This window comes from Dendrobates tinctorius, unplaced genomic scaffold (assembly GCF_039654945.1).
Source record: "Dendrobates tinctorius isolate UK_male_01 unplaced genomic scaffold, ASM3965494v1 ptg000028l, whole genome shotgun sequence".
NCBI lineage: Eukaryota > Metazoa > Chordata > Amphibia > Anura > Dendrobatidae > Dendrobates > Dendrobates tinctorius.
In genome coordinates this window covers 78,040,701-78,175,809 of record NW_027361696.1, presented here as the reverse complement: position 1 = coordinate 78,175,809, position 135,109 = coordinate 78,040,701, and the positions used below count along the sequence as shown (strand labels likewise).

Here is a 135,109-nt window from a genome sequence, read left to right as displayed (position 1 = left end):
GAAATCAGGGGTAACGGATACTGATATTTAACAGTAATTTTGTTGAGGGCACGATAATCAATACAAAGTCTTAATGATCCATCCTTTTTGGCTACAAAAAAAAAACCGGCACCTAAGGGTGACGAGGATGGTCTAATATGACCCTTCTCCAACGCCTCCTTAATATAGGATCGCATAGCCTCGTGCTCGGGTACAGATAAATTGAAGAGCCGACCCTTGGGAAATTTACACCCCGGGCTCAGTTCAATTGCACAGTCATAACTCCTATGAGGAGGCAGAGACGCAGACTCATTCTCACTAAATACATCATAAAAGTCCGCCAAATAATCAGGAACATCATGCGACTGAGGAGAGGTGGAAAACACCGGAGCCTCACTAAAGGCACACCGACAACCCCAACTCACCACAGACACAGATTTCCAATCCAGAACTGGATTATGAATTTGTAACCAGGGAAACCCCAGAACAATAGTATCATGCAGATTATGCAACACCAAAAATCTGCAATTTTCTTGATGGTCTGGGGCGACCCGCATTACCACCTGGGTCCAAAACTGAGGTTTATTTTTAGCCAAAGGAGTAGCATCAATCCCCCTCAAAGGGATAGGCGTCTGCAGAGGTGTCATTGGAAATCCACAACGTTTAGCAAAATCCAAGTCCATTAGGTTTAGGGCTGCTCCCGAATCCACAAAAGCCTTGGCGGAAAATGTGGACAGGGAGCAGATCAGAGTAATAGCCAGAAGAAACTTAGGTTGAACACCACCAACAGAAAACGTGTGTGCAAAGCGTTTCTCTCATTTAGGACAGACAGAAATAATATGCGAGGCATCTCCACAGAAAAAACACAACTTATTACGCCTTCTGAACTCCTGACGCTGCTCTCTGGAAAAAACTCTATCACATTGCATAGGTTCAGACATTTGTTCAACAGGTGGCAACACCTCTCGTGCAGCTTTTCGTTCGCGCAAACGCCGATCAACCTGAATGGCTAATGACATAGAATCGTCAAGACCAGAGGGAACAGGAAATCCCACCATAGTATCTTTTACGGCTTCTGACAACCCCTTCCGAAAGAGAGTAGCCAAGGCATTATCATTCCAGGTAGTAAGTACTGCCCACTTTCGGAATTTTTGACAGTACAGTTCTGCAGAATCACGACCCTGGTTCAATGCCAGCAGGGTCTTTTCAGCCTGATCAATGGCATTAGGTTCGTCATACAACAACCCCAAGGCCTGAAAAAATGCATTCACATTAGTCAGAATAGGATCATCTGGTTTCAAAGAAAACGCCCAATCCTGGGGATCGCCATGCAGCAAAGAGATGACAATTTTAACCTGCTGCGCGGAGCTCCCTGACGAGTTAGGCTTCAAGGCAAAAAATAATTTACAATTATTTTTGAAATTCAAAAATTTAGACCGATCCCCAAAAAATACATCAGGTGTAGGAATCTTTGGTTCAGCAGCATGTGAATGAGCAAGGTAGGCGGAAATTCCCCGCACTTCCGCAGCGAGCTGCTCCACACGATCAGACAATTGCTTTATCTCCATTGAGAGAAAAAAAATTCCCCCTACGGCCTCAGAGATATAGAGGAAAAAATATACACACTTTTTTTTTTTTTTTTACACAGTTCTTTCCTGCTATTGAGTACCCTAGGATCTGCGGTATGGTGGGTGATTCTGTTATGATTGAGTCACCGTAGGAGGCAGACACAAAAATAGAAGCTACGTCCAGAAAACCAGAGAAGTTGGCAACTATCAGATTGCAGACCCCTGAACCTATCAACACAACTAGCAGTAGCCGTGGGGGGTTCCTACGATGCCCTAGACCCCTCGATCACAGCCGGAGCGCTAAATAGCCTAAAGACAGAAAAGCAAATCTAAACTGCCCCAGAGCAGACCCCAAAGTAAAAGGCAGCCCCCAGCATATAATGACGGTGAAGCAAGATGAAAAAACACTCACACAGATAGAAAGATAGGCTGAGCAAACGATGGGGCCCAAGCTAGCGAAACAGAACAGGAAAGGAAGGTTGCTGTCTGCAATCTGCCAAAACCCTATCAAAGACATAAGCCAACAAGCTGATAAGAAAAAGACCCTGAAGCAGCTAGGCTTCAAAAACTAAATCAGCACTCAGGTATTTTCAGAAGACAGAGCTAAAGGAATTCAGCACACCCCAGCAGGGAATGGCAGAAATCCAGAAAAACAAAGCAAAACAAAGCACAAATGCAAAAAGCCGAGCAGAAAACTTAGCTTTAGAGGAGCAGGAATTCAGACTGGTCTCCAAGGATCCCACAGAGAAATCACCCGCAGGGCAGAAGGGCGTCGGCAGCCTTATATCCAGTCAGTGACTCCACTCAGCCAGTCATCATCATCAGACTCAGGTGTTTGATAATCAGGCTCACTACCTTTCTTTACCAGAAGAGGGAGTTCCTCGGGCCTCAGTAGTGAAGGGGAAAATGAACTCACAACACCATGAGCTTCAAGTTATGCCACTGTCTATTACCATGTAACCTTTAAAATATACCTGCTAGAGTGTCTTAATCTCATCTGTTTGGCGTATGTACAGAGCTTAGACAGCGTTTTCGTGAATCGACTTCTAGCAGAAGAGGAAGACCCTCCTGCAACCTATTCGGGTGGAGGCACTGTACCATAGTAAAGTGAGAACTAATGAGCTGGCGAGATAACACACTGTCAACTTGCATTGAATCAATGGAAGCCAAGAGAGATCAACAAAAGTTCAGGTACTGCCAAGGTAAACTGGCTTCTTGAAGATTAAAAATGTTTATTAAAATGCACTAAAAACAATTGGTTTTGGTGTGGAACCTGATGAAGCTAAAAAGAACCTGCAGCGAAACCTGTTTTTAGTGTACATTAACAAAAGTTTTTAATCTTCAAGAAGCTTTCAAACCAGTTTACTTTAGCAGAGTCCAACCTTTGGCCTATCTTTCTAGTATTCCATTATTCCCAAGACTCCACTGAATTTCGACAGTAGCAGATGATGGAGACATGGAGGGCACTAGCCTGCACAAACTGGGAGGTGTCATTTTCCCATCTAATGCACAATCCTGCACAACTGTCTCAAGTTAGCACCATGATTTTTTTCACACTACAACTCCCCGGATGATAATGCACAAGAAAGCCCTTCATTTTTCAATTTTTCTTATAAAGTTGAGAACAACGAGAGCATGCTCAGTAGAAGAGTAGAAGAGAGACTAGCCCAGCCACTTGGACGGATGCCAATGATGACGTTTTGTTTCCAGATGACTTAACGTTCCAGGACAGAAAAAGAAGCAGAGGTGAGAGACACCATCCTTTTCCCCTGATGACATTTTGTTTGAGAAACCCCAGGATATGCTGTGAGGCTCAAACAGAACGTCATCGGAAGTTGGGAAAAAATAGATAAAAAAAGTTAAAACACCAGAGGGAAGGATGGGAAAATTTTAATTAATGCACATTATAAAAGTAGTTGGCTTTTAAAATTACACAGTGAGATATTGAGCACTAGGTTCATTGCTTCACCCTTTAATAGAGTTTTAAAAAAATCCAGAAAATGCTGAAAAAAAAAATTGCTACTGAAAGACGCTTCAGGATTACACCGGAACTAAGGAGAGTTTCCTTATGTGTTTTCTGCTTGAAAAACAAATGTTTTGACCTCTGAAAAAACACGAAGTGTGAACATACGAGGCTGATTAAGAAAAGTTGAAAAGTGAGTTTATTAGAAAGGTGATTATTATTATTATACATTTATATAGTGCCATTTATTCCATGGCGCTTACATGTGAAAAGGGGAAATATAGACAAGTACAATAAACATGTGTAATGCAAGACACACACAAGTACAGAAGGAGAGAGGACTATTAACTAGAATTGAGCGAAACGGGTCGAAAAATTTCAAAAGTCGCCGACTTTTGGCAAAGTCGGGTTTCATGAAACGAAACCCGACCCTAGGATGAGGTCGGCCACGAGGTCGGCGACTTACGCGCCAAAGTCGCGTTTCAAAAGTTTGTTTTGCGCTCTTTTTCAGCCAATCAGGATCCACGGACACTGTGGGCAACGTGATGACATAGGCAGGGGTCACCACCATCTTTCAGAAAGGCATGCAAGTGATTGGCTTGCTTTGGTGGGCGTCACAGGGGGTATAAAAGGGCGTGCACGCCGACCGCCATCTTACTTCTGCCGATCTCAGTATAGGGAGAGGTTGCTGCTGATTCTGTAGGGAGAGCGTTAGGCAGGGAAGAAGACAAAAAAACTGCTGCTGCTAGCGATTTGGCCTGCACAACACACCAGTCACTGTGTGTGCAGTGCAAGGGGAGGCTATATAGTGGTGTATCAGTGGTGTTGGTTGTTGGGCTGCCTTCTAAGGCTTCCTGACATTCCTGCATTGCTGTTTACCCACTGCTCCGCAAACTGCTTTTTTAAAAGCAATCCCAATATTTTTTTTTTGTCCTGAGAAGAAAAAAAAACTGCTTCTGCTGCTAGTAATTTGGCCTGCACAACACACCAGTCACTGTGTGTGCAGTGCAAGGGGAGGCTATATTGTGGTGTATCAGTGGTGTTGGTTGTTGGGCTGCCTTTTAAGGCTTCCTGACAGGCTGGCATTGCTGTTTACCCACTGCTCTGCAAACTGCTTTTTTAAAAGCAATCCAATCTCCCTTATCCTCTAGTCCCTTTTGTCACAGCTGTGCCATCGAGCCTGTCACATAGCGCTCAGATATTCATTGGGCCTCACACAATCCAAAAGTGTCCAGTGTCCAAAAGTGTGTGCAGAGATTCAAAATCTCCCTTATCCTCTAGTCACTTTGGTCACAGCTGTGCCATCGAGCCTGTCACATAGCGCTCAGATATCAGTGGGCCTCACACAATCCAAAAGTGTCCAGTGTCCAAAAGTGTGTGCAGAGATTCAAAATCTCCCTTATCCTCTAGTCACTTTGGTCACAGCTGTGCCATCGAGCCTGTCACATAGCGCTCAGATATTCATTGGGCCTCACACAATCCAAAAGTGTCCAGTGTCCAAAAGTGTGTGCAGAGATTCAAAATCTCCCTTATCCTCTAGTCACTTTGGTCACAGCTGTGCCATCGAGCCTGTCACATAGCGCTCAGATATCAGTGGGCCTCACACAATCCAAAAGTGTCCAGTGTCCAAAAGTGTGTGCAGAGATTCAAAATCTCCCTTATCCTCTAGTCACTTTGGTCACAGCTGTGCCATCGAGCCTGTCACATAGCGCTCAGATATTCATTGGGCCTCACACAATCCAAAAGTGTCCAGTGTCCAAAAGTGTGTGCAGAGATTCAAAATCTCCCTTATCCTCTAGTCACTTTGGTCACAGCTGTGCCATCGAGCCTGTCACATAGCGCTCAGATATTCATTGGGCCTCACACAATCCAAAAGTGTCCAGTGTCCAAAAGTGTGTGCAGAGATTCAAAATCTCCCTTATCCTCTAGTCACTTTGGTCACAGCTGTGCCATCGAGCCTGTCACATAGCGCTCAGATATCAGTGGGCCTCACACAATCCAAAAGTGTCCAGTGTCCAAAAGTGTGTGCAGAGATTCAAAATCTCCCTTATCCTCTAGTCACTTTGGTCACAGCTGTCCCATCGAGCCTGTCACATAGCGCTCAGATATTCATTGGGCCTCACACAATCCAAAAGTGTCCAGTGTCCAAAAGTGTGTGCAGAGATTCAAAATCTCCCTTATCCTCTAGTCACTTTGGTCACAACTGTGCCATCGAGCCTGTCACATAGCGCTCAGATATCAGTGGGCCTCACACAATCCAAAAGTGTCCAGTGTCCAAAAGTGTGTGCAGAGATTCAAAATCTCCCTTATCCTCTAGTCACTTTGGTCACAGCTGTGCCATCGAGCCTGTCACATAGCGCTCAGATATCAGTGGGCCTCACACAATCCAAAAGTGTCCAGTGTCCAAAAGTGTGTGCAGAGATTCAAAATCTCCCTTATCCTCTAGTCACTTTGGTCACAGCTGTGCCATCGAGCCTGTCACATAGCGCTCAGATATTCATTGGGCCTCACACAATCCAAAAGTGTCCAGTGTCCAAAAGTGTGTGCAGAGATTCAAAATCTCCCTTATCCTCTAGTCACTTTGGTCACAGCTGTGCCATCGAGCCTGTCACATAGCGCTCAGATATCAGTGGGCCTCACACAATCCAAAAGTGTCCAGTGTCCAAAAGTGTGTGCAGAGATTCAAAATCCCCCTTATCCTCTAGTCACTTTGGTCACAGCTGTGCCATCGAGCCTGTCACATAGCGCTCAGATATCAGTGGGCCTCACACAATCCAAAAGTGTCCAGTGTCCAAAAGTGTGTGCAGAGATTCAAAATCTCCCTTATCCTCTAGTCACTTTGGTCACAGCTGTGCCATCGAGCCTGTCACATAGCGCTCAGATATCAGTGGGCCTCACACAATCCAAAAGTGTCCAGTGTCCACAAGTGTCTGCAGAAATTCAAAATCTCCCCTGTCCTATAGACACCTCGTACCTTGTTTTACATTACTATATAGTTTGTTGGATTTTGTCTACATTTCTACCAAAAATGAGGAAGGCTGGTGGAAGAGGCCGTGGAATTGGGCGGGGGTTGGCAGCTGGTAATGATGGTGTTGGTGGTGGATCTGATGGTAGTGGCAAGAGCAAAATAGGACCGAATGCAGGAGGTGCTGACCCTGCGTCATCGTCTGGCTACATAATGCCTCGAACGCTTAGTTTTCTAGGAGTTGGCAAACCGCTTTTAAAGCCAGAGCATCAGGAAAAAGTTTTGTCTTACATTGCTGACTCAGCCTCCAGCTCTATCGCCTCCTCTTCTTCAGTTGTAAAAAGTGAAAGCACTGAGTCGTCATTGGAGGCTCATGTTCAAGAACCACACCTTTCCTTGTGTCCTTCAATCTTGGTTGGGGTGAAGGATGACGCAGGCCATACTACTGATTACTCCATGGAGCTGTTTTCACATACCATGCCTGGATTATCAAGTGAAATGATGGATTACCCAGGCCAAGATGAATCTGACATGGAGTGCACTGATGCACAGCCGCTGATGATTCTGCTGGTACATTCACTCAGAGCGCTACATTGTCCTCGCAGTGTACAGAGCCAGATTCTGACCCTGATGACTCAGGTGCCCCTTCCCGCACACTATACCACCATACACGGTGACACAGAGGAAGGTGCACATGACATAGAAGAGGAGGTGATGGATGACCCAGTTGTTGACCCAGATTGGCATCCATTGGGGGAAGAGGGTGCTGCTTCCAATAGCTCAGATGAGGAGCATCCACAGCAGACATCGACATCGCAACAGCTGTTATCTGGCAGGCCCGGAGCACTCCAAAGACAGGTTCCAAACATCAAAAGAGTTGCTGGACAGCTTGTCCAGAGGGTCAAAAGATCACAGCGTGCTAGGCCGCAAAATGTCTGCCAAAGTAGGAAGAGTGCAGTGTGGCACTTTTTTGAACAAAATCCTCATGATCAGGCCAAGGTTATCTGTAAGAAGTGCGCAAAGACCTTTAGCCGAGGGAAAAATCTGAAAAATTTGAATACCAGTTGCATGCTTAGACATTTAACCAGCATGCACTTGCAAGCGTGGACACAACACCAAACCTCAAGTGCCACATGTGCAACTGATCACAACGAAGGTAGTCAGCAACGCTACCTTGTTTCCCCCACTGTAAGCCCACCGGTTAGCACAGCAGCAAATGTTGAGGTGTCGTTGCAAGGCCACAGCAGTCAGGGAATCCCACTGTTATATCAACGAAAGACTGATTCTAGGCCATCAGAAAGAACACCAACTCCATCACCATCATCAACCCTCTCTCAGTCCGCCCTGTCCACCGCTACTTCCACCATATGCAGCTCTCAAGTCCAGCTCACCCTCCCAGACACTATGAGTAGGTCAAGAAAGTACTCAGTCTCTCATCCGCGTACACTGGGTTTGAACGCCCACATTGCCAAACTAATCTCGTTTGAGATGATGCCCTTTCGGTTGGTGGAAAGCACAGCTTTCCGCGAACTCATGGCCTATGCAGTACCACGCTATGACCTACCCAGTCGCCACTTCTTCTCTCGCAAAGCCATCCCAGCCCTCCACCATCATGTGAAAGACCGCATTGTCCATGCACTCAAGCAGTCAGTGAGCGGAAAGGTGCACCTCACAACTGATGCATGGTCCAGTCGGCATGGCCAGGGCCGTTACGTGTCCATCACTGCGCACTGGGTTAATGTGGTGGATGCAGGGTCCACAGGGGACAGCGGTGGTGGGACAGTGCTGCCTAGCCCACGGTATAGTAAACAGTTGGCTGTAGGCGTTCGACCCTCCTCCTCCTCCAGAAGCGAAAGCTCGTCCACAGAGCGCAGTCGTACGAGCACTCCATCTGCAGCTGCCACTGTTGCACACGATGTGTCCCCCTATCGAGCAGCTAGTGGAAAGCGTCAGCAGGCTGTGTTGCAGATGATGTGTTTGGGCGACAGACACACCGCCGAGGTGCTGGCCGAGTACTTGAAGCGACAAACTGAGTCATGGCTGGGCAGTGTACATCTTGAGGCAGGCAAGGTAGTTAGTGATAACGGCCCTAATTTTGTGGCAGCCATAGCCCTTTCAAACCTCAGCCACATACCTTGCTTGGCTCACACCTTGAACCTGGTGGTGCAGTGCTTCCTCAAAAATTATCCAGAGTTAACAGCCCTGCTCCAGAAGGTGCGAAGACTGTGCGCGCACATCCGCCGGTCGCCTGTACACTCCGTTCGTATGCAGAAGCTGCAGCGATTGCTCCACCTTCCCAACCACCGCCTCATTATCGACATTGCAACAAGGTGGAACTCCACCCTGCACATGGTGGATCGGCTGTGTGAGCAGAGGCAGGCCATAATGCATTTGTGGGAGGATACACGGCCAGGCACTTTGAGAGCAGACATGGAGTTGACAGGTGTGCAGTGGTCGAAGCTGAAAGACCTCTGTAAAGTCCTTCAGTGTTTTGAGGAATGCACACGGCTGGTAAGCGCAGACGACGCCATCCTAAGCATGAGCATCCCACTTATGCGTCTGCTCATGCAAACTTTGACGCACCTTAAGGAGCAGGCGTCTGCAGCCAATGTTGATGAGGAGGAAGAGGAGGAGGGAATCCTTGATGACATTCAGCCATTGTCTGCTCAGGGACCTCTCCTGGACGAGGTGGAGGAAGAAGAGGAGGAGGAGGATGATGATGGGGATGATTACTTAGGGGAGGAGGATGCATCTCGTGGGGCAAGTGAAAATGTTGGCGTGGCAAGGTCTGGTACAGGGTTTGTGCGTGACTGGAGGGATGTGGATTTGCCAGAAAGTGCTCCTCCACCCAGCACTCGCAGTGCATCATTGACACCGGGAACATTGGCCCACATGTCAGATTATGCCTTGCGGATCCAAAAAAAGGGACCCCTGCATTGCCAAAATGATGAACGATGACGACTACTGGTTGGCCAGCATCCTGGATCCACGCTATAAAGGCAAATTACAAAACATCATGCCACAGGAGAACCTTGACCTAATATTGGCTAATAAACAAGCAACTCTGGTAAATCGGTTGCTTGAGGCATTCCCAGCACACAGCAGCGGTGATGGTTCTCACACGAGCCGTACGGGCCGGGGGCAGCTTGGCAGAGGTGTTCGTGGTGCACACAGCAGAAGTGGCGTTGGAGACAGGGGTTTCATGACAATGTTGTGGACTGATTTTTCAAATACCGCTCACACAACTGGTAATACTGCATCGATGGAAAGTGACAGGAGACAGCAGTTGTCAACTATGGTTACAAACTACTTTTCCTCCCATATCGATGTTCTCCCACACAGGTCATTCCCCTTTGACTATTGGGCCGCTAAACTGGACACCTGGCCTGAATTGGCACAATATGCCTTACAGGAGCTCGCTTGCCCAGCTGCAAGTGTGCTATCGGAAAGAGTCTTCAGTGCAGCTGTATCAATCCTGACACAAAAAAGGACCCGTCTGTCAACCCAAAATGTGGATGATCTAACCTTCATTAAAATGAACCACGCATGGGTTTCCAAGGATTTTGTCCCACCTTCCCCTGATGACACATAGGGTGACAGAAAAATGGCTTGCTTTGGTCCACCTCTTCCTGGGACTTCACCTATTTCGCCTTTTGCATCAGCTGAATGTCCAACATCAACATATGCCACTTTCTAAAACTCCCTAACTGTGCTGCCTCCCCCCCCCATGGCCGGGGTCACCACCTAGCGCACGACACCGTGCGAGTGCCGTTGCCCTGGACAGGTGGGTAGGCCGACTCTTGGGCGCGGGCACTGGCACAGGGTCCCTCATAGTGCAATCAAGTGTCTCTGACGGTGGTGGTGCACACCCGCCGTCAGACACACCGCTGTACTATGAGGGGCCCAGTGCCAGTGCCGACGCCCACGAGTGGGCCCCCCTTGCTTGGGCAGGGCCCCAGCATTTGCAATCTTTACCTCTCCCTGCTCCTCCTCTGTGTAATCTGGGCCGTCAAATCCATACTGTGCCTGACACCGTCTGAGCCTGCCTCCTGATGTATAGACATATATTTTGAATGTGTATGCTATCCATACATGTTATCTGGGGATACGGTACCCTTTCTAACCTTTGTGCAATCACGTGCAATCCATACTGGGCCTAACACCGTCTGAGCCTGCCTCCTGAGACATATATTTTGAATGTGTACGCTATCCATACATGTTATCTGGGGATACGGTACCCTTTCTAACCTTTGTGCAATCACGTGCAATCCATACTGGGCCTAACACCGTCTGAGCCTGCCTCCTGAGACATATATTTTGAATGTGTACGCTATCCATACATGTTATCTGGGGATACGGTACCCTTTCTAACCTTTGTGCAATCACGTGCAATCCATACTGGGCCTAACACCGTCTGAGCCTGCCTCCTGAGACATATATTTTGAATGTGTACGCTATCCATACATGTTATCTGGGGATACGGTACCCTTTCTAACCTTTGTGCAATCACGTGCAATCCATACTGGGCCTAACACCGTCTGAGCCTGCCTCCTGAGACATATATTTTGAATGTGTACGCTATCCATACATGTTATCTGGGGATACGGTACCCTTTCTCACCTTTGTGCAATCACGTGTAATCCATACTGGGCGTGAGAACGGCTGGCGAGCTGTTAAGCAAGCTACATCACCTGTGGTTTGCACACGTAAGTTTTTCATTTTTTCAGGAATGACGGTTAGGCCTAATTCCGGAACTGCGGTTGACCTTCACTTACTGGGAAATCATTGTTCGCGGGTAATAATTGTAATCAGTGATCCCCATCACTAACGTTGTTCAGCGGGTTATCTGCACCTGTAAGCGACAAACGCTGGCCTTTTCAGTGTAGCGCACATGCAGCCACGGACATGTAAGGGCATGACACATCAGTTATTGGCCAATCTCATGTGCCAGAGCCTCACGTGTCCCTCTAGTAAGCCGGACTCGGGCCGCGGGGCATGACGGAGTCTCGTTCGTTAACGGAATTAAGCTTGCAATGTGTGCATCTGTTCTGTAGCTGGCATGGTTGAGGTTTCCCAGGTGGAGTCGAATTTAACCGTAGGCTCCACTCCTGGTGGTGCCCTTCTGGACATTCCTTTAAGGTTCAGCTTTGCAACCATACTGCCCACGTAAAACAAACACTTTGCCTTCATGAACGCTGTTTGGAGGGTCATGACTCGTGGGAATAACGCCGCCCAATCTGTTAACCTGCTAGAGAGATCCTTCGTTGCTCCCAAGCATGACATCACACTCCCTAGGAAGAAGGTAATGCCACTGTGGCGACCGTACTCCTGGGGGCGACACAAGTGCACTGATGCCCAGCCACTGCTCGATGAATCTGCTGGTACATTGACCCAGACCACTACATTCCCCTCGCACGCTACACGACCTGAATCTGACCCTGATGAAACTCAGGTTACCCTTCCCATATACAGTTCCATCTTACACAGTGACAAAGAGGAAGCTGCAGATGAAAGTGCAGGTTCGGCCCACCCGCCATCAGACACACCACCGCACTGGCTCAGGGGCCCTGTGCCAGTGCCATCGCCAACGAGTGGGCCCCCCCTGCTTGCTCAGGATCACAGCACTTGCAAAGTTGAAATACTGTGCAGTGAGATGGAAGATGGGGACGACAAGGAGTCCAGACAAGTACAGGGATTCCCTAGCGAGGAGACTTATTTGATTGTTTTCAATGTTGGGACAGCAATTTTTGGGGAGCACTATACTCTGGAGAATGATAGATGGGGCCCACCATACACTGGAACATTCCAAAGGTGGACATCAGACACTGGAGCAGCATTTACAGGGCCCATTATACACTAGAGCATTAGAAATGGGGCCCATTATGTTTGGAGCATTATTTGGGCCCATAAGACAGTGGAGCTTCATCCATGGGGACCAACATATACTGTAGCATTATGTGGAGCTCATCATATACTGTTTCAAACATTATATGGGACCAATGATTCTGTATGGAGAAATAGATGGGCCTCTTCATGAGATGTAAAAAGTGAGGTATTTTTCATTGTACTATACCGCTATTTCTCTGCCGTATCGGAGCATGATGAGTTGTGGTATGTGTTAAAGGGGCGCTCTTTCGCCCAGGGCACATGAAAACCTGCAGCCAGCCCCCCCCCCCCAACTTTAGCCAAATAACCCCCATTTTTCAGTGCGTAACTTGTATTATGAAGTTAATTAAGGTTGACAAGCTTAAGTAAGAAGAATTGATGCTTTTGGCATTCAAATGGGCACTGTAGGTGTGTTTCCTGTCCTCCTCTCACTGCCGACTTTTATTCCCCATTGACTTACATTGGGTTTCGTGTTTCGGGACGACCCCGACTTTTCCCTATAATCGGACGATCTTGCTCGACCCGACTTTTGGAAAAGTCGGGTTTCACGAAACGAAACGCAACCCTAAAAAACCAAAAGTCGCTCAACTCTACTATTAACTATTAAGGAGAGGATTATTAACTTTTAACAAATAATGAATCGGTTTGATTTATATAAGACTGTATATATTGATATATGATTTTTACTTAATGTTGTCCAGTGAAAAAAAAAAAAATCACCTATCCTACAACTCCATTAATATTATGTGTATTATGTGAACAAGTATAATAATCTTCATTTTTATATTACAGTCTTAGTTTTTGGGGATTATATAAAGTCCTTTTTGGATGTAGGGGATTATTTGCATCTTGTGATCATACTTGACCTTGGTTCTACCAACATGATTACAAATTTACCCATTGCCTATCTTCCTGGTAGTGATATAATATCCATTGAGACGCTACATGCCAACACATAATCCTTGCATCTAGTCATGGTACATCCCTTACATCCATTAACACCCTTGTGAAAACTTCTCAAACTACCTTGTAACCAAAGTTTTAGACACAGAAAGGAAGTTTAGCCAATCTGTAGAATGTATCGCTGGGTCTGTAGGCACTAAATATGTAGAGAGTGTAAAATGCAGTGCAATATCCAACATATGTAATATGCTGATTAAATATTTACCAAAATACATCTAACTAAGGGAAATACAATTATATCTGACCAGTGTTTATTTTTAATCCACACACATTTTTCTTAGTTTATACAGTCTTGCAAAACTGCTATATTCTGTAATTATCCTTATAATTAGTTTTTATACTCTGCAAATCATAACATGTTATTATAAAGCTGTAGTGACTTGTGCCTCCAAAATCACCTCTTCCTCCGAGGCGATTGTTTGTTGCTCTTCTTCAAAGCTCACTGTTGCTATCACAGCAGAAACTACGGTGGTTGGTGGAGTTGGGGTCGAGCTTTTCTCCAGTGGATCGCTCTTCATCTCCGAAACCTGCACATGTAAGAAAAAATATATGTGGCTATGACAGTGTATATAGAAGCAGGATTGTGTCCTGCTAAGAGCCACTAGGAGGAATTAACTTCATATTTTGCATATTTACTAACATTGCAACACGTGAGTCGCACACATTACAATAACATATAGTATATGTGGCTCGTGACTGTACCATTACCTTCTTTGAATGACTTGATAAACCTCTACCTCTGATTGACATGAAAGAGGGACGTTTAGTGGCATTTATTTTTTACAGTTAACCCACTCTCTAATCCAGCCAGGAAATTTTTTTCAGACGTTTTCCACACAGAAATAATGGCTCTAGATTAGCCTATTAGTGTTTCCACACCGTTAAGTACCCCCTTTTTGGTCCTAATGCAGTAGGATGTTCCCCCATACAGTATGACGCTTCCACAGACCCCCAACATAGTATCATACTGCCAGTGTGCTCCTCGCACATTGTAATATACCTCAGTACACAGTATGATGCCCCAATGGTGTCTTCCACATGCCATAGTCCCCCCATAAAGTATGATACCTGCACAGTCCCAATACATAAAGCATGATGGCTCTGTAGAAGAGAGGACCGAGCTACAAGCACTGCTAAAGCACCAGGTTCAGAACTGCTGGGGCCGAGCCTCCTGTTGCTAGAGGGAAGGAGATTGCAGACGGAGCTTTTTCGTAACCTGGGTGAAGGGGGCGTAACCAATGGGGAAGGCAAAAAGGGATTGCGCGGGAACTGAAGAGGGCTTCTCGCCAGAGAGCAGGGTGGGTGGGGGACGGCTGCCGACAGGGCCAGCGTTAGGGCAATGCAGACTAGGCAGCTGCCTAGGGCCCCCACTCCCTTGGGGGCCCCCAGTATCTACAGCAGAAGCTCCACTGATAATCAGTGAAGCTTCCGATGTAGAGACTGGTTGAGGACCTGTAGTGACATTACGATCATGTGACCTGCCAGGTGATGTCACCACAGACCATGTAGTCATTGGCAAGTGCGCCTGTCCTCCTGCATGGAGCCTCTGAGGGGAAGTGAGAGCTAGAGACCCGGCACATACCAACCTGAACTATGAGATAACTAGTGCAGCATACACTGTGTGGGCTACTCCTGGGGAAAATGGTTGCTGACCTGCTGTAAGCAACTCCTGGTCTTGTTGGTAGTCACAGCAGAGGAGAGGGCAGAGAGGTTTCTGCTGGGAGCAAGAGAAGCTGCAGCTCATAGTGTGGAACATCTCCTTCCCTCCAGCATAAAGCGGTGTGTGTATCTGAGATGTGTGCAGTGTGTGTAGTTGAGGTGTGTACAGTGTGTGTAGTGTGTGCTTTCTGTGAGCTATGTGTTTGTGTTTATATGAATCACATGTATCAAATCAGCATTTGTTGTGCAGCATGTGTGTACCGTGTCCATGTGTGCCGGGAGCACGTGTGTGCCGGGTGCCATGTACATGTGTGCTGTGTGCCGTGTACGTGTGTGCCATATGCCATGTACGTGTGTGTGCCATGTACATGTATGTGTATAAGTGTGTGCCATGTACATGTGTGTCATGTACATGTGTGCCTTGTGCCATGTACGTGTATGTGTATAAGTGTGTGCCATGTACGTGTGTGTCATGTACGTATGTGTGCCATGTACATGTGTGTGTGTGTGCCATGTACATGTATAAGTGTGTGCTGTGTGTGCCATGTACATGCATGTGCCAAATACGTGTGTGTGCCAAGTACATGGATGTATGTGTGTATAAGTGTGTGTCATGTACACGTGTGAGTGCATAAGATTTTTTGCGTTATTCTAACTTGAATATACAGTATGTTATTAGTATGTAGATGGCTGGATATAGACACAATTGCTGTCTGTATGTGTGTCATGCACATTTCTAAATACAGGCTGATCAGAGAAGAATTCATTTACTATATAGTTGCCTTAAATTGTCCGTCATCCACTTCCGTCTGGATGTCTAAAAATCCCACAATCCACCGCGTCGCATCGGAAGTATGCCGACCGCCATATTGGAATACCCAAGTGGTGGGTATTCCAATATGGCACCCGCTGGTGGTACCAGGCCCTTCTGCAGTACCACAAGCGGGACACCGCCGGGACACCCACGCCAGAACCCCCCCCGCCGCCCCTGGATCCGCCGCCGGACCCCCGCCAGGACCCGCCTCCAGGACCCGCCGCCGGACCCGGTGTCGGGACCCGCCTGACTACACGTGCTGGATCCCGCCACTGCCTGCCCACCCACCTCCGTGCAGTCACAGCCGGCAGGAAAAACCGTGGCTTGCGGTCTGTGCTGGAGATAGGGTGCGGCGCCACCAGGGTGTGCCCGCACCCCATCTCCAGCACAGGCCGCAAACCACCGTCTTTCCTGCCGGCTGTGACTGCACGGAGGTGGGTGAGCAGGCAGCGATGGGACACCCCCCCCCGCACACACACACACATTGCCCTCCCGATGCAACAGCATCAGGCCCACCTCAAGTATATATATAAGCATGTTGGCAATCATCCAGCATACAAGCAAAATGCTGCTCATTCGTCGGGTGATTGGACTGTTTATGCAAGTACATCGCCAGTGTAAGCTTCAGATATGCTGCTAATCAGAGCTGTGGAGTCGGTAAGCCAAACCTCCAACTCCGACTCCTCAACTTCACTGACTCCTGGCTCCACACCACTGGTCACTACTGAGCATGCACATAAAGTGCAGCACAGATTACTTTCAACTAAAAGCCAAGATCTTTAGATCAGGAAAAGAACTGACATTTCATATTTTTAGCACATGCTAAAAAGGAAGAAAGAAATGTTTATAAAATGGAAAGAGGGAGACATATCTAAAGAAGAATATAATGTTGTCTGCAGAACTTGCAGGGCACAAATCAGATTACTAAAGCTGACAATAAATTGAGGCTTGCAAGAGAGAAGTCAAAAGCAATAATAAAGGATTTTGGGGATATGTCAAAAGTAAAAGAAAAGCCAAAGATGCTATAGGATTTTTGCAGGATGAAAATGATGAAATGGTAAGACAGGATGTTGAGAAGGCCGAACTTTTAAATTCCTATTTTGCATCTGTTTTATCTCAGAAAGGAAATGTAACATCAACTCTTCTTCACTGTCCTATTAAGGGAATAGAAGAATCCAGGATATCTATAAACAGAAAGATAGTGAGGAAACACTTGGCTAACCTAAATTAATTCAAGCCTCCAGGTCCAGATGAATTACACCCCAGAGTACTGAAGGAGATAGCAGAAGAAATTTTTGAACCCCTCTCCATAATCTTTGAAAATTCTTGGAGAACAGGAGAAGTCCCAGAAGACTGGAGAAGAGCAAATGTTGTTCCTATCTTCAAAAAGGGAAGAAGGTGGACCCAGGCAACTATAGGCCGGTGAGTCTGACTTCTATACCAGGAAAGATCTTTGAACAAATTATTAAACAACATGTATGTAAGTACCTGGATAAGAATGAAGTGATTAAACAGAGTCAGCATGGGTTTGTAACTAATAAGTCATGTCAGATTAACTTAATTTCCTTCTATGACAGAATCACTGATTGGGTGGATCAGGGTAATGCTGTAGGTGTAGTATATCTTGACTTCAGCATATCATTTGACAAAGTAACTCACACAATCCTTATTGAAAAAATGGCTAAGTATGGAATGGACAAGGCAACTGTTAGGTGGATTTATAACTGGCTTAGTGATCGGACCCAAAGAGTGGTCATAAATGGCTGCACATCCAGTTGGAAGAATGTCTCAAGTGGGGTACCACAGGGCTCTGTCCTGGGCCCTGTATTGTTCAACATCTTTATCAACGACTTATATGAAGGAATTGAGGGTAAGCTGATTAAATTTGCTGATGACACAAAGCTTGGAGGGATAGCTAATACTAGAGAAGAGAGAGAGAGGATTCAAAAAGATATAAATAAACTGGAGCAGTGGGCAGCAACTAACAGAATGGTTTTTAACAGGGAAAAATGCAAAGTACTACATCTGGGCAATAAAAATGAAAAAAGCATATACAGAATGGGAGGAATAGGGCTAAGCAACAGCACATGTGAAAAAGACTTGGGTATACTAATAGATCACAGACTGAATATGAGTCAACAGTGTGGTGCAGCAGCAAAAAAGGCAAATGCAATTCTAGGATGTATTAACAGAAGCATACAGTTTAGATCACGTGAAGTCATTATTGCTCTCTACTCCTCTTTGGTCAGACCTCATTTGGAATACTGTGTCCAGTTTTGGGTGCCAAATTTTAAAAAAAACAATTTCAACAAACTGGAGCAAGTTCAGAAAAGAGCGACCAGAATGGTGACCGGTCTGCAAACCCTGTCTTATGAGGAAAGGTTGCAGGATTTGGGAATGTTTAGCTTGCAGAAGAGAATAATGAGAGGAGACTTAATAGCTGTCTACAAATATCTCTAGGGCTGTCACATTGTAGAAGGATCATCTTTATTCTCATTTGCACAACGAAAGACTAGAAGCAATGGGATGAAACTGAATGGGAGGAGACACAGATTAGATATTAGAAAAACTTTTTGACAGAGTGATCAATGAGTGGAACAGGCTGCCACGAGAGGTGGTGAGTTCTCCTTCAATAGAAGTCTTCAAACAGAGGCTGGACAGACATCTGTCTGGGATGATTTAGTGAATCCTGCTTTGAGGAGGGGGTTGGACCAGATGGCCCAGGAGGTCCCTTCCAACTCTGCGATTCTATGATTCTATGATTTACCAAATTACTATGCAATCGGGTTGTCAAAAATGGGGGCACCCCAAGCCGTTTTTTTAAATTTAAATAATTTTTTTTAAAAAGTGTGGGGACCCCTCTACTCTTGATAACCAGCCTTGTTGATGCTGACAGCTGAGGGTTGCAGCCCTCAGCTATGAATTTTGCCTCGCTGGTTATCAAAAATACGGGGGGAACCCAAGCACGTTTTTTTTTTTAAAATTATTTATTTACAGCGCAGGAGCCGCTATTCTCACTGTTATTAGCGGTAGTGGGTGACGGATGATGGGAGCTGTATTCCCATCAGCTGATATCAGTGACCGGAGGTAAACTTTATACCTCCAATCACAGCTGAACGCACACGCTGTCTTTTGACAGCGTGGGAACCACGGCTCTCTGACTGACAGGGATGATTTAATCGCTGATCAGAAGCAGTGTTTGCCGTGCTGTCATTCACGACAGCTCGGCAAACAATGGATGTTCAGGCCCCCCATTCAAGTGAAGGGATTCGGATCTGGGTACTGTTCTGGTACCCGAACACAAACTTTTTGTAACTGTTCGGATGAACCCACCAGACCTGATCATCCAGGTGTCCACACATCTCTAATTATATACTGTATTTAAGGAGTCAGAGTCTGTCCAATTGATACCAACTCCACAAAAATGGACACTGACTCCGACTCAACAGCCCTGCTGCTTATAACATGATACTGAATGGGGATAGACTGAGCTACTAGTATTCTGTCCCTATCAATCTTCATTAGCCAGTGTAAAGAGGTCGAGAAACAAGTGACTTCAATATTGTTGCTCACACTCATTGAACGGCCTGAACTCAGCGCATGTAAATACAACCAAAATGTTTGCGTGTCATGTTGCAATCTGTGAGCATTGGGGGCCCTTTTTTAATTTTTTTCATAGGGCCCTACTTTGTCTAAAACCAGTCCTGGCATGCCGGAGAGAGAGGGGTCGCAGAACAGAGACTCAGGATGGGCACAGTGGGGGCATTCACGTACCAGCAGGTGCACAGAAAAATGGGCGCCACGTGAAACATTGCGGTGTGGGCATCCAGGTACCAGTGGATGCACAGAGAGAAGAGCACCGCATGAAGTATTGTGATACAGGAATCCAGATATCGGCGGGTGCGCAGGGAAGCACACGCCACATAGAAACTTGCGGAGAGCTTCACTCTTCTGCTACGCAGTTCAATGGACTAGGAGCTCAGTGGGCAAAATAGGAGACCGCCTGCTATTACCAGAGGCAGGACCGTGTGTTGGGCGGGGAAGCCCAAAGACGCAGCACCGGCCTCCACCGGAATTCCATCACCCATCGGACTGCAAGCAGGTAAAGGACAGCGTAGTCACAGTAAGTTGAACCTGATAAAAAAGAGACTGTTGAGTTAAAATAATCATTACACTGTTTAACCTGTTTTCCCCTCCCTGTTATCTCGAGGAGTTCATTACTGTTGATTAAGCAAACAATAGTTAACCCCTGCTCCGCACCCTCTGTGTCAGTGCATCCAAGTTCCTTTGTTACAGCCCCACAGTTCCAAAACACGTTATCTCCGTACGCTTGTCGTTACCTCCTCTCTGCATGCCTATCACAGGTGGAGCAGCGACCCTGGGAGCTTGGACATAACATCTACCATTATCCTGGCGAGTCAGTGGAAGGGAAGCCTGAGACCCTGTAATGTGCACCATCTTGGGGTAATTGATGGGGTTGTTCTGTTCGCTATTGTGTGTTGTGGTTCAATAGTATTGCCACATTGTTTTACCCTAACCCTGTGTTGTCTGTGTAGTGTATTGCCCACCGGGAGATAGAGCGGATGTTCAGTGGTATGAGCCCTGGTCCATGCAGTCTTGCTAAAGGCAGCTGGGCCAGTGGACGAGAGCACCCACTGACCCCGTTTCTCCACATATGCTGATTCCACAGTCACCCATAAGGTGTGATACCTGAACAGTCCCATTACAAGCAGCATGATGACCTCACAGTTCCAAAACATTTTATCGTATTCTCAATGTGGTTCACACACACAGTATGATGTCCCATAGTGTCTTCCACACGAGTATGCTGATTTCAGTTTCCCCCTCACCAGTATAATAACTCAAAAGTCTCCCCACATATAATATGATGCCCTCACAGTTCCAAAACACTTTATCATACCCCCAATGTGCTTATCGCACACAGCATGATGCCCCTACACACAGAATGATGCCCCTGTGTCTCCCACATGAGTATGCTGATTTCAGTCTCCGCCCTATCAGTATAATTACTCAAGGTCTCCCTACATACAATATTTTGCCTCCACAGTTCCCTAACACAATGTCATACCCCCAGTGTGCTTTTTACATATCGCATGGTGCGCCCAACGCATAGTGTGATGCCTCCAAAGTGTCTGTAAGGGGGTGGCTTTGCTATGGACAGCAGAGACATGCTGCCACTTTAATAGACAGCACCCCCTTGGCTAGTGCAAAGGTACATTCTGTCTCCTCTGCAAAAGACTGTGTTGTTCTGCTAGCACTGGAGAGGGGAGGGGCCATTTCCTGTGTGTGTGTGTGTGTGTGTGTGTGTGTGTGTGTGTTGAGCTGAAGATGCTGCAGGGGGCTGTTGTGCCTGGATCTGTGAGGAGAAACTGCACAGCCTGTGACTGACGGAACTTATGAGATTGTGTAGACTCTTCTGGGGATAACCAAAGGTGGCTGTCCTGTGTTATTGTGAGGAGCCATGAAGAAGTACCAGAAAGGAATCTGCCATTTTCCAGGAGCATATCCAGGACCCTCAAGCAAGTAGAAGACCACGTTTCACAGAGCTTCCAGAAAGACGTGCGCAGGACTGAGACTCCAAAGCTACTCTGAGTTTTAACCCCTTGTGTGCACATGTTAGGGCCTAAGGCTGCAATGGACAGAGCATGGCAGCCGTGCGGCCTGCGTAGCAGAGGCCAGTTAGGCTATAGTTAGAGTAGCATCATATTGCGTTTGTGTTTTTCTTGTTGAAAATATATTGATTTGTGATAGTTGGAGCACCATGCTATTTGACGGCCCAGTTAAAGAATATCACTCTTGTAAATTGTCTTTTGTCATTGCATACGCCTGTTTACACTTTCCTATCACTGCATGCCTTGCCTGTCAATAAATTAACCATTTGTTGTTTGCACCTCATCTTGTGTACCGTAGTCTCCCTGCACGGCGGTGGCTTCCCCGGCCATCTCTTCATGTCCCCCACACAAAGTATACTGAGCCCACAGCCTCATTGCAAAGTATGATGCCTCCACATTCTCCCCTGCATACAGCATGATGGCTGAAAGATCCTCTCTACACAGTGTGATGGCCCCGATGTCTCCTTGACACAGGATGATGTTTCACAGTGTCCCTCTCCATGTGGTCCACCTCTCCGCCTCACGGTCCTCCTTCCACACTATATTGTGCCCAAGCTGAACTTTACCCATATAATATGATGCCCCACCCTCAATGTTACCCTCCATGCACTAGGATGTTCCCACAGTCTCCTCTTTCAGTGTCCAGCATAGTGCCCCTCTCACACAGCATCAATCCCCCTCAGTGGTTTAACACACACACTATATCCTCCCACACGAACGGTACTATATCTCGAAGTATCCCGTCAAAGAATGAATGCCCCGGACATTGTATAATGCAATCACAGTCCTCATTATATAGTGCAATGTCTCAGTGTCCCCTTTATTCCTGTATGGTGTCCTTCCACAAGCAAATGAAAAAAAGAAAAGAAAATTATTCCACTAGTTCTGTTATCCTGATGAGTGGAGCCGCTGTCTGCACTGTGCGGTGACTTTGTCCCGATGCAGCAGGCGTGATGTAGGATATCATCATGCCTCCAGAGCCAAGCCTCAGACAGCAGATGAATGGTGGAGCTCACTGCTCCATCACGATATTCAACAGTCTTGGCATTTTAATGAAGTAGTTACAGGTAAAAGTGAGGCATGTCGCTCACATTCTGGTAAACAAATAAGGGACGGTCCTGCTGGATCAGCTCTCAAAGAATAAGGCCTCCTTCACACTTCCGTTTTTGACAATCAGTCAAAATCCGCCAGGTTTTGCAAAAAACGGATCCGCAATTTTTTTTTTGCGGATCCGTTTTTTTCCCCATTGAGTTGCATTACTGGCGGGTCTTGACTGATGGTCAATTCTCTCTCTCTCTCTCCTTCCCGGCCAGCAGTTCCTTTAACCCCTTCACCCCCAAGGGTGGTTTGCACGTTCATGACCGGGCCAATTTTTACAATTCTGACCACTGTACCTTTATGAGGTCATAACTCTGGAACGCTTCCATGGATCCCGGTGATTCTGACATTGTTTTCTCGTGACATATTGTACTTCATGTTAGTGGTAAAATTTCATTCAAATAACTTGCGTTTATTTGTGAAAAAAACGGAAATTTGGCAAAAATTTTGAAAATTTCGCAATTTTCCAACTTTGAATTTTTATGCCCTTAAATCACTAACATTTCCCACATGTTTACTTTACATCAGCACAATTTTGGAACCAACATTTTTTTTTGTTAGGAAGTTATAAGGGTTAAAAGTTGACCAGCGATTTCTCATTTTTACAACACCATTTTATTTTTAGGACCACATCACATTTGAAGTCACTTTGAGGGGTCTATATGATAGAAAATACCCAAAAGTGACACCATTCTAAAAACTGCACCCCTTAAGGTGCTCACATTCAAGAAGTTTATTAACCCTTTAGGTGCGTCACAGGAATTTTTTTGAATATTAAAAAAAAAATGAACATCTAACTTTTTTTCACAAAAAAAATACTTCAGGTTCAATTTTTTTTATTTTACCAAGGGTAACAGGAGAAATTGGACTGCAAAAGTTATTGTGCAATTTGTCCTGAGTACGCTGATACCTGATTTGTGGGGGGAGCGACTGTTTCGGCACATGGCAGAGCTCAGAATGGAAGGAGCGCCGTTTGACTTTTTCAATGCAAAATTGGCTGGAATTCAGATCGGACGCCATGTCACGTTTGGAGAGTCCCTGATGTACCTAAACAGTGGAAACCCCCTACAAGTGACCCCATTTTGGAAACTAGACCCCCCCAAGGAACTTATCTAGATATGTGGTGAGAACTTTGAACCCACAAGGGCTTTACAGAAGTTTATAACGTACAGCGGTACAATTAAAAAATCATATTTTTTCCACAAAAATGATCTTTTTACCCCAATTTTTATTTTCCCAAGGGTAACAGGACCCTAAAAGTTATTGTGCAATTTGTCCTGAGTAAGCTGATACCCCACATGTGGGGGTAAATCACTATTTGGGCGCATGGCAGAGCTCGGAAGGGAAGCAGCGCCATTTGACGTTTTTGGCTGGAATTGAGATCGGACATCATGTCGCGATTGGAAAACGCCTGATGTACCAAAACAGTGGAAACCCCCCACAAATGACACCATTTTGGAAACTAGACCCCCTAAGGAACTTATCTAGATGCGTGGTGAGAACTTTGAACCCCCAAGGGCTTCACAGAAGTTTATAACGCCCGGGCGTGAAAATAAAAAATTCGTATTTTTTCCACAAACATGATTTTTTAGTCACCATTTTTTTTATTTTCCCAAGGGTAACAGGAGAAATTGGACCCCAAAAGTTGTTGTCCAATTTGTCCTGAGTATGCTGATACCCCATATGTGGGAGAAAACTACTGTATGGGCACACGTTGGGGATCGGAAGGGAAGTAGTGACGTTTTGGAATGCAGACATTGATGGAATGGTCTGCGGGTGTCATGTTGCCTTTGGAGAGCCCCTAATGTACCTAAACAGTGGAAACCCCCCACAAATTACCCCATTTTGAAAACTAGACCCCCTAAGGAACTTATCTAGATGTGAGGTGAGCACTTTGAACCCCCAAGGGCTTCACAGAAGTTTATAATGCCCGGGCATGAAAATAAAAAAATCGTATTTTTTCCACAAGCATGATCAATTAGTCCCCAATTTTTTCATTTTCCCAAGGGTAACAGGAGAAATTGGACCCCAAAAGTTGTTGTCCAATTTGGCCTGAGTACGCTGACACCCCATATGTGGGAGAAAACTACTGTACTGTACTGGACACACGTCGGGGCTCGGAAGGGAAGCAGTGCCATTTTGGAATGCAGACTTTGATGGAATGGTCTGCGGGTGTCATGTGCGTTTGGAGAGCCCCTGATGTACCTAAACTATTGAAACTCCCCACAAGTGACCCCATTTTGGACACTAGACCCCCCCACGGAACTTATCTAGATGTGTGGTGAGCACTTTGAACCCCCAAGTGCTTCACAGAAGTTTATAACGCTCGGACGTGAAAATAAAAAAATCATTTATTTTCCACAAAAATGATATTTTTGCCCCCAAATTTTTATTTTCCTAAGGGTAACAGGAGAAATTGGACCCCCAAAATTGTTTTGCAATTTGTCCCGAGTAGGCTGATACCCTACATGTGGGGGTAAAACACTGTTTGGGCGCATGGCAGAGCTTGGAAGGGAAGGAGCACCATATGACTTTTTCAACTCAGAACTGGCTGGAATTGAGATCAGACGCAATGTTGCATTTGGAGAGCCCCTGATGTGCCCAAACAGTGGAAACCCCCAATTCTAACTCCAACCCGAACCCCAACACACCCCTAACCCTAATCTCAGCCCTAACCCTAGCCCTAACCCTAGCCCTAACCCTAGCCCTAACCCTAGCCCTAACCCTAGCCCTAACCCTAGCCCTAACCCTAGCCCTAACCCTAGCCCTAGCCCTAACCCTAGCCCTAATGGAAAAATGGAAATAAATACATTTTTTTAATTTTATTATTTTTCCCTAACTAAGGGGGTGATAACGGGGGGTTTGATTTACTATTTATGGCGGTTTTTATTTTTGGCAGCTGTCGCACGCTAAAAGACGCTTTTTATTGTAAAAATAGTTTTTGCATCACCACATATCGAGAGCTATAATTTTTCCGTATTTTGACCCACCGAGTCATGTGAGGTCTTATTTTTTGCGGGACGAGTTGACGTTTTTATTGGTACCATTTTCGGGCATGTGACATTTTTTGATCGCTTTTTATTCCGATTTTTGGGACGCAGAATGAACAAAAACCAGCGTTTCATGAATTTCTTTTGGGGGAGTGCGTTTACACCGTTCCGCTTGCGGTAAAATTGATAAAGCGGTTTTATTCTTCGGGTCAGTACGGTTACAGCGATACCTCATTTAGGTCGTTTTTTATGTTTTGTCGGTTTTATGCAATGAAAACTATTTTATATAAAAAATAATAATTTTTGCATCGCTTTATTCTGCGAGCTATAACTTTTTTATTTTTTTGCTGATGATGCTGTGTGGCAGCTCGTTTTTTGCGGGACAAGATGACGTTTTCAGCGGTACCATGGATATTTATATGCGTCTTTTTGATCGCGCGTTATTACACTTTTTGTTTGGCGGTATGATAATAAATCATTATTTTTTGCTTCGTTTTTTATTTTTATTTTTTAAGGGGTTCGCTAAAGGGGTTAACTAATGGGACAGTTTTATAGGGCGGGTCGTTACGGACGCGGCGATACCTAATATGTGTACTTTTATTGTTTTGGGTTTTTTTTATTTTCAAAAAATGAATTTATTGGGGAATATTTTTTTTTTTTTTACTAATTTATTTGGCGATTTTTTTTTTAAAATTATTTTTACACTTTTTTTTTATTTTTTTTACTTTATTACATAGTCCCAGGTGGGACATCACTGTCCTGTGACAGATCGCTGATCTGTCACATCACAAATCACTGTGACAGATCAGCAATCTGTCACAGGCAGTGCCGAAGGCTTCCTCATGCCTGCGCTTTGCATGCACTGAGGAAGCCATCTTGGATCCGGGGGCCTGCAGGAAGCTGTAGGGAAAGAGCCCCCCGCAGCAGCACCTTTCGCTGCCGTGGGGGGCTCAGGGAAGCACGGAGGGAGCCCCCTCCCTGCCGATGCTTCCCTTTAACTCCCGGTACACCGCGATCGTGTTTGATCACGGTGTGCAAGGGGTTAACGTGTCGGGGGCGGTCCGTGACCGCCCCTGACACATTGTGCCGGGTGTCAGCTGTGATAATCAGCTGACACCCGGCCGCGATCAGCGGCGCTCACCTCGTGGGCGCCGCTGATCGCGGTAGACGTACTATCCCGTCCATGGGCATAGGGGCCCGGGTCCCATGGACGGGATAGTACGTCGGATGTCAGGAAGGGGTTAAATTTCCTCATTCTGCGGATCCGTCAAAAAACGGTTCCTGTGGCATCCGTTCACATCAGTTAGGAACGGATCCGCTTGTCCGCGTTTTTGGCGGATTTTAACTGACACAAAAAACTGAAGTGTGAAAGAGGCCTAAGGTGTTCCTGCCCAGTTTTGGTAAGCAAAAGATGGCTGCAAAGCCCCAAAATGTATCATCAAAATCTCTTGCATACAAATCCAAAAAAAAACAGTCCATGCGACGTTTCAGCTCAAAATGGCCCATCCTTTCTCAAGCCATCTATCGATCATCTGTTATCTATAATCTATTATCTATCTATTATCTATTATGTATGTATTATCTATCTGATATCTATCTGTGACCATCCTGCAATTCTGTCAGATAATACTCAGTTTCTTCCTGAAAATGATTGCAAACACAAATTCTTTGGTATTATTATCTTCATTTAATTTGTCTTAAATGAAAAAACACAAAGAGAATTGTCCTAAAGCCAAATTGGATATAATTCCATACCAAACATAAAAAAGAAGATGGACAAAAGTATTGGCACTGTTCGAAAAATCATGTGATGCTTCTCTAATTTGTGTAATTAACAGCACCTGTAACTTACCTGTGGCACCTAACAGGTGTTGGCAATAACTAAATCACACTTGCAGCCAGTTGACATGGATTAAAGTTGATTCAACCTCTGTCCTGTGTCCTTGTGTGTACCACATTGAGCATGGAGAAAAGAAAGAAGACCAAAGAACTGTCTGAGGACTTGAGAAACCAAATTGTGAGGAAGCATGAGCAATCTCAAGGCTACAAGTCCATCTCCAAAGACCTGAATGTTCCTGTGTCTACCGTGCGCAGTGTCATCAATAAGTTTAAAGCCCATGGCACTGTGGCTAACCTCCCTAGATATGGACGGAAAAAAAAAATTGACAAGAGATTTCAATGCAAGATTGTGTGGATGTTGGATAAAGAACCTCGACTAACATCCAAACAAGTTCAAGCTGCCCTGCAGTCCGAGGGTACAACAGTGTCAACCCGTACTATCCGTCGGCTTCTGAATGAAAAGGGACTGTATGGTAGGAGACCGAGGAAGACCCCACTTCTTACCCCGAGACATAAAAAAGCCAGGCTGGAGTTTGTCAAAACGTACCTGAAAAAGCCTAAAACGTTTTGGAAGAATATCTTCTGGTCAGATGAAACAAAAGTAGAGCTTTTTGGGCAGAGGCATCAACACAGAGTTTACAGGAGAAAAAAAGAGGCATTCAAAGAAAAGAACACGGTCCCTACAGTCAAACATGGCGGAGGTTCCCTGATGTTTTGGGGTTGCTTTGCTGCCTCTGGCACTGGACTGCTTGACCGTGTGCATGGCATTATGAAGTCTGAAGACTACCAACAAATTTTGCAGCATAATGTAGGGCACAGTGTGAGAAAGCTGGGTCTCCCTCAGAGGTCATGGGTCTTCCAGCAGGACAATGACCCAAAACACACTTCAAAAAGCACTAGAAAATGGTTTGAGCGAAAGCACTGGAGACTTCTAAGGTGGCCAGCAATGAGTCCAGACCTGAATCCCATAGAACACCTGTGGAGAGATCTAAAAATGGCAGTTTGGAGAAGGCACCCTACAAATATCAGGGACTTGGAGCAGTTTGCCAAAGAATGATGGTCTAGAATTCCAGCAGAGCATTGTAAGAAACTCATTGATGGTTACCGGAAGCGGTTGGTCGCAGTTATTTTGGTTAAAGGTTGTGCAACCAAGTATTAGGCTGAGGGTGCCAATACTTTTGTCTGGTCCATTTTTGGAGTTTTGTGTGAAATGATCAATGTTTTGCTTTTTGCTTCATTCTCTTTTGTGTTTTTTCATTTAAGACAAATTAAATGAAGATAATACCAAAGAATTTGTGTTTGCAATCATTTTCAGGAAGAAACTGAGTATTATCTGACAGAATTGCAGGGGTGTCAATACTTTTGGCCACAACTGTATATATGTATTATCTATCTACAGTTGTGCTCAAAAGTTTGCATACAATGGAAGAAAACACAGTAGTTTAACAATAAATGGCTTCACCATGAGTGAAGAAAAAGTTTTGGTGTTATCTATTCATATTCTCTGAAAAAAGGCCAAGAAAGCAAAAATTCTGCCGGGGTATGTAAACTTTTGGCACAACTGTATCTATCTATCTATCTATATCTATCTATCTATCATCACAGATTAATATATTGATATATTTATCATGTATTTGAACCATTAGTTGAAGACAAAATATTTACATGCACATGAAAAATAAAGGAAAGCAAGTTGTTGTCTACCTGAGTATATTCAGACTCAACAGCCAGTTTCTTCCTGGAGGCCGGTAGTACAGGGGGACGTGGTTTAAATCGCTGAGAGTACTTGAAATGTTTCACAAGGATCACTGTTAGGAGAATCAGGATCACCGTTGTTGCAAGGAATCGAATGATGTTTCCCATTGTATGGTCTCGAGTTATTGAAGTTTCTTGAAAAGGAAAATGAATAATTGGTGATTTTTGTGTAACAAATATACAACTGTCCACTGAAACTGACCATAGCGCCACGTCACCCTAAAAATGAGCTACATTACAAAAGCTACAGATAAAAAAATAAAAACGTGACCTCCTGTCTCCCTACTTTTTTCAGTGAAATCAGAGATGTGGTGCAGTATTGTGACCTTTGTTACCTTAAACTGGGAGATAAAATATTTAAATGAGTCATGGAGGCTATTGGTGTGGGGTGATCTTGGAGTTGGTAGCAAATTAGTGGAGCTTCCAAATTTTAATGAATGCTCAGTTGTCCTGCAGACTGTTGGGTGGGGTCCCTGGGAGTTAGTTGGAAACCTAGCCACTGGTGGTGGTTTATGGTACCCCTAAACTGGGGGTAAAACGGGAATAATTTAGACTAGTTTTGGTCACCAAATCTTTGAAGCTCCAAGACCAACTTCTTTTATTTCTTATTTTATCTTTTAGAGTTACATTATTTTTTGTTTGTTTTTTTAAATAAAAAATTGATGTTTTACCTTATATTTTTAATAAAATGACTGATGTGGACAATATATTCCAAGCTGTAAGCTCTGGTAGTTAGTTCAGAAGGGGTGTACAATGGTGGGTTGGCGGGTTGCTGGTTCGGAAGCCAAACTGTTGTACAGTGACTAGTGACTATTGTCAGCTGTATAGGAATTACATGGTTAAAAAAAATTGAAAAAGACAAGTTTATTTGGCTTCTCCACCAGTTCTACATTCCTTATCCCTCGATCATTTATAAGTGACAATGTCATTTGTTGTGAGACATCATCCAGCCCTTTTATAAATGCTGTCATAGTGTCTGCCATTACTACCTCTTGTGGTCAGACATTCCACAGTCTGATTGCTCTAACTGTAAAGGTACCGTCACATTTAGCGATTCACCAGCGATCCCGACAACAATACGACCCGGTCAGGATCGCTGGTGCATCGCTAAATGGTCGCTAGTGAGCTGCCAAACAGGCGGATTTCACCAGCTACATCGCAGCGGTCGGCACTTACTTGTCAGACGCGGCGATGAAGACGTTCTCCCGCACGCGTCGCTTGTCGGTGCCAGCAGGAAGCCCAGCAGGAAGCGGCCGACGAGAAACGGCCCAGGACGTTCTCGCGCGATCAGCGATAACCAGCGGGGGAGCCGGTCGGAGGTATCACACATAGCGATATCGCTAGCAATATCGCTGCTGCGTCACAAAATCGGTGACGCTTTAGCGATATCGCTAGCGATCTCGCTTAGTGTGACGGGCCCTTAAAGGACCCTTTCCTATTTAGCTGCTGGAATCACCTTTCTCCCGCCTGTAAAGAATGTTCCTGGTGCTTTGTAAGGTCTATAAGAAAGTCATGTGCCAGTCCGTGCATTGACTCACATGTATTAATAAATATAAATGAGATCTCCTCTGCTGCCTCTTTCTTGTAAGCTAAATAAGCCCAACTTTTCCAGCCTTTCATCATATGAGAGGCCTTCCATCCCTTGTGGTAATGTAATTGCCACCTTTGATCTGGCTATAACTTCTGAATAGCCTTTTTAAAATGTGGAGCCCAAAACTGGATCCCAAATTCCAGATGTGACCTCACAAGTAATTTATAGAAGAGCAACAATTCATTGGGATCACAGGATTTTATCTCTCTTTTTATCTTTTTTTAATATTCATCACACCCTATAAGTTATATCTGCAATTAGTAACTCCAGCTCCTTGATGCTAGATGGTGTAGCACTGGCACCCATGTTGCCAGGCTCTTAGCAGTTGAGTCCTAGTACTGCTGTTACTTGTATCCATTCAGTTTTTCCTCTTTTTTTCTGGCCTCTTACTCGTTAATAATATTATTTTTCACTGGAGCCAATGATGGGACTCTTCCCTATTTTAATCTCCAGTCACTGGCTGCCGGTTATAGCTATTGCTTACCTGGTTCAATTGTGTTCTGCCTCTGCGTTTACAGTGCATCTCTGCTTTCTGACCTTGGCCTCTTTCCTGACTATCCATCTGCCTGATGACTCTGCTTTTGCTTTACGTTGCTTTCTGACTACTCTTTGCTCACAGTCCCTCTGGCTAGCAATCTCATACTGCTCCTCATGGCACTACCCATTAGATTAGTACTGCAATCTGCTCATAAAGAAATGCAGGAAAAATGCTGACAGAGTTTCCCCATCATCCTAGCTTCATCAGGGGATGCTATGGTATTTACCATCGTGATCCAGATTTTGCCATTTGCTGTATGATAGGTTTACATTACCATAGCAAAGGATTTATTGATTCCATATAATGGTATTAGCACCATTTGGGAAATGTTTTATGTTTTACAACAGGTATTTTGTGTGTAAACTTACCTTGGCCTATCACAGCGGCATCACTGATAAGAGAGTCTGCAAAGTCTCTACCCATCCGAATGCGATATATACAGTAATATCTCCGATGAGACTTTTCAATGTATGGTACTATGAAATCTACTTGATTTTGTTTGACCACGTTTTTTTCATCTATAACATCTTTGCTTTCGTTAAAGAGCTGAAACCATATATTTTTGTTTTCCTCTGGGGCCGTGCAAATAATTTTCAATTTTCCTTCTTCATTTTCCTCCCAAGTGATTGAAGGGCTGCGGATAGCTGAGCAATATAAAGATGAAAAACTTGTCAGAAAACGTCCTAAATGATATTGTGCAAAAAATGAAAATGCACTGGAATAAAAGGTGTTATCCACAGCTGTATTCATCATCTAATATCTCCAAACATTCTCTACTATCTGACTGTCAGCCAGCACAATTATAAATGCAGCTCTGGAGTATAACGTAAGCTGTAAGTCAAAGTTTACATATTCTACATCTACATCTTTTCTCTTAGAGACATGCCCTCTTATTGAATAATCTTCAAAAAAAGAGTCTAAAACAAAGGAAAAATAATTCCAAAATATTAAGGGTATCTGTCACCAGGATTTTGCTACCTTCAGTGGTGGAGGTGTGGTCAGACCACCTGGCAGCAAGTTTACTAGTCCTTTAGTGATAATCTCCTTCTGATAAAACAGTGATTTTATAAAAATTATACCAAGCAGCCCAGTAAGTGACACATCACTGGAATCAGGGTCTCTGTCTCTACATTTTGCTGCTGCAGATTGGCTTTTATTATTTTTCACCAAAATGAATTAAATCAAGGTCTGGACACAAAATAAATTAATAAATCCATCTCATTGAGCACAATGTGATTACAGGTCTGCAATAAAGACCCATAGGGACCCGTGGGTCATCCAAAATGGTGATACAAACAAATACCCAAAAAATAAAAAACATAGAAAGATGCTTATACAGCTTTGCATAGTTCCAGAAATTTAGCATTTATTTCTGATGAGTCTTCATCGAGTCACTGTTATTAGCATTCTTGATGTTGGAAAAGTGTCTGTTTAGCAACTTATCTAGGGTGACCTCCACCTGGCTCACCATGATAAATTTTCTGTACAAGGAAAGATCTTTCAGTCATAATAAGATGAATGGGAAATGTCCAGGAGACACTTTTGTTGAACCAATATACAGGAAAAGTGTTTGCCCCTTCCTAATTTGCTATTCTTTTGCATGTTTGTCACACATAAATGTTTCAGATCACCAAACAAATTTAAATATTAGACAAAGATCACACAAGTAACACAAAATGAAGGTTTTAATTGAAGGTTTTTATTATTAAAGGAAAAAGAAATCCAAGCCTACAGGGCACTGTGTGAAAAAGTGGATTGCCCACTCCCCATTAAAACATAAATTAACTGTGGTTTATCATGTTTGGCAAGTTGAGTTCAAATTCCTTAGCCACAACTAGGCCTGATTATTGCCACACCTGTTTTCAATCAATAAATCAAATAAATAGGACCTTCCTGACAAAGTGAAGTAGACAAAAAGATCCTCAAAAAGTAGACATCAAGCCACAATTCAAAGAAATTCTGGAACAAATTAAAAAAAAAAAATAATTGAGATCTATCAATCTGGAAATGATTATAAAGCGATTTCTAAAGTTTTAGGACTCCAGCGAACCACAGTGAGCTATTATCCTCAAATGGCAAAAACCTAGAACAGTGGTGAATCTTCCCAGGTGCGCAGTGATGACTCATCTAAGAGGTCACAAAAGACCCCAAAATAACATCCAAAGAACTGCAGGCCTCACTTGCCTCAGTTAAGGTCTGTTTTCAGGACTCCTCCATAAGAAAGAAACTTGGTAAAAATGGCCTGCATGACAGAGTGGAAGACAAAAAAAACTGCTGAGAAATAAAAAATAAAGGCTCATCTCAGTTTTGCCACAAAAAAAAACATTTTTATGATTCCCAAGACTTTTGGGAAAATACTCTGTGGAAAGATGAGACAAAAAAAGTTGAATTTTTTGGAAGATGTATTGCCCATAACATTTGGCGTATCAGCATTTCAGAAAAGGAACGTCATACCAACAGTAAAATATGGTGGTGGTAGTGATGGTTAACTGCTTCAGGACCTGACAGACTTGCTGTGGTAAATTGAACCATGAATTATGCTGTCTACCAAAAAATTCTGAAAGAGAATGACCGACCATCTGTTCGTGACCTCAAGCTTAAGCGCACTTGGGTTATGCAGCAGGACAATTATCCAAAACATACCAGCAAGTCCACCTATCAATGGCTTAAGAAAAACAAAATTAAGACTTTGCAGTGGCTTAGTCAAAGTCTTGACCTTAACCCCTTCCTGACATGAGTCGTACTATCCCGTCCATGGGACCCGGGCCCCTATGCCCATGGACGGGATAGTACGTCTAGCGCGATCAGCGGCGCCCACGTGGTGAGCGCCGCTGATCGCGGCCGGGTGTCAGCTGATTATCACAGCTGACACCCGGCACAATGTGTCAGGGGCGGTCACGGACCGCCCCCGACACGTTAACCCCTTGCACACCGCGATCAAACATGATCGCGGTGTACCGGGGGTTAAAGGGAAGCATCGGCAGGGAGGGGGCTCCCTCCGTGCTTCCCTGAGCCCCCCACGGCAGCACAATGTGCAGCGCTGCTGCGGGGAACTCCTTTCCTCCAGGCCCCCGGATCCAAGATGGCGACGGGGACCTTCGGGGGCCTGAGGAAGCTGGCTTCCTCAGTGCCTGCAAAGCGCAGGCATGAAGAAGCCTTCTGCAGTGCCTGTGTCAGATCGCTGATCTGTCACAGTGATCTGTGATGTGACAGATCAGCGATCTGTCACAGGACAGTGATGTCCCACCTGGGACTATTTAATAAGGTAAAAAAAAAATAAAAGTGTTAAAATAATTTTAAAAAAAATCGCCAAATAAATTAGAAAAAAAAAAAAAAATATTCCCCCAATAAATCCATTTTTTGGAAATAATGAAAAAAAAAAACAATAAAAGTACACATATTAGGTATCGCCGCGTCCGCAATGACCCGCCCTATAAAACTGTCCCATTAGTTAAGCCCTTTAGCGAACCCCTTAAAAAATAAAAATAAAAAACGAAGCAAAAAATAATGATTTATTATCATACCGCCAAACAAAAAGTGTAATAACGCGCGATCAAAAAGACGCATATAAATATCCATGGTACCGCTGAAAACGTCATCTTGTCCCGCAAAAAACGAGGCGCAACACAGCATCATCAGCGAAAAAATAAAAAAGTTATAGCTCACAGAATAAAGCGATGCAAAAATAATTATTTTTTATATAAAATAGTTTTCATTGCATAAAACCGACAAAAACATAAAAAAAATGACATAAATGAGGTATCGCTGTAACCGTACTGACCCGAAGAATAAAACCGCTTTATCAATTTTACCGCACGCGGAACGGTGTAAACGCACCCCCCCAAAAGAAATTCATGAAACGCTGGTTTTTGTTCATTCTGTGTCCCAAAAATAGGAATAAAAAGCGATCAAAAAATGTCACGTGCCCGAAAATGGTACCAATAAAAACGTCAACTCGTCCCGCAAAAAATAAGACCTCACATGACTCGGTGGGTCAAAATACGTAAAAATTATAGCTCTCGATATGTGGTGATGCAAAAACTATTTTTACAATAAAAAGCGTCTTTTAGCGTGCGACAGCTGCCAAATATAAAAACCGCCATAAATAGTAAATCAAACCCCCCGTCATCACCCCCTTAGTTAGGGAAAAATAATAAAATTAAAAAAAAAAGTATTTATCTCCATTTTCCCGTTAGGGTTAGGGCTAGGGTTAGGGTTAGGGTTAGGGCTAGTGTTAGGGCTAGTGTTAGGGCTAGGGTTAGGGTTAGGGCTAGGGTTAGGGCTCAGATTAGGGTTAGGGGTGTGTTGGGGTTAGGGTTGGAGTTATAATTGGGGGGTTTCCACTGTTTGGGCACATCAGGGGCTCTCCAAATGCAACATGGCGTCTGATCTCAATTCCAGCCAATTCTGAGGTTGAAAAAGTCAAATGTTGCTCCTTCCCTTCCAAGCTCTGCCATGCGCCCAAACAGTGTTTTACCCCACATGTAGGGTATCAACCTACTCTGGACAAATTGCAAAACAATTTTTGGGGTCCAATTTCTCCTGTTACCCTTAGGAAAATAAAAAATTGGGGGCAAAAATATCATTTTTGTGGAAAAAAATGATTTTCTTATTTTCACGTCCGAGTGTTATAAACTTCTGTGAAGCACTTGGGGGTTCAAAGTGCTCACCACACATCTAGATAAGTTCCGTGGGGGGTATAGTGTCCAAAATGGGGTCACTTGTGGGGAGTTTCAATAGTTTAGGTACATCAGGGGCTCTCCAAACGCACATGACACCCGCAGACCATTCCATCAAAGTCTGCATTCCAAAACGTCACTGCTTCCCTTCCGTGCCCCGACGTGTGTCCATACAGTAGTTTTCTCCCACATATGGGGTGTCAGCGTACTCAGGCCAAATTGGACAACAACTTTTGGGGGTCCAATTTCTCCTGTTACCCTTAGGAAAATGAAAAAATTGGGGACTAATTGATCATGTTTCTGGAAAAAATACGATTTTTTTATTTTCACGCCCGGGCGTTATAAACTTCTGTGAAGCACTGGGGGGTTCAAAGTGCTCACCACACATCTAGATAAGTTCCTTGGGGGGTCTAGTTTACAAAATGGTGTCATTTGTGGGGGGTTTCCACTGTTTAGGTACATTAGGGGCTCTCCAAAGGCAACATGACACCCGCAGACCATTCCATCAAAGTCTGCATTCCAAAACGTCACTACTTCCCTTCCGAGCCCCGACGTGTGCCCATACAGTAGTTTTCTCCCACATATGGGGTATCAGCATACTCAGGACAAATTGGACAACAACTTTTGGGGTCCAATTTCTCCTGGTACCCTTGGGAAAATAAAAAAATGGTGACTAAAAGATCATGTTTGTGGAAAAAATACGAATTTTTTATTTTCACGCCCGGGCATTATAAACTTTTGTGAAGCACTGGGGGGTCAAAGTGCTCACCACACATCTAGATAAGTTCCGTAGGGGGTCTAGTTTCCAAAATGGTGTCATTTGTGGGGGGTTTCCACTGTTTTGGTACATCAGGGGCCCAAATAGTGGTTTACCCCCACATGTGGGGTATCAGCGTACTCAGGACAAATTGCACAATAACTTTTACGGTCCTGTTACCCTTGGAAAAATAAGAATTGAGGGTGAAAAGATCATTTTTGTGGAAAAAATATGATTTTTTAATTGTATGGCTTTATGTTATAAACTTCTGTGAAGCCCATGGGGGTTCAAAGTTCTCACCACACATCTAGATAAGTTCCTTAGGGGGTCTAGTTTCCAAAATGGTGTCATTTGTGGGGGGTTTCCACTGTTTTGGTACATCAGGGGTTTTCCAAACGCGACATGGTGTCCGATCTCAATTCCAGCCAAAAACGTCAAATGGCGCTGCTTCCCTTCCGAGCTCTGCCATTCGCCCAAATAGTGGTTTACTCCCACATGTGGGGTATCATCGTACTCAGGACAAATTGCACAATAACTTTTAGGGTCCTGTTACCCTTGGAAAAATAAGAATTGAGGGTGAAAAGATCATTTTTGTGGAAAAAATATGATTTTTTAATTGTATGGCTTTATGTTATAAACTTCTGTGAAGCCCATGGGGGTTCAAAGTTCTCACCACACATCTAGATAAGTTCCTTAGGGGGTCTAGTTTCCAAAATGGTGTCATTTGTGGGGGGTTTCCACTGTTTTGGTACATCAGGGGTTTTCCAAACGCGACATGGTGTCCGATCTCAATTCCAGCCAAAAACGTCAAATGGCGCTGCTTCCCTTCCGAGCTCTGCCATGCGCCCAAATAGTGGTTTACCCCCACATGTGGGGCATCAGCGTACTCAGGACAAATTGCACAATAACTTTTAGGGTCCTGTTACCCTTGGAAAAATAAAAATTGGGGGTGAAAAGATAATTTTTGTTAAAAAAATATGATTTTTTAATTGTACCGCTGTACGTTATAAACTTCTGTAAAGCCCTTGTGGGTTCAAAGTTCTCACCACATATCTAGATAAGTTCCTTGGGGGGTCTAGTTTCCAAAATGGGGTCACTTGTAGGGGGTTTCCACTGTTTAGGTACATCAGGGACTCTCCAAACGTGACATGGCGTCCAATCTGAATTCCAGCCAATTTTGCATTGAAAAAGTCAAACGGCGCTGCTTCCATTCTGAGCTCTGCCATGCACCGAAACAGTGGTTCCCCCCCACATATCAGGTATCTGTGTACTCAGGACAAATTGCACAATGACTTTTGCAGTCCAATTTCTCCTGTTACCCTTGGTAAAATAAAAAAAATTGAACCTGAAGTATTTTTTTTATGAAAAAAAGTTAGATGTTCATTTTTTTTTAAATATTCAAAAAATTTCCTGTGACGCACCTAAAGGGTTAATAAACTTCTTGAATGTGGTTTTGAGCACTTTAAGGGGTGCAGTTTTTAGAATGGTGTCATTTTTGGGTATTTTCTATCATATAGACCCCTCAAAGTGGCTTCAAATGTGATGTGGTCCTAAAAATAAAATGGTGTTGTAAAAATGAGAAATCGCTGGTCAACTTTTAACCCTTATAACTTCCTAACAAAAAAAAATTTTGGTTCCAAAATTGTGCTGATGTAAAGTAAACATGTGGGAAATGTTAGTTATCAAGTTTTTTGTGTGCCAAATTTCCGTTTTTCTCACAAATAAACGCAAGTTATTTGAATGAAATTTTACCACTAACATGAAGTACAATATGTCACGAGAAAACAATGTCAGAATCACCGGGATCCATGGAAGCGTTCCAGAGTTATGACCTCATAAAGGTACAGTGGTCAGAATTGTAAAAATTGGCCCGGTCATGAACGTGCAAACCACCCTTGGGGGTGAAGGGGTTAATCCAATTGAGATGCTGTGGCATGACCTTAAAAATGGGGTTCATGCTCGGAAACCCTCCAGTGTGGCTGAATTACAACAATTCTGCATAGATGAGAGGACCAAAATACGACCAGAGCGTTGTAAAAGACTCATTGCCATTATTGCAAACATTTGAATGCAGTTGTTGCTGCTAAGGGTGACACAGCCAGTTATTAGGTTTAGGAGGGCAATTACTTTTTGACAGAGGGCCATGTAGGCTTGGATTTCTTTTTCCCCTGAAAACAAAGACCTTCATTTAAAAACTGCATTTTGTGGTTACTTGTGTTATTTTTTGTCTAATATTTATATTTGTTTGGTGATATGAAACATTTAAGTGTGACAAACATGCAAAAGAATAGGAAATCAGGAAGGAGGCAAACACTTTTTCATACAACTGTACAACACTCCACAACCTAATGTTAAACCTATGTATGCATAAACTTTTTCATGGGATCATTGAACCTGCCAATATGTCTGTGCTGTTAGGGCAGCCAGATCTTACTGTTAAGTTCCCTTTAAGAAAAGATAAAATTCCGACATTCTTACCTTTAACGTCAATCATCAAAGGTTCGCTGAAATCTGACTCCATCTGTAAATTTTCATATATACATGAATACTGCCCAGCATGCGTTTTATTTGCATGGTGTATTACATAGATAAATGGATTGTTGCTATTTTTGGCTATTTGAGCATTACCCTTGAAAAGGGTAAAAACAATTTTTGGATATGAAGAAGCGCACGTTATGGTGATGTCCTGTCCCGGCTGGACAATGCTCCTTGGTTCCACGGTGATTGCTGGTGGTGGGTATCTGTCTGTACAAAATCCACACAAACATTGTTTTAAATGAAGGGCATATTTTATAGGATATGTTGTTTGATGCAAAAAGTTTAACTGGATGGACATGTCTTATATCAGTCTAAGTATCTAGGAAATTCTATTGACAGGGGTGTAGCTTTGAGGGCTTGTCACCTGGCCAAAAGTGGCCAGGTTTTCCTCTTATTTTATTTCCACAGCTCCCCTGAGTATTAGGGTTTTTTGAAAAATCCATCATATGGTTCCAGAGATCTGAGCCTTTTGTTTGGTGCTAATTGTTTATGGTCTTTCCCAGGGGGCATAGGACACAGGGTAGTAATGCAGAGAAGCCTAAGGATCCGCCCCAGAGGATCCTATGAACTTCACCCCCATGCTAATGTTTATAGAAGTTATAAATAACTAAATAAAAAGGCCAATATTTCTGGAACCATTTGGTAGATTTAAAAAAAAAAAAAAAATAAGCAAGGTAGCATTGGGAATAAAATAAGAGCAAAAACTGGCCACTTCTGACCTGGCTTCCTTAAGGTGGTGCAGATGAAGTAGTTGGACCTAGTCCCTAAAACTCAATGGGAACCAAAGGCTCCTCTAACTTGTAAGTAGACACCAGTTTTATTAATGACAAATGACTGGGGACCCTTACAGATTTCACGTTGAGGTCTAGAGGCTCCATATTACTGTTACACCTTCATTTAATTTACTCTTACAAACATTTTATTGGTAAAAAAGTGATGTTTTAATCCCGCTTCCCCAATAAGTACAGGGACATGCCCATTTTTGCCTGAAATATTCTCTGAAATTCTCAAGAAATTTGAGCCTGTTAGCAACTATGTGGATGATCTTATGAATAAGTAAAGGGCATCTGATTATATCATGGTCAGGTTTGCGACATTGCATGAGTCCCCTCTGATGTATCCAGGTAAAACAAATATCCTGGAATCAGTGAGAAAGTCCTGGATTCCTTGCATTTTCTGGAATCCAACATTTCTATGTCTCATGAGGGTTCATCATTGCTGTGAAGTCTGCTTAGATCCCTTTTTTGTAGGCTATTAATGTGTGGGCACTACTACTTGACCTTCAATGATGGAATGGTAAAGAATAGGTGCAAGATGACACCAATGAGTAAGAGTTTTTAGCTCGGGGTTAGGACTGTAGCGCATCAGGACTATTTAGAACCATGTAAGGGAATGTTTTGCATTGCCAGCTCTTGGCTCCAAGATTGGTAACATTCGATTGTCATGCATAATCCCTTCATCCCCTCATGGTATTTGCCTTACCGCTCACGTATAGGTACACAGGATCACAGAGCTCTGATAACTCCGAACTCCTCCTATATTGGCAAGTGTAGAGTCCGCTGTCATTTTTTGTTAAATTTGCGAATGTAAACGTTGGAGCGACTTGTTCTGCTATTGGATCCTTATTTCCGTCTTTTCTCCAAAAGAATCTATGAGCATTTAACGAATCTGTGCAATTAAAAAATGCCGTGCTTCCAATCATATGGATGTCATTTGGATCTTCTGTAACTATTTCTAATGTGGGCTTAGAAAGCTTTCCTGGATCAAAGAGAAAATAACACATAAAGGCTCAAGTACAAAAAATGTGATAGGGAAAAAAGTGTGCTAGACACGTACGTACAGAGGTCTTTACTTGAAACTATATTTGGTGCCATAGGAAAAAGATTCATAATTATTACACTTGAAAATGTCTACTTGGACTAAGAATGAACATGGCACCCTTGAAACATCATCATGATAAACTTGTGTGAGTCTCTACATTTGGCCTACGGAACATCTCTCTACATAATCCCATTTTATTATGTTACTCACCGAATACACCACTTTGTGTTATCATCAGAATGCCATCTGAAATATAAGAAACAGTCCTTTATATTGGCATATATTAAATATACAGTACGATAACATAGAAGATCCTGGATGGATTACATATCAGGTGAATGAATTTGCATCAAATCTTCAATATGCAATTAAAGGGAATCTGTCCGAAGGATTTCACCCCCAGATTATTTATATGTGAATGTAGATCTGTCAAAGACAAGTCCAGCAATGCCTTTACATGGCCAGTCCGTTCCTCTGTTACTGAGAAATCAGAGTTTGAATTAATAAGCATATGAGGCTGAAGAGCTATGGTAGATCTGAAGCCACTGCCACTCCAGCTCTATTCCCCGCTAACTGCTGCATCCTCCTGAATGCTAACAGCTCTTTTTCCTGAAGTCACACAGGATACAGGCTGTAAGTCATACAACAGGTGACGGAGCTAGCAGGGAATAGAGCTGGAGTGGTAGAGGCTTTAGATCTACAAGTAGCTCTTCTGACTCATTTACATATCAATTCAAACGCTTCTTTCTTAAAAATGGAAAAACAGACTGGACATGTAAAGATATTGCTGGACTTGTCTTTGAATGAGCTATATGTACATATACAGTAAATAGTTTGGGGATAAAATTCTTTTTAAAAACATAGTAAAACTCGACCAGAAGATAAGGCTAAATGGGAAACTGTCATTTCGATATGGCATAATTTTGGGTACATTCAAAATGAAATTGTAAAAAAAGAAGTGACACGACGTTGCATAATGTCTGACCATTGTAAAGTAGGCAACTTTTCTGTTTGTTCAGTTTTTCAATATTTTTAGTTTGTGGGTTTTATCTCACCCTGGGAAACAAAATCATTATTCTTCCTAAAATCTATTTTTTTTCTAATTTATATATGTGTATAAATTGTTTATTTTGGTTGTATGCCCTAAACAACTGACAACAGTTTTTTCTACTTCACCTCATTCTTCTTAATCCATAAATGATTTATAAGTTTATAATTGTACTTTTACAAAGTTGCTTACAGGGCAGTTTACTGTGTTTTACTATAGGACAAAACTAGGACATTAATATAATGGTGTTTTATGGAGGACGTTGCATTTTTAAGTAGACCTGCCATCTATTCTGTCTGGTTGTATTGCCCATAAAGTAACAGAGCTTGTACATCTTTCCTTGGAACTTTATATTGTGCCGTCCCTTTGTTAATCCTGCTGGAAATGTATAAATTAATTAACTATGTGCTTCTACCATTTGTTTGGTCAATACAATGTGTGTTGACACAGTTTTACACTATCAGTACTCTTTGAAAAAAGTGAAGAATGGTTGGGTTTAGTGAAAAATGTAAAAGTTTTGAAAATTACTAAAAGAGGAACAATGAATTTTAAGAAAAACCCAGAATTATTATTTCTTGGGGAATACAAATAAGGGATCATCCAGACTCCATTGATTTTTTGTGTACGCAAAAAGTAGACTGATTTTCACGAGTGTCCTTTAGCAGAAGTTCTTGGTCACTGTATCAGGTTTTACCATCAAAGTTTCATCATGTTTTTGAGTACGAGAAGCTTCTCCTATCAAAAAGCATGAAAATCGAACATCCCAAGGATGGTACCCAAGTGCTGTCTATTTTTTTTCATGGACCCATACACTTGCAATGGCAAGTTTGATACAAGACTTGGATCAAAATCAGACATGTCTCCAAGTTTTGCTGCTGACCATTCATCCACCAAAAAAACAGACATGTGCACAGACTCATAGACTATAACTGATACAAGGTTTATCCGTGATAACAAGAATAGAACATGAAAATGATAAACTGACGTCCGAATAAACCCGTAAGAAAAGTTAGGAAAGTTGGCTCAGATGGGTCCAGCGAGAAGCAATAGGACTGATACAGATGTGTCCTAAGAGCAGCCATATGACTGATTTTGCTTTAGCTGATGAGATTACTCCAGTGATAGCCAAACAATAGATTGTAGTCCTCCATGAGATCTCAGTGCTTATTATATAAACTGTTTTGCTGTAGAAGTGATAAAAGTGAACAGCTGATATAGCCATATACTGTGAAAGATCAGCATGGCTGTCTAACATGTGTAAGAAGTCACCAACTATGGCAGCATATACATAGGGGGTACTATAACATCTGGAAAAGGGGCATGTCAAAAATGTAGTGTGTCTCTGCCATATGTTCTTGGCCCTGGTCTTGTAGCAGACTGCCTGACACATACTTCGAAAAAAGTAGAATCCATACAGAATCGGAATGGCCAATGCTGTCACTGTGGCAGCTAAGAACCAAAACGTAGTTGGGTCGCCCTCCCAGGGTTGTGGGGTACTCGGTACCGGGCCGGGATCAGCGGGATGTGTCACAGCAGCGGGGATCCGGTCCGTGGCCCTGGGCGCCCAAGTAATAGGGGAAATGTAATGGTTTGAATGAATAGTTCGTGACGCCACCTGTGGTGTTCGGCAAGTGAGATGTTAGGCCGACTCTGCATGCAGATCCTCTGGGGCTGGTGGTGTGTTGCAGCCAAGATGGTGAAGCTCCCCACAGGTGGAGCTCTAGCCCCAGGGCAGTGTAGATGTGGGGGAAGAGGAGAGGCCCAAGCGGTGTAGAAGCTGGTACCCAGGTGTAGCAGGGCTGGATGTGTTGGCGCAAGAATGAATGGAGGACACCAGGGCTTGCAGTTCCAAAGCTTTACTCACAGTCTGTAGTACACACAGGTGCCTGCCTCTGTGCCGTGTCCTCTGGGTCAGGAACTCAGTCAACCTCCAGGCAAGATGGAATGCTCCCTTCCAACGCTCCGCCAACATGTGCCTTTCTGAATGTCTCCTCTATAGCGCCTTTAAGTGTGAAGAACTCCCAGTACTGAGTTACACTGGAGTGCCTCCTGACAGATGTTCCCAAGAACTCTACTTGTACGGCAGACAGCTGTAGCCTGCTTCGGGGACTCCTTACCCCTGAGTTCCGGCTCACTATCCAAGTTGCTGTTGTGCCCCCAAGTCTTAGATGGGAGTAGTGCATTTACAGCCCACTACTCCACCGGTGTCTGCTGCAGAACCATTAGTGTCCATACAACCTCGGGGACCGGGCCCCGGCCTTGCGCTTAGAACTTCTAGGCAGGGTTCTTCCTCTAACCCACGTCCTCTCTGTTCCCTTTTACTCCTTCGTTCCGTACTAATCTCTCTCTCCTATGGAAGATCAGGTTTCAATTCAATGTCTTTCTCCTTCTTTCCTTTCCCGTGCCAGCAGACCCGGGTCAATCAGGTCTGCTGCAGCACCTCCTTCCTCCATCCCTCTTTCTGGGATCTCCTTTCCTTACTCCTCTCTGAGTGGCTTCCTCTCCCAGACTGCCCTGTAATTCTAAACCTTCCCGCTCTTTTATGTATTCTCAACTCCACCCGCCTCCCAGCACGTTTCGTGTTCCAAGCAGGGAGCCACCAAAGGTGCTCTGCTACTCTCTAAGCAAGGAGCCGCAATGTGGCTTTGCTGAACTACTCTGTTGTGTGGGGTGCGAGTGTTGGAGCGTGGTCAGGAGCCTCCAACTTACCTGGATGGTGGGGCACCACACCTCAGGAGGAGGTGCAGTACCTCTGTGGCGACTGAGCCTCAGGGGCGCCACATACCCAAAATGAGAGATTATCTGTCATGAGTCTATGCTATGGTACATGCTTTTTGCAAAGCGCAGATGATCATGATGTGCAAGCTGCACTCACATTTAATTTTTTACCTTCAGAAAGGGACTGCTCTGGCACCAAAATGCGCTTGTGTGAATAAAACAACTTGCTTATTCTTTCTGGATCTCATCCTTTCCATGAGTACAGCTGGTGTAACAGGCCAAATTAACTCCTGTCCAGGTTACACCCTGTTATAGTTTGGCCCAGGCCAGAGTATACCCCAGGGAATAAACTCTTCTAGGCCAAACTAGATATCAAGCCGGGTATAATCGGACAGGAGGAGATATGCAATGGCCTAGGCCCTAATATACCCAGGGTATAATCAAGCCTAGTCCACTTTTACCCTGAGTATAGTCTGTGTTAGGTGTTGGATTTCTGCGTTTAATCTGCAGGGATCCAGACCCTCACATTCTGCAGTCTCCTGCTGTTTATCTACTGCAGAGAAGATTGCAGAGGAGATTGCCTTGCAGCAAATCTCTCCTGAGGCTAAGTCCTTCTGTCCTTCTACTGAGCATGCTCATGGGACGATCTCCCATTGGAGATCGGGAGTCATGTGCTCAGGTCCTGCTCCAGATCTCATTGGTCCATCTCGGAGATCTGGAAGCTTGCAGAAGGTCCCGGCTGCTATAAAAGGCGCGCATGGCTTGTCCGCCATGCGCTAGTATAGTCTTACTTGCTGCTGTGTGTATGAGGACGGATGTATGATTCTGGTGAATGACTTATTTAGAAACCCCTTTCCTCTGATATTACGTATGTGGTTAGGGACTGAGTTAGAATCAGCGCCAGCGCTCCTCTGCTGCAACATCCACAGCTGCTATCGTCCGACATTGCGCTTGCGTCATAACTTTGTCATTTGGCAGCAGTGTCCACGCCGCGCTGCAGTAGCAGCCCTCCTTAGCATCCGCAGCTGCGACGCCGCACACACGGTAGGTCTAGACGGACGTTGCCGCTGTCTTGGGCTACTCCTGTGACCTGATACCATGTGTGTATTTATACTGAGTACTGTGACCTCAACAGGCTCAGTCTTTGTATTTGTGTTTATTTGGCATCTCTGTGACTTAACAGAGATTGCTCTGCGCACCTGGGTGACGTTTAACCCTGTGCGCATTACCGCCATATTGCTCCTGCCACCACTTAGCAGCGGTTATATCACCTACTGCACGGTGGACCCCGAGCGGCGAACGCACTTTATTATTATTTTTATTTAGTGCGTTCCGCCGTTCCTAACAGTCTGCCTTGGGGTATAATATGGCTCGTTACCACGGGCGTGGGCCCGAAGTCATTGCTAGCACCAGGCCCTCCTTGATTCATGAGCCCCATAGCAGCTGCTTGCTCTGCCGCTATTAGTGGCATGCCAGTGGCTGGGGACCCCTGGGGCAGTGGGGGCCCTAGGCAAATGCCTTGTTTTCCTGCCCCTAGCGTCTACCCTCTGTCTGAGATTACAGTGATGTCCAGTAAGATAAGTGCTTTTTACCTTAGAATGCAATTGTACCATATTCTTCACTGGTTTTCTCACCCTGTCTAAGATTGATTGAAAAGTGTGCAGATCTCTTTCTAACATCCTCAGACACACAGCTGCTTTTAATGTATAACTACTGAGAAGTGCGGTAGATTATTTACCTCATTATATCTTTGTGGTAGTCTAATATTTTTACTGATTGAAGTTTCTTGGTTTTAGTAATAAAAGTCTATGTGTTTAGAACGTTAAAATTTAAGTCAGTTATCTGCTCTCATAACATACCTGACAAACCTAAACCCCCAATAAGATGTTAAAAAATTAAGTAATTCTTGCGTATATCACTCAATGCTGCTGATATCAGGGGGGTATAATCTGACATGAGGGAGTATGAAATGGTCTATGTCTAGGACAATTTATACCCTGGAGTATAAATTGGTGTAGTCCATAATATTCCCAGGATATAATGAAGCCTAGGCCACTTTAACCCCGGGTATAGTCTGGACTTGGCGTATACTATGGACTGTTACACCAGCACAACATAATAATCTCTGCTTTGCCAAACTACTATCTGGACAATGCTCGCCTCCAGTCATGGGGCTGCAGCTACAGCATATCAGGCTCCTACAGGTGTTGTGTCCTAACAATTCCTACCGGTGAGGGTTACCATCACCGAAACCTCCATTTAGTTTCTTATAGTACTGCCCTATATGTGCACTTTTGTACAAGTAGAAAATTACGTGAAAGAGTTATACATAATATAGAAGTGATTTTAATCATTAATGAAAGCCACAGGATATTCAATAAATGCCAATAGATGCAAACCCCACCAATGTGACTCACATCCATCTTGAAAAAAAGGGCTCTTTCACGTAATTCAGAATGGACACTTGGCCACGTATGTGCAGCTCTCTACATTCACTGTATGGGAGTTTGGATAAAAATGCAGAGCTAGGCAATATCCATAATCTCCATACTAATATATTTCTGGAGATGCACTATAGAGCTCCATTTTTCATATAGATGAGGGTCGCAGTGGTCAGACCTGCACCTGTCGGGCTTTAAATGTCATAAATTGGAAGACCCATATAAAAATACCCTACTTACCTCCTGGCATCCCCAGCTTCTCTTTTGGTTAGCCGGCCTGGGGCTACTGTATATCCTGTGTGCATGACTCTGCTAATCAAAAGAGGAGCCGGGAATGCCGGCTAGTAGGAGGCTGTTTGCATTTCTCCAGTCCGGCAGCCATGGGCTATTCATGGGCCACTAGAGCAGAGTGCTGAAAACTAATTTGCTCATCTTCACTAACTAATAATGCCTTAAATCAGCAACGATCCAACCACAACTTGTGTCTCCAACAATTCAAACATTTTATGGCGTATATTGCCATGGCAGAAACCTATTGCCCACGACTGCTGAGTAATATTGCACCGTCCGCCCAAAAGACTTTGGACTTTTTTGCACAATTCTCTGCAAATGATGTAAAATTTGGCTAGGCTACATACTGTAAAAGGCAAGTAACTTTTCTAATCAGAAAAATAAAAAGGAACAGAAGACAAAGAATAGGAAGTTTATTAGTTGTGAAATTCTACATGTCAGCATAAACACGGCGTATGTACATAATGCAGTGAAGTAATATTTATTATCACACACTGCTTAAAATGAAGCAAGGGCATTTCCCAGAAATGTTGGTGTAGAATAATTTGCATAATTGTAAATAACTGGATATGCCTAGAAACATTGGTTCTCATGAATTATGTAGCAATGACATAACCACCTTGGATGAGTTCCTGTTATTATGATTAAGCTGTCTGCCTATATAGATCTGAAACAATAATTTTAAAATGTTACTTTAAAGAAAAACAAAGTGTGAGCCCCCTTGTGTATTGTGAGCGCCCTTACCTTGCAGTGTGAGACCCCTTCTGTATTGTGAGACCCCCCGTGTATTGTGACCCCCCCCCCCCCCGTGCAGTGTGATCCCATCTTGTGCACCGGCCATGAAAGGGCTGTGACAGGCTGAGAGCAGTGGAGTCATGTGGGAACATGGTGGCGTGCGCTCGGTGAGAGGGGGAGGATGCGGAGAAGTGGTCTGCACTCCCCTCCCCTCCTCTCCACGGCAGCTGCCTCCTCCTTCAGAGCTCCTCACGCCCCCTCCATGGCTCCCCGTGTGGTGATTACCTGTGTCCAGCTCTAGCACTGTCCTACTCTGCCGCCCGAGCACCAAATCCTCCATTGGCTATGGAGTGGGTGGGGCTATATGGAGTGGGCGGGGGCTTGATATTGATACATACATACACACACATACATACACTCAGTTATATATATATATATATATATATATGTATATATATATATAGACAAAAAGAAACGACCAGCACCTCTTAGTGTGAACACGTGCAAGCTGCAAAAACTGCACAATATAGACAAGAAGAATACAGCAGCACATGTGCATGAATCTAGGCCATGTGAAAACACAGAAAAACATTAAAACCATTCAATTTAGATACCGTATATACTCGTGTATATGCCGACCCGTGTATGAGCCGACCCCCCTAATTTTGCCACAAAAAACTGGGAAAACTTATTGACTCGTGTATAAGCCTAGGGTGGAAAATGCAGAAGCTACTGGTAAATTTCAAAAATATAAATAGATACCAATAAAAGTAAAATTAATTGAGACATCAGTAGGTTAAATGTTTTTGAATATCCATATTGAATCAGGAGCCCCATATAATGCTCCATACAAAATACACCCCATATAATGCTGCACAAAGGTTAATAATGGCCCCAGAAGATGCTCCATGGAATAACATGCCCCATAAAGGTTATGGCCCCATAAGATGCTCCATAGATTATGCCCCCATAAAATGCTCCATAGATTATGCCTCCATAAAATGCCCCATAGAATATGCCCCCCTATATGCTGCTCCGTAGATTATGCCCCCATATGCTGCCCCATAGACTATGCCCCCATATGCTGCCCCATAGAATATGCCTCCATATGCTGCTCCATAGATTATGCCCCCATATGCTGCTACCACAGAATATGCCCCCATATGCTGCTCCATAGATTATGCCCCCATATGCTGCCCCATAGAATATGCCCCCATATGCTGCTCCATAGATTATGCCCCCATATGCTGCTCCATGGAATATGCCCCCATATGCTGCTCCATGGAATATGCCCCCATATGCTGCTCCATAAAATATGCCCCATATGCTGCCCCATATATTATGCCCCCATATGCTGTTGCAAAAAAAAAAAGCCATACTCGCCTCTCCTGCTCAGGACCCGGCACCTGTGATATTCACATGTCCGTGGTCCATCGCTGCTCACCACTGTTTGCGCGTCCTCTGTCAGTGACTGTTCAGCCAGCAGAGGGTGCGGCGTGCACTAACCACGTCACCGCGCCCCCTGCTGGCTAAACATCATGGACACAGGAAGCAGCAGACAGCGGTGAGCAGCGTGGGAACGAGGACAGGTGAATATCGCTATACTCCCCCGTCTTGGAACGTCTCTGCAGCCTCGCTTCTCCACTGTCTCCCTTCCTGCCTTCAGTGGTCACGTGATACTGTTCATTACACTCATGAATATGCGCATATTCATGAGTTTAATGAGCGGTACCACGTGACCACTGAAGGCAGGAAGGGAGACAGTGAAGAAGGGAGGGGGCTGCAGAGAGTGCCAGGATGGGTGAGTATGATTTGTGACACCCCCGCCCCCCCTCCCCCGCTGACCTATAGGTATATGACTCGTGTATAAGCCGAGAGGGGGGCTTTCAGCCCAAAAAAATGGGCTGAAAATCTCAGCTTATACACGAGCATATACGGTAATAATCCTCAAAAATATTTTTTTCCAAAAATTTTTTTTAAAATTACAGTAAGATGAAAATGAAGGTTCTTAGTGCACAAATTGGCCAATTCATGTAAGCCCATCAACCACGGCAAGGTGACCTCCTTTGATGGGTCCCTGCTCTACCGTACATAAGCCATTTCTGGGTAACCAGCCTACAATTTTAGACAAACATGTCACTACCGGGCTAAGCCTACAATTTATGAGCAGGTAGAGCGGATTGTGGCCACCTGCAAGGCCAATGGGAGGGGTGCAAGATCAGACTGGAGGCAGCTAGCATCCAGCAACTAAATAGACAAAAATTGTCCAAAATTGTAGGCTGGTGGCCCAGAAGTGGCTTATGTACGGTAGAGCAGGGACCCATCAGGGGGAGGTCACCTTACTGTGGTTGATGGGCCTACATGAATTGGCCAATTTGTGCATTAAGAGCCTTCATTTTCATCTAACTGTAAGTTTAAAAAAAATTTTTTTTAAATTTTTCTGGAGAATTATCTAAATTGAATGGTTTTAATGTTTTTCTGTGTTTTCACATGGCCTAGATTCATGCACATGTGCTACTGTATTCTTTTTGTCTCTATATATCTAATATATAAAGCTCAAAGTGTGTATGTATGTGTGTATGTATGTGTGTGTGTGTATGTGTGTATGTCCGGGATAGGCATCCGCACCGTCGCAGCTACAGCCACAAAACTTGGCACAGTCACACGTCTGGACCCCGAGAGCGTCCTAAGCTATGTTGTGAGGCGAAATTTTAACCCCGCTCATTCCAATTCACCAAACAATTTTGCCCCTATCTACATACTGGGGAAAAAGTGTGTGCGCGTCAAGGCCCGCCCCTCATTATGATGTCATAATGCCCCTATTTGCATACTAGGGAAGCAGTGTGTGCGTATCAAGCCCCGCCCCTCATTATGATGTCACAATGGTTGCCATGGTGACGCTGATGTCATAGGTTGCAAGCCCTGCCGCCGCTCATTTTGTCATAATGGTTGACTATGGGATGGAGGATGTGTGATGGGTATATGGACACTGGACTATGGGATGGAGGATATGTATGACGGGTATATGTGCACGGGACTATGGGATGGCGGCTATGTATATGGGCACGGGACTGTGGTATGGAGGATGTGTGAATGGGTATATGGGCACTGAACTATGGGATGGAGGATATGTTTGATGGGTATATGGGCACAGGAATATGGGATGGCGGATATGTATATGGGCACGGGACTATGGGATGGAGGATGTGTGATGGGTATATGGGCACGGGACTATGGGATGGAGGATATGTATGATGGGTATATGGGCACGGGACTATGGGATGGAGGATATGTATGATGGGTATATGGGCACGGGACTATGGGACGGAGGATATGTATGATGGGTATATGGGCATTGGACTATGAGATGAAGGATGTGTGATGGGTATATGGGCACTCGACTATGGGATGGAGGATATGTATGATGGGTATATGGGCACGGGCCTATGGGTTCGTGGATATGTATGATGGGTATTTGGGCACGGGCCTATGGGATCGTGGATATGTATGATGGGTATATGGGCATGGGACTATGGGATGGAGGATAATTATAAATTGTTATAACTAACCACAGTTAGTTACTATGCCCGGGCAGCGCCGGGCTCTTCAGCTAGTATATATATAAAGCTCAAAGTGTGTATGTATGTGTGTGTGTATGTGTGTATTTCCGGAATAGGCATCCGCACCATCGCAGCTACAGCCACAAAATTTGGCACGTCTGGACCCCGAGAGCGTCCTAAGCTATGTTGTGAGGCAAAATTTTAACCCCACGTGTTCCAATTCACCAAACAATTTTGCCCCTATCTACATACGGGGGGAAAAGTGTGTGCGTGTCAAGCCCCGCCCCTCATTTTGATGTCATAATGCCCCTATTTGCATACTGGGGAAGCAGTGTGTGCGCATAAAGCCCCGCCCCTCATTATGATGTCACAACGGTTGCCATGGCGACGCTGATGTTGTCATAGGTCGCAAGCCCCGCCGCCGCTCATTATGATGTCATAATGGTAGACTATGGGATGGAGGATGTGTGATGGGTATAAGGGCACTGGACTATGGGATGGAGGATATGTATGATGGGTATATGGGCACAGGACTATGGGATGGCAGATATGTATATGGGCACGGGACTATGGGATGGAGGATGTGTGGGTATATGGGCACTTGACTAAGGGATGGAGGATGTGTGATGGGTATATGGGCATTGGACTATGGGATGGAGGATGTGTATGACGGGTATATGGGCACGGGACTGTGAGATGGCAGATATGTATGATGGGTATATGGGCACGGGACTATGGGATGGAGGATATGTATGATGGGTATATGGGCATGGGACTATGAGATGAAGGATGTGTGATGGGTATATGGGCACTCGACTATGGGATGGCGAATATGTATGATGGGTATATGGGCATGGGACTATGGGATGGAGAATATGTATGATGGGTATATGGGCATGGGACTATGGGATGGAGAATATGTATGATGGGTATATGGGCATGGGACTATGGGATGGAGAATATGTATGATGGGTATATGGGCATGGGACTATGGGATGGAGAATATGTATGATGGGTATATGGGCATGGGACTATGGGATGAATATGTATGATGGGTATATGGGCATGGGACTATGGGATGGAGGATGTGTGATGGGTATATGGGCACGGGACTATGGGATGGAGGATAATTATAATTTGCTACAGCTAACCACAGTTAGTTACTATGCCTGGGCAGCGCCGGGCTCTTCAGCTAGTAATATATAAAGCTCAAGTGTGTGTATGTATGTATGTATGTCTGGGATTGGCATCTGCACCGTCGCAGCTACAGCCACAAAATTTGGCACAGTCACACGTCTGGACCCCGAGAGCGTCCTAAGCTATGTTGTGAGGTGAAATTTTAACCCCGCGCGTTCCAATTCACCAAACAATTTTGCCCCTAACTACATAATGGGGAAAAAGTGTGTGCGTGTCAAGCTCCGCCCCTCATTATGATGTCATAATGCCCCTATCTACATAATGGGGAAACAGTGTGTGCGTATCAAGCCCCACCCCTCATTATGATGTCATAATGGTTGCCATGGCGACGTTGATGTCATCATTGGTTGCAAGCCCGCCGCTCATTATGATGTCATAATGGTTGACCATGGGATGGAGGATGTGGGATGGGTATATGGGCACTGGACTATGGGATGGAGGATGTGTATGATGGGTATATGGGCACGAGACTATGGGATGGAGGATGTGTGATGGGTATATGGGCATTGGACTATGGGATGGAGGATATGTATGACGGGTATATGGGCACGGGACTGTGAGATGGCGGATATGTATGATGGGTATATGGGCACGGGACTATGGGATGGAGGACATGTATGATGGGTATATGGGCATGGGACTATGAGATGAAGGATGTGTGATGGGTATATGGGCACTCGACTATGGGATGGCGAATATGTATGCAGGGTGTATGGGCATGGGACTATGGGATGGAGAATATGTATGATGGGTATATGGGCATGGGACTATGGGATGGAGAATATGTATGATGGGTATATGGGCATGGGACTATGGGATGGAGAATATGTATGATGGGTATATGGGCATGGGACTATGGGATGAATATGTATGATGGGTATATGGGCATGGGACTATGGGATGGAGGATGTGTGATGGGTATATGGGCACTGGACAATGGGATGGAGGATATGTATGATGGGTATATGGGCATGGGCCTATGGGATGGCGGATATGTATGATGGGTATATGAGCACTCGACTATGGGATGGCGAATATGTATGCAGGGTGTATGGGCATGGGACTATGGGATGGAGGATGTGTGATGGGTATATGGGCACGGGACTATGGGATGGAGGATAATTATAATTTGCTACAGCTAACCACAGTTAGTTACTATGCCTGAGCAGCGCCGGGCTCTTCAGCTAGTAATATATAAAGCTCAAGTGTGTGTGTGTATGTATGTAGGTATGTATGTGTGTGTATGTATGTATGTCTGGGATTGGCATCTGCACCGTCGCAGCTACAGCCAGAAAATTTGGCACAGTCACACGTCTGGACCCCGAGAGCATCCTAAGCTATGTTGTGAGGTGAAATTTTAACCCCGTGCGTTCCAGTTCACCAAACAATTTTGCCCCTAACTACATAATGGGGAAAAAGTGTGTGCGTGTCAAGCTCCGCCCCTCATTATGATGTCATAATGCCCCTATCTACATAATGGGGAAACAGTGTGTGCGTATCAAGCCCCACCCCTCATTATGATGTCATAATGGTTGACCATGGGATGGAGGATGTGTGATGGGTATATGGGCACTGGACTATGGCATGGAGGATGTGTATGATGGGTATATGGGCACGAGACTATGGGATGGAGGATGTGTGATGGGTATATGGGCACTGGACTATGGGATGGAGGATATGTATGACGGGTATATGGGCACGGGACTATGGGATGGCGGATATGCATGATGGTATATGGGCATGGGACTATGGGATGGAGGATATGTATGATGGGTATATGGGCACGGGACTATGAGATGAAGGATGTGTGATGGTTATATGGGCATGGGACTATGGGATGGTGAATATGTATGATGGGTATATGGGCATGGGACTATGGGATGGAGAATATGTGTGATGGGTATATGGGCATGGGACTATGGGATGGAGGATGTGTGATGGGTATATGGGCACTCGGGGGGGAATCATTTCTGTCATGTGCTCTGTGCTCCTTTTTGGGGGGCAGACAATGACTGGGAGCTTATGTTCCCGGGCATGCTAGATTTTTCCCACCATGTCAGTGTCTGCTGAGGTGTTGTCAAGTGGGAAAACTTGCTCATAGCAACCAATCACAGCTCAGCTACTTTTAACCAGCTCTAGTGAAATGAGAGATGCTTAGCGATTGGTTGCAAGGAAAACTGTTGCTCATAGCAACCAGTCATAGCTCAGCTTCTTTTGAACAGCTCTGGTGAAATGAAAGATGCTTCATGATTGGCTGCTGATACACACACACACACACACACACACACACACACACACACACACACACACAGAGATTTTTGTGTAAAATGTAAATGGCTCTTTTATTCTATAAACTACCAACAACATGTATTTGAATTTCCATGCACTAAATTTTGTATTTATTTTCAGAAAATGAGAAATGGTTGAAATAACAAAAAAAATGCAGTGCTTGCAGACTTCAAATAATGCTAAGAAAACAAGTTCTTAATCATTTAGAAGCAACAATACTAATGTTTTAACTCAGCAAGACTTCAGAAATCAATATTTTGTGGAAAAACCATGATTTTTAATCACAGCTTTCATGCATCTTGGCATGCTTTCCACCAGTCTTTCACACTGCTTTTAGGTGACCATATGCCGCTCCTGGTACAAAAATTTAAGCAGTTCTATTTTGTTTGATGGCTTGTGACTATCCATCCTCCTCTTGATTACATTCCAGAGGTTTTCAATGGTGTTCAGGTCTGGAGATTGGGCTGGTCATGACAGGGATTTGATGTGGTGTTGCTTCATCCACACATTGATTGTCCTAGCTGTGTGGCATGGCGCACTGTCCTGCTGGAAAACCCAGTCCTCAGAGTTGGGGAGCATTGCCTGAGCAGAAGGAATCAACTGTTTTTCCAGGATAACCTTGTATGCGGCTTGATCCATACGTCCTTCGCAAACATTAACCTGCCAAATTCCAGCCTTGCTGAAGCATCCCCAGATCATCATCAATGCTCCACCAAATTTCACAGTGGGTGTAAGACAATGTGGCTTGTACACCTTTCCAGGTCTCTGTCTAACCATTAGATGACCAGGTGTTGGGCAAAGCAGAGTCATCAGAGAAGATTACCTTACTCCAGTCCTCTGTGGTCCAATCCTTATGGTCTTTGGCAAACTTCAGCTTGGCTCTCCTTTGCTTTTCATTGATGAAAGGTTTTTTCTAGCTTTACATGACTTGAGCCCTTCCTCTAGGAGCCTGTCACCTACTGTTCTTGCCGTGCACTTCACCCCAGCTGCCATTTGCCATTCCTTTTGTAGGTTACTTGATGCCATCCTGCGGTTGCGAGTGACATTCGAATAAGATGACGGTCATCCCGGTCAGTGGAGAGCCATTTTCGCCCCTGCCGGTCTGAAGCTTTGTTGTCCCCAAAATCTGAAGTCTGCTGCTTGATCTTGTTGTAATGGACTGCTGTCTTAGAAATTTTAAGGATGGAGGCAACATGATGCTCACTGTATCCCTCTGCTAGTAAAACCAGAATTGAGCCCTTCAAGACTTTTCTTTTGAACTCCTTTGGCATGGTTAAAAGTTATTTTTTCATTCCTATTAGTTTTGGGATATTACTAGCACTTGCTTTGCCAACCAGCTTGTCCTATTGCAAGAGGATTATGAACACCACAGCAGGTTTTTTATTACTTTCCTTCGTTAAATAAGATTTGGTTCAGGTGTTCACCTAATCAGCTCTTTGTCATGCTGTTACGACATACTCACCCGGCCTCCGCTCCCACGCCCTCTGTGCATACTCACTCGGCCATCGCTCCCACGCCACAGCCCCTCGCCACCCGACAGCCACGGCGGTCACCTCTGACAGGTGTGCGGCCGACGCCGTCTCTGCATGCAATGCGCAGTCGCCATAGGCCGCGGCCGCACCTCCCTTCTGCTTCTTGTGCTCCGGCTATGCCCTGACCCGGAAGCACCCACTGACCATTGGCAGGCCAGAGAGGGGCATATCAAGCCGCTTCCCTTTGAGGGAGGCGCCTGACCATTGTGTTTCCTAGCACACTGGGCCTCGCTTCTTTGTGTGCTCTCTGGAGTCTCACAGCCCCGTTCTCGTTTGCTCCCTGCAGCAGCCTCGCAGTCCGGCTATCCGTGTCCCCTGCTGTACTCCAGTCCTGCCTCCAGTGTTCCTGTTCCATCCTGCTCCAGTCCTGCCGTCCTACTCCAAGCCTGCCTCCAGTGTTCCTGTTCAATCCTGCTCCAGTCCTGCCATGCTACTCCAATCCTGCCTCTGGTGTTCCTGTTCCATTCTGCTCCAGTCCTGCCATCCTACTCCAGTCCGGCCTCCGGTGTTCCTGTTCCATCCTGCTCCAGTTCTGCTGTCCTACTCCAGTCCTGCCTCTAGTGTTCCTGTTCCATCCTGCTCCAGTCCTTCCATCCTACTCCAGTCCTGCCTCCGGTGTTCCTGTTCCATCCTGCTCCAGTCCTGCCGGCCTACTCCAGTCCTACCTCCGGTGTTCCTGTTCCATCCTGCTCCAGTCCTTCCGTCCTACTTCAGTCCTGCCTCTGGTCTTCCTGTTCCATCCTGCTCCAGTCCTTCGGTCCTACTCCAGTCCTGCCTCCGGTGTTCCAGTTCCATCCTGCTCCAGTCCTTCCGTCCTCTAATCCTGTCTCCTGTGTTCCTGCTCCAGCCATCCCTCCATGTTCCAGTCTACTGTCTTACTCCATTCCTGTCTCCTGTGTTCCAGCTCTGTCCTGTCATCTACACTTCAGTCCCTCCACATTCCAGTCTACAGTCTTACTCCACTCCTGTCTCCTGTGTTCCAGCTCTGTCCTGTCATCTACACTTCAGTCCCTCCACGTTCCAGTCTACAGTCTTACTCCACTCCTGTCTCCTGTGTTCCAGATCTGTTCTGTCATCTACACTTCAGTCCCACACTCCTACTCCAGTCCATCCTGAGCCGCCCCTCTCGGTACCGGCTACCGTGGTACTCAAACCCCTGGGCCTGCTCCTAACGGTCCCTGTATAGGGGTTGGCTCCACCTGGCAGCTCGCCTGGGGTCCCTCGGTGCCACGGCCCAGAGGGTCCACTCCTGGAGATTCCGGCTCCAGACCAGCCACGCTAACAGTACGATCAGGCCATGGACTCCACCGGTACTACTGCTGCTACCCAGAAAGAGTTACTTTTCCTGCGGGAGAATCAGGGACGCATTATGTCTGTCATGAAGTCTATGGACACCCATTTGTCGGCCCTGCAGGTGGCCGATCCTGGAACTGCCAATCTACTGGCCAGTCTTCAACAGGAGCTGGGCCAGCAACAAGATACTCAAGCCCATATTTTGTCTTACATGGCCTCCTTTGATAGCTGCTTGTTGGTCCTCCAGTCTGCCGCCGCAACTCCGACTCCTCCCTCCGCTCCTACAGCTCTCCCATCGCCCTGCCTCGTCAAACCGCCTCGCTTCACTGGGGATCCCAAGCTCTGCAGGGGGTTCGTAAATCAGTGTAGCCTCCACTTTGAATGGTTGCCACAGCAATATCCCTCTGACCGGGCCAAAGTAGCCTTTATTATGTCCCATCTGGAGGGAGAGGCCCTGTCCTGGTTGAATCCTCTCTGGGAACGTGCCGATCCCGTTGTCTCAAGTCTTCCGGTTTTCTTGGATACTTTTTGCGGGGTCTTCGATGAGCCGGGTCGGTTAGCCGCTCTCATTGAGTCACTCTTTAACCTACATCAGAGTTCTCTCATGGTCGGACAGTATGCTATCCACTTTCGCACTATCTCCTCCGATCTCGGCTGGAATAACTCGGCTTTGGTAGGGGCATTCTGGCGCGGTCTTTCAGGCAGAATAAAAGATGAACTCGCAGGTCGAGATACCCCGCCCACCTTAGAGGACCTTATCTCGCTGGCAACCCGCATTGTCCTACGCTTCCAGGAGCGTGCTTGGGAGTCAGCGAAAGACAGGAGGTCCACCAGGTCAGCTCCCCTTCTCACCCGTTCTGCCAGTCCTCGTTCGGCCGGGTCCCCTTCTTCCTCCTCGGTCGAGTCCATGCAGATAGACCGCCTCAGGCGGGCACAAGGTCTGTGCCTTTATTGCGGAGGTTCATCACACTATATTCGCACTTGTCCTAAGAGACAGGGAAACTCCTCCGCCTAGGTCAGGTAAGAGAGGCCTCCCTAGGTGATGATGATCCCTCTTAACCTCTTACTATATCTTTTCTTTTGCTTTCAGGGGAGAGACGTGGGTCTGAGGTGGCCTACGTGGATTCGGGCTCGGCAGGTAACTTCATTCGGCCTGAAGAATTGGACAAATACCAAATTCCCGTGGTTGCTCTATTTAACCCTCTCCCGATTGCCGTGGTGGATAGCTAACCACTACAGGTGACCGTCACCTTGGTCACTGAAGAAGTGGAGTTGCAAGTCGGTGCCTTACATCGAGAGAAGATAGCCTTTTACGTTTTGCCTAAACTCTCCCATGCCATTCTACTCGGTCTCCCATGGTTAAGGACTCATCAGCCGATTCTCGACTGGTCTTCTGGGGAGATACTACGCTGGGGGCACTAGTGCCAAGCTCGCTGTCTGACTCCTGTCCACCTCGGCCACCCCCAGACCTTCCGGGTCTCCCTCCAACCTACAGTTCCTACGCTGATGTCTTTGATAAGAAGGAAGCGGAGGTCCTTCCTCCACACCGGCCTTTTGACTGCCCAATTGAACTTGTTCCCGGTTCAACCCCCCCAACCCCCCCGAGGGGCAGAATCTACCCCCTGTCTCCCGCTGAGACCACAGCCATGTCCGAGTACGACCGGGAGAACCTCGCTAAAGGCTTTATATGGAAATCCTCGTCGCCTGTGGGCGCCAGGTTTTTCTTCGTCAAAAAGGACGGAACTCTACGGCCGTGCATTGACTATAGGGGCTTGAATGAGATTACCATCAAGAACAGGTACCCTCTTCCACTCATTCCGGAGTTGTTTGACCGTCTCAGAGGGGCTCAGGTCTTCTCTAAGCTGGACCTCAGAGGAGCCTATAATCTGGTCCATATCCGTGCTGGAGACGAGTGGAAGACGGCTTTCAACACTCGAGATGGCAATTACGAGTACCTGATCATGCCCTTTGGTCTCTGCAATGCTCCTACGGTATTTCAAGAGTTCATCAACAAGATCTTCCGGGACCTCTTGTACTCCTGTGTGGTCGTGTACTTGGACAACATCCTCGTCTTCTCGCCGGATCTCTCGTCCCATAGAAAGAGTGTCCGCTTGGTGTTATAGCATCTTCAGGAGAACCGCCTGTATGCGAAGATAGAGAAATGTCTCTTCGAACAGACCTCTCTGCCATTTCTGGGATAAATTATCTCCGACGCTGGACTGAGGATGGACCCCGAGAAGTTGTCTGCCATTCTCAAATGGCCTTGCCCCGTCGGAGTAAGGGGATACAACGATTTCTCGGATTCGCCAATTATTACCGGCAATTCATCTCTCACTTTTCCGCAATCACAAGACCTATTTCTGCTCTCACCCATAAAGGGACTACTCCCAAGGATTGGCCTCCGAAGGCTGAAGAGGCCTTTCTGACCCTAAACGGGCTTTCTCCACGGCTCCGGTCCTGCATCGCCCGGAGAGCAACCGACCTTTTGTACTCGAGGTGGACGCTTCCTCGACAGGTGCCGGGGCAGTATTGTCCCAGAGATCTGCCTCCGGTCGTCTGCACCCTTGTGGCTTCTTCTTGAAGGCCTTTTCTCCATCTGAGTGTAACTACTTGATCGGCGACTGGGAACTTCTGGCCATCAAGTTGGCCTTGGAGGAGTGGCGTCACCTCCTGGAAGGAGCTGTCCATCCCTTTGTCATCTTCTCGGATCACAAGAGTCTGGCCTATCTCCAGTCTGCCCAGAGACAACCCTCAACAGGCCAGATGGTCCTTGTTTTTCCCCCGATTTGACTTCGAGCTCCATTTCCGTCCCGGCAACAAAAATACCAAAGCCGATGCTCTGTCCAGGGTCTTCCAGCCACACGAAAGCACAGATGAACCCTCGCATATCATTGACCCCACTAGGATCATCACAGTGGCTCCTGTGAACTGGCTTGCTTCTCCTCCTGGCAAAATGCTTGTGCCTGAGAACCTCAAGTGAAAAGTCCTCCTATGGGGGCACTCCTCCTCCAAACTGGCCGGCCATGCCGGGACTAAGAAGACCCTGGATCTTATCGCGTGTCACTACTGGTGGCCCACGCTTCGCCAAGATGTACTCAATTTTGTGGCTTCTTGTCCATCTTGTGCAAAAAACAAAGTGCCACGAAGACCTCCGTCCAGCTTGTTGCTGCCGTTGCCCGTCCCTGCGGCTCCTTGGGAAAACATCGTCATGAATTTCATCACCGACCTACCCTTTTCTTCTAGCTGCACAGTCATCTTGGTGGTGGTGGATTGTTTTTCCAAGATGGCCCACTTCGTCCCTCTGCCCGGTCTCCCCTCGGCTCCAGAGCTGGCCAAAGTCTTCATCCACCAAATCTTCAGACTCCATGGACTACCTCAACGCATTGTGTCGGACCGAGGGGTTCAGTTCACCTCCAAGTTCTGGCAATCACTTTGTAAGCTCATGAACGTTTCCCTTGACTTCTCCTCTGCCTACCATCATCCACAGTCCAACGGGCAGGTGGAGCGTACCAACCAGACGATGACTGGGTACCTACATCATTTCTCCAATGCCCATCAAAACGATTGGGTTGACGTACTTCCCTGGGTAGGGTTCGCTTACAACAACCATGCTGGCGAGTCCTCAGCCAAGTCTCCGTTTTTCATTGTGTTTGGCAGACATCCTGGTGTTCCTCTTCCGATAACCCCTGCCTCCGAGGTACCCGCGGCCAACGCTTTGTCCTCCGAATTTTCCAAGATTTGGGCCGAGACCAACACGTCTCTCAAGAAGTCCGCTGATCGGATGAAGAATAATGCCGACAAGAAGAGATTGGATCCTCCACCCTATCGTGTCGGGGACAAAGTCTGGCTCTCGTCCAAATTCATCCGGTTGAAACTGCCTTCCTACAAGATGGGGCCACGCTACATCGGTCCGTTTGAAATTCTTGGACGTATCAACGAAGTCGCCTACAAATTGAGGTTGCCTGCTTCGTTTCGGGTCCCGAACACCTTCCACGTCTCTCTCCTGAAACCTGTGGTGCTGAATCGCTTCCATTCCTTGCCTGATTCCGGTCCTCAGTCGGTGGGTGCCGATAATGTCTTTGAAGTGGAGGACATTATCGCCATGAAAAAGGTTAGAGGTAAGACATTTTTTCTTGTTGACTGGAAGGGCTTTGGTCCTGAGGAGAGATCATGGGAACCTCAGGAGAATATTAATGCTCCCCGTATCCTCAAGAGATTTCTTGCTAATCTCCAGGGAGGGCGGCTTAGGGGAGGGGGTACTGTCACGCCGTTCCGACATACTCACCCGGCCTCCGCTCCCACGCCGTCTCTGCATACTCACCCGGCCATCGCTCCCACGCCAAAGCCCCTCGTAGCCCGACAGCCACGGCGGTCACCTCTGCTTCTTGTGCTCCAGCTATGCCCTGACCCGGGAGCACCCCCTGACCAATGGCACGGAGACAGGGGCATATCAGGCCACTTCCCCCTGAGGGAGGCGCCTGATCGTTGTGTTTCCTAGCACACTGGGCCTCGCTTCTTTGTGTGCTCTCTGCAGTCTCACAGTTCCGTTCTCGTGTGCTCCCTGCAACAGCCTCGCAGTCCGGCTGTCTATGTCCCCGGCTGTACTCCAGTCCTGCCTCCAGTGTTCCTGTTCCATCCTGCTCCAGTCCTGCCGTCCTACTCCAGTCCTGCCTCCGGTGTTCCTGTTCCATCCTGCTCCTGTCCTGCCTCCGGTCTTCCTGTTCCATCCTGCTCCAGTCCTTCCGTCCTACTCCTGTCCTGCCCCCGGTGTTCCTGTTCCATCCTGCTCCAGTCCTGCCGTCTTACCTCTAGTCCTGCCTCCGGTGTTCCTGTTCCATCCTGCTCCAGTCCTTCCGTCCTACTCAAGTCCTGCCTCCGGTGTTCCAGTTCCATTCTGCTCCAGTCCTTCCGTCCTCCTCTAATCCTGTCTCCTGTGTTCCTGCTCCAGCCATCCCTCCATGTTCCAGTCTACTGTCTTACTCCATTCCTGTCTCCTGTGTTCCAGCTCTGTCCTGTCATCTACACTTCAGTCCCTCCACGTTCCAGTCTACAGTTTTACTCCACTCCTGTCTCCTGTGTTCCAGCTCTGTTCTGTCATCTACACTTCAGTCCCACACTCCTACTCCAGTCCATCCTGAGCCACCCCTCTCGGTACCGGCTATCGTGGTACTCGAACCCCTGGGCCTGCTCCTAATGGTCCCTGTATAGGGGTCGGTTCCACCTGGCAGCTCGCCCGGGGCCCCTCGGTGCCATGGCACAGAGGGTCCACTCCTGGAGATTCCGGCTCCAGACCAGCCATGCTAACATTCTTTAAGTAGAATGAGGTGTACTCTGGTTGGAATTCAACTGACACTGGAATGGAATGACTGTCAGACATGTAGAGAAGCTGATTTTTATAAAACTGTGCAGTGGTCTCTTAATTTTTGCCAGAGCTGTATATATATATATATATATATATATATATATATATATATACAGGGCGGCACGATGGCTCAGTGGTTAGAATCCCACCAAGGACAACATCTGAAAGGAGTTTGTATGTTCTCCCCGTGTTTGCGTGGGTTTCCTCCGGGTACTCCGGTTTCCTCTCACATTCTAAAGACATACTAATAGGGAATTTAGATTGTGAGCCCCATCGGGGACAGTGATGGTAATGTGTGCAAACTGCAAAGCACTGCGGAATATGTTAGCGCTATATAAAAATAAAGATTATTATTAACAACCCTGCCGGCATCACTGCATGGCATCCCATCTCCCATCTTACTCACCTCTCTGGGCCATACTGTGAGTTCTGTCCTCTGCCGGCTCCATGTTCTGGGCCTCATGTGCTTGCTGCATACTTCCTGGCTGCATGTATAGGGCAGTGGTCCCTGCACTTCCCGGTTCTTATAGAGACTATATGCACCTTCTTAAGGTGTCACCAGCCAATTGCTGAGAGGCATCAGGTACTTAAGGCATCCCCGCCCATAGAAGGATGCCTGAGCAACAATTTCTCTCAGTCAGTGTCTTTCTGCTGAGTTGCCAGGTCCTGTCCTGTTTTCCGCCTTCTCTGGGGGCTGCATACCTAGACCTGTCTCTGGGCTTTGAGTGTCTTGTTTCCTGCCTTCCTGAGGGCTTCATACTCAGTCTTGTATCCTAAATCCTGTCCCTGTTCCTGTACCTGACCTTGTCTGAACTCAGTCCTAACCTGTACCTGTTTGTATCCTTGTCTGTGGCTTCCTTTCTCTGCTGTGTGTATCCTTGTGTTTACTCCGTCTGCCTTGCTCTCGCTCCGCACTTTTGTGGTTCTGCTTTGCTCTCGCTCCGCACCTTACAGTTCTGCTCTTGCTCCGCAATCTTGTGGTTCTGCTCTTGCTCCACAATCCTGCGGTTCTGCTCTTGCTCCTCAATCCTGTGGTTCTGCTCTTGCTCTGCAATCCTGTGGTTCTGCTCTTGCTCCATAATCCTGCGGTTCTGCTTTTGCTCCACAATCCTGTGGTTCTGCTCTTGCTCTGTAATCCTGCGGTTCTGCTCTTGCAACATAATCCTGCAGTTCTGCTCTTGCTCCGCAGTCCTTCAGTTCTGCTCTTGGTCAGCAATCCAGCGGTCCTGCTCTGCTTCCATTCAGCATCCTGTGGGTTTTTATCCATCCTGTCCGAACTGTTTCCTAACAGTTCCTGTCCCTCCTGTCTGAATTGGCTCATACCTTTTCCTACACACTATTCATACCTATCTGTGTACCTGCAGCCTGAATCTAGTCCTGAGAGGGAAATATGTTATTGCTGCGGTTGTAAGGAACATCTTCATGGTCTCTGCCCTGTGAAGCCTATACTCCAAAACCCTGGACCAGTAGGAGAGGCTGCCCTTGACGAAAGTACCTCCTCTCCATTAAAGTCAATGACAAAAGTCTGCCTTTCAGGAGCTTTGGTGTGTTTAAGCCGCCAGCCATACGAAGTCGGTGTGTGATCTCTGTCCTACAGCTCCAGAATCCGGTGTCTTCTTCATCTGGTCTGCCAGTTGTCAAGTCAAGCGGTGAGGATGTCTCCAATCAAGGGGAAGCGGTGGCGTTCTCTCCACACAGCCCCAACAACTATACCAGTGATCTGTTCCCAGGAACATCCCTGCCTCTTGGATGTTTTCCTCTAGATAGCGGGCAAAAGATGGATCCTCTATGGGTATCTTCAGCTTCCATGTGGCCAGTTGGTGAAGAGATGCCAAAATGGAAGTTTACTCATCTCAGCTTTCCTCTGACCAAGAGGAGGAGGTCCAGTTTTCTCAGGATAATGGGCAGAAGATGGATCCTGTATGGGTACCTTCGGCTTTCAGGTGGCTGGTTGATGCAGATGTCAAGACGGAAGCTTCTAAGTCCCTGCTTTCCATCTACATGGAAGAACAGGCCCAGGTCATTGTAGAAGCTAACCCCATTGGTCACAAAGAGACTTGGCAGTCTGAGATTCCAGAGGACATGCCTGCTTCATTCTACACGAAGGATGTCATGATGGCTTGGACTGTGTGTGGTCCTATACTCCTGCAGGTCATTCTGGCAGGCTTGAAGAAGAGGGGGCATAAGGGGCGGGCTTTAACAACCCTGCCGGCATCACTGCATTGCGTCCCATCTCCCATCTTACTCACCACTCCGAGCCATGCTGTGAGCTCTGTCCTCTGCCAGCTCTGTTGTGAGTTCATTTTCCCCTTCGTCACTGAGGTCTGGTGAACTCCCTATTCGGGTAAAGGAAGGTAATGAGCCTGATTATCAGGCACCTGAGCCTAATGATGATGACTGGCTGAGTGGAGTCACGGACTGGATATAAGGCTGCCGACGCCCTTCTGCCCTGCGGGTGATCTCTGTGGACTTCTAGGAGACCAGTCTGATTCCTGCTCCTCTAAAGCTAAGTTTTCTGCTTTGCCTGTTAGCATTTGCGTTTTGTTTTTGTTTGCCTTGCTTTTCTGGATTCTGCCATTCCCTGCTGGGGTGAGCTGAATCTCCTTTTGCCGGTTGCTCTGTCTTCAGAATATTCCTGAGTACTGACATACACTCACTGGCCACTTTATTAGGTACACCATGCTAGTAAGGGGTTGGACCCCCTTTTGCCTTCAGAACTGCCTCAATTCTTCGTGGCAGAGATTCAACAAGGTGCTGGAAGCATTCCTCAGAGATTTTGGAACATATTGACATGATGGCATCACACAGTTGGCGCAGATTTGTCGGCTGCACATCCCTGATGCGAATCTCCCGTTCCACCACATCCCAAAGATGCTCTATTGGATTGAGATCTGGTGACTGAGGAGGCCATTTGAGTACAGTAAACTCATTGTCATGTTCAAGAAACCAATCTGAGATGATTCGAGCTTTATGACATGGCGCATTATCCTGCTGAAAGTAGCCATCAGATGTTGGGTACATTGTGGTCATAAAGGGATGGACATGGTCAGCAACAATACTCAGGTAGGCTGTGGCGTTGCAACGATGCTCAATTGGTTCCAAGGGGCCCAAAGAGTGCCCAGAAAAAATTCCCCACACCATGACACCACCACCACCAGCCTGAACCGTTGATACAAGGCAGGATGGATCCATGCTTTCATGTTGTTTACGCCAAATTCTGACCCTACCATCCGAATGTCGCAGCAGAAATCGAGACTCATCAGACCAGGCAACGTTTTTCCAATCTTCTACTGTCCAATTTCGATGAGCTTGTGCAAATTGTAGCCTCAGTTTCCTGTTCTTAGCTGAGAGGAGTGGTACCCAGTGTGGTCTTCTGCTGCTGTAGCCCATCTGCCTCAAAGTTCGACGCACTGTGCGTTCAGAGATGCTCTTCTGCCTACCTTGGTTGTAACGGGTGGCAATTTGAGTCACTGTTGCCTTTCTATCAGCTCGAACCAGTCTGCCCATTCTCCTCTGACCTCTGGCATCAACATGGCATTTCCGGCCACAGAACTGCCGCTCACTGGATTTTTTTTCTTTTTCGGACCATTCTCTGTAAACCCTAGAGATGGTTGTGCGTGAAAATCCCAGTAGATCAGCAGTTTCTGAAATTCTCAGACCAGCCCTTCTGGCACCAACAATCATGCCACGTTCAAAGGCACTCAAATCACCTTTCTTCCCCATACTGATGCTCGGTTTGAACTGCAGGAGATTGTCTTGACCATGTCTACATGCCTAAATGCACTGAGTTGCCGCCATGTGATTGGCTGATTAGAAATTAAGTTTTAACACACAGTTGGACAGGTGTACCTAATAAAGTGGCCAGTGAGTGTAGTTTTTTTGAAGCCTAGCGTCTTCAGGGCCTTTTTCACTGTCAGTCTGTTGGCTCTTATTTTCATAGGGTTTTTCACGGATTGCAGACAGCAGCCTTCCTGTCCTTTCCTATCTAGTTAGCTTGGGCCCCGTCTTTGCTCAGTCTATCTTTCTGTCTGTGTTTGTGTTCTTTCTTCTTGCTTCACCGTCATTATATGTTGGGGGCTGCCTTTTGCTTTGGGGTCTGCTCTGGGGCAGTTTAGATTTCCCTCTCTGTCTTTAGGCTATATAGTCCTCCGGCTGTGATCGAGGGGTCTAGGGCATCGTAGGAATCCCCCCACGGCTACTGCTAGTTGTGTTGATAGGTTCAGGGGTCTGCAATCCGATAGCTGCCAACTTCTCTGGTTTTCTGGACTTAGCTAGCATTTCTGTTTTTGCCTCCTATGGTGACTCATTCATAACACAGCTCCATTTTCTGGGCCTCATGTCCTTGCTTGCTGCATACTTCCTGGCTGTATCCTTAGGGTGGCGGTCCCGGAACTTCCTTGTTCTTATAGAGACAATGTGCACCTTCCTAAGGTGTCCCCAGCCAATTGCCAAGAGGCCTCAGGTACTTAAGGCATCCCCGCCTATAGGAGGATGGCTGAGCAGCGATTTCTCTCAGTCAGTGTCTTGCTGGGGAGTTGCCAGGTCCTGTCCTGTTTTCCGCCTTCTCTGAGGGCTGTGTAAGGGGTGGAATAATGCTACTTCCTTGCTCTGTCTCCTTTAGTAGTTCTTAATGTTCTTATAATAATCCGGTGGTACTGTTACATGTCGTCATGTATTACCACCCAGAATCAATGGTATTGCCACACTTTTATATGTGTTACCATTTCCTGTAAATGTGTTGTGTTCCCTTGTATAATATTATATTTTAGATAGGGAAAGTGTAGTGTACCCTTTGGACACTAGAGGGGGGCACTTTAGTATATAGAGTTTTTAGCAAGATAGGGTTAAGTGTAGGAGGGGCTGCTGGGAGGTAAGGCTAGGTTAGAAGGAAGTTAGATCAGACGGTGCCAGGGTGCCTAAAGTGTCCACATGGGCTACAGGCCCAGGACGGCTCGTTAGCAGTGCAACGTTAATCAGTGAAAGTCCTAGTTATCCACAGCTATTGAACATCAGCACAGTGAGCCAGATCAGCAGCTAATATGTGGTGAATCATTGCTTGGGCGGACGCTCTTAGGGCCAAAGTCGGACAGGCTGAGGAACAGAAAGATGTTGTAGCTTCACAGGGAACAGTAATGATGGGTCGGATGCTTTTCCACAGGCAACTAAACCAGGTGACTGATGATTTCGAGTCTGGGGCGGAACAAGATGGTGGGTAAACGCTTGCTTACATGTGGGTCAACTTCACCCAGTGTGAATAGAGGCGAACTCTGTTACTCCACAGAGCCGCTGAAACAAACGCTAGAGCCTGTTGAACTCACAGAGATCAGCTGAGTGAGCGCTAATTAGGGTCACAGACTCCTGTCCTAGAGACCCCGGTTAGAGCTCCTCTAGACCATCAGCACTCGGTGCCGTGGCTGCGGTGCCAGCAGAAGGTAATAATATATTTAATCACACCAAGTGCACACAGTGCCGCTTCGGCAGGCGCCACTAACCACCCAGGACGGGGAGGAAAGCGCTAGAGGTGCGCACAGCATCGCACGGCGGTCACAGCTACCTGGTGCTGTACGACAGTGCCCGTAGCAGAGAGGCACATTCGGACGCTAGTGTGCGTAGACTACTGGGAGCACAGTGGCTTGAGCATAGCCACCCATTGGCATTGACTCTCACTCTGAATCCCTAACCAACATGCGTATCAAAGGGAGGGGAGTCTTAACCCCTTTCTGCCAGCAGACGTACTATCCCGTACATATGCCCTGGGACTTAATTCCCAGGGACGGGATAGTACGTCATAGCGATCAGCGGCGCACACTTGGTGAGCGCCGCTGATCGCGGCCGGGTGTCAGCTGATTATCACAGCTGACACCCGGCACATTGTGTCAGGGGCGGTCACGGACCGCCCCCGACACGTTACCCCCTTGTACACCGCAATCAAATACGATCGCGGTGTACTGGGGGCTAAAGGGAAGCATCGGCAGGGAGGGGGGCTCCCTCCGTGCTTCCCTGAGCCCCCCGCGGCAGCGCAATGTGCAGCGCTGCTGCGGGGGTATCTTTCCCTACAGGCCCCCGGATCTAAGATGGCGACGGGGACCTTCGGGGGCCTGTAGGGAGCTGACTTCCTCACTGCCTGCAAAGCGCAGGCATGAGGAAGTCTGCAGCAGTGCCTGTGACAGATCGTTGATGTGTCACAGTGATCTGTGATGTGACAGATCAGCGATCTGTCACAGGACAGTGATGTCACAATGTAATAAAGTTAAAAAAAAAAAGTGTAAAAATAATTTGAAAAAAATCGCTAAATAAATTAGTAAAAAAAAGAAAAATATTCCCCAATAAATTCTTTTTTTGAAAATAATAAAAAAAAAACAATAAAAGTACACATATTTGGTATCGTCACATCCGTAATGACCCGCCCTATAAAACTGTCCCATTAGTTAACCCCTTTAACGAACCCCTTAAAAAATAAAAATAAAAAGCGAAGCAAAAAATAATGATTTATTATCATACCACCGAACAAAAAGTGCAATAACGCGCGATCAAAAAGACGCTATCCATGGTACCGCTGAAAACGTCAGCTTGTCCCGCAAAAAACGAGCCGCCATACAGCGTCATCCGCAAAAGAATAAAAAAGTTATAGCTCGCAGAATAAAGCGATGCAAAAATAATTATTTTTTATATAAAATAGTTTTCATTGCATAAAACTGACAAAACATAAAAAAAAACCTAAATGAGGTATCGCTGTAACCATACTGTCCCGAAGAATAAAAGCGCTTTATCAATTTTACCGCACGCGGAACGGTGTAAACGCACCCCCCAAAAGAAATTCATGAAACGCTGGTTTTAGTTCATTCTGCGTCCCAAAAATCGGAATAAAAAGCGATCAAAAAATGTCACGTGCCCGAAAATGGTACCAATAAAAATGTCAACTGATCCCGCCAAAAATAAGACCTCACATGACTCAGTGGGTCAAAATACGGAAAAATTATAACTCTCAATATGTGGTGATGCAAAAACTATTTTTACAATAAAAAGCGTCTTTTAGCGTGCGACAGCTGCCAAACATAAAAAAAACGCCATAAATAGTAAAACAAACCCCCCGTTATCACCCCCTTAGTTAGGGAAAAATAATAAAAATTAAAAAATGTATTTATTTCCAATTTCCCGTTAGGGCTAGGGATAGGGCTATGGTTAGGGCTGAGATTAGGGTTAGGGGTGTGTTGGGATTAGGGTTGGAGTTATAATTGGGGTTTTCCACTGTTTGGGCACATAAGGTGCTCTCCAAATGCAACATGGCGTCTGATCTCAATTCCAGCCAATTCTGCGTTGAAAAAGTCAAATGGTGCTCCTTCCCTTCCAAGCTCTGCCATGCACCCAAACAGTGTTTTACCCTCACATATAGGGTATCAGCATACTCAGGACAAATTGCAAAACAACTTTTGGGGTCCAATTTCTCCTGTTACCCTTAGGAAAATAAAAAATTGGGGGCAAAAATATCATTTTTGTGGAAAAAAATGATTTTTTTATTTTCACGCCCAGGCGTTATAAACTTCTGTGAAGCACTTGGGGGTTCAAAGTGCTCACCACACATCTAGATAAGTCCCGTGGGGGGTCTAGTTTCCAAAATGGGGTCACTTGTGGGGAGTTTCAATAGTTGAGGTACATCAGGGGCTCTCCAAACGCACATGACACCCGCAGACCAATCCATCAAAGTCTGCATTCCAAAACGTCACTACTTTCCTTCCGAGCCCCGATGTGTGCCCATACAGTAGTTTTCTCCCACATATGAGGTATCAGAGCTCTGCAAAGGAATCCGTGGATTTCGTCCGCGCTGCCCAAATGATGAAATTCCAGAGGTTAATAAAGTTTGACAATGGTTTATTCTACGCACTTCAAGGTTTTTTGCAACCTCTTCTTCAGGAAATACCACATGAAGCATACATGGGTGGTGCATTAAGTACACATAGATTTAAAAAAAATGAGCTCCAAACAGTCAGATGACACATGTCAAAGTTCATAGTTAGCAGACAGTATAAAAATTCATAGTAATAGAAGCTGTTCTTATATTGACATGTCTATTTTAATTTCACAGGTTGTTGAACAAAAGGAAAAAAAAAAATATATATACAGTATATAAGGAAAATTAAAAAACCTTGAAACGCGTAGAATAAACCACTGTCTAACTTTATTAACCTCTGGAATTTCATCATTTGGGCAGCGCGGACGAAATCCACGTATTCCTTTGCAGAGCTCAGTTTCAGATAGTCGGTGACCGACTTGTGGATCTGCAGCAGCCCTTATCTATACATGCTTTGAATACCTACTACCAGGTGAGCAATTTTTTGTCAAACCGCTTACTCTATTTGTGGGATAAGACCCTATATTGCGCTTGTGTCTCCCTCTTTCCTCACAATACATATGAGCTATCAGCGTACTCAGGACAAATTGGACAACAACTTTTGCGGTCCAATTTCTCCTGTTACCCTTGGGAAAATAAAAAGATTGGAGACTAATTGATCATGTTTGTGGAAAAAATACGATTTTTGGGGGTTCAAAGTGCTCACCACACATCTAGATAAGTTCCTTAGGGGGTCTAGTTTCCAAAATGGGGTCATTTGTGGGGGGGTTTCCACTGTTTAGGTACATTAGGGGCTCTCCAAAGGCAACATGACACCTGCAGACCATTCCATCAAAGTCTGCATTCCAAAACGTCACTACTTCCCTTCCGAGGCCCGACGTGTGCCCATACAGTAGTTTTCTCCCACATATGGGGTGTCAGTGTACTCAGGACAAATTGGACAAAAACTTTTGGGGTCCAATTTCTCCTGTTAGCCTTGGGAAAATAAAAAAATGGGGACTAAAAGATGATGTTTGTTGAAAAAATACGATATTTTTATTTTCACGCCCGGTCGTTATAAACTTCTGTGAAGCACTGGGGGGTTCAAAGTGCTCACCACACATCTAGGTAAGTTCCTTGGGGGGGTCTAGTTTCCAAAATGGTGTCATTTGTGGGGGGTTTCCACTGATTTGGTACATCAGGGGTTTTCCAATCGCGACATGGTGTCCGATCTCAATTCCAGCCAAAATCGTCAAATGGCGCTGCTTCCCTTCCGAGCTCTGCCATGCGCACAAATAGTGGTTTACCCCCACATGTGGGGTATCAGCATACTCAGGACAAATTGCACAATAACTTTTAGGATCCTGTTACCCTTGGGAAAATAAAAATTGGGGGTGAAAAGATCATTTTTGTGGAAAAAATATGATTTTTTAATTGTACCGCTGTACGTTATAAACTTCTGTGAAGCCCTTGTGGGTTCAAAGTTCTCACCACATATCTAGATAAGTTCCTTAGGGGGTCTAGTTTCCAAAATGGTGTCATTTGTGGGGGGTTTCCACTGTTTTGGTACATCAGGGGTTTTCCAATCACGACATGGTGTCTGATCTCAATTCCAGCCAAAAACTTCAAATGGCGCTGCTTCCCTTCCGAGCTTTGCCATGCGCCCAAATAGTGGTTTACCCCCACATGTGGGGTATCAGCGTACTCAGGACAAATTGCACAATAACGTTTAGGGTCCTGTTAACCTTGGGAAAATAAAAATTGGGGGTGAAATGATCATTTTTGTGGAAAAAATATGATTTTTTAATTGTACCGCTGTACGTTATAAACTTCTGTGAAGCCCTTGTGGGTTCAAAGTTCTCACCACATATCTAGATAAGTTCCTTAGGGGGTCTAGTTTCCAAAATGGTGTCATTTGTGGGGGTTTCCACTGTTTTGGTACATCAGGGGTTTTCCAATCGCGACATGGTGTCCGATCTCAATTCCAGCCAAAAACGTCAAATGGCGCTGCTTCCCTTCCGAGCTCTGCCATGCGCCCAAATAGTGGTTTACCCCCACATGTGGGGTATCAGCGTACTCAGGACAAATTGCACAATAACTTTTAGGGTCCTGTTAACCTTGGAAAATAAAAATTGGGGGTGAAAAGATCATTTTTGTGGAAAAAATATGATTTTTTAATTGTACCACTGTACGTTATAAACTTCTGTGAAGCCCTTGTGGGTTCAAAGTTCTCACCACATATCTAGATAAGTTCCTTGGGGGGTCTAGTTTCCAAAATGGGGTCACTTGTCGGGGGTTCCCACTGTTTAGGTACATCAGGGGCTCTCCAAACGCGACATGGCGTCCGATCTAAATTCCAGCCTATTTTGCATTGAAAAAGTCAAACGGCGCTCCTTCCCTTCTGAGGTCTGCCATGCGCCGAAACAGTGGTTCCCCCCTACATATCAGGTATCAGCGTACTCAGGACAAATTGCACAATAACTTTTGCAGTCCAATTTCTCCTGTTACCCTTGGTAAAATAAAAAAAATTGAACCTGAAGTTTTTTTTTGTGAAAAAAAGTTAAATGTTCATTTTTTTTAAATATTCAAAAAATTCCTGTGACGCACCTGAAGGGTTAATAAACTTCTTGAATGTGGTTTTGAGCACCTTAAGGGGTGCAGTTTTTAGAATGGTGTCACTTTTGGGTATTTTCTATCATATAGACCCCTCAAAGTGGCTTCAAATGTGATGTGGTCCGTAAAAATAAAATGGTGTTGCAAAAATGAGAAATCGCTGGTCAATTTTTAACCCTTATAATTTCCTAACAAAAAAAAAAGGTTTTTTGTGTGCCGTATCTCTGTGATTTAAGGGCATAAAAACTCAAATTTGGAAAATTGCGAAATTTTCGCCAATTTTCCTTTTTTTTCACAAATAAATGCAAGTTATATGAATGATATTTTACCACTAACATGAAGTACAATATGTCACGAGAAAACTGTGTCAGAATCACTGGGATCCATGAAAGCGTTTCAGAGTTATAACTTCATAAAGGGACAGTGGTCAGAATTGTAAAAATTGGCCCGGTCATGAACGTGCAAACCACCCTTGGGGCTTAAGGGGTTAATGAGTCAGTCACCAGATACATGCATCCATCATCATACACACAAATAAGCATAAGAGTCTATACAAGCGCATGGCCGAGCGGCCAGGCAACACTTTTATAGTGGTGTCCTTCCGGGAACTTCCCTGTGGTGGACCAATCTGAGCAGGAGCGGGACCTGCGCATGTGTCCTCCGACCTCCAATGAGAGGTCTTCCTACGGGCATGCTCAGTACTGAAAAGATAGGATCAGAAGTGTCACTTGCTGCTGACTCAGGCATGGAGTTATATCAGAGCCAGAAGGAGCAACCAGACGCCTAGCATCAGCCTGGGCAAGACGCCTGGAGCGGCGACCCTGCAGGGCTGCAGAGGAATGGAAAACCGCAGAGAGCATAGCTCGGGATTCCCCCTGTGCAGTGGGGAAAACTCGACACCTAACACATAGGGCGTGTGACCTAAGGTGGTAAGCATTCCTGCATTAGAGTTTACTAATAGAATCTTAAAAAATTTACTATAAATGATTTGCATATTATCTAGCATTTCATGTTAAGCACAGGTCCTACAAAAATAATCAAAATCAAAACACAAAAATAGAAAATAGACTAGTACCCGAAAATATGATGAGTCAATTTCCTGCTAAAAATCTCACTATGAAGACAGAAGAACTCCCTAACAACACCAAACAATTTGTGTCAAGTTTTTAACATGTTGAAGAGAGAATATATATACAGTATATATATAAATTACATATGTATTCACATAATACATACATATTCATACATAATACTTATTCACATAAAATTAAAAAAATTACACTCACCGCACAACAAATCCCCGACTCCCTCATCTCCTAGAAATAACATAAAACATAAAATAATATAATAACATATACTCCCTGTCCGCCGTAGTCCAAGGTAATCCAGATTGTCCCACGGTGATCTCACAAGTAGAATAGTCACATCGGGAGATGTGACCACGCTACCCGGTCGCCAGCGATACACTGACAGGAGATAATCATCTCCGCAGTGTTTCAGATGATTGGCTTCGGTGCTCTCCCTTACAGCACCGCTATGTGAGGTACTGCCGTAAGTGAGAGCTCATGAACTCTGGTGAACTCACATGGCAGTGCAGTGATACACTGCGGGATATATTACCTCCTGCAAGTGTATCACTGAAGGCCGGGTAGAGCAGTTACATCTCCCGATGTGACTGTTCTACATGTGAGATCATCGTGGGACACTCAGTAAATGGACTACGGGAGACAGGGAGTATTATATGTTGGTTTATTATTTTATTTTTGTTGCAGGAAACAGGGGATTAGGTGATGTGTAAGAAGATGAGCCAAAGCAGAGTCAGCGGTTCTCTATGTATGTTAGGGCCAGATGTACCGGGACTGTCACCACTGTTTATTTATCCGAGTGGAGATGACATTTGCACTTGACATTAGGGGTGCAGGGGAGATAAAAAGGACTGAGCACGGGAACAGGGGAGATTTGGAGGGAAGGCAAAACGAGAACAAGGTGAAGGTTGACTCCCTCCCCACTTCTCTGATGGCGAACGCCACATACTCGAATTCCCTTCTGTTTGATTTACCCTTGAAGAGCATCCTGACTGAGCTACCCTTGCATGTTCTCGTACCCGCTTGGTCTTTATCGCTCGCAGTGAAAGATACTTTTACTCGGCCTGGACATAGCAAGTCCGTTAGAGGTCCACACGCTGCCGTGTTCTGTGACATCCCAGAGGAATCAACGAAAGAGGCTGTTCCCACATAACAGCCTACTCAAGTCAAGCAAGCATCAGCACGGTTGGGAGACAGTGCATTTCGTTCCTATGCAACAGAGCCAGAGACATTGTCCACGGACTACGATGCCAGCGGAGATATTCTAGCCTCTCCCCAACAAGAACTTCAAGCGATAAGCTACCTCTTTCGTACACCCCCTTTCCCCCAAATATTGTGTTTTTGTGCATATTCTTTTGTTGCCCTAAGTGTTCCTGCACCATTTTGTTGTTGATTCCATCTCCCTGTGTGGAGTATCCCTTGTACTCAAAAATCCTGTTTAAAGTAAACTCTGTTAACCCCTTCTATGCCTCCTGCTCTTCACTGCATCCAACGAACCTCACTTCCAGTATCTCTTATAGATACAGTAAGCATGGCTTAATTAAGATTCAATAAAGGGGTCTGTGTGATTATTTCAAATAAAGGACTTTATTCTGGCTGTGTCTTTATTTACCATATAACTATAGGATTAGTAATGGATCAATGTCTTATAGACACTTCTCCATTACTAATCCGTGGGCTTGATTTCACCAGACAATTCAAAGGTGACATCAACCCCACAAATATTACCCCACTTGCCACCACTACAGGGAAAGTGGGAAGAGTGAGGCTAAGTGCCACAATTGGCACATCTATAAGATGCACCATTTCTGGGGTGGCTGAGAGCTGATATTTTTAACCTGGGGGGTGCCAATATCTATGGCCCCTTCCCAGGTTATTAATATCAGACCGCAGCTGTCTGCCTAGCCTTTGCTGGTTTGATTTTATAGGGGGACCCCATGTCAATTTTTTTCTGGGGTTCCCCTACAAAATAGCCAGTAAAGGCTAAGCAAACATCTGTGAGCTGATATTAGTAACCTCTGAACCTTTATGGCTATTGGCTCCTTCCCAGAATATTAACATCAGCCCTCAGCAGTCGACTTTCCCTCTGCTGGTTATGAAAATTATGCGGGAGCCCACGCAATTTTTTTACATTTTTTTTTGAAAACTAAACAGATATTGCGTTTCACACAGATTTCGTGTGTGTGTGTCTTTATTTAACTCTTTATGTACAGTACCATTTTATTAATGAGGGTATTCATTACTAAACCTCAGGCTTGGTATTACACATATATACTGTGTATATATATATATATATAATATACCGTATATATATATATATTAGGCTGGTTTCACACTAGCGATTTTTTGCGCTGCGTTTTTGCTCATACATGCGCATGCGCCCTTTTCCCCTATCTTTAACATGGGTGCGCATGGTCTAGCGTTTGCACGTGTTCGTACGCGTTTTACGTGCGCATGCGTTTTTTTGTAGTGTGCGCCTAGGCACGCCGGACGCAAACTGTTGCATTTTTGGTCCGTACGACCTGTCTCAAAAAAACGCATGCGCACGGAAAGCACGCGCACATTACAGTCTATGGGAACGCAGATGTGTGCATGGATATGCGCACGTCTGCGTTTTAAGAGTAAAAATGGCTAAAAAATGGTTAAAAAACATGCGCAAAAAAGCAGCAAACGCATACAAAACGCATGATGCGTTTTTTTTAAGCGCTTGCACTGCGCAAAAACGCAGTGAAAACAGCCTAAATTGGGAATTGCCCAGGAAAGGTCTCCCACTGCAGAGGAAGGACCCAGAAGGAACTGGACCAGGAGACACAGGAATGCTGATGAATGCATGTGAATTTTCTGTGAGGGGAGGCCAGGACACCAGAGCCCCAGTGCCCTTGGCTACTACTGCGGTCCTGGCTGAACCTTACACACACACACACAGACACCCACACACAGCCGCACACACACGCATACACCTGCACACAGTCGCACACACAGACACAGCATGTGATGAGCATGGCGGTGCCAGGTCTGATATAGACCTGATGACGCTGTGCAGCCAGCCAATCACTGTAATGTCACAGTGTGGCAGACAATCCCTGCATGTTCATTGGCTCTCTAAAGAGCACTAAACATGCAGGGAGGGGACCCGAGCTCCCGCTGAGCAACTCCTTTAATACTTGGCGAGCTCTGAGCATCCCAAGCAGTGAGATGCTCGGGCGAGTACCAAATAGTGGTGAGCATGCTAGCGCATCACTAATAATTACCCCTGCATACCTCTTAAAAACCCTTCTTCCTTCCCCCCATTGCCTTTACCCTATAAATCACAACCTCTATTACATGATAATTGGTTGGATTTTGGTAAATTTTGACATTTATCTGGCTGTATTGTACAGACATTGTTTGTGACTAGTTAGGGGATAACAGGGTTTAATTAAGTACAGCCGCCGATGAGCGGGGGTGCCACTTTGCGATCAAGTTTAGGGTGCCAACCTCCGGTGTCAGGAAGTGGTTCAATAGGGAATGATAGGGCAAAATAGTTCTCCATATACCTATTCTAACTGTACTTGACCCATTTTTGTGGCCTGGCCAGGTGTACTTGAGGTGGTTTGATTTTTTGTTTGATCTTTTGGGTATTTATCTGTATAAAAAACAGCTGTGGCACTGAGACTGATGAGGTCGGGGTTGTGAATTGCTACACCCCGTGATAATCGGCCAGGATTTCAGCCTGTTTTGGGACTTGTGGGGGAAGGCTGCGATGATAAGTGACTCAGACAGAAGCCAGCCCAATCCTGCTGTGTGTGATGTGAATATATGTGTGCATATTTATATGTGTATTGTGTATGTTAGTGTGCGTAATATGAGTATATGTGTGTATATTTATATGTGTATTGGAAATGTTACTATGTGTGATATGAATATAGAGTATGTGTGTATATTTATATGAGTATAGTGTGTTAGTGTGTATGATATGAGTATATGTGTGTATATTTATATGTGTATTGGGAATGTTACTATGTGTGATATGAATATATGTATGTATATTTGTGTATTGGGAATGTTACTATGTGTGATATGAATATATGTATGTATATTTATATGTGTATTGTGTATGTTAGTGATTGATATGAATATATGTGTAAATGTATATTGGGAATGTTACTATGTGTGATATGAATATATGTATATATATATTTTTATGTGTACTAGCTGAAGAGCCCAGTGCTGCTCGGGCATAGTAACTAACTGTGGTTAGTTATAACAAATTATAATTATCCTCCATCCCATAGTCCCGTGCCCATATACCCATCATACATATCCACCATCCCATAGGCCTGTGCCCATATACCAATCATACATATCCTCCATCCCATAGTTCCATGCCCATATACCAATCATACATATTCGCCATCCCATAGTCGAGTGCCCATATACCCATCACACATCCTTCATCTCATAGTCCCATGCCCATATACCCATCATACATTGTCCAACCCATAGTCCCGTGTATTGTGTATGTTAGTGTGTGTGATCTGAATATATATGTATAATTACAAGTGTATTGGGAATGATACTGTGTGATATGAATATATGTGTGCATATTTCTATGTGTAATGTGTATGTTCGTGTGTGATATGAATATATGTGTGTATATCTATTCTATTATTCCTAAACACTCTTTTTCAGTGATTACTTTGTATCTCCGTTCATACTCTTCCCAAACAAACAAATGATACATCATTTGAAAGGTAAACTTGCCCCCTTTAGCAAGAAAATAGCTAAACAAACCACAAATCCACGTTAATTTTCATAGACATGCAGTAAGGAAAAATTACCTGCAGGTGGAAGCACACTACCCAAAAGCACACTACTACAAAGCTGCTTACAGACATCACAGACAAATCTAAACATTTACCTTGGGGTCTTTCCAGCTTGCTCAAGTGCTTGCCCAACCTATTTGAGGTACATTGGAGGATTGCACACTTCACTGCAGGTGAGTCACATATGCAAACACATTTGTATATATGCACTGCTTTTTCGGCGACTACTTCGCCCCACACACACAAATGGTGAGGTGAGTCACATATGCAAACACATTTGTAAACATGCACTGCTTTTTCACTGATTATTTTGCCACATGCACACAAATGATACACCATTTGAAAGGTAAACTTGTTCCTTTCAGCAAGAAAAGAGCCAAACAAACCACACATTCACGATTTTATCACTAAATACAGTTTAAACATTCATTTTCATAAACCTGCAGAAAGACACAATGACCTGCAGGTGGCACCTCAACCGGAAGACATTTTTTGGCCTCTACTTATCAAATCAATTTATTGTATTACAAATTCACATACGGTATACACTCGTGTATAAGCCAACCCGTATATAAGCCAGCCCCCCTAATTTTGCCACAAAAAACTGGGAAAACTTATTGACTCGTGTATAAGCCTAGTGTGGAGAATGCAGCAGCTACTGATAAATTTAAAAAAAAAATATACCAATAAAAGTAAAATTAATTGAGACATCAGTTAAATGTTTTTGAATATCCATATGAATCAGGAGCCCCATATAATGATTAATACAGTTCATGATGGGCCCCATAAGATGCTCCATACAAAATACACCCCAAATAATGCTGATCAAAGGTTAATAATGGCCCCATAACATGCTCCATAGAATAATATGCCCCATATGCTGCTCCATAAAGGTTATTGCCCCATAAGATGCTCCATAGATTATGCCCCCATATGCTTCTCCATAGACTATGCCCCCATGTGCTGCCCCGTAAGATGACCCATAGTTTATGCCCCCATATGCTGCCCCATAGTTTATGCCCCCATCTGCTGCTCCATAGTTTATGCCCCCCATATGCAGCCCCATAAGACGTTCCATAGTTTACCCCCATATGCTGCCCCATAAGGTGCTCCATAGTATACCCCCCATATGCTGCCCCATAAGGTGCTTCATAAAATCTCCCCCATATGCTGCCCCATAAGGTGTTCCATACAATACCCCCATATACTGCCCCTTAAGGTGCTCCATAGAATACCCCCATATGCTGCCCCATAAGGTGCTCCATAGAATCCCCCATATGCTGCCCCATAAGGTGCTCCATAGAATCCCCCCATATGCTGCCCCATAAGGTGCGCCATAGTATACCCCCATATGCTGCCCCATAAGATGCTCCATAGTATACCCCCATATGCTGCCCCCATAAGATGCTCCATACTATACCCCTATCTGCTGCCCCATAAGGTGTTCCCTAGTATACCCTCATATGCTGCCCCATAAGGTGCTCCATACTATACCCCTATCTGCTGCCCCATAAGGTGCTCCATAGTATACCCCCATATGCTGCCCCCATAAAATGATGCATAGTATACCCACCATATGCTGCCCCATAAGGTGCTCCACATTATACCCCCCATATGCTGCCCCCATAAGATGCTCCATAGTATACCCCCCATATGATGCTGCTGCTGCCACCGAAAATAGAAAAAAAAAGAAATACCTTTCCGTCACGGCGAACCAGGTGCCGGGTTCACCGCTGACTCAGGACCCCGGCACTGGCGATACTTACCGATCCTCCGTTCAACGCTGTGCGCCCCTGTGTCTGCCGGGTCCCTCTGTCAGTGATGTGCAGGCAGAGGGCGCGCACTGACTGTCATCATGCCCTCTGCTTGTACATCACAGACAGAGGACGGAAAACAGCAGATCAGCTGTAGGGAAGGTGACCGGATGGATGGACTTGTCAGAATAGAGAAAGGAAGGTTTGCTCAGTTTAGACAGGTGTCAGTTACTACAGTGGGGAAACAGCTGAGAAAGTGTAGTGGACGTGCAGTACCTTGGGTTGACCATTAGAGGGCAGGGAGGAGTGTGAGCAAAGGACTTGACATCAGCTTAAGGCTTAGGAAACCGTTGGTCATGGGGGGGCGGAATTACAGGGAACCGAGAATGATATAAATTTGACAGAAGGGTTCCAGAAAGTTCCAGTCCCCAGGGGGAGCTCCAGTGACAGGAGGACTGCGACCGTTTGTGCACTGTGAGGAAAACCAGACCAGGGGGACTGAGGTGAAAGGAAGTCAGGGGGTGGTCCTGACAGGAAGAACCGCAGTATAGACGAGACTCTGGGTGTAGCACACCGTATTTGGAACAACGAAACTGACCAGTAAAGTGCTGATGGTGTACAGGCCTAAGGCGGCCACAGTGACTGAGCTGACAGGATCGTCACTGAGTGAAAAATGGGCGGTACGTATAAATATGTCCCTGGTGTAAAGTACGGTGTGTGAAGCAGCCCTGGACACGGAGGGCCGTGAGAAAGAGATATTGCGGTGTGCTGTAAGGGCCGTCAGTCGGACGGTGGAAAATAAACTTGGACCTGTTGCACCCGAAACTTGCCTCTATCTTGTGTCTGTACGTCACTGCGCGGTATACAGAGGGACCACCCCCCAGCCTGGCCCACGATTCTACACAGCGCGCAGCGATGGAGCGAGGACAGGTGAATATAGCGTATACTTACCCCCTCCTGGCGCAGTCTCTGCAGCCCCGTTCTCCCGGTCTCAAGCTCCTTCCTGCAGCGGTCACATGATATCCACTTTAAAGTCATAAATATGCGCATATTCATTACTTTAATGAGCGGTACCATGTGACCGCTGCAGGAAGGAGCCTGAGACCTGGGAGAAGCGGGGGGCTGCAGAGACCGCACCAGGAGGGGGTAAGTATGATCGGACACCCCCGCTCCCCCTCCCCCACCGACTCCCCTGGTATATGACTCGCATATAAGCCAAGAGGGGGACTTTCAGCCCAAAAAAATGGGCTGAAAATCTTAGCTTATATGTGAGTAGATACAGTATATAAATACCTGTCTGTGTTCATCATCTCATGAAATACATTTACATTTGACCATCTTGCTTTTTCTGAAATTGCCTGTACCCCCGACGACCAATGTGCGAAAATTTCGCACGGGCCAACTAGTTTATGTGTATTCGGAATGATACTGTGTGTGTTTTGAATATAAGTGTGTATATTTCTATGTGTATTGTGTATGTTTGTGTGTGATATGAATATATGTATGAATATATGTGTGAATATTTATGTGCATTGGGAATGTTACTGTGTGTGATATGAATATATGTGTATTGTGTTCAATGAGGATATATGAGTGTATATAATGTGAATAGAAGTAAATTAGATTTCAAAGAGATGGAGATAGTCCAGCATGAATATTTAGACCATATTCAGAACTGGGGATTTGCAATGCTAATCTGGGTCAATGTTCAGGACTCGAGATGAGCAACTTTGCCTTTTTTAGGGTCGAGTTGGGTTTCAAGAAACCCGACTTTCTCAAAAGTCGAGTCGAACGAAATCAGCCGACTATAGGGATAAGTCGTGAAAAGCCGTGAAACATGAAACCCAATGCAAGTCAATGGGGAGAAATTGCATGGGATTTCTGTATATAGACCCTTGTACAGATGAAATCCTCAGATTTTGCTCCTGTATTCTGCGTCAAGATGGATCTTCACATGGAGAGCTTCTATCGGAATCTGGATTTGGATATCAACTTGTTTCTTGCCTTTGCTTGTGAGCAAGAACGGAAAAAGACAAAGACGGAGAAGACTGCGTCGGCGCTTTTGGCAACACTCCATTGTTGAACTCTGGGAGAGCCGTGGAACCTACCACTCCTTATTCAGTGATCTGCATGAAAACCCGGATAAATATTTTGAGTACACGAGGATGTCTCAAGAGAGCTTCCGGGATTTGCTGCTTCGTGTACAAGGAGCCATCAGCAGGCAGGACACCCAGCTCCATAGAGCGATTCCTGCTGAGGAACGTCTGCTGGTGACACCTAAGGTATGTACTATTTAAAAATAAACGCCTGTCATAATTATTATTGTTCTGCAATGTACTTAATTTTTTTTTTCCTTTTTTTGTTTTTCAAAACCCCTCATAAATATTATTGTTCTGAATATTTGTTTTCTTTCTCTGTTTGGCAGATTCCTGGCTACCGGAGAGAGCCTATCATCGCTCCATTTCCAGTTCCGGATTGGCGTTTCTACTCTTTCTGGGATTGTTGCAGACACCTGCCGGGCTTTGTGGGACGTTCTGCATGAGGAATTTATCCATCTACCCTCCACGGAAATCTGGCAGGAAACTTTTGAAAAATTCTTGGGACTTTGTAATTTCCCCAACTGTTTGGGAGCAGTGGATGGAAATCATATTCATATTACCAAACCGGCTCTAAGTGGATCAGAGTACTTCAATTATAAAAAACATTTTTCCATAGTGCTCATGGCCATTGCAGCTGCGGACTGTAGGTTTGTTGCCGTGGACATTGGCTCTTTTGGCTGTGGTAATGACTCGCAGACATTGGACATGGGTCAACGGTTGTATGGGAATAATTTTACTTTCCCCCTGCCACGACCTCATCCCAACACTGAAGGCCCACCAATGCTATTTGTTGTGGTTGGGGATGAGGCCTTTCAGATGTGTGGAAACCTACTGAAACCATACTCGTCGGGACTTGAACCACACAAACAGGATTTTTAATTACCGACTGACCAGGGCACGAACAACTGTTGAGTGTGCCTTTGGTATGCTTCTCGAAATGGCGCATTTTAGGGACAGCCATTAATCTCAAAATTGAGACAGTCGATGAGGTGGTCAAGGCGTGTGTGGTTCTTCACAACTACATAATGGCTAAAGAGCGACAAAACTTCGAACTTGATGAACCGGTTTATAACCCGTTGCCAGATAACCATCATCTCCCTCTGAGGACAACAAGGGAAGTTGCCCAAATGAGGGATACATTTGTGGCCTACTTTGTTTCTGATATTGGACGTGTTGCATGGCAAGATGAAATGGTTTAGTAAAATGTTCTTGTAGTTTTATGTAATGTTATGGACCTGGAATGTTAAAATGTACCTTTAATCTTTGCTGACAATAAAACAGCTATAGTGAAACACCTGTCCACTCCCTGTCTCATGCAGATTGGGTTATGTCACCCACAACACCTGTTCACTCTGTCAGTGATATGGTAGGTGACTTCTCATTAGCTCCATCGTCTCTTCAGTCTGCACTAATCTTTAGTCCAATAGATTAATGCAGACTGAAGAGATGATGGAGCTAATCCACCTCATATCTTGACTCACCTGCCCGTGTGTCAGAACTAGTGCACTCAGGATGCAGAGAACCCAGCATCCTGAGTGCATTGGTGCTGACACCTGGGCAGGTGAGCATAGCTGACCCCTGACCCTTTGTGCTGTATTAATTATTTTTTTTGGAAGATTTTCAGTCCTCTTTGTGTTTTTGCCACCTCATAGCTCCATGGCAGACACAAGAAGCAAAGCTGCAGTGTAAATCAAATAAAGAAAAGGAGGAGCAGATTGTGTGTCATGGAGCTATGAGGTGGCAAAAACACAGTGTGTGTAGATGGTGATGTGTGTGTTGACGTCGCATGGTGTGTGTTGCCGGTGATGAAAGAGACAAAGAACAAGTAGTGATAGGAGAAAAACAACACAATTTTATTTAAAAAAAATTACTTTTTACAAAATAATGAGGGGAAAATGTTATGGAGATGGGGGGGTGTGGAGATGGGAGGATTGGCTCGGTGTGGACGATGAAGGGGTTCCAGGGGAAGGTCCAATAAAATGTGTGGGGTCTGGGAGGTCAAGGAAGGAAGTAAACACATTAGGAGTGGAAGCAAGGGATGGGAGAGAAACATTGGAAGGGAGAGACAAATTGGACATCACAGACACATTGGGAGGTAAGGGTGGAGGTAGAACGATAGTTCTTTTATCATGTCTAGTTTCCCGTCTCTTCTTCTTGTGTTTTCCATGGGTTGGTTGCTGGCTTCTTCATCTCCTTGGGAGGATAGGAGTGGTGGGTTCCGTACCCGGCATGGTGGTGGCAGTGGACGGCCGTGTAGTTTCTGTACCCGGCGTGGTGGTGGAGGTTGACAGCCATGCAAGAGCAGGACTTGACATGGTTGTGGCGGAGGACGGCCGTGCAGGAGCAGGACTTGGAGTGGTGGTGGAGTGGTTTTTGGCAGCACCTGGCATGGTGGTGGTGCTGTAGAGGTGTGCGGAAGGAGTGGGCATGGTGGTGGCCGTACATTGGTAGGCAGCAGAACTCGGTATTGAGGTAAAGCGTGTTGGTGATGGTACAGCTGGAAAAACCACCTGTGGCTGCTGGAAGTACCGAGTCTGCTGCATAGACTGAATGTAAGCAGCATTGCAGGCCTGCATCACATTCAGCTGGCGATCAAGCGTACGGTGTTCCGACATGCCCTGCTCTATCGCAGTAAAAAAAATGGTGTGCTGGTCTCTGGAGGTCGGTTTCCAGAGGGTTAAGGCGTTGGTTGACAGCCTGGAAAAGTGTGTCAATATAGGCCATACCACTTTCCAGTCTATCTCCCACCGCCTTCAGGCTATTCTGGAAGACCGAGCTCAAGTGAATAAACTTGGGCATGAGTGTCCTGTCCGAAGCCTTCTGCCGTTGGTGGGAAGACCCAACAAAAAAAAAAGGCAGAGGACTAGGACAGGGGAACACTGGATGGACCAGCTGCCTGTTCTCCAGCCTGTGACGCCAGCCCACTTGCTGCATCGCTGGTGGATGGCTGGGACTGCTCCGAGGCTGTTAACTGAAGGACCGCTCCAGAGGACTATCCAGGTTCGAGGGTGCTGCTCTAGGTTCTGTGAAAAGAAAGGAAAAGAAAAACATTACTACCAAAAAATAACATTTGTACATGCGCCAACTCCTGTGGAATAGAAAAATTCAGACTAGGGACTACAACACAATGGAATACAACACAAAAGTACTTACGTTCTCTGAGCAAGGACACACCTCAGGAAAGCCAGCATCCTGTGATACTTGTATTTTCTTATCCTTGCTGCAGCACCAATGAGAACTTGGATCTCCTGTCTCAGGTCCTTGTTGAAGTGATCCTTCCTCGAACACCAACAGATTCTGACTTTGTTCACTGTGAAGGGGGAAAAAAATGGTTAAACAATGCACATTAGGCCGGGATAACACAACCATGTGTGATGCAAGAAACTCGCAGGAATTTATCGCATCACACATCACAGCCTTACAGGTTCACTGCTGCGTCAAACCACATTGCAATACTTACGAAAATCCTTTTGGACTCGTGGTGTGGCATTGTCCCAGTCATCCATCATCGATCGGGCCACCTCATTCCACAGCCGCCGAATCACCACGTTGTCCAAGTGCTGCTGCTCCTGGGTGTCCCACAACGCAGCTCGCTCCTGCACTAATTTAATCAGGAGGTTGTTGTCCAGGTAGTCCTCCTCCCATTGTGGAACCTAGAAATGAAAGAAAGACATTAATGTTGGAAAGATAACACAATTTAAAAAAAGAGAAAGAAAAAACAGTCAAGGATAAAAAAAAAATAACGTACACGCCATCTTGCCACCGGAACTTGGGCCTGAGTCTGCTTCTCCTGCTCGCTCTCCTGCACTTGTTGAAGTGTTCTGTAAAAGAAAATACATTATTTTGCCACATATGTAAAGTGACACTGAATACTTACCAATCAGTTGCAAATGTACTCACTTCAGATTCCTGTCCGGTGGTTTCAGTGTGCTCTGGACTTGAGGCCATGGTGATAATGTAAGGAGGTGAGGGCATAGCCCTGTATATATTGTTACTGCATATTAACTGTGTTCCTTACATGTCTGTATAGAGTATATATGTCATGTGTATGTGTGTGTGTGGCTGCATGATAATACTTAGTTAGAGTTAGGTGTTATATTAGAAAAGGGCCACTAGATGGGGGCACTGAGCTCAACTAGTGAGAAGACTGCTTAAGGGTTAACTTAGAGGAGTGGCTAGACAGAAGAAAGGGAGATAGATTTCCCTCCAAGAGTTAGTTGAGCTGGGGGTAGCGAACAGGACAGGACAAGAGTGCAGAACAGCGGAGTGCCTACAGCAGTAGCCAGCACGTAGTGGTGCTGGAGGCCTTGCAGTCAGAGACTGGGGACTGTAAGGCTAGCGAAACAGAAGAAGGAGTCTCGTCGGTCAAGTCAGCTAGCAAGGAAGGGCTGAAGTGACAACCCAAGCCATTCTATTGAGTCCAGCCCGTGTCTGGAGAATTGCAAGCCAGGAAGGTCCATGGAAGAGTCCCTGTGGGAGTAGCAGCTGGAGTACGGGAGCTTTGTGGAGAGTTTAGTGAGCTGTGAATCTAGGACACTAACAGGAGCAACTGTGCCTTTAGGGGGTGAGCTTTAACGGAATAGTCGGGTACCTTTGTGGGCTGAAGTCGGGCTCTGGAAGAAGGGAAGTGTTCCGTGTTCATCGTGCTCCGTGTGACGTGTCAGCTTGCCTGTGTGGTGCATATGTGTGAAGTGAAGGATGAAGTGACATACTGCTGTAGATGAAGATGTATTGCTGTTACCAAGTAAAGAGTCCTGTTGCTGTATTGGACGTGCTGTGCCCTGAAGAGAATAAAGCTGAGTTGTTAAAGTTAATTCCAGCCTCTGTCTGCAGTCAATTGGGTCAAGTGAACAACATACGGGTGATAAAACAGCCTCCAGCACAGTGAGTACTGGAGCGGGCGCACAAGCTACCCCCCAGCAGCCATGGTACTACAATATGGTGATGAATGCTGCACGAAAGAGACAGAAATAATATAGACTGCAGGGAGAAAAACAGATACACAGACATTAGCTTGTATACTCACATTTTGGTAAATTCAGTGTCTTCACAGATCTCTTCCTCAGTCTGGAGTCTTCCATTCTCTTCCACCGTCTGGAGAGTACTGGACTTCCAGTGCCTACACCCTCGTTTTATACATCTTTGTGTGGGAGGTGGCTAAAACCAGTTCCTGGACATGTTTACTCAGAAAAATACATGCATACGCAAACGCAAGCAAACGCATTTGCTTACGTACGCATGCGTTCCCATAGACTGTAATGCATTGTTTAGATGCACTCCTTCCACAAGCGTCCGCATGCGTATGGCGGTGGCAATTTGATGCCTCCAAAATTGCAACATGTTGCGTTAGCCGCACCCCGCCGCACAACCCGAAATGACGCATGTGGAAGCAAACATAGGCGAATGCATGCAATCGCATGTACCTGCGTCCACAACATAAAAGATAGGAAAACATGACGCATGCGGATATAAATGCGTCAGAAACGCTGCGGACACAACCGCAAATGTGATACCGGCCTAAAAGATGTCATATGCACATATCCTAATAAACCTTTTGCTACAATTACATGATAATCATTGAGCATTAAAGGGAGTAGATTAGAAACTTTCTCCATGCATCCTTTTCTTTTATAATAGCCTTTTATGTTGTTTTATTTTAATTTATTCTTTCTTTTCTTTTGGTCCCATTTCCAAGATCTTATCCCAATATGAAGTTGGTGTAATTATAATATTAGCAAATACCTCCAATTAGAAATGTAGTATAGTTGTTCTGATTAGCCCATGTACAAACAATAGTTGCCAAAGGCAACAAAAGGATGTACTAGTCCAAATAATCAAAAAATGTAAAATATATAATAAACAACACAGGTAAAGGGAGTGGTGGGACATTAGAGATGAGGAAAGATCAGTTGTGCAGTGCACTGCTATGAGAAAAAGGGCTATGATCATTAGATCAGGAGCAAGTTTTAAAAGATCAAGGGATTTGAATTTTCCTCCATATAGACGCCATGTACTAAAATCGCCCGAACAAACAAGACATAATAATAAGGTAATCAATTTGAGTCAATATACTTTCTCATCAGTTGATCTTTCTCTCTTTGAAAGGGGTCTATCTTTCTCACCAGCTGCTGCATTTGATATATTTTCTACTATAAAAAATCTCCATTTATTTGCAAGTTCATTACTCTTTAAGAAATATTTTTTTGATACTAATCTCGTGCAATTGTTTCCTACAAAGGAGGAACAAGCAGCAATACAGACTCTAGAAGAACTCTCTATAGAGCACAACTAGTGATGGGCGAGTACTAAAATGCTCGGGTGCTCGTTGCTCGGGTTGAGAAAATTGGAATACTCGAGTACTCGGACAGAACAACGAGCCCAATGTAAGTCTGTGGGAGACGGGAGCATTTTTACCGTGATCCCCCCCCCCTCCGAGGGTCGTTTTAAGGTGTAAAAAGTCTGAAAATGATGGAAACACTGCTCAGATGACACGGGGACATCATGGGGATCGCCCCTGGAAGCATTCCTGAGTCCTAGTTCAAAACTTTAAACAATGTTGTCAGAGTTTCATGCCATTTTTACCGGTGCACCAAAAAACATACCAAAGCAGATTTTGCTGGGAAATATGTTAAGGTACATCCTTTCGAGGTTGAACCACAACAAGAAAGCACAAAATGACAAATTTGCAAAAATACTCTGCAGTAAAAAAAACATGACAGTAACCAGCAAGTGCTGTATAACAAATACAGGGTATTTAGTCGATACGTTTTTTGCAAAAAATATATACCAAGCTGCTTCACCACGTCACGGTAACCCTTCACGAAGCAGTCCCTATCTAATGTATTTATAACCTGAACGTGTGAACAGTGTCTAAATGAGCAGGATACAGACAGGCGCTTCCCAGTATACACTGTGTTCCAAATTATTATGCAAATGATATTTTTCTCTGATTTTCCTAAATAGTCGGTACAAATGACAGTCAGTCTAATAAAAGTCATCACCGGTTAGAGTATACATCAAATTTTATTGAAGAAACCTCACAATGATAACAGTATAATCTCCAAAATGAATAAAAACTCAAATTGCACTGTTCCAAATTATTATGCACAGTAGAATTTCTAAACATTTTATATGTTTTAAAGAACTGAAAATGCTCATTTGTGGAATTTGCAGCATTAGGAGGTCACATTCACTAACAAAAAGGATATTTTGGAGTTAGGCCAAGTTACATGGTAACATAGGAACCCTTCTGTGATGTCACCTTCACAATTCTTGCATCCATTGAAATTGTGAGTTTTTGGAGAGTTTCTGTTTGTATTTCTTTGCATGAAGTCAGAATAGCCTCCCAGAGTTGCTGTTTTGATGTGAACTGCCTCCCACCCTCATAGATCTTTTGCTTGATGATACTCCAAAGGTTCTCTATAGGGTTGAGGTCAGGGGAAGATGGTGGCCACACCATGAGTTTATCTCCTTTTATGCCTATAGCAGCCAATGATCAGAGGTATTCTTTGCAGCATGAGATGGTGCATTGTCATGCATGAAGATGATTTTGCTCCTGAAGGCACATTTCTGCTTTTTATACCATGGAAGACAGCTGTCAGTCAGAAACTCTATATACTTTGCAGAGGTCATTTTCACACCTTCAGGAACCTTAAAGAGCCCTACCAGCTGTTTCCGCATGAATCCGGCACAAAACATGACTCCTCCACCTCCTTGCTGACGTCGCAGCCTTGTTGGGACATAGTGGCCATCCACCAACCATCCACTACTCCATCCACTACTCCATCCAGGGTTGCTCGACCCTCATCAGTAAACAAGACTGTTTGAAAATTAGTCTTCATGTATGTCTGGGCCAACTGCAACCATTTCTGCTTGTGAGCACTGTTTAGGGGTGGCCGAATAGTAGGTTTATGCACCACAGCAAGCCTTTGAAGGATCCTACACCTTGAGGTTCGAGGGACTCTAGAGGCACCAGCAGCTTTAAATATCTGTTTGCTGGTTTGTAATGGCTTTTTAGCAGCCACTCTCTTAATCCAATGAACTTGCCTGGCAGAAACCTTCCTCATTCTGCCTTTATCAGCACAAACATGTCTGTGCTCAGAATCAACCACAAATCTCTTAACAGTACAATGATCACGTTTAAATTTTTGGGAAATATCTAATGTTTTCATCTCTTGACCAAGGCATTGCACTATTTGATGCTTTTCAGCAGCAGAGAGATCCTTTTTATTTCATAAATTCCTTGAAACCTGTGCCCTGCTTAATAATGTGGAACATCATTCTTAAGTAGTTTTCCTTTAATTAAGCTCACCTGGTAAACTAATTATCACAGGCTTTTGAGATTGATTTCAGTGATCCAAAGAGCCCTGATACACAATACCATCTATGAGTTTATTTGAAAAAAAAAAAATAACATCTTTATGACACTTAAATCCAATTTGCATAATAATTTGGAACACAGTGTATGGGCTTGTGGTGAACGACAGCTCATTTATGTGCACGTCACACAGGAGAGGGGTGGGGTCTCCCAAACCATGCTGAGCACGGAAAAAACGGATTAAAAACATATATGTGACGTGCACAAGTGTGAACAAGTCGGTAAGACAATGCCCACACCACCCAATGGCTGAACCACAACAAGAAAGCACAAAATGACAAATTTGCAAAAATACTCTGCAGTAAAAAAACATGACAGTAATCAGCAAGTGCTGTATAACAAATACAGGGTATTTAGTCAATACGTTTTTTGCAAAAAATATATACCAAGCTGCTTCACCACATCACGGTAACCCTTCACGAAGCAGTCCCTATCTAATGTATTTAAAACCTGAACGTGTGAACAGTGTCTAAATAAACAGGATACAGACAGGCGCTTCCCAGTACATGGGCTTGTGGTGAACGACAGCTCATTTATGTGCACGTCACACAGGAGAGGGGTGGGGTCTCCCAAACCATGCTGAGCACGGAAAAAATGGATTAAAAACATATGTGACATGCACAAGTGTGAACAAGTCGGTAAGACAATGCCCACACCACCCAATGGCTGAACCACAACAAGAAAGCACAAAATGACAAATTTGCAAAAATACTCTGCAGTAAAAAAACATGACAGTAATCAGCAAGTGCTGTATAACAAATACAGGGTATTTAGTCGATACGTTTTTTGCAAAAAATATATACCAAGCTGCTTCACCACGTCACGGTAAGGCCTCTTTCACACATCAGGTTTTCGCCGTCAGGCGCGATCCGTCGCTTTTGACAGAAACCGGATCCGGCGAAATGCAATGCCGGATCCGGTTTCCCCCCCATTGACTTGCATTTGCGCCGGATCGCGCCGGATGGCCATGCGTTTCATCCGGTTTTCGCCGGATCCGGCAATGTGTCGCAATGTGTCGCGATCCGGCGTCTGGAAAAAACGTCTACTGTAACGTTTTTTGTCTCCGGCGAAAAAGCCGGACACGCCGGATCCGGCGCGTCCGGCTTTTTCACACAATGAAAGCCTATGAGCGCCGCAATGCGCCGGATCCGTTTTTTTTGGTCTGAGCATGCTCAGTAGCTCTGCCCACAGGAGATATATAAAAGGAAGACAATGGGACCCTCAGCCACACCCAACATGCCACCCAAGACAGCAACCAGGCGCAGGAGAAGGCAGCAGACATCTGCAGCAGCAGCACCATCAGCAACACCCCAAATGGAGCAGCATGCTGAACGGGAGGGGAGTCCAGAAGCAGATGAGAGACGTTAATTATCAAATCCCCCATTCCTCCAAACTAGGGCCATGGAATATCAAGATATTCATTGGCCCTTTGTTTCTCTTTATTCAACAGCCGCCAAAGAGATGCAGCAGCAGCACCATCAGCACCACCCCAAATGGAGCAGCATGCTGAACGGGAGGGGAGTCCAGAAGCAGATGAGAGACGGTAATTATCAAATCCCCCATTCCTCCAAACTAGGGCCATGGAATATCAAGATATTCATTGGCCCTTTGTTTCTCTTTATTCAACAGCCGCCAAAGAGATGCAGCAGCAGCAGCAGCAGAAATGGCATCACTGGCAGCAGCAATACCCACAGCCATGGAGTCTGGCCATCAACAGGACAGCACATCTTCTTCTGGGAGCCCTCCCTCGCATCGTCAGCGTTTGACGGTAAGTTTTTATTTCCAAAATCCATCATCTCTGTAATATATGTCTATTCATTGCCTTTTATTTCAAAACAGGAATCACAAGATGAAGAGGAGCTCCCAGAAGAAGAAGGAAGGGGTGGACAGACGCTTGGAGTGGGCTCACAATTCGTAAGTTTTTTGCATCAAACGCAGAAACACAACATCACACTACACACAACACATAGAAAACAATGTTCTGCAGACCACACACAGCAAACAAATGCCTACATCCAAACTCATAACATTTTTTGTTTTCTTCTCTAGTCTTCCCAATCTGGTGCTCGGCCAAGAGGTCCTCGCAGTGCCTCCCAGGGTCGTCGGCGACAGCAACGCGGCGGTCACCAGCGTGTAAGTATAAATATTTTTGCTTTGTTTTTTTGCACTTTTTATTTCATTTCTTTTGTGGAGGCTAATTATGTTATTTTTGTCTTTTTCTTTCACAGCCTTCACAGCGTGCTCCCGACTCTGACGGTGAGGATGGAGGGATTGATGTGGACCGCCTCATCGATCTCGTCAGAGAAAGGGAGCCGCTCTGGAATATGGCTGACCGCCGCCACGCTGACCTGATCATTACCCGACGACTCTGGGAGGAAATCTGTTCTCTCCTTGTGGGCCGCTGGGAGGACCTCGAAGCTCGGGACCAGATTAAAAGCGTAAGTATATACAGTAACGGTTGCTTGATGTAAACCAGTGTTTCCCGAACTCCAGTCCTCGTGGTCCCCACGGATCATGTGTTCAGGATTTCTATTTACTATTGAAATCCTGAAAACATGACCCCTGGGGACCATGAGGACCGGAGTTTGTGAAACACTGATGTTGTATACTAACCACTCCTTTCTCGTTTCAGGGAACAAAATTGTGAATCGGTGGCGGTCTGTGAGGGATCGTTTCAAGAAGGAGTTCAATAAAGAGATGCGGGCCCCGAGTGGATCTGGAGGACGCAGGAGCAAGTACAAGTACGCACAAGCCCTGTCGTTCCTCCGGGAAACAATGCTCACCAGAAGGTAAATATTACACACCACATGTGAAAAAGATGTAACTTTTTTTTTTCAGCCAGGGCCATACCATGTCAGTATTTTAATTGTTTTTTTTTCTCTTTATTCCACAGCACGGTGAGCAGCACTCGGGAGCCTGCACGATTGGACCCTTCTGAGGCGATCCCTGAGGAGACCGGCACCGAGGGACACTTCGACCGCCCCGGTACATCTGCACCTTCCCTGCCTTCCCACACATTCGACCCATCTGTCCCATCCACCAGCACAGGAGCATCGTGGCCGCCTACATTACATGAAGCTGCTGGTGAGGAGATCGCTTTCCCTTTACCCCACCCTTCTGCCCCTGCCGCCTCTAGTACACCTGCGGGTACTGGGCGGCAGCGGCAGAGGGGTCAGGAAAAGAGTTATGCGCAAGAGTTATTGCATCTGAATGCATCTTTCCAGAACTGTCTCAAAGTCTTGTCAGAGCAAATCTCCGCAGGCTTTCAGCAGATCAACTCCAGCATTCTGGAGGTGAAGACACTTCTGCAAACCATGCATTCAGAAGCAAGATCTTCGCCAAACCACACCTTTTTCAGGTCTGTTGTGGAGCGCATGGAAACGCTCTCTCCTGCCCAGCAGATGCATGTAATGCATTTGTGCCACGGTGCTCTACAGCAGGTTACCTCCCAACCTCCACCTCCCACCACTGTAGTTCCTCCACCTGCACCCCCTCCAGCCACTTTCCATCCTCCCCCTCCTATTACATCTGCACCCCCTCCAGCCACTTTTCATCCTCCCCCTCCTACTACATACCAGCAACCTGCCCAGTACCAGCAACCTCACCAGTACCAGCAACCTCCCCAGTACCAGTCATCTCCCCACTTCCAGCAACCTGCCCCGTACCAAACTCCTTCCCCGTACCAAACTCCTTCCCCATACAACTTTCCATCAACATCATCTGCTCCTACAGTCCCTGCCCAACCCTCCACTCCACCACCCACCACATCTTCTGCTTCCCACATGTCCACCCATTCTGTAGTTTTTTCCACACCTTCACCTCTAACTGTTCCTTCCCCACCACGATCCCAGTCCCCACACATCCAGTGTCGAAGTGTCCGGCAGCCCCTCCAGCAGTATTTCCACCCCACAATACACAGAATTGTAATGTGTGTTTTTTAATAAAAATGCCCATTGGGTTTAAAACCTTTATTAAAAAAGTTTTTTGCACTTTAAAAAATTTAAAAAAAAAAAAAATTTTAAATAAAAGTTAAATTATCGTTTCACAATGGTTGTCTGTCTTTTCTTTCTGCGGCGAACTATGTTTAAAAAAAAGGTTAAATACAGGGTATTTCAAAGGTAAAAAGGTATTCAAAACCAGGTATATAACTGTGGGTAAATTTTAGCTTTTTGCCACAGTTGTGTTCCTGGTTGTGTTTGAAGCAAAGTATTTCACCTAAAAAGTTGTGTTTATTGTTGGTGATTTCCTAACAATGTACACAACTTTTGTTAAAAGGTGAAATACTTTGCATAAAACACAACCAGGTACACACCTGTGGCCTAAAGCTAAAAATAGTAAGACCATGACAAGATAGCCAACTTTGGTTGGCAAAGGTATATACTGTTGGTCCAGAAGGTACACAAGTTTGGTTAGGGCACAAATCTTTCACACTCTGTCATCCTGCCAGTGTACTCTGCCTTGAGGGGCCACAAGGGTCAATTTTAAAAACCGGATCCGGCGTAATCCGTCGAAAAAACGGATAGAAAAACGGATGAACCGGATGAGACGGATCCGGTTTTGTCTGTCAAGAACAAGACGGATCCGGCAGAAAACCGGATCCGGCACATCAGGTTTTACAAAACATTTGCCGGATCCGGCATTCCGGCACGACGCCGGATCGCGCCTGACGCCGAAAACCTGATGTGTGAAAGTAGCCTTACCCTTCACGAAGCAGTCCCTATCTAATGTATTTTTTTACTGCAGAGTATTTTTGCAAATTTGTCATTTTGTGCTTTTTTGTTGTGGTTCAGCCATTGGGTGGTGTGGGCATTTTCTTACCGACTTGTTCACACTTGTGCATGCCACATATATGTTCTTTCGAGGTTAATGACTTGTATATAAGGCAAAATAATTAACCCCAGACCAAAATGTTCCTCCAACACTTGGGCTATGTTCAGACACAGCGTTTTTGAAGCGTTTTTCAACTTTAACATTGCTTTCAACCAATACAAATGCATTCACTGGGAAATGTCATTGTAACATTTAACAACCCTAGCTGGACATGTGGTGTGTGACACATAAGCAGACACATCTTGTTTCATTTATGAAGGAGGGACTCTTAAAGTCACAGAGCCTATTTTTTACAGGGGTATCAGGCGGCATTAATCTTCTTAAAGGGCCATTATTAAACAGTGGGTCTCCTAAACTGTTATTGCCTATGAAGTGAGTGGATGGGCTGCCAAGAATTACAACACACCCCAATACCTCTTTCACGAGATGTACAGGAGTGCTTCCATAAAAAATGTTGCATTGAATGCAAGGCCTGGCTTGCCCCAAAGTTATATGCACCCCAATGAGCTTTTGAAGCCACGTACTGGATGATCCCCGGAAAGGAAAATCCACTTCACATTATTAATTTCGTAATCCCAAACTCTTTTCTTATACATTGACTGCAAGGCCTGCCCTGCTGCCAAGTTATCTGCACCCCAATATGCCTTTGAACCCACATACTGGATGTGCACAGGAAAATCCACTTCACATTATTCATTTTGTACTCCCATTCTGTTTTCTTATGCATTGACTGCAAGGCCTGCCCTGCTACCAAGTCATATGCACCCCAATAACCCCAATCCCTCCTTGGAAGAAACATGTAGGGGGGCTTCTTAACAAAAAATGTCCCATTAAAAAGGAGCAGGTTTCCTAGACTTGTAATGCCCATACACTAATTATTGGGCTGACAAGCATTTTCCCCTGTGGGGTACACGTCAACCTTTTCCATAACAATTCTTTTAGGTCCAGCAAAAACACCCACCCTTGTTCGGAATCCGACACTGGCTGTAGCAGCATGGAACACATTAACCCTGTTGATCTAGTGGCGGTAATCGTGGACGATGAGACGTGGAGGAAGGCCTGATTAACAAATAGGCCCAATTTCTAGTAGCGGGTCTCATAGACTTGTAATGCCCATACACTAAGTGTGTTTGCTGTCAAGCATTTTCCCCTGTGGGGTACACCTCAGTCTTTTCCATATGAATTCTTTGACTCCCAGCAAAAACACCGACCCTTGTTCAGAATTCGACAATGGCTGTAGCAGCACGGAACACGTTAACACTGGTGATCTAGTGGCGGCGGATGATGAGACGTGGAGGAAAGCCTGATTAAAAACTATGCCCAATTTAAAGGAGTGGGTCTCCTAGACTCGGAAAGACCATACACTAAGTGTGTTGGCTGTCAAACATTTTCCCCTGTGGGGTACACCTCAACCTTTTCCATAACAATTCTTTTACGCCCAGCGTAACCACCCACCCATGTTCAGAATTCGAACCTGGCTGTGGCAGCACAGAACATGTCAACCCTGTTGATCTAGTGGCAGTGGTCGTGGATGATGAGATGTGGAGGAAGGCCTGATTAACAAATAGGCCCAATTTAAAGGAGCATGTCTCCTAGACTCGGAATGCCCATACACTAAGTGTATGGGCTGGCAAACATTTGCCCCTGGGGGTAGATATCAACATAGTGTGGCCTCTTTTTTTGGGGGGGCATCATAAACACCTTGCAAAACTGTTACGTGGTTTCATACACAGTTGCTGCTGGGAAGGTGCAGGGTTTTAGTGAAAATATGGCGGACGAATCATTGGATAAAGTGATCTGGAAAAGGGACCATTCTGGTCGCTCTTTTCTGAACTTGCTCCAGTTTGTTGATGTCTTTTTTAAAATATGGTGCCCAAAACTGGACACAATATTCCAGATGAGGTCTGACCAAAGAGGAGTAGAGGGAAATAATGACTTCACGTGATCTAGACTGTATGCTTCTGTTAATACATCCTAGAATTGCATTTGCCTTTTTTGCTGCTGCATCACACTGTTGACTCATATTCAGTCTGTGATCTATTAGTATACCCAAGTCTTTTTCACATGTGCTGTCACTTAGCCCTATTCCTCCCATTCTATATATGCTTTTTTCATTTTTATTGCCCAGATGTAGTACTTTGCACTTCTCCCTGTTAAAAACCATTCTGTTAGTTGCTGCCCACTTCTCCAGTTTATTTAAATCTTTTTGAATCCTCTCTCTCTCTTCTCTAGTATTAGCTATCCCTCCTAGCTTTGTGTCATCAGCAAATTTAATCAGTTTACCCTCAATTCCTTCATCTAAATCGTTGATAAAGATGTTGAACAATACAGGGCCCAGGACAGAGCCCTGTGGTACCCCACTTGAGACATTCTTCCAACTGGATGTGCAGCCATTTATGACCACTCTTTGGGTCCGATCACTAAGCCAGTTATGAATCCACCTAACAGTTGCCTTGTCCATTCCATACTTAGTCATTTTTTCAATAAGGATTGTATGAGAGACTTTGTCAAATGCTTTGCTGAAGTCAAGATATACTATATCTACAGCATTTCCTTGATCCACCCAATCAGTGATACCGTCATAGAAGGAAATTAAATTAGTCTGACATGACTTATTAGTTACAAACCCATGCTGACTCTGTTTAATCACTTCATTCTTATCCAGGTATTGACATACATGTTGTTTAATAATTTGTTCAAAGATCTTTCCTGGTATAGAAGTCAGACTCACCAGCCTATAGTTGCCTGGGTCCACCTTCTTCCCCTTTTTGAAGATAGGAACAACATTTGCTCTTCTCCAGTCTTCTGGCACTTCTCCTGTTCTCCAAGAATTTTCAAAGATTATGGAGAGGGGTTCAAAAATTTCTTCTGCTATCTCCTTCAGTACTCTGGGGTGTAATTCATCTGGACCTGGAGACTTGAATTCATTTAGGTTAGCTAAGTGTTTCCTCACTATCTTTCTGTTTATAGATATCCTGGATTCTTCTATTCCCTTAATAGGACAGTGAATAACAGTTGATGTTACATTTCCTTTCTGAGAGAAAACAGATGCAAAATAGGAATTTAGCCCTATTCCTCCCATTCTGTATATGCTTTTTTCATTTTTATTGCCCAGATGTAGTACTTTGCATTTTTCCCTGTTAAAAACCATTCTGTTAGTTGCTGCCCACTGCTCCAATTTATTTAAATCTTTTTGAATCCTCTCTCTCTCTCTTCTCTAGTATTAGCTATTCCTCCTAGCTTTGTGTCATCAGCAAATTTAATCAGTTTACCCTCAATTCCTTCATTTAAATCGTTGATAAAGATGTTGAACAATACAGAAGAAGGGAGGCTCTGCTCCACCGATAAGCCGCTCTATTGCTGATCGCCTAACCGACAACACCAGCTCTAAAATGGCTGCCTTTACAGCAGCCTCAGTCATCTCCTCTCCTGCTGTGCGGACGAACGCTGCAGCAGACAGCGACGATTTTCCCTCTCAAGAGGACACTGTAGTACCCACTGCTACGCTTATAAAAATGCTCCAAGAGACCTTTAGATCAGAGCTCACCTCTGCTATGCAAAATGTTGCAGCACAGTTGCAAGATATCATTCAACGTACCTCCTCACTGGAGGAAAAAATGGACTCTGTAGCTGATGCCTTAGAGGACGACCAGGAGACCATAAAACAACATATGGAACGCATCAATGATTTGGAGCTCAAATGTGAAGAGTCAGACTATGAAAATAGATCACGCAGAGGCAACCTGCGTATACGTGGTCTCCCTGAAACCATTCTTGCACTCAAAGACACAGCAACTGCTTTATTTACAGCACTGCTTCCACAAATGGACCTGGCCATGCTGCAAATAACCAGGATCCACAGAGCATTTGGAAGGCCAAGATCAAGTGATGCCTCCAGGGATGTGGTGCTGAAGCTACACTGCGAAGAGTCTAGAGACTTAATATTGGCTGCGGCACGGGATTCTCCAGCTTTTCCCGGTTTAGCGGACTCAGTTCACCTCTATGCAGATATTGCTCCTGCTACACTTAATAGAAGGAGAGCTTTCAGACCAATTACTTCAGCTTTACAAGCCGCACGAATAAAATATCGATGGGGTTTCCCCTTCGCTTTATCCTTCTCCTATAACAACAATTCTTTTATGTGCCGCTCCCTAGATGAAGGAAAACATGTCCTCGAACTGGCAGGCATTTCATTCTCATACATCGCACAACCGTTGCCACCACAAAAGTTGACACATGGCCAGAGATCCGGACCCGCAGTCTTTTCTGATTTATTCACACTGTTTGGCGGGATCTCTGGCCACGCATCCACGCAGGCGCGATAGGAAGGACATGATGTGATGTCAGAGCACGGGCAGCGCTAACTGCGCATGCCCAAAAAAATATAGTAAAGCGCAGGTGCCAGAATTTGAAATGAATGCTGAGGAGGTGGAGCAAAGACTGAAGGAGGACATGACTGATGGATGTGAGGCGTCTGTGTCCGAGGGGGAAACTTCAGGTATGTCTGACCAATTTTAAAAATGCTTATTTCTGCGGAGGAAGGGGCGCTAAATAAAAGCGCCACCTTGACAGAATGCAGCATCAGTGCTGCACAAGGTGGCACTTTTACTTAAAAACGCCTGGGGGGGGTGACAGGTTCCCTTTAAAGACTCTGACGATAACCCCAAAAAGGACATTTGCACCACCTGCCATGGTGTCTACGAGTGATACCACTGCTTCTTCCGCTGTTGAGCATACAAGCCAATCCCCTGTCCATGGTGCATGTGAAGATGCCTCCTGCCCTGCACCTGTTGTTGACCACAGTCAAACTGCACCATAATCAAGCACATCCACTTCCTTGTCCCAGCGCAGCCTTCACTTGTCCATACACTAGTCATTGGACCGTAAGCGGAAAGACGCAGCCAACGGCCCACAAGCCACAGTACTACTGTTAATTCACAAATTTGTCATCTGCTTGCGTTCAAAATGTTGCATTCTAAGCTTTTGGGAAACCGACGCTTTCCACAACGTGATGGCGGTGACCGTAACAAGGTACTCGGTCCCCACCCTGCACCATTTCTCCCAGTCTGCCGTCATGATATTAGACGTGTCCCACAACATTACCTGTGCCATCAATGCTGGTACAGGGAAAGTGCACCTAAACACGGACACGTGGACAAGTGCTTGTGGGCAGGGACGGTACATCTTGCTGACGGCACACTGTGTTTGCATAGAAAAAGTCATGACCCAGTCAGACATTGAGAGACCATGTCACAGATGTATGGAGGAGACTGTTTAGGTAAGGCTTTGTATGTCATATTTAGGGTTTTGAACTGTAGCCTATGGGCAATAGAAAGGCAGTGAAGGGCAAGACAGAGAGGAGAAGCTGTGAAATAATAGAGGGACAGGTGGATTACTCTGGCAGCAGAATTTTGGATAGATTTGAGTGGTGCAACAGTGCTATACAGGAGGGTACAGAGTATAAGGTTGCAATACTCGAGGCGGGAAATCATGAGGGTGTGCACAAACATTTTTTAAGTTTCTTGTAATGTACGGATTTAGGAAATGTTTTTGAGTTGTAATGGACAGGAGGAGGCAAGGGCTTTGATATGTAGTTTGAAAGAGAGGGCAGAGTCGAGGCTCAACCTGAGGCCACGAACATGCAGGAATATTTGTCCCGGTGTGCCATCCTGGCATTACACAGGCATGTGTCCCACAACATTACCCGTGCCCTCCACAATACTGTTAATTGGAAAGTCCACCTAACCACAAACGTGGACAAGTGCTTGTGGTCAGGGACAGTACATCTTGCTGACGGCACACTGTGTTTTCAAAGTCATGATCCAGTCGGACATTGGGAGACCATGTCACAGATGTATGGAGGAGACTGTTTAGGGAAGGCTTTGGATGTCATATTTAGGGTTTTGAACTGTAGCCTATGGGCAATAGAAAGGCAGTGAAGGGCATGGCAGAGAGGAGAAGCTGTGAAATAATGGAGGGACAGTTGGATAACTCTTGCAGCAGAATTTTGGATAGATTTGAGTGGTGCAGCAGTGCTAGACAGGAGGGTACAGAGTATAAGGTTGCAATACTCTAGGCGGGAGATCATGAGGGTGTGCACAAACATTTTTTAAGTTTCTGGTAATGTACCGATTCAGGAAATGTTTTTGAGTTGCAATGGACAGGAGGAGGCAAAGGCTTTGATATGTAGTTTGAAAGAGAGGGCAGAGTCGAGGATCAACCTGAGGCCACGAATATGCGGGAATATTTGTCCCGGTGTGCCATCCCGGCATTACACGGCACGTGTCCCACAACATTACCCGTGCCCTCCACAATACTGTTAATTGGAAAGTCCACCTAACCACAAACATGTGGACAAGTGCTTGTGGTCAGAGACAGTACATCTCACTGAAGGTACACTGGGTTAGCAAGGTGGAAGCCGGGACCCACTCCGACCTTGGTATGGTGCCCGTCCTCCCAAACACAGAGTATTGCGTGCCCTACGTCAATTTGGGTTGCCGCCACAGTATACAGCTCCTGTACCTCCTCCTCCTCCTCTTCAGCCTCCAGCTACAAAAGGTAGCACATCAGTCACAAGCTGGAAGCACTGCAGCACTTCCAAGTCAAAGTGGGAACAGGCTGTGCTGGAGCTAATATCCTTCTGTGACAAATCCCACAATGCTGAAGAGTTGTGGAAAGCTCTGAAAGGGCAGGCAGATCGGTGGCTGAGACTGCTGAACCCACAGCCAGGCATGGTTGTGTGTGACAATGGCTGGAACCTGGTGGCTGCTCTGTGGCGAGGCGAGCTCACACACGTGCCATGCCTGGCTCATGCGCTTAACCTAATTGGTCAATGTTTTTTGAAAAGAGACACGGAGCTGGCAGATCTGCTTGGAAAAGTACAACGCTCTAAATACCCATTTTAGAAAGTCAGCTACAGCTTCATCCGCCCTTGCCGTGATTCAGCAGTGCTTGCAGCTTCTGACTCACCGACTGGTGTGTGATGCCTAGGGATGGGCGAATCCTGAAATATTCGGAATCGCTAGGCTGTAACGAGTCCGACTTGGAAACTCGCTATTCGTTGCAAGTCTAGCGAGTCCAATGTTAATGAATGGGGATGCGAGTTTTGCAGCGATTCCTGTGCTTGGGAGGAGGAGAATGGGGATGCAGATTTTTTTTTTTGCAGAGTTTCTTAGCGATTTTGTGTCAGCAGCTGGACACAAAATCGCTAAGAAACTACGATTGCTTGTATTAAACTGTTAAAAACCTAGCTAGGAGTTCTCTCTCTCTGTTTTGCAGCGATTCCTGTGCTGGGGAGGAGGAGAATGGGGATGCGAGGAGAGAGAGAGAGAGAACGAACTCCTAGCTAGTTTTTTCACAGTTTAATACAAGCAATCCTAGTTTCTTAGCGATTTTGTGTCCAGCTAGGACACACAAAACTAGCTAGGAGTTCTCTCTCTCTCTCCCCTCCAGCACAGGAATCGCTGCAAAACTCGCATCCCCATTCTCCTCCTCCCCAGCACAGGAATCCCCCAGCACAGGAATCGCTGCAAAACAGAGAGAGAGAACTCCTAGCTAGTTTTTTCACAGTTTAATACAAGCAATCCTAGTTTCTTAGCGATTTTGTGTCCAGCTGCTGACACAAAATCGCTAAGAAACTCTGCAAAAACTAGGATTGCCATTCATTTGCATTGGACTCGTTACTGTGCGAGTAATCGCTTGGAAACTCGCAGAGTACCGACTCCTGCGAGTCCCCTACTACTCACAGAGTAACGAGTCCTAACGAGTAGATTCGCCCATCCCTAGTGATGCCCCCAGGCCTTGGAACTTTACACTGCAGATGTTGGAAAGGATTTGTGAACAGAAGAGGGCAGTTGGTGACTAGTCTACCAGCATCAACAAGGTTGTCGGTTTTCAGTTCTTTCTTCACACATAACAACTGAGGAGTGGACATGGATGTCTGACATATGTAACATCCTCCAAAACTTTGATGAATTCACAAAGAGGGTGAACGTCAATGACACCATAATTAACGTCTCCATCCTGCTTATCTGTCTTCTAGTTTGAAAATTGAGAGTTATTATAGAGCGAAAACATATTTACAGTTTAACAGTTTCAATACAACAGTCCTAAGTAACAATGATAACAATAATACAATAATTAAACCAAAATAAAACTACCCTGCTGGTGACAGCTTACAATCTACACTAAGTAATAGCGATAACAATAATTAAACCCAAACAAAACAATCCTGCTCGTGACAACTTACAGTCTAAAATGAGGTGGGGGGAGAAAAAAATACAGGGGTGTATTTACAGAAGGTATTTACAATGATGTTTGTACAATGATATTACTGAAGTTAGTTCTAAGTGTTAGAGGCCTGATGACAAGGAGCAGGAGGAGAGCATAGTCAGTCATCCTCTTGGTAAGGACTTGGAAGTATTGACTGTTAGCAGTCTTGCACACATGCCTGAGTTTAAGCTACGCTGCCTTTCCCATCACCCTCGCATTATCAAAATTTTGGGTGACGGGCAATACTGATTGGTAACACTTCTAGACCCACGCTACAAGGAGAACTTTACATCTCTTATTCCAGAGGCAGACAGGTGTACTAAAATGTTGGAGGAACAGAGGGTCCTTCTTGCAGAATTATTAAAAAATTCACATCTGAAAATGCTGGCAGCAGAGGTCAAAGTTTTTTGGCCAAGAAAGGAGTACAGGTGAGAGAGAGACACAACTCCAAGCCAGCAAAGGCAGTGGAACACTGACAAAGTTTGGGGAGAGTTTTCTCAGACCCTCCCATCGCCCAGTGCCTGAGGCACGGGGGACTCTCACAAAGAGTGCAAAGTTTTGGAAAATGCTGATGGAGTACCTTGCTGACCGTACCAATGTCCACTGACATTCCTTTGTGCCTTATAATTATTGGTTATCCATGCTGAACACGAGCCATCAATTGGCTCTCTCTACTGCACACGTGCGCTGTACTCATGGTCAAGAAGCGCACGGCGCCTCGCTCTCTGGTGGTTACTAGGCAAACGGAACCTTGGTAAATAGCAGTACTGCTTTTAGTGGCGAGAGACAATGGTAACAGTCCTTTGCAGCACAACTGCTCTAAGGACGGAGCACGCTACTCAACCTCCTATGCGCTGCTTGTCCACGCCAAAAATCTTTGCTGTCTTGCCCGCTTCCTCTTAAGCTGGCCCCATGCCTCTAGGTCAGCAGGTTTGTCTGTCTGCTGCATTTTGCTGCAGCGTCGGTGCTTCGGGTGTGTAGTGCACTGCCCCCCTTGCTGCTCACACAGTCACAGCTGGGGACTCACTCCTGCTTTGCTTATTTTTTCCCTCAGCTTCCGGCCAGGTACCCTGTATAAACACAACCCCTCTTTCTGTGTAATGGGGCCTGTCCATTACCCTATTCCTTCCGCCGGAAAACAGGGGACACAGCCTTGACAGTTCCGGACACGGCGCAGCACAGGTACCCGCAGCCCGGTCATATCATGCGCTTCCCCCGGCACCTCCAAAAGGCTGCGTGTCATTGAGTGTCTGCAGGAAGCGATCACGGGGAGATGGGCGGGTGCGCTATGCGCCGATCACACTGACGGTTACTGCCCCTTGTATAATTTCTCCCTTTAGATTGGCCAATCAACATATAAAAACACGGTTACCCTGCCTATAGGCACACCCCTGGAAGAAGCTGGCGGCGAAACGCACGTCGGGGTGTGGGGACACCTTATTTTCCAGTGCCACAGGTAGATATATTCATTAGCTCCATTTCTTATTTATTCACCTATTTTGGTTTTTTGGACTGACAATGGTCCTTAGTGACAGAGCGCTGTTACAGCACATTTTACATTGTGGTTAATTGTTTTTTTCAGGGCTTTGTCAGCATTTGAACGGTAAAATCTGTTCATGCAGTTTGGGGTTTTCCTTGTTTAGCCAATGTGCTAGGGGATAACTTTTAATTAGAGCCCCTTATTGTTCATTACAAGGATTTATTGTTATGTGGAAAGCCTATTTATTCATGTATATTGACTTACATTATGCCATATTATATGATGTTATAGCCCATTAATTTATGTGGTGTCCTCTATCATGGCTATCTTGCTGCTATTTTCATATGGTTTTTACAAAATTTTTCAATAAAAATATATCTTTTAATTGAAGTTTATAGTGGGATCTCTTCTTTGCCCTTCATTTTATTATGAGGGACTGGTTGTATTTATATGGTTGAAGTGCCCTGCTCACTTTCTAGACTATTTGTTGATATATATATATATATATATATATATATATCTGGGGACTGTAGTCAACATGACACTGTGCCAACACCCACTGGGGTATAGCTACCAAGTTGACATAGTTTGTGCACAAACAGATATGAGCTGGCACAGAGATACCACACCGAAAAATGTGTGGCCTATATTTTTTTCATTTTTTTGCTAAATACTGCTGTATGTAAGTACAGTGCCAGACAGCAAAAAAATATAATTTAGGGCTAAAAAGACCAAAATTTTTAGCACATGGATGGATGAGGCGTGTCAGATATACCACTCTGTAAAATATGTGGCCTGTATGTATTTTTTGAGGGGTTCAACAAAATGGTGTCAAGAAATTGTGTAAGACACTAAAAAAAAAAATCTACTCAACCATAGCACATAAAAATTAAATATTTCTCTGCGCACTCAAAAAGGAAGTTTGGGGCCCCTTTAAAATTGCTGGATTTTCATGGTGTGCTAGAAAAAGCATCTGGCTGTATTGTGCACTGTCAAAAAGCAAATGGAGGGAAAAAAAAGTGCTCTGGATTGCTTTGCAATAAAAAAGCTCTATTAGCCCTGGCCAAAAAAAAATTCAAAGCCAATTACACCTGGGGCTAGGTATATACGGCCAATATATCCTACAGGTAGCAGCAGCAGCACCAGAACACAGGAAGGGAATGGACCTTCTTGATGTATGCAATGATCTACATAAACACATACAGTGCCTGCAGGCCTTGCACTGATGTGTATAGAGCGACGTAAACTACCCTACCTACCTAACACTGGAACCTATATACTCCGGAATTAGTCCTTAGAGGGACTGTTGGTTTAGCTGGATTTGAGTAGTTTACTATGGGTAGACCCCACACTAACTAATAAATCCCCATTTCTGACCCTATCTCGGCAGGAGCTCTCCCTGCACTATCTAAATCCGGAGCTGAATGCGCCGAGCAGGGTGGCGTCCAGCCTCTTATACCCGTGATGATGCTGTGCGGCCAGGCAATCACTGCATGACCACAACAAAGATGGCTGCGTTGTTTCATTTCCGGGCAAACAATCCCTGCATCGTGATTGGGTCTGAAAAGTCCGTCAAAAAAGCTGGGTGGAGACCCGAGTTCTCGCCGAGTAATCCCGGAAATGCTTGGTGCTCGCCGAGTACACAGAGTACCGTGATACTCAAGCGAGTAACGAGTAGTGGCGAGCACGTTTGCTCATCACTAAACACAACTCAACAGAAGGAGGTAAGATTCCCCTTTCAATCAAGCCACATTCTAGGAAATTCTCCCCCTAGCTTCTTGTTCAAATATTGATCTATTTGTTCATACTGTAACTACCAAGGATCTAAAAAATACCTCGTACATCTTTGTGTTGCCTTTGGCAACTACTGTTTGTCTATGTGTTGATGTGTCCAACATCATGATCCATCTCACTTGTGGCACAACCTCATATTTGTATGATAATTCTTTTCGGTTGTGATATCATGTGTGTCTGTTGGTGGAGTATATTGCATGTGATTAGCCCATGTGCAGAGCAATGGATTATATAACCATGATTTTTACAACCAGTAACAAGTAACTGTCAGTATATGAGTGTCTGTAACCAAAGATACTTAAGCTACTGCAATGCCCTGCAACAGAGCATATCAGAAGAAGTATACTACATTTCTAATTGGAGGTATTAATATTATTATTATTACACCTGCTACATATTGAGAGAGGATCTTGGAATTCTCTTTTAAGTGATATTTTCTGTATATCTACATATACTTTCAATAAAAATTATATATAGAGAGAGAGAGAGAGAGAGAGATACAAGTGTAACCCTCTGACAACAACCTTTCAATGCACAGGAAAATATGCAAGAGCTCATTCAGATGTCCATTTTTCACGTACGAGATCTAGTACAGTCTATGGAGCTGTTTATAGATCCGACTTTTTTAATTTTTTGCAGACTGAGTGGTCTGTGCGAAATTGTGGACCCATCCAGGTGTTGGATCAAAGTCAACAAGACAAGTCAATGGTCCCTGAAAAAAATCGGACAGCAATCCATTGCCGTTTTTCATGGACCTCTAGATAAGACAAGGTAGAGAACTTTAACTTTAACTTTTAACTTTATCCAAGAAAAACTGATGAAACTTGGACCAAACTCAGATGAAATTAGGAGCGTTTTTCTTATATGTGAAAAAAAATGGACGTCTGTATGAGCCTTAATACATGTTGCAACAGCAGATGGAAAGTGAAAACGGTGTAATAATATATTAAGCTGTAACGAGTGGGTGGGATTGGTCCAGTGAAAAGTTTGATCTTTGACCCATGGGAATCTAGTTGCCCCACTGGCTAAATAAATCAGAGAACAAAGGTTCCAATGTAAAACCTGCAACCACCCTCCTCGATGGTACTGAGGTCTTATGTAACAGAGAGGCTGCTACCTCTACACCCCCTATAGCTACATCCCTGATCACATACTTACAAGCGCTGATGATACAGTAGGTGACTGGACCCATGTTTCTTCCACTGGTATCTTTGAAGCTATAAACACAATCACTGATGGGAGAACTAAAGCGTGAAGTCTTGCACCACTTTTCCTTCTTTGTAAGATCTCCACTCCCCCATAAATCCGTCACATGTAGAACTTGGACTTTCTAAATGTGAAATGAAACTTCACTGTCCTCGCTGTTGGGATAAAAGAGTAAAAGTGAAAGGAAGATTTCTTCTACTCTATTTAATCTATTGTTCTAATCATTAGAAAAACAGATTTCTTTATCAGCAGCAAATGAGTTAAGGACATGATTAGTTATGTCTCCACCATGTAAATAATAATAAATAAAAAATGATAATAGTAATAATAAAAAATACATATTAATAGTAAATATCAGATATTAATAAGCAATAATAAATGATAATAAATAATGATCATTAACCCCTTTCTGTCATGTGACATGCTATCCCGTTCATGTGCCCTGGGACTTAATTCCCAGGGATGGGATAGTACGTCACAGCAATCAGCGGCATCCACGTGGTGAGCGCCGCTGATCGCGGCCGGGTGTCAGCTGATTATTACAGCTGACACCCGGCGCAATGTGTCAGGAGCGGTCACGGACCGCCACCGACACATTAACCCCTTGCACACCGCGATCAAACACGATCGCGGTGTACCGGGGGTTAAAGAGAAGCATCGACAGGGAGGGGGCTCCCTCCGTGCTTCCCTGAGCCCCCCACAGCAGCGCAATGTGCAGCGCTGCTGCAGGGGGCTCCATCCCTGCAGATCCCTGAATCCAAGATGGCGACGGGGACCTTCGGGGGCCTGCAGGGAGCTGGCTTCCTCAGTGCCTGCAAAGCGCAGGCAAGGAGGAAGCCTGGTGCAGTGCCTGTGACACATCGCTGATCTGTCACAGTGATCTGTGATATGACAGATCAGCGATCTGTCACATGACAGGTATGTCCCCGCTGGGACAATGTAATAAAGTTAAAAAAAAAAAGGGTAAAAATAATTTTAAAAAAATCGCTAAATAAATTAAAAAAAATATTCCCTAATAAATTCATTTTTTGGAAACAAAAAAAAACAATAAAAGTACACATATTTAGTATCGCCGCATCCATAACGACTCGCCCTATAAAACTGTCCCGCTAGTTAACCCCTTTAGCAAATCTCTTAAAAAATAAAAATAAAAAACTAAGCAAAAAATAATGATTTATTATCATACCGCCAAACAAAAAGTGCACTAACGCGCGATCAAAAAGACGCATATAAATATCCATGGTACTGCTGAAAACGTCACCTTGTCTCGCAAAAAACGAGCCACCATACAGCATCATCAGCGAAAAAATAAAAAAGTTATAGCTCGCAGAATAAAACGATGCAAAAATAATTATTTTTTATATAAAATTGTTTTCATTGCATAAAAGCGCCAAGACATAAAAAAAGACCTAATTGAGGTATCGCTGTAACCGTACTGACCCGAAGAATAAAAGGGCTTTATCAATTTTACCGCAGGCAGAACGGTGTAAACGCACCCCCCAAAAGAAATTCATGAAACGCTGGCTTTTGTTCATTCTGCGTCCCAAAAATTGGAATAAAAAGCGATCAAAAAATGTCACGTGCCCAAAAATGATACCGATAAAAACGTCAACTCGTCCCGCAAAAAATAAAACCTCGCGTGACTCGGTGGGTCAAAATATGGAAAAATTATAGCTCTCAATATGTGGTGATGCAAAAACTATTTTTACAATAAAAAGCGTCTTTTAGCGTGTGACAGCTGCCAAAAATATAAACCCGCTATATATAAACAGTAAATTAAACCCCCCATTATCACCCCCTTAGTTATGGAAAAATAATAAAATTAAAAGAAAATGTATTTATTTCCATTTTCCCATTAGAGCTAGGGTTAGGGCTAGAGTTAGGGCTAGAGTTAGGGCTGAGATTAGGGTTAGGGGTGTGTTGGGGTTAGGATTGGAGTTATAAAGGGGGGGTTTCCACTGTTTGGGCACATCAGGGGCTCTCCAAACGCAACATGGCATCTGATCTCACTTCCAGCCAATTCTGCGTTGAATAAGTCAAATGGTGCTCCTTCCCTTCCAAGCTCTGCCATGCGCCCAAACAGTGTTTTACCCCCACATATGGGGTATCAGCCTACTCAGGACAAATTGCAAAACAACTTTTGGGGTCCAATTTCTCCTGTTACCCTTAGGAAAATAAAAAAATGGGGGCAAAAATATCATTTTTGTGGAAAAAAATGATTTTTTTATTTTCATGCCCGGGAGTTATAAACTTCTGTGAAGCACTTGGGGGTTCAAAGTGCTCACCACACATCTAGGTAAGTTCCGTGGGGGGTCTAGTTTCCAAAATCGGGTCACTTGTGGGGAGTTTCAATAGTTTAGGTACATCAGGGGCTCTCCAAACGCACATGACACTCGCAGACCTTTCCATCAAAGTCTGCATTCCAAAACGTCACTACTTCCCTTCTGAGCCCCGACGTGTGCCCATACAGTGGTTTTTCTCCCACATATGAGGTATCATCGTACTCAGGACAAATTGGACAACAACTTTTGGGGTCCAATTTCTCCTGGTACCCTTGGGAAAATAAAAAAATTGGTGACTAAAAGATCATGTTTGTTGAAAAAATACGATTTTTTTATTTTCACGCCCGGGCGTTATAAACTTCTGTGATGCACTCGGGGGTTCAAAGTGCTCACCACACATCTAGATAAGTTCCTTAGGGGGTCTAGTTTCCAAAATGGTGTCATTTGTGGGGGATTTCCACTGTTTTGGTACATCAGGGGTTTTCCAATCGCGACATGGTGTCCAATCTCAATTCCAGCCAAAAAAGTCAAATGGCGCTGCTTCCCTTCTGAGCTCTGCCATGCGCCCAAATAGTCGTTTACACCCACATATGGGGTATCAGCGTACTCAGGACAAATTGCACAATAACTTTTATGGTCCTGTTAACCTTGGAAAAATAAAAATTGGGGGTGAAAAGATCATTTTTTTGGAAAAAATATGATTTTTTAATTGTACCGCTGTACGTTATAAACTTCTGTGAAGCCCTTGTAGGTTCAAAGTTCTCACCACATATCTAGACAAGTTCCTTGGGGGGTCTAGTTTCCAAAATGGGGTCACTTGTGGGGGTTTCCACTGTTTAGGTACATCAGGGGCTCTCCAAACGTGACATGGTGTCCAATCTGAATTCCAGACAACTTTGCATTGAAAAAGTCAAACGGCGCTCCTTCCCTTCTGAGCTTTGCCATGCGCCGAAACAGTGGTTCCCCCCCACATATCAGGTATCAGCTTACTCAGGACAAACTGCACAATAACTTTTGCAGTCCAATTTCTCCTGTTACCCTTGGTAAAATAAAAAAATTGAACCTGAAGTATTTTTTTTGTGAAAAAAAGTTAAATATTCATTTTTTTTTAAATATTCAAAAAATTCCTGTGACGCACCTGAAGGGTTAATAAACTTCTTGAATATGGTTTTGAGCACCTTAAGTGGTGCAGTTTTTAGAATGGTGTCACTTTTGGGTATTTTCTATCATATAGACCCCTCAAAGTGGCTTCAAATGTGATGTGGTCCGTAAAAATAAAATGGTGTTGCAAAAATGAGAAATCGCTGGTCAACTTTTAACCCTTATAACTTCCTAACAAAAAAAAATTTTGGTTCCAAAATTGTGCTGATGTAAAGAAAACATATGTGAAATGTTACTTATTAAGTTTTTTGTGTGCCGTGTCTCTGTGATTTAAGGGCATAAAAATTCAAAGTTGGAAAATTGCAAAATTTTAAAAATTTTCACCAAATTTCCGTTTTTTTCACAAATAAACGCAAGTTATTTGAATGAAATTTTACCACTAACATGAAGTATAATATGTCATGAGAAGACATGTCAGAATTACCAGGATCCATGGAAGCGTTTCAGAGTTATTACCTCATAAAGGGACAGGGGTCAGAATTGTAAAAATTGGCCTGGTCAAGAACGTGCAAACCACCCTTAGGGGTTAAGGGGTTAAATAATGATAATTGATACTAAATAATAATAATAAATATTAAAACTAATAATACAATAAATCTTAAATATTGATTAATAGTAATAATGAATAATTATAACAATGCATATTAAATATTAATAAATAATAATTAACAATCATTTATAATAATCAATTGTAATAACAAATAATAATTATTAAATATTGGTAAAATATGTATAATACATATTAATAATACATATTAAATATTAATAAGAAGAAGAAAAAGAAGAAAAATACAATTTATTTCTAGAGCACCAACTTTTTCCGCAGCACTTTATAATTTATAACAGCGTACTAAAGAAAAAAAACTAATTCCAATTCCAAATGGAAGTGAGAGTCCCGCTGAGAAGAATTTACAATGCATGGGGAGATGTCGGTAACACAAGAGGAAGAGGAGCTTGTTTTGTACAGTGATCAAGCGATCTTTTATATTAAACCAGGCACTATAAAGAAACATGCACAAGTCATTCATCCAGACAGTATCTGTACGTTTTGTGAATTTTCTAAGACTACTTATAGAGATGTGCTTTAGTCTGAGGTCATACAGGAGTATGAAAAATTGTTTATGGTACATCTAGAAGATATACACAATCAAATACATCTTCTAAGGTAATGTATCCGCAAAAAAAATGGATGCTACACGGATGTTCCGTATGGGAACAGCCCTATTAAATTACATTGGTCAGCACATTATACGCTTGTCTGCATGTGCCCAAAAGGGAACACTTAAATTGTGGATATTGAAAATGTATTTATTTGTCTAAGATGGCATATTACCACCCGGAGAAGAATACATTGTTTGCACAGATGATCCTTGCTCCTGTCTTTGGTTATCTAGCTGCAGCAGTATCCACTGTGAAGAATATTGGAGATATACAGTGGGGCAAAAAAGTATTTAGTCAGTCAGCAATAGTGCAAGTTCCACCACTTAAAAAGATGAGAGGCGTCTGTAATTTACATCATAGGTAGACCTCAACTATGGGAGACAAACTGAGAAAAAAAAATCCAGAAAATCACATTGTCTGTTTTTTTTTCATTTTATTTGCATATTATGGTGGAAAATAAGTATTTGGTCAGAAACAAGCAATCAAGATTTCTGGCTCTCACAGACCTGTAACTTCTTCTTTAAGAGTCTCCTCTTTCCTCCACTCATTACCTGTAGTAATGGCACCTGTTTAAACTTGTTATCAGTATAAAAAGACACCTGTGCACACCCTCAAACAGTCTGACTCCAAACTCCCCTATGGTGAAGACCAAAGAGCTGTCAAAGGACACCAGAAACAAAATTGTAGCCCTGCACCAGGCTGGGAAGACTGAATCTGCAATAGCCAACCAGCTTGGAGTGAAGAAATCAACTGTGGGAGCAATAATTAGAAAATGGAAGACATACAAGACCACTGATAATCTCCCTCGATCTGGTGCTCCACGCAAAATCCCACCCCGTGGGGTCAGAATGATCACAAGAACGGTGAGCAAAAATCCCAGAACCACGCGGGGGACCTAGTGAATGAACTGCAGAGAGTTGGGACCAATGTAACAAGGCCTACCATAAGTAACACACTACGCCACCATGGACTCAGATCCTGCAGTGCCAGACGTGTCCCACTGCTTAAGCCTGTACATGTCCGGGCCCGTCTGAAGTTTGCTAGAGAGCATTTGGATGATCCAGAGGAGTTTTGGGAGAATGTCCTATGGTCTTATGAAACCAAACTGGAACTGTTTGGTAGAAACACAACTTGTCGTGTTTGGAGGAAAAAGAATACTGAGTTACATCCATCAAACACCATACCTACTGTAAAGCATGGTGGTGGAAACATCATGCTTTGGGGCTGTTTCTCTGCAAAGGGGCCAGGACGACTGATCCGGGTACATGAAAGAATGAATGGGGCCATGTATCGTGAGATTTTGAGTGCAAACCTCCTTCCATCAGCAAGGGCATTGATGATGAAACGTGGCTGGGTCTTTCAACATGACAATGATCCAAAGCACACCGCCAGGGCAACGAAGGAGTGGCTTCGTAAGAAGCATTTCAAGGTCCTGGAGTGGCCTAGCCAGTCTCCAGATCTCAACCCTATAGAAAACCTTTGGAGGGAGTTGAAAGTCCGTGTTGCCAAGCGAAAAGCCAAAAACATCACTGCTCTAGAGGAGATCTGCATGGAGGAATGGGCCAACATACCAACAACAGTGTGTGGCAACCTTGTGAAGACTTACAGAAAACGTTTGACCTCTGTCATTGCCAACAAAGGATATATCACAAAGTATTGAGATGAAATTTTGTTTCTGACCAAATACTTATTTTCCACCATAATATGCAAATAAAATGAAAAACAAACAGACAATGTGATTTTCTGGATTTTTTTTTCTCAGTTTGTCTCCCATAGTTGAGGTCTACCTATGATGTAAATTACAGACGCCTCTCATCTTTTTAAGTGGTGGAACTTGCACTATTGCTGACTGACTAAATACTTTTTTGCCCCACTGTAATTTCATGTCAATCATTAGTATCCTATTTAGTATGGGATTATAAAACCCCTTTTCCCATGTGCAGCTGTAACAGGACATTTAGCTCGGGAGGGTGTCAATTCTTGTCACTGACAGATCTCACACCTTGAGGCTTGCTTGCAAAATAGATACCTTGAAGTCTAACTATTTTGTTGAGTCAGTTATGATTTCATAAGGAGAATATGAACTTATCACACTTACTGGTTACACACCGGTTACGTTTTCAAGATCTCTGGAACGGACCTCCAGGGTCTTGATCAGTTCTAGCACCACAGGGTGGAGAGATACATAGAATGGCTAGTAGAAGTCAGGTAGCAAAGCTGTGTTTGGTCTGAATGTGTAGAAGGGGCCGGGTGAGATCTGACGATGCCAAAACCATGTCCCTAAGACCGTCCATTGAGGAGTTATGACCCATCAGTTTTGGAGCTGCTAGAGGCAAGGGGAGGGGATTTGGGTTCAGCCCAGAGGGCTGGAGGGAAGTAATCCTAAGGATGTGTGCACACGTTGCGGATTCTGCTGGGAATTTTCAGCGTGGATTTGTCTAAATCCGCAGGTAAATCCGCAGGGGTTTATCTGCGGATTTCCTGCGGATTAGCCAGCGGTTTTCCCCTGCGGTTTGACACCTGTTATGGAGCAGGTGCCAACCGCTGCGGAATCCGCACAAAGAAGTAACATGCTGCGGATTTAAAACCGAAGCAAATCCATGCGGAAAATGCCGCACCGTGGGCACTGCATTTTTCATTTTGCATTGCCTTTAATGGTACTGTACACTGCAGCAGAAACTGCTACGGATCCGCAGGACCAAATCCGCTGTGGATCCGCAACGTGTGCACACATCCTAAGGGGATAAAGGCTAGTGCAAGGCCATGTGGCATCTTTTCCTGTAATGCTTGCGGTTCGCTTCAAAAGTGGGGGCCATGTTGTGAAGGAACAATGAACCAGATGGCAGCCAATGCCCCCTGCAGCCCAATGCACACACGGTCTAATATCAAACCGGTTATTAAAATGATCCATCTGCTTATATATTTTGTACTACCAGTATTGTATGTGCATATCTGACCATTGCCTATGTATAACCATCGTGCCTATAGTGTATTTTCTAGTGTGCTCTTAAGGTGATTAAATATATAATTTAACCTTGAGATGCTCTTTTGTCTCAATCCACGAATCCGCACGTCCATTTAACCCTTTCACCCCTAGGCCACTTTACCATTTTTGCGTTTCTGTTTTTTGCTCACTTACTTCCCAGAGCCATAACTTTTTTATTTTTCCATCAATATGGCAACATCAGGGCTTGTTTTTCGCAGGACGAGTTGTACTTTTGAATGCCTCCATTAGTTCTTCCATATACTTTACTGGAAAACAGGAAAAAAATTCCAAGTGTGGTGAAATTGCAAGAAAAGTACAATACCACTACAGTTCTTTGAGGTTTTTTTTTACCATGTTCACCAAATGATAAAACTGACCTGCGTTATGATTCTTTAGGTCATTAAGAGTTTGTAGATATCAAACATGTCTAGGTCCTTCTTTATTTAAGTGGTGAAAAAAATCCAAAGTTTGTTTAAAAAATAAATAAATAAATTGGTTCATTTTCCGAGACCTGTAGCGCCTCCATTTTTCTTGATCTGGGGTTGGGTGAGGGCTTAATTTTTGTGCGCTGAGCTGATGTTTTTATTGATAGCATTTTAGTGTAGATATTATGTTTTGATCGCCCGTTATTGCATTTTAATGCAATGTTGCAGTAACCAAAAAAACGTAATTCTGGTGTTTTGACTTTTTTTTCTCGCTACACCGTTTACAATCAGATTAATTCTTTTTATATATTGATAGATAGGGAAATTCTGAATGCGGCAATATGTGTATTTTTGTTTTAGTTGTTTTATTTTGAATGGGGGGTAATTTAATCTTTATATTTTTTATTTTTTTAATATTTTTACAAACTTTTTTTTTACTTTACACTTGCTTCAATAGACTCTACGGCAGTCTAGAAGCTGTGATCATACGATCGCTTGTGCTACATAGAGCAATGCTACAGCCCTGCTCTATGTAGCTGAAATGCTCACTTGCTATGAGCACTGACCACTTGGCGGCGCTCATAGCAATACGGCAATGACAACCACAGGGTTCTACTGCAGACTCCGGGTTGTCATGCCAACCCATTGGTGACCAGTGGTCACGTGACATGGGTGCCAATGGGCGGGATTAGTGACATACTTCTGGCACGATCAGAGATTGACAGCAGCATTTAGCGGGTTAACCGCTGAGGGTAGATTGCAATTCCACCAGCGGCTTTTATGGGAGCATGTCAGTTGTTCAAATCAGCTGTCATGTGCCGGTAAAGATGTGGGCTCAGTTCCGGAGCCCATATCAAAGGGAGAGACCCATCATGTGCCGCACATGTACAGCGCATGTCATGAAAAGGTTAACTTTCCAGGCTACTGGGAATGGTTTCTGGCCTGATATAATCCCGTTATCGAACTAGGCTTATATCTAATTAGGAACCAGGCTGGCAGCGCTTTGTTTCACTGGTGCTAGTGAAAGGGGCCACTCAGCCAGTCAGAGATGTGAGCGAATGTGGTGCCACGTTAGCGACTGTGTGGGACACATTCTCTCACTCCCTGTGCCTTCGTGGGCCCATATGGACAGATGGTCAAAGTGTAAAACTGTGCAAAGTTGACCTTATGTGTCCCCAGGGGGTGTAGAACATCATGGTGTAAGTGGGGAGACCACACTACGTGATCCTTCTGATGTAATATGAAAATGAGGATGAGTGACCTCATGGAGATCAACATCCAACACTGCGGAGACACCATCACATGTTTCTCAACGCAGTGATTCTAGAGCAATGCCCCCATCCCTTATGGGAAATATGCAAAAACATGTAAATCAATCAGCCGCGGAGACACCATCACATGTTTCTCAACGCAAGCAATGACTAGCCAGGTCTTTCACCGGGAAGGAACAACCACGGGAAGGGCAGTCTCCAATGAAGGAAACCACCTATGCCAAAACATGGTATCCATCCACAGACAGCTGTTTTGGGGTATTGCCCCTCATCAGTGTGGAGTAGGAAACTGGCTAGAAGGAGCAATGCCTAGTAAAAGACTATGAAAATGAGGATGAGTGACTTCATGGAGATCAACATCCAACACTGCGGAGACACCATCACATGTTTCTCAACGCAGTGATTCTAGAGCAATGCCCCCATCCCTTATGGGAAATATGCAAAAACATGTAAATCAATCAGCCGCGGAGACACCATCACATGTTTCTCAACGCAAGCAATGACTAGCCAGGTCTTTCACCGGGAAGGAACAACCACGGGAAGGGCAGTCTCCAATGAAGGAAACCACCTATGCCAAAACATGGTATCCATCCACAGACAGCTGTTTCGGGGTATTGCCCCTCATCAGTGTGGAGTAGGAAACTGGCTAGTAGGAGCAATGCCTAGTAAAAGACTATTAAAATGAGGATGAGTGACCTCATGGAGATCAACATCCAACACTGCGGAGACACCATCACATGTTTCGCAACGCAGTGATTCTAGAGCAATTCCCCCATCCCTTATGGGAAATATGCAAAAACATGTAAATCAATCAGCCGCTGAGACACCATCACATGTTTCTCAACGCAAGCAATGACTAGCCAGGTCTGATGTAATAGTGACATCAGGTGGGGTAGAGAAGTGCTGGTTTATCACACCCATCTACCCATTTGAGAATCAGTCAGTGGCCTTACCAGTGTTTGGCTTGAGAAATCATCCTCAATGATCTTGTGGGTAGATGTACGTACACACCTTCCAATGTACAAAGACATGAAAGAGTGACACGTACTGTGGCAGACTACACACACTGCAGCACTTTCTGTTTTAGGGTAACCCACTCTCCTACACACAAAAAAGCCCATCACATACATAGTATGATGCCCCCATAGTACATTTAACCCCTACATAAAATTATGATGCCCTTGTGAGAGAGCAGGTACGGTGAATGCAGTGACGAGTAGGAGGCAGAGCAAGAGTTAATGGGTTTAATACAGGGAATAGTCCACGCAGAGAGATAATGGGTTAATAGGGAGTAAAATTGAATAATATATCGGGGTAAGAACAATGGTTCATGAAACGGGTAAACTTGTCAGTCTGCTGGTTTCCTGTCTGTGAAGGCTTGTGACGTGTGACGTCTCTGGCGTGGTTCTGACGAAAGTTGAGGAGCTGGCTCCCGACAAAGGCAGTGTATCCTGGCTCTCCTAAGTGAGGTCCTGCATTCCCGGGTCAACATACGTGGTGTAGCACAATCTGTGGAACCACCGAAGTGTGACTCAGTTCGACGGTGGAGGAGAGGATGAACCTACCCGGCTCTGTATGAAGCACCAGGTCAGTCTTAGGCCACGTGCCCGTGGCAATCAGTGGAATGGTGTGAGGCGGCTTCTCAGTGCCAGGGGTGAGCGGGCACACAGCTACTTGTTGCTCACAGTCAGTGTGCACAAAGATCAGGGGAACTACAGCTGGGGCCTGAGCTATCGAGTCGCTCCAAGGAGAGAGAACAAACATCCTCCTGCTGTGCACTGTCTTCCTGCCAAGTCTCTCGTTTTCCCGCGCACCATCCCTTTTATCCTTGACACGCCTCTAACGTCAAGTGCAAAGGCATGTCCAGGTCAGAAAGCTTTCCCCCGGCAACAATGGTGACAGCCAAGACAGTTCTGGAACTGGCGCAAGAGAGGTACCACTGGCCCGGTCCATCTACCTACACTCCAACGTGAAGCGAAAAAAGGAGAAATATGCAGCACTCACCGATATAGCTGAAAATCTGTGCGTCTTTATTTCACATAAATTCCATCAATAGATATGTGGACATGCAGGACGTTAGAGGAATGCTAGGGGAGGGAGGTGCCGGACAACGGCCGTTTCGCGATTACTCACTTCTATGGGTCCAGATAAATAGCTCTGTCTGTTAATGTGGTGATTTGTGTGCCCTAGTATGCTGTTCATCTGTTTGCTCTTTGCTGGGATCTACCTACACTCCCCCTCTCCTTTTGCTTTTAAAACGCCTTGTGTTGTGAGTTCATTCTCTGGTTCACCAGTTGTGAGTTCCCCTTCCAGACTCCCTCTGGTGGTGACAGGAGGTGGTGAGGCTGGTTTGATCGGTGGAGGTCTGCCACCTGAGAATGAGGATGACGATTGGACCTCAGGATTCTCAGATTGGATTTAAGACAGCCGACGCCCTATTCAGTTGCTGGTGATTCCTTCTGGCTTGTCAGCTCTTGGTTTTCAGCTCTGTTCCAGTCATCTAAAGCTAAGTTTTTCTGCTAATGTTCACACTTGATTTTGTTGGTCTATTCAGTTTTTTGTGTGGTCAGCCAGCCCCGGCTGGGGGCTGTACTGAATTTCCATTCTTATTTATCAGTATTTTGCCAATTGGCTTTTTGTTCCTTACTAGTTCGGTCTCTTTTTGCTCTGTCTCAGAATATTTCAGAGTGCTGATATAGTGGGAGAAGTCTAGTGACTTCAGGGTTAATTTTGCTATCAGAAGTGTTGGACATTATTTTTGTAGGGTTTTTTGCAGGTTGCAGACAGTGTCTTTCCTTTCCTGTCTAGTTAGTTTGGGCCCCATCATTTGCTCAGCCTATTTTCCTGCCTGTGTTTGTGCCTTCATCTTGTTTCACTGTCAATACATGTGTGGGGGCTATCTATTCCTTTGGGGTCTGCTCTGGGGCAGTTACTTTTCCCTTTTCTTGCTTTAGGCTTATTTAGTCCTCCGGCCGTGACGAGGTGTCTAGGAACATCGTAGGCACGCTCCACGGCTACTGCTAGTTGTGTGGTAAGATCAGGGATCTGCAATCTGCATAGTTACCAACCTCTCTGGTTTTCTGTGACTTAGCTTGTTTTGCTTTTTTCTCCTCGGTGACCCATTCATAACAGCGTTGGCAGTCTTCTATTCCCTGGATAAGTCGTTGCCAAATAAATTGGTTCTGATTGTATCAGTTGGGGGGTATTCCGGCTGTTGTTCGTTTAGAGCGCCGTAAGTCAGAAGGAGTAGCTGAGTCGCATTGGGTGGTCGAGTCAGGTTGCACAGGTGAGGGCGGGGAGTGCGTCTGTTTCGACTGGGACTGACTCCTCGGGAACTTCCTGTACTTGTCCCTCCCTTAGATCTTTGGATGGCTGTTCAGGACTTTCTTCCTCTTCACAATCTACTGCGACTGGCGGGGGTACTTCAGCGGCATCTTGCACCTCTTCCACTTCTCTTGACAGACAAGGCTAAAGCATATTCCTGTAAACTATACGAGTGGCAGAGTTCTCTCCCCCTTCACGCTGAATTTCAAAGACGGGCCCCTCTGAGTTGATTCGCCATTTCACCTGATATGGGTTTCTCTCCCACCTGTTTCCAGTTTATCTCAAGGATGTTTTTCCCGAACTAGTACACGGTCACCAGCTTAGAGATCTGTCCCCCGCAGAGGAGTTCTTTCTGCAAGTTCCAATTCCTGAAATCAGGATGCAAGGCGACGCAAAGTCTGTAGACGATGATGATGTTCTTGGACCCAGGTGGACACTCCCGTCTGTGAGTAGTCTTCCTCTGGATCCAGCTCCAGCTCGGTGATCTCTTTTCCTGAATGGCCAAATAACAAGGTATATGGATTATAACCGGTGGTTCGATGTATTCGGTTATTGTACACCCACACCAACTCAGCTACGAACTCGGGCCATATGGCCTTTTGGTCTTCTTCTAGTGTTCTCAGCATCTGAATTAGGGTGAAGTTGAACTGTTCACAGGCCCCATTTCCCTGAGGATGACGTTGTGCGAGACCTCTCGATCTGGTACAGATGGTGCAACTCTTCCATCACTTTCCCTAGAAAACAGGTCCCCTGGTCGGAGTGAATTCGCTCTGGGCAGCCATACACTGGAATGAAATTATTACAAATGTCATGCGTGGCGGATCCAGCAGTCTGATCACGTGTTGGGGTCACGACAGCGAACTTCGTAAAGTGGCCCGTCATTACCAGACAATGCTCGATGAGCCAGCCCAATAGTCAGATAGTCTATCATCAGCACCTCCAGCGGAGCAGAAGTCACGATGGTTTGTGTGGGAGCTCTCTGCTCTGGTGGCTTCGCTAATTCACAACTTCTGCATAGCCTACAGGTCTCATAAACTAATCTTTGTAACCACAGAAATGTCTTCTCCTGGCCGAAGTGTGCTCCCCTTTCTTGCACCTTTGTGGCCACCTTGGATAACAGCATTTCTGGAATCACCACTTGTCAGGTGACACCCAGTTCCCGTTGAAGAAGGACCTTCCGATACAGCAGTCCATTTCTCATTTGGAGTCTTTCCCACTCTCTGACTAGGAAGTTGCTTAGATGCTATCCACTGTCTCAGTTGAGCAAGTTCCCCATATTCCTGTTGTAACCGAATCGACTCATCACGGGATCATCCCAAGACACCCTCTCAGGCCAACACTTGAACCTGCTCCTGCATAGCTGCCACCGTCCTGGCAGAATCTCGGAATTTGGGAATCTCCTCATCTTCTAATTCCTCATCTCAGTTACGCCCAGGTTTCCCATGTGTCACTTTGGATAAGGCGTCAGCATGAGTATTTTCAGCTCCTCTCTTTTAGGCAATTTTATATCGAAACTTTGCCATCCTAGCCACCCATCGTTTCTCCAGAGCTCCGAGTTTCACATTTTCCAGATGGGCCAAAGGGTTATTATCGGTGTGCACTAGTACTTCAGACCTGGATAGGTATTCCGCAAACTTCTCCACACCAACGCCAGCAGCTATAGCGTTAAGGAACTGTAATTGTCAGGATTTCGTTCGAAATTATGAAGGGACTGACAGCGCCCGGCGCACCCGGGCAAGTACTGAGGCCCTGGCAAGACAGGGGGCCCACTTACGAAGAATTTGGGGTGCCTTCTGACTTCTTTTTTGTATCAGCCAACTCTCCTTGTATATCCTGATTTTCCTTTCGCAATTCCTCCACCCATTGTGGTTTGGTGACCATGTTCACAGATACCTCTCCGCTCCGGACCTTCCCTATCGGGACTGTCACCCCCTGCTCTTGCTTGCGTGTGCGTGCTTCGCTTCCCATCTCAGAAAAGGTCATGCTGAGATTTACCCGCAAACGCTCCCGCAAAGCCTGTTTCATCAGCACGTCTCGCAAGCCTGTCACCAATTGATCCCGCAATAATACGTCAGTAGGCCCTACGCAATATGGATCTCCTGAAGTGCATTCCTGTACTGAGTCACCGTCTCCCCCTCCCTTTGCATACGGCTAAATAGACGCATCCGTAACTCCCCTATGTCTGTGGGGTCCCCATGGGTCTCCTCCAAGATGTGTAGCACCTTGTTAAAAGTGTCTCGCTCTCTGGGGGGGTCGTAACATAACTGAATCTCTGGCTTCTCCATCTAGGGCCATTATGGCAAGCTCAGCTTTTAATGCAGGAGTCATGGGGTGCACCCTCATGATCCCCCTAATGCGCTCAGTCCAGCTCCATAACATGGTATTATTCTCTGAAAACTTAGGGAGGTTCCTCAACATTGCCCCTAGGGAGATACTGGACCTAGGGCTCACACCAACTGCTTGGTCTGCTGCCTCCGTGCTGTTAGACTGCATCCTGCCAACTATGCCAAGTGTGAGATAGCAGGTATGCGGGATGCAGTGATGAGCAGGAGCCAGAGCAAGAGCTAATGGGTTTAATATGGTTAATACTTCACGCAGGGGGATAATGGGTTAATACGGAGTAAAACTGAATAATATATTGGGGTAACGACAATGGTTCATTAAACTGTTAAACTTATCAGTCTGCTGGTTTCCTGTCTGTGAAGTCTTGAAATCCCACGGTGGCACCCACATAAGTGACGCCTGAAGTCTCTGGCATGGTCCTGAAGAAAGTTGAGGAACTGGCTACCGACAAAGGCAGCGTATCCTGGCTCTCCTATGTGAGGTCCTGCATTCCCGGGTCGATGTACATGTTGTAGCACTGTGGCGCCCCTGAGGCTCAGTCGCCACAGATGTACTGCACCTTCTCCTAAGGTGTAGTGCCCCACCACCTGGGTAAGTTGGGAACTCCTTTCCATGCTCCAACACACGCACCCCACACAACAGGGTAGTTCTGCACAACCACATTGCGGCTCAGTGCTTAGAGAGTAGCAGAGCACCTCTGGTGGTTCCCTGCATGGAACACTGGATGTGCTGGGAGGTGGGTGGAGTTGAGATCCATAAAAAAGGTTGGGAAGGTTTAGAATTACAGATCAGTCTGGGAGGTCAGGCGAGAGAAGGACAGTCATTCAGGAGAGTCTGAGGAAAGGTCCGAGGAGAAGGAGTGCGGCAGCTGCCTCAGTGATCTGAGCCAGCTGGCACGGGTAAGGAACAGAAGGAGAAAGATGTAGAACTGCAACGTAAGCTTTCATAAGAGAGAGAAGGAACAGTGCGGAACGAAGGAGTAGGAGAACAGAGAGGAGTTGTGGGTCGGAAGAGGAACTCTGCCTATAGGTTCTCAGCGCAAGGCCGGGGCCCAGTCCCCGAGGTTGTATGGACGCTTATGGTTCCGCAGCAGACACCGGTGGAGCAGTTGGCTGTAAATGCACTACCCCCATCTGAGACTTGGGGCACAACAGCAACTGAATAGAGAGCCAGGACTCTGGAGAAAGGGGTCCCCAAGAGAGGCTACAGCTGTCTGCCATACGAGTAGAGTTGTTAGGAACATCTGACAGGAGGAACTTCACAGTACCACGATACTGGAGCTCTTCACATCTTAAGGCGCAATAGAGGAGTCATTCAGGAAAGGTACATGTTGGCGGAGTGTTGGAGAGGAGAATCCTGACTTGCCCGGGAGGTTGATTGAGTCTCTGCCCCGGAGGACACGGCATGGAGGCAGGCACCAGTGTTTACCATGGACTGTGAGTAAAGCTTTGGAACTGCAAGCCCTGGGGTCTTCCATTCATTTGTGCGCTAACACCGTCAGCACCGCTACATCTGAGTACCAGCATTCCTCACACCGCCTGCGCCTATCCTCATCTATTGCAATTACACTGCCCTGGGGTTACAGCTTCACCTGTGGGGAGCTACACCATCTATGCTGCAACACACCATCAGCCCCAGAGGATCTGCACGCAGCGTTGGCTTAACATCTTGCTTGCCAAACACCACAGGTGGCGTCACGAACTATCACATAAACTATATCACAAACCACCACTGATTTGGGTGCCCAGGGCCACGGACCGGGTCATCGCTGCTGTGACACATTTCCCCCTGACACCGGCCCGGTACCGAGTACCCCACAGCCCTGGGAGGGTGACCCAGCACAGTCTGTGGAACCATTGAAGCATGACTCAGTTCAACGGTGGAGGCGGGGGTGAACCTACCCAGCTCTGTACGAAGCACCAGGTCAGTCTTAGGCCACGCACCTGCGGCAATCAGCGGAAAGGTGCTAGGCATCTTCTTGATGCCAGGGGTGAGGGGGCACACTGCTACTTGTTACTAACAGTAAGTGTGCTCATAGGCCGTGGAACTACAGAGCGTGCCTGAGCTATCGTGTCGCTCCAAGGAGAGAGAACCAACCTTATCCTGCTGCACAATCTGTCTTCCTGACAAGTCTCTCATTTTCACGCGCACTGTCCCTTTTATCCCTGACACTCACCCTACTGTTGAGTGCAAAGGTCTGTCTGGGTCAGAAAGCTTTCCCTTGCCCCCCGGCGACAATGGGGACAGCCCCGACAGTTCTGGAACCGGCACAAGAGAGGTACCACCGACTCTGTCCATCTTCCTACACCCTCACAGTCCCCAACACATAGTATGATTCCAGAGTGGTATTCACAGCCCCCATATACAGATTAATGCCCACCACAGTATCCCAGACACACTGTATGATAACTTCGCCGTCCACCACAAACTATGATGCCTCCACAGTACATTTCTTCCACAAAGTATGATGGTTCCATTGAGCCCACTCACACAGTATGATGCCTGTGTAGTACGTGTGCCGACTGGGGGATGGTCCCTTTCGGCTGCGAGACGGACTAACGACAGACGCAGGAACTCATTCAACCAGGTCTAACTTTATTGGGTGTCGACACTCTTGACATCCACAGCAAACACGACAGCTTCTGCTCCTAGGCCCTGGTACCTGTCACCTCCTCCTACTTCTGTTGGCGAAGACCCTCCGGGTTCTTTCACTGTGGCTGCCATTAGGCCCACAGCTACAGCGCTTTCCCCGGACGAGTCTGCCCGCTGCGACACTTACTGCTCTTTCAGTAACCAGCAGTTCAGTACCCCAGGCCTCCTTTAGTCAGCAGCTGTCCTGTCAGGGCCACCCCCTCTGAGTCTCCGTCTCTCTTTTCTCTCTCCTGAGCTCTTCTTCCTTCCATCCTCTCCTGATCAATTCTCCCTTCTGTCTCCTCCTAGGTGTTTTCCCTGCCCCTAGGACTCTCTTTCCTTTTATCTTCTTATTCTGGAAATCTCCTTCTTAGTCCCGTAACTCCGCCCACCATGACTGTGTATCCTAGCTTCAGCTGGTCTTAGGTTCCTTTACTATTCTTTGTCTCCATCTAGTGGTCAAAACCCAGTACTGCACCGTCTCTTACCAATTCTCGCTGTTTCCTTAGACATATATACGAATTCTCATTAAACAGTGTGCACAACATATTTTACATGTTCCTTCTTTATCAGACAGGTCCATAGGTCAGTCCACCCTCCTACACCTGCGCACAGCATAATACCTGCACAGTACATTTCTCTACATAATTTGATTCCCCCAAATCCACCTACACAGTATGATACTCCCACTGCCATACACATGCAGGATAATGCTCCATCCAGTCCTTTCCCACACAGTATGGTGCTTCCAAATTCCCCACACACAGTATGATGCTCCCACATTTCTCCACACACAGTATGATGCTCCCACATTTCTCCACATACAGTATGATACTCCCACTGCCTTGCACATACAGTATAATGGTAATTCAGGATGGTTCCGGTGGATCTAGGGCAGTTGGAAGGTATGGGACATGTCATCCCTGCAACAACGTAATTACCAGAGGGGAGATTAACAGAGGATTTATCACTGTGACATAAGGATAAGTTCTTTTTATATATAATGCAATTTCCTTTGTTTAGTCGATTTTCTTTTAGTCTCGAAAAACCCCAATAATTTGACATTTACTGTATAGAACCTGATAGATGCTGGAAAATCAAACATTCTGAATTACTGGAAAAAAAGAAAAGCAAAAATAAAATGTTAGAAGAAAAGAGGCTTAAATAGTATTTTATGTCATAAAATTCCTGTCTAGTCTTTTCTAATTCTTTTTGTTTGTGAAATTCTCCTATATATTATTACATTACAGTTTGCTGCTCGTATAACCAAATTTGGATTACCAAAAATTTGGAGATTATGTGTTGCCGTATTAAAGGAATTAAAATTGTACATGCTTCCATATACAGCTCAATAAAAATAGATACTGTATACAGTATATGATGCTAGAAGGGAAACCCAGTGAACTCACTGTGCACTCTGCTTTAACACAAGGTGGCGATCTACTCTTTGTTATCAGTTGAGGCACATGACTGGGGTGAATGTCTTTCCTTGGTATTTTAGCACAGCTGACACCCCACGTTAAGTGACAATGGCAGCACCGACGACCTGGAGGGAGGAGAATCTCTCTGCCAGCCCATCAGTTCTCCCATAACATGTCACACAGGCGCTTTTAGGCAAAACATACTGCATTATAGAAATGATCGGAGAAGTGCATGATCACGTCCACTATATGGCAATAAATATAAAACGCTTTTTACGTTTACAAAATGCTTTAATATTGGAAAATAATCTTCATAAAACTGTCAAAAAATGTTTATGTCATTATTATCATGTCTCAATAGAATTAATCATTTTTAAGAGATTGAGGGGAAGAGTCTTGAGGAGATCATTTGCATATTCCCAGTGCCTTCTGGGATAAGTGAAGAGTCTCCGCGAGCTCAACGATCACTGGGTTTTGGCCGTTGCAGCTGAAAAGAGGAAATCGGAAAACCAGGGGAAGAGTCTTGAGGAGATCATTTGCATATTCCCAGTGCCTTCTGGGATAAGTGAAGAGTCTCCGCGAGCTCAACGATCACTGGGTTTTGGCCGTTGCAGCTGAAAAGAGGAAATCGGAAAACCAGGGGAAGAGTCTTGAGGAGATCATTTGCATATTCCCAGTGCCTTCTGGGATAAGTGAAGAGTCTCCGCGAGCTCAACGATCACTGGGTTTTGGCCGTTGCAGCTGAAAAGAGGAAATCGGAAAACCAGGGGAAGAGTCTTGAGGAGATCATTTGCATATTCCCAGTGCCTTCTGGGATAAGTGAAGAGTCTCCGCGAGCTCAACGATCACTGGGTTTTGGCCGTTGCAGCTGAAAAGAGGAAATCGGAAAACCAGGGGAAGAGTCTTGAGGAGATCATTTGCATATTCCCAGTGCCTTCTGGGATAAGTGAAGAGTCTCCGCGAGCTCAACGATCACTGGGTTTTGGCCGTTGCAGCTGAAAAGAGGAAATCGGAAAACCAGGGGAAGAGTCTTGAGGAGATCATTTGCATATTCCCAGTGCCTTCTGGGATAAGTGAAGAGTCTCCGCGAGCTCAACGATCACTGGGTTTTGGCCGTTGCAGCTGAAAAGAGGAAATCGGAAAACCAGGGGAAGAGTCTTGAGGAGATCATTTGCATATTCCCAGTGCCTTCTGGGATAAGTGAAGAGTCTCCGCGAGCTCAACGATCACTGGGTTTTGGCCGTTGCAGCTGAAAAGAGGAAATCGGAAAACCAGGGGAAGAGTCTTGAGGAGATCATTTGCATATTCCCAGTGCCTTCTGGGATAAGTGAAGAGTCTCCGCGAGCTCAACGATCACTGGGTTTTGGCCGTTGCAGCTGAAAAGAGGAAATCGGAAAACCAGGGGAAGAGTCTTGAGGAGATCATTTGCATATTCCCAGTGCCTTCTGGGATAAGTGAAGAGTCTCCGCGAGCTCAACGATCACTGGGTTTTGGCCGTTGCAGCTGAAAAGAGGAAATCGGAAAACCAGGGGAAGAGTCTTGAGGAGATCATTTGCATATTCCCAGTGCCTTCTGGGATAAGTGAAGAGTCTCCGCGAGCTCAACGATCACTGGGTTTTGGCCGTTGCAGCTGAAAAGAGGAAATCGGAAAACCAGGGGAAGAGTCTTGAGGAGATCATTTGCATATTCCCAGTGCCTTCTGGGATAAGTGAAGAGTCTCCGCGAGCTCAACGATCACTGGGTTTTGGCCGTTGCAGCTGAAAAGAGGAAATCGGAAAAACCGCGCGCCTGTCGGCGCGCGAATTTGGGCTCATCTTTCATCGTTTTTAAGAAATCTCAAGATGGAAGAGGCCAGGAGCCATTTGGTGAGCTGCATTTCTTGCTACATGTTCACAGACTTACCAGTGGAAAAGCCAAACTTCACATGCCACAAATGCAAGCTTGTGTCCCTGTTGGAGGAAAAGTTGCAAAATCTCGAAGAGAGGTTAGCTACGTTGAAGATCATTAAGGAAGGTGAAGAGTTCTTGGACAGAGCAGAATTATCTCTTCATGTTACAGAAAGAGAAGAAATTCGAAGTGCACCTGAAGAAACAGAGGAATGGAGACATGTGACCCAGAGAAGCAGGAGGATCAGGAGGCAGTCAGCACCCATACTGCTCAGAAACCAGTACCAGGCTCTCACGCAGGAAAACAATGAAGAAATACATCAGGATAAGACTTTGCCAACAAGCAGCAACCTTGTACGCCTTCAGAGTCCTCCTGGATGGAGAAAGAAAAATGTTGTGAAGAAGAAACGGAGAGTGGTGGTCATGGGGGATTCCCTGTTGAGAGGAACTGAGGCCGCTATCTGCAGACCGGATATAACTTCAAGAGAAATGTGTTGTCTTCCAGGTGCAAAAATTAAAGATGTGTCTGACAGGATATCAGGACTCTTCAGACCTACAGATGACTACCCATTCCTGCTACTACACGTGGGGACAAATGACACTGCAAGAAACGACCTGGAAACCATCTGCAGAGACTTTGAAGACTTAGGCAAGAAAGTGAAAGAACTGGGAGCGCAGGTGGTCTTCTCTTCCATCCTCCCAGTGGATGGCCATGGAACAAGGAGGTGGAATAAGATTCTGCAGGTGAACAACTCGATGGTGCCGTCAGCAACGATTTGGATTTCTGGATCACGGAGTGAACTACTTATACCATGGACTACTTGCTAGAGATGGGGTGCACCTTACGAAGACTGGTAAGCATGTATTTGGAAGTCGCCTTGCTACACTTGTAAGGAGAGCTTTAAACTAGAACAACATGGGAAGGGAAGCAAAAGACCAGAAAAAGCCATACACCTGACAAATGCTATTGAGAACTCTGCTATTAGAAGTGGAAAGGAAGAACAAAGACGAAAGAATCTAATTAATAAAAATATTGGAGAAAGAGAAACCAATCACAAACTAAAATGTTTCTATACTAATGCACAAAGCATGGGCAACAAACAAGGAGAATTGGAACTACTAACACAGGAAAAGAAATATGATGTCATTGGAATCACTGAAACTTGGTGGAACAATACACATGATTGGAATACAAGACTAGAAGGATACAACTTATTTGCAAGAAACAGACTTGATAAACGAGGAGGGGGTGTCGCATTGTATGTTAGAAACGCGTATATCTGCACAGAGATTGAAGCTTCAGAGACTGGGAGTTCTGTGGAAACTGTTTGGGTAAGAATACAAGGACAGAACAATGGAAAGGACACCATTGTAGGCATTTACTACAGGCCGCCTGTGCAAGCTGAAGCTATGGATGAACTCTTTATGCATCAAATGGCCAAGTTCTCCAAAAAATATGACATAGTTGTCATGGGAGATTTCAACTATCCAGACATTTGTTGGGAATCTCTCTCAGGCAAAACTAACAGGTCAAGGAAATTCTTATCCTCTCTTGCTGACAACTTTATCTTCCAAAAGGTAAGGGAGAAAACAAGGGGAACTGCTACCTTGGATCTAATCCTTATAAACAGGGAGGAAATGGTTGAGGAGGTAAAAGTGGCTGGGACCCTAGGAGGTAGCGACCATGCTATTTTAGAATTTTGGATAACTAGAGGCGGAAGACCTGTGAAGACTCAGACGTCAAGGTTAGATTTCAGAAAGGCAGATTTTAAGGGATTCAGAAAGAGAATTGGAGGGATCCAATGGCTGGATATCCTTAAAGACAAAAATGTCCAGGAAGGATGGGAAATCTTGAAAAATGAAATTCTCAAAGCACAGTTGTTAACAATTCCGAAAAGAGGGAAGAATAGGAAGCAGTTAAGGAAACCAGGATGGATGAACACAGAACTTAAGCACATGCTAAAAAGGAAGAAAAAAATGTTTATAAAATGGAAAGAGGGAGGCATATCTAAAGAAGAATATAATGCTGTCTGCAGAACCTGCAGGGCACAAATCAGATTAGCTAAAGCTGAAAATGAATTGAGGCTTGCAAGAGATGTCAAAAGCAATAATAAAGGATTTTGGGGATATGTCAAAAGTAAAAGAAAAGTCAAAGATGCTATAGGATTTTTACAGGATGAAAATGATGAAATGGTAAGACAGGATGTTGAGAAGGCTGAACTTTTAAATTCCTATTTTGCATCTGTTTTCTCTCAGAAACGAAATGTAACATCAACTGTTATTCACTGTCCTATTAAGGGAATAGAAGAATCCAGGATATCTATAAACAGAAAGATAGTGAGGAAACACTTAGCTAGCCTAAATGAATTCAAGTCTCCAGGTCCAGATGAATTACACCCCAGAGTACTGAAGGAGATAGCAGAAGAAATTTTTGAACCCCTCTCTATAATCTTTGAAAATTCTTGGAGAACAGGAGAAGTGCCAGAAGACTGGAGAAGAGCAAATGTTGTTCCTATCTTCAAAAAGGGGAAGAAGGTGGACCCAGGCAACTATAGGCCGGTGAGTCTGACTTCTATACCAGGAAAGATCTTTGAACAAATTATTAAACAACATGTATGTCAATACCTGGATAAGAATGAAGTGATTAAACAGAGTCAGCATGGGTTTGTAACTAATAAGTCATGTCAGACTAACTTAATTTCCTTCTATGACGGTATCACTGATTGGGTGGATCAAGGAAATGCTGTAGATATAGTATATCTTGACTTCAGCAAAGCATTTGACAAAGTCTCTCATACAATCCTTATTGAAAAAATGATTAAGTATGGAATGGACAAGGCAACTGTTAGGTGGATTCATAACTGGCTTAGTGATCGGACCCAAAGAGTGGTCGTAAATGGCTGCACATCCAGTTGGAAGAATGTCTCAAGTGGGGTACCACAGGGCTCTGTCCTGGGCCCTGTATTGTTCAACATCTTTATCAACGATTTAGATGAAGGAATTGAGGGTAAACTGATTAAATTTGCTGATGACACAAAGCTAGGAGGGATAGCTAATACTAGAGAAGAGAGAGAGAGGATTCAAAAAGATTTAAATAAACTGGAGAAGTGGGCAGCAACTAACAGAATGGTTTTTAACAGGGAGAAATGCAAAGTACTACATCTGGGCAATAAAAATGGAAAAAGCATATACAGAATGGGAGGAATAGGGCTAAGTGACAGCACATGTGAAAAAGACTTGGGTATACTAATAGATCACAGACTGAATATGAGTCAACAGTGTGATGCAGCAGCAAAAAAGGCAAATGCAATTCTAGGATGTATTAACAGAAGCATACAGTCTAGATCACGTGAAGTCATTATTTCCCTCTACTCCTCTTTGGTCAGACCTCATCTGGAATATTGTGTCCAGTTTTGGGCACCACATTTTAAAAAAGACATCAACAAACTGGAGCAAGTTCAGAAAAGAGCGACCAGAATGGTGACCGGTCTGCAAACCCTGTCTTATGAGGAAAGGTTGCAGGATTTGGGAATGTTTAGTTTGCAAAAGAGAAGACTGAGAGGAGACTTAATAGCTGTCTACAAATATCTAAAGGGCTGTCACATTGTAGAAGGATCAACTTTATTCTCATTTGCACAAGGAAAGACTAGAAGCAATGGGATGAAACTGAATGGGAGGAGACACAGATTAGATATTAGAAAAAACTTTTTGACAGAGTGATCAATGAGTGGAACAGGCTGCCACGAGAAGTGGTGAGTTCTCCTTCAATGGAAGTCTTCAAACAGAGGCTGGACAGACATCTGACTGGGATGATTTAGCGAATCCTGCTTTGAGCAGGGGGTTGGACCAGATGGCCCAGGAGGTCCCTTCCAACTCTACGATTCTATGATTCTATGATTCTATGATTCTATGAAGTTTGCATTTTTATTTATTTCTATTCTTCATCCAAGAGTCCTAACTTTTTCATTTTTGAATTAAATTTAACTGTATAATGGTTTGTTTTCTGCAGGATTTTATTATTATTTAGTATGCATTTCTTATAAAGCACCATCATATTCCACAGCACTAAACAGACACATCACTGTCCCCATTGTGGCTCACAATATAAGTTCTTTATCAGTTGTCTCTGGAGTGTAGGAGGAAACCGGACGACACCCACCCAAACACTGAGAGAACTTGAATTGCAAACTCGGTACCTCCGTTGTCCGTGCAGGCCCCCCTGAAGTCCCCTGGGCCACCAGCTTCTTCTTCCAGGAGAAAATGGCGGGCGCATGTGCAGTGCACCCGCCGAGATCTGCCGGCCGGTACCTGGCAACAATAGGAGATTTTTTCCTATTGGTTCATTTTGATTACTGTGATAGACTCTATCACAGTGATCAAAATAAAAACAATAGTAAATCAAACCCCCCTTTATCCCCCCTTAGTTAGGGAAAAATAATAAAATAAAAAATGTATATATTTCCATTTTCCCATTAGAGTTAGAGTTGGGCTAAAGTGAGTTGGGATAAAGTTAGGGTTAGGGCTAAAGTTATGGTTAGGGTTGGGACCAAGGTTAGGGTTAGGGTTGGGGCTAA

The 135,109-nt window shown here is 45.0% G+C and overlaps 1 protein-coding gene across 1 annotated transcript; it reads right to left on the bottom strand.

Annotated features, from left to right (window-relative positions):
- Window positions 1–13,558: 13,558 nt before the first annotated feature.
- On the bottom strand, window positions 13,559–109,795 carry LOC141085566 (uncharacterized). Its single transcript, XM_073571027.1, has 7 exons — window positions 109,597–109,795; window positions 41,247–41,282; window positions 40,698–40,973; window positions 39,156–39,422; window positions 31,610–31,885; window positions 29,062–29,246; window positions 13,559–13,851 (listed from the first exon to the last, which is right to left on the bottom strand). Exons 1-7 carry the CDS (start codon window positions 109,628–109,630, stop codon window positions 13,687–13,689), a joined length of 1,239 nt encoding a protein of 412 aa, XP_073427128.1. The 5' UTR covers window positions 109,631–109,795; the 3' UTR covers window positions 13,559–13,686.
- Between the last annotated feature and the right edge of the window lie 25,314 nt (window positions 109,796–135,109).

Bases quoted from the DNA above. Each gene is read 5' to 3' on its own strand.
- LOC141085566 (XM_073571027.1), bottom strand. From the start codon at position 109,630: ATGGGTCCAGTCACCTACTGTATCATCAGCGCTT. The intron at 41,283-109,596 runs GTAAGTATGTGA...CTTATATTTCAG, and splicing joins CTACTGTATCATCAGCGCTT to ATGGCATTCTGATGATAACA. The intron at 39,423-40,697 runs GTAAGGCAAATA...GATTTTGTACAG, and splicing joins TGTGTACCTATACGTGAGCG to ACAGATACCCACCACCAGCA.